We start from the raw sequence: 144,179 nt of genomic DNA on the forward strand, positions 1-144,179 counted from the left end.
ATCAGCAAGATTGTGAGAACAACTATAATTCCTATTAGGAGGATACTTGAAAAGGCTATAGGAGAAACAGTGCCTTTATTTTAAGGGGGAAAAAAAGAGAGCAACAAAATTATCCAAATCACTCTCTACAGACTATGTCATATGCATCAATGAGCCAGATAACTTCTTTGCCTCCCAGCACACTGGAGAAAGATCAGGATAGGTTTAAGGTTCAAGAATCTCATTTCCAATGAAGTTGCCCATTGGGCTTCTTCTATTCTTCATAAGGAATATCAAGAGACAAAGTTAATGAGGACAATTCCTCAATACCATAGTGGGATGAATTGTAATTATGCAACCAGATTGTGTACCAGACTCTCATGGATAGAAGAAAGGTTCAGAAATTTCCCATAAGAGACCAATGAGAATAACGTTTGCCATTCTTCCTAGCAATAGATGCCACTGCCCTACACCATATATACATAATCTTTAATGGAAGAAGGCATAGTAGTGATGTCTAGGTGAAGTTAGGGTTCTAGTGTCACTGATGACAAAGTTAGGTGTTATTTTATGACTTAATGTCTAGAAGAGAAATGTTGGCTTTTATTTTGAGAACCACCCACCAATGTCCCATGATACAAAGACAGATATTCTGAAGAAATTTACCTAATCCTATGAGTTCAACAATAGCAATTTAATTTCCTCATACACCCACGAGAGATGAGCTATTAGGACATAGGATGTCATATTACAAATATTAGAGACTATTTTCGAGGAAAAAGGTATTCCATAAGTGGGAAAGCTGTAAGCAGATTCTCCTCAGCAGTGGGAAAGTGAGCCAACTCTGGTCACATTTGGATTAAGATGCCTACCAGACCTTCTAGGGTCTCTTCCAAGTTGTAGTGGATTCATGTTTTTGAAAATGCATAACCAAGGTTGTTAATCATCCCTTTTGCAAAATAAATTAGTTGAAGGCTGTTATTATAATTGTGGATTCTCTACAATGACCGTTTTCACCATCTCTAAGAAGATACAGGAGCCAAGTTTTCCAGAATAAAACGACTCCTTTTTGTAAGGTGTTTGGGTCTAATTCTGTCCTGCATATTTGACTAAATATATTGAAGATATCCTGGAACCAGATCATCTCATCAGTAATGATTCAGATGAGGAAGGATAGAGAAGTCTAAGCTTTGTCTTCCTTACCAGAAGTATAAAGTCTGCATTCTAACATTATATACTTCACATAGAAATCTCTCCAGTCTGTCTATTGGACAAAAAACTAGTGTGGTTTAACATGTCCTATAGGGGTTCTGGGTTACTCTTGTCTCAGTGCCAGGTTCTCCTTTCCTCATTTTCTCTTGTTTCTGAACTAATTCAGAGGATCATATCTCATACTCGTTTCCCCACTTGCAGGAAAAAGAACCAGATTCCTTATGGCTTGTGTATTTATGAAATTGCCATTCTTCCAAGCAAGTCACTTACCATTTGATTTCCTGTAACCATAATTTGAAGAGAAAAGCAAATAAATGAGGGAAATAGATATATCTTGTGATAATGGATAAAAACCTAGCAGTTGGGTCATGTTCAAAAAAAAAATAAAAGAAAGAGCTGTTGTCTGAATGCCCACTGCTGAGGCAGACATGGCTCAGACAGACATTGTGGATGTCTGCCAGATGTGCATTAGCGACCATGATAGCCTTTGCTTGCATGGTCAGGCCTGCCAAATATGGGGCAATGGTTGAGGATGATGTCCAAAGAAGGAGTCATACACAGGGAAATTTTGCAATGGACAGATGGGGTACAAAGGGTACAAACAGATAGGCAAAGTTAGAAGATGAGATGTTTCAAAAGTGGGAGGATGGTTTCACTGCAAGCCAGCATAGCTGAAGAAATACCCCAGTCTCTTCAGAGAAGGGAGATTCCCAGACATGATGGATAAGGGAATTTACCCAGCTGTCCTGGGTGTGTGAGTTGTATGAGTCCTGAAGAGTTAGCTACCCCATCCCCCAAATCAATTAAACAAAGAAGAACCTCCCAGAATGAGAGAGGATCTTTGCTAAATGTATCACTGACAATGGATTCGTATCCAGAATATACACAGAACCCCCACACAAACACACACATAAAAGAGTCATGGAAACAGATGACTCAATTAAGAAATGGGCTAGGGACATAAACAGAAAATTCTCAACAAAAGAAACAAAAATGTCTGTCAAAAACTTCAAAAAAGTTCATCATTTTCAGCAATTAGGGAAATGCAAATTAATGCAACTCCTGAGATTTCCTCTCCTGTAGGTATGACTGAGATCAATAGCAACAATACCCTAACAGCAAATGTCAGAGAGGCATCTTCATTTGCTGCTGGTAAGATACAAATTGATACAGCCCCTTTGACACCAGTAAAAAGAATCTTCAAATAATAATAATAATCATCATCATAAAAATCTATCATGTGACCGATCTGTCCCAGTCCTTGGCATATGTTCAAAGGACTCAAAATCCTACAGCACAGATAACTTGCTCAGCAATTCTCATGTCCATCCAATTCACAATAGCCAGGAAATGGAAGCCTGAATGTCCTTCAACATATAAATAAATAATAAAAATGTGGTAATATTAACTAACAATTAACTAACAATACAGTAATATTCAGCCATAAAGAAAAAATGAAATTATGAGATTTTCCTGTAAATGAAAAGTCCTGAAAAATATTATATCATACTGAATGAGGTAACCCAGATGCAGAAGGACAAACACCAAATGTTCTTTATCATCTCTGGTTCCTAGGTCCAAATTCTGAGACATCCACAAAACCCAGGAAGCTATAAACGGATCATATATGAGGTTGTGAGGGTCTTAAGAGGGGTATAAAAGAATACATATTGTATGAAATGAGAAACAGAGTAACAGGGAAGGAGATCTAACTACAGAAAAGAGTGGGCAGTCAATACATAGAGAAGAAGAGAAGGAACAAATAATACCAGGGTTATTTGATAGTGTCTCAAAAAATTGTATGATTTCATATATACCAAAAAGTAGACACAATACATAAAGTATATGTGCACACACACATACAGAGAGAGAGAGAGAGAGAGAGAGAGAGAGAGAGAGAGAGAGAGAAGAAAGGTTAGAGAGTAAGAGGGAGAGAAAGGAAGAGAGTGAGAGGAAAGTAGAGTAAGGGCAGTAGGAGAGCTAGGTGGGGACAAGCAGCCCCTCTTAAAGCTGGCTGTTATCTTTACTGTTGCTAGGTAACTGGGGAGGAGTTTAGCCTAAATGTCAGAAGCTTGGGACATTGTCTTAGTGACTACTAGCCATGCTTCTCCTGTAGGGGGTGTGGGGGCAGTAATTTCGACAGGATCCAGAGTTCCAGAAGATATGAGGGAACTCCTTCCATCCCATGTAGGTGAATTATCACCACCAGGTCCTGGGGTTCAGCTCTCAACTCTACTGGAAACCAGACTGTCTGTGTATAGCCCAATGCCTCACAGCCATGTAGATGTCCTGAATCTGGACTGCCACCCAAGGCACTGTGCTGGCCTAGCCCTGTTCCTTCTCTAGGTGGCAGAGTAGAGATGACCCTGAAGGTAATGGAGCTAATGAGCCAGCCTTTGGGACTCTCCACTAGTCTGCAGAGGCGTGACATGGGCAAGAGAGAGATGTCCTTCCTACCCACTCTCTACACTGCCTGTGGCAAGCAGGTGTGCTGGCCCCAAAGCTGCAGGACCTCTATGACACAGAGCAACAGCAGGATATCTAAGAGTCCCATTGAGGATTCAGTATTGATAGTATAGCACAAGCCAGAGGCCTTGAAACAGACCATTTGCTAGTAAAGATGTGTAGACAAGGGTATACCATGTGACACAGTACAGCTTCCATGAAAAGATCTCTTTAATTCTATATTATTTTATTTGGGCAGGTTGCACGGGCAGAACTTGGATATGAAGGTACAGATGACTGATATTGGGGTGCGTGATGTGAAATTCACAAAGAATCAATGAAAAATTAAAACATAAAGATTTAAATAGGAGTTGTCAGAAGACCATCTCCTCTGTTACAATTAGATTTACGCAAAGACTCAAAGGATCAGTGGTTTGTTAAATATTGCTTAACTCTTTGTAAAATATTATATAATTGTGTTGACTCTTCTTGCAATAAAAACTGACCTCTCCTGTACAATAACATGGAAGTTAATCTCATCTAGTTTTACTCAACAATCTTGTAACATTAAGTTATGGCTCAGTGATATTTAGGCTTTGTTTTGGCAGTAAAATTAATGATTAATTTAGGGTACAGTATTAATTTACATTTAAGTAGCATTTTTGTATCCAGTGATTTTTCTCAGTACAGTATTGAATTAAACTTTGGTCTTTACCCTCATAGAAATGACTGTTTAAATTTACCTATGAGTAAAAACATGGTATGTCTGTTTTCTAGGCCCCCAACTATGAAGCAGCATGTAGAACTCAGCCTATAGCTCAGTAGTAGGGATGGATCAGTGTATTTATGAGCTTTTTAGTTCAGTCTCCAGAAAAGAAAGAGAGGGGAAGGGAGATGAATTAGAGAGGAAGAAGGGAAGAGAGAGAGGGATGGAGGGAGATAGCAAGAGAGGGAGGGAGACAGTGAGAAAAGGAAGGAGGAAGGGAGGAAAGGAAGGAAGAAGATAGGAAAGAGACAGCAGGGGGGAAGGGAAGGAGGGAGGGAGGGAAGAAAGAAAGGGAGAGGAGGAATGTCACTGCTCACCATAACTTTTGTAGTCTTATTTTTTTGTAACTGTAATTTTAAAATTCTGCAACTTTCACAGCTGTTCTGAAAATTACTGTCTGTTAAAAGCAGTGCATGGGAGGGAAACATATATGTGCACTTACATGTACATATCTGTGTAAGTGTCTCTGTGTGATGAACATGTGTTTTTATTGTTTTGATCAAATTTCATTTAAGTAAAATATTTTACGACTTTGGGATTTTCAATACACATTAGGTTTATATTTAAAAATGTGTAACGCTTGGGTATTTTATAACTTATTAAATACTACAATAGATCACAAAATGAAATCATACTATCAAAATAAAAAAGAGAAAATATTGTGGGGTGATGAGCCATGATAGGAAGCCTGGTAAGGTCAAGACAAGGCTTGAATCCCCAGAGACCCTGAAGAGACTATAGGAGTTTCACCTGCTCCTGGCATCAGGCCCCTGTCACATAGCCACAGCCCACCATAGAGATAATTATGGCCATCAGTCACATTGGGACAGTATCCCCAAGCCTCTCCTCATGTAGATGAGACATCTGAGCCCAAGCCAATAGGAAGCACCTGGTGTCAGACACAACCCACTACAAAACTGTAAATAAGATCTTATCCAGAAGAGAAATAAGGTTTATGAGAAATACTCCATTGTCTGAGAGCATCTGTCACAAGAGCTGTAACAGTGCTTGAGAAGAGAATGTGTTTGCCATCAGAAGCTCCCCTGCACTCTGCTCCTTAACCAGCCCCCCAGCAGAAGTGGTGGAGGCACTTCCCCTACCCTGCTCCTGCCTTTTCCCGCTTGCTTGAATCCTCTCATCAGCTGGACGAGGCCAGAGATCTCCAAGGATAGCCTCTGGTACACATGAATTATGAATTACAAAATGTAAAATTAGATAGATAGATAGATAGATAGATAGATAGATAGATAGATAGATAGATAGATAGATAGATATTCCTGCTGTTCTGTCCCTATCTGGCAATTTCCCTATTCCAGGTCTCTCTCTTCTCACACAGCATCCATACCCTGAGCCACCATCTATGTCTTTTATCTAGCTCTGTTTTATGATGCATCCATTTATCATAGCACAAATGATAGACTACATGCTCTTTCATTGCACTGAATGGAGAAATATATCTCATATGTGGTGACTAGTTTTATGTCAACATGGCAGAAACTGGAGTCATCTGAGGGGAGGAAACCTCAATTGAGAAAACCCTTCATAAGATGGTGTTGTAGGCAAGACTTTAGGCTTTTTCTTTAATTTGTGATTGATGAAGGCCCAGCCCATTGTGTGTGGTGCCATTCCTAGGCTGGTGATCCAGCAAACCAGGAGAAACAAGCCAAATACCAGCACCCATTTACAACCTCTGCATCACTCTTGTCTCCAGATTCTTGCCCTCTGTGAATTTTGCCATCACTGCCCTCTTTCATGAACTGTAATATGAAAGCATGAATTACAAATTACAAAATGCAAAAAAATGTAAAGGAAATAAACCCTTTCTTCTCCAAGTTTCTTTTGTTTATGGTATTTCATCACAACAATAGGAAACATCACTAAGAGGCTGTATGTTCTTCAGTTTTTCATGAGTATACACAAATGTTTGAGATTTAACATCATAGAGTTCCCTTCCATCTCAGAAAGCCAAGGAAAAGTTCACACTCCTTCATCCCAAAATGGAATTTAAGAAGCTCACCAGTTTAAGTCTTTGTCCAAGAACAATGGGGTTTAAGAGAAATATCAGTCCTTTCAATATTTGGAATCTGAAGAGTGTCCTCACAGGAAAAAAAAATAAAAATAAAAACTTTGATTTTGTTTTAACCTCTGGGAGCTAATAATTTTATTAAGCCTGTCCTGGAAAAGATCTTTCTTATATTATTGAGCTTGTTCTGAACTGACTTTATATTAGCATTCTGCATATTATTTATTTTCTAGTAAACACTGAAACACAGTACCACCCCTGCCAAATAGATTTTCTTTTCCCTTATTAGGAGCCTCCTGCTTATCAGTAGTCAAACAGTATAAAGCTAATAATGTACAACATAAAGTCAGTACATATTTGGATCTTCTCCCTTCACACACTCTCTGTGCTTCCCAACAGCACTAATATTAGGCATTTTGCAAACACCAAGACTTCTTTGTTATTCCTTATGATTCTCCATGTGCTGACTCTACAGTAAAATTCAGGAAATCATTTTATAAATAATTTCATATGGGGGCCAAGGAGCTAGCTCAGTGGATGAACAATGCCATCAAGCCTGCTGACCTGAGTTTAATCCTTGAAAGACAGATGATGGAAGTAAAGAACCAACTTCTGTATGTTGCCATATGACCTTCACATGTATGCTGTGAAATGTAGGCATGTGCCCTCACATGCATGCAAACACATGTGCATATAAGTAATTGTAAACAATATTTAAAAATTTTATACACTCTATAAACTATCTGCAAGAATGTCTAGAAATGACCACCGACAAGGATTGAACCATCCCAGTTCACATAAGAAATAGCTGTTGAGTACTTTTAAGAATGCAAGGTAATACTCCATTTTCTGTATCCATTCCTCTGTTGAGGGGCATCTGGGTTCTTTCTAGCTTCTGACTATTATAAATAAGGCTGAGATGAACATAGTGGAGCATGTGTCCTTCTTACCGGTTGGAACATCTTCTGGATATATGCCCAGGAGAGGTATTGCGGGATCCTCCGGTAGTACTATGTCCAATTTTCTGAGGAACCACCAAACTGATTTCCAGAGTGGTTGTACAAGCTTGCAATCCCACCAACAATGGAGAAGTGTTTACTACTCAACTATTAAAAAGAATGAATTTATGAAATTCCTAGGCAAATGGATGGACCTGGAAGGCATCATCCTGAGTGAGGTAACCCAATCACAAAAGAACTCACATGATATGTACTCACTGATAAGTGGATATTAGCCCAGAAACTTAGAATACCCAAGATATAAGATACAATTTGTAAAACACATGAAACTCAAGAAGAACGAAGACCAAAGTGTGGATACTTTGCCCCTTCTTAGAATTGGGAACAAAACACCCATGGAAGGAGTTACAGAGACAAAGTTTGGAGTTGAGAGGAAAGGATGGACCATCTAGAGACTGCCATATCCGGGGATCCATCCTGTAATCAGCCTCCAAATGCTGACACCATTGCATATGCCAGCAAGATTTTGCTGAAAGGAACCTTATATAGCTGTCTCTTGTAAGACTATGCCGGGTCCTAGCAAACACAGAAGTGGATGCTCACAGTCAGCTATTGGATGGATCACAGGGGCCCCAATGGAGGAGCTAGAGAAAGTACCCAAGGAGCTGAAGGGGTCTCCAACCCTATAGGTGGAACAACAATATGAACTAACCAGTACCCCCCAGAGCTCATGTTTCTAGCTGCATATGTATCAGAAGATGGCCTAGTCAGCCATCAGTGGAAAGAGAGGCCCATTGGTCGTGCAAACTTTATATACCTCAGTACAGGGGAACACCAGGGCCAAGAAGTGGGAGTGGGTGGGTAGGGGGGAGGGTATGGGCGACTTTTGGGATAGCACTTGAAATGTAAATGAAGAAATACCTAACAAAAAATTTGAAGGGGACTAATTTATAGTAGAGTAAGAATTTAATTATATATTTTGGTCAGATTGAGGAGGCTACAGCCTCTATATCAGGTATTTGTTTCTCTCTGACTGTCTTGTGCCTTTAGTAGATTGATCAAGGAGCTTGGACACAATTTTCCATAGCACAGTGGGATGGTCTTGGGTTGCAAAGCCCAATAAAATAACCAGAGTTTGAGGTTGAAAAAAAAAAAAAGAATGCAAAATAAATAAGACTCAGTTTGTTCCCTCTTGAACTCAGGTTTTGTTTATTATTATTATTATTATCATTATAACTATTATTATTATTATTAATGTGGAATTGAATAATAAGAAACCACTTGCTATAAGCAGAAAGTGGGGGTTAGTAGTGGCAAAAGTGGTAAACAGTCTATATTTGGTGAAGGAACACAAAGAGCTTTCTCTCCCAGACAGCACCTTTGCAGGGCTTTATGGCATTAGTGCAGTTAGCAAACATTTCTTACATGAGATGAGGCACTAAGGGTCAGACTGCCTTTGCAGTTTCAGTCAAAGCTGCCCATGTCTTAAAGCCTGTTATACCCTAACCATATACAAAAGAAGGAAGTTGGTCTGAGGAACATAAATTTGCTCACTATTGACACTAATTATCACTCTTTCAACATAAGTGTGTGTTAGCAGAGCTGTACAATTAATAGAGCAGAGAATTTAAAACATTTTATGAATTACAAGTAATAAATTTGGTATTAAATATTTGATTAAAAAAAATTAAAATGACTTTGAAGTGGGAATTTCTGGTTTCATTGGAGATTCAATTCTGTCATGTGATGTTTTCCTGGAAACTGTCATATGAGAGGATGTTTGGCTGAAGCAGAGATGTAAGAGGATGTTTTGCTGAGAACAAGCTGTCTGGTGAGAAAGCATATGAAGTTTTGCTGGTACATGCCCGAGAGGACATATGATATTTTGAAAGAATGTAAGTATAACCCAACAGTGGACCACACTCTGGCATAGATACACCTAGCTGGTCTCTGCTGACCTTTGCCTTGCTGAGCTTTGCTGACGATGATCTGTCATTGGTTTTCTGATAACTCTATTACATTGGTTTGCCTTGCTTTCTTTTCTGATTTTTGCTCATTTTGTCTTTATAAAGAGAAGCTCACCAAAGAACTTCTGGTTATGTTCCAGCTGCTCTTTGCAGTTTCAGTGGACTTGTGAAGATCAACAGAACCTTGAGGTTTCTTCTGGATCAAGCAGATTCTGCTGATTCAGGTTTGGTGTTTTTCTAGTGGACTGAATTACAGACCATGAGGATTGGAATTGCCCCCCAAGAAGCTACTAAACAGATTCACATCCCATTTGTCCTATTAGCCATTTTCATCCACTATCTTTGGTTCGTTGAAATGTTTAAGAACCATTATTAAAGTAGGTTTTGAAAAATATAAATCTGTATGACTTTAAGAATTTGACAAATGTATTGACCTTTACAAAATTTATGGGCAAATAGATCATATCCACCTCTGAAATACCCTCATATATACAAGAAAAAGTGCACATAAATCTAGACTACCTAAAGTCTGTTGAAGTCTACATCTCGATTCCCTGGAAGTCTGAGAATAAGAAGTTAGAAGAAATCTGCAAAAAGCAGAGTGAAGCATCAAACTTGGTTAACTAACAATAGTGTTATTTCAGATCTGACCCCAGAGAAGTAAAGGGAACACATTGTGTTGTTCCAAACCAATAATGTGTGGCAATTTCTTATGATGGCAACCAGAACCTCGCTTTAAAAAACACAACCAAGATAAATCACAGTAAAATCAAAGTTTATATTGCTAAGACTCATGAGAGCTGGAAGTTGTTAGTTCATAACACTTAAAACAATTCCAGAAAGATAGTATACACTCAACTGTAAAATTAAATAAATAGCTAGATTAAAAAATAGAGAAAAAGAAGAAGGCAGCAGTACTCATTGTAGTAAATTGACACCTCCAAAAGATAGAGCAGAAAAAATTCTGGAGGAACATTTCCATGTAGAAAATGTTTAAACTGTTACTGGTAGCTATAAAAGTAACTCTGCTAAATCACAATTTATATGCAAGGTGAGAATGAAGGAAAAGTATTACCCAAATTTGTGATGAAATTATGACACTTGAGCTTGCATACAGACCAATCTGATAGAAACATTTTCTGAATTAATGTCCCTATTCCAAGATAATCCTAGCTTCTGTCATATGAACACACACACAAACACACACACAAGAAAGAAGAAAAGAAAACCACACCAGGGTGATCATATTATTTATGAAGGAAGTGGTTCCATTATAAGTTTTTCTTATATGTAACGATATGTTTCTTCTTACACAGCTCTGTTCACTTCTGGAATAGGCAGGAAGAAGCTTTGGATGTCAGTTTAGAGTAGACGTTATCTACGATAACCTACAATTCTAGATAGCCTTCACATTAATGTCTACCATGGTCAGTATCATTAAGACAAAGTAGGTGACTATCTCTCGTCTACTTAAAACAAAAACTTAGTTTGACCTCCTAGGGTCATATTGCTTCTTCAAAGTTTACCAAGGGTTGAAGAAAAGAAAATAAATTAGCCCTACAGTGGGGAGAGGGAACTTGTACAGTCCACCCCAAGTAGAAAGATGGAGCATCAAGTGGAGGAATGGGGTTGCCATCCCACAGTCAAAAACTCTCACCCAGAATTGTTCCTGCCGAAAAGAACTTCAGGGATAAAAATAGAGAAGAGCCTGAGGGAAAGGAGGTCAAGTGACAGGCCCAAATTGAGATCCAGCTCAAGGAAGGGCTGCAAGGCCTACTTTGTCTTAATGATACTGACCATGGTAGACATTAATGTGAAGGCTATCTAGAATTGTAGGTTATTGTAGATAACCTATATTCTAAACTGACATCCAAAGCTTCTTCCTGCCTATTTCAGAAGCGAACAGAGCTGTGTAAGAAGAAACATATATATTAAAAAACTACTACTGATGCTATGGTGTGATTACAGACAGGAGCCTAGCATAGCTGCCCTCCAAGAGGCCCAACAAGGGGCTTGTCTTAGTCAGGGATTCTATTCCTGCACAAACCATGACCAAGAAGCAAGGGGAAGAAAAGGTTTATTCATCTTATACTTTCACATTGCTGTTCATTACCAAAGGAAGTCAGGACTGGAACTCAAGCAGACCAGGAAGTAGGAGCTGATGCAGTGGCCAAGGAGGAATGCCACTTGTTGGCTTGCTTCCCCTGGCTTGCTCAGCTTGCTTTCTTATAGAACCCAAGACTAGCAGGGTTGGCACCACCCACAATGGGCCCTCCCACCCTTGATCACTAATTGAGAAAATGCCTTACAGCTGGATCTCATGGAGGCATTTCCTCAAGGGAGGCTCCTTTCTCTGTGATAACTCCAGCTTGACAAATTGACACACAAAACCAGCCAGTACACAACTGAAAGAGTCAGAGGCAGATACATACATCCAACCAGTGGACAGAAACTGGGGATACCTCTGGTTGAATTAGGGAACAGCTAAAAGAAGCTGAGGAGAAGGGTGACCCCATAGAAAGACCAGCAGTCTCAATTAACCAGGACACCTGAGATCTCTCAAACACTGAGCCACCAACCAGGCAGCATACACCAGAGGATATGAAGCCCCCCAACACATAGACAGTAGAGGACTGGTCTGGTCCCAGTGATAGAAGGTGCACTTAACCCTTGAGAGACTTGAGGCCCCAGACAGTAGGGAGGTCGTTGGGGGTGGAGTGGGGAAGTCCTCTTTGAGAATGGGATGAGGAACTGTTGGAGAGCAGAATAGGAGAGGGATAACAACTGGACTGTAAAAAAGAAATAATAATATAATAATAATAATAATAATAATAATAATAATAATAAATAGTGGTAGTAGTAGTAGTAATAGAAAAGGAATTAAATTATCAAGTTTACTATATACCTCTTTCTAAACCTTAGCCACCACTAATGCTTATTGTTTGTGTCCTTGACTATCATAATAAATTCCAAAAGCTTGGTGGGTTGGCATAATTAATTCCTTTTATGCTTATAAAACATTTATTGTGAACAGTTCTACATAATAATCAGTCTTCCATATGGTCAGCAAGAGACCCATGATTTCCCCATGCCTTTAAATCTGATGAACACAGGGAAGAGATTGCAAGGCAGACAATCAACATAGGCTTGAGGAATCATACATAGCTTCACTTTAGGGCACTGTCCTGAACACATTTATATAACTATACACATTAGTGCTAAGAATGAGAGAAACACAGGGTAGAAATATATTGACATCTTATGTAACACTTTCTATTGCCTCTGCTATCATCATCTTCTACTGGTTCATTTCTTCTTATTCCTCCTCTTATTTATTTGAGTTTGACCATTTTTAGCTTCTTGCTGGGTTTGAAACATATGTAGGACTTTACCCTCAAATACTGATGTAGCAGCCAGTTGTCCCATCATTGGCAAAATATCTGACCTAATAAGGCAAGGAGGTATATTGTACTGAAGGACCCGGAAGACAGGGATTCTATGGGATGGTGGATGATTGAAGACCACAGCTGCTCACAACATAGTGTCTGGGAAACAAAGAGACCCCTATTCTCTGGCTTTTCCTTTCATCCTTTTTTTTTTTCCACCCATGTTCCAGCCTTTGCAATCATGCTATTACTATCCAAGGAGTCTTACCTTGGTTAATCCTTTTTGCAAATGGCCACACAGATAAAATCAAGGGTGTGTTTCACTAATCTCCTGAATATTCCTGACATCAGGAACAAGAATAGCCATTATAGTTTGTGAATCAGAGGTTTGATCTCAAATGTAATGGAATTGAGAGGTTTTAAATCTATCCAAGTTGGAGCCACATGGGAAGTGACTGCATCTCAGGGGTATCACCCGCAGAAGGGATTGATTGATGTAGCTCTCACAGGATCTGTTTAGTTGCAACAAATGTGGATTATTATGATACAGGCATTCAGTCCCCGTAGTTCTTTTTCTATCTTGATATGGGATGTGGACTTCTGTCATTTTTATAGTACTTCTGCCATTAGTGACACAGGGATATCAGTGGAGACATACTGGACACAGTCACTTGGTCTTGGACCCTTCCTCCAAAATTTTGTTATATCAAATAAAAATACCCATTCATGGTGTTTTGTTACAACAAAATACATATCATGACTCTTTAAGAGTCTCCAAAGGACTTTGCTGATACCTGCAATGCTGTTTTCCACTGAAAACCTCCATGACGTGACACTTTATTCAGAGACATTCAACTCCCACCCCATCTAAAGGAACACTCTGTCACTCTGCATCTTCTTGTCTGCCATTTTCCATCATTATATCCATCTCTAACATCAAAGCATATGGTTTGTGTGAATCTAATTTTTATGTTTGCTGCACTCAAATGTAATATCCTAAAGTTCCAGGCTTCTGCTATTTGTCAGTATGTAAACAGCATCTACAATGCTAACCAGGAAATAGTCTATCCAGTTGATGTTTTCTTAGTAATTAATTTCATTTCCTCCCTCCACTAACTCTTCTCACTGTAAATAGTCATTAGGAATACCCTCTCTCTCCCCCAAATTCCAGGTATTTATGCCCTGCTGATTCATAGCTGGTTTATGTGTCGTTGAAATCCAACTGTTCATGTGGCTAGTATTAAACCTGAGAATTTCAAGGAAAAAGACCAAGTCCATCACTATCCAATTAAAGCTAGCTTTTTAAAATTCTGGCCAGAAATATGGACACTAGCCAGGACCATATCCAGATAAAATGGCCATAAGCCACATTGCCCAGGCAGGTGATTAGAAAGGGAAACTCACAAGCTTACATATTTCCCACTTCCCATATTCATTCAAATAGATGCAAGCATATATCTTGATGTACTTCCCTCCTATGTATCTTCCACATAATTGCGATCAGGCACATCCTGTGCAGTTGGAACAACTTACTTTATTCACTGAAGTGAAAACAGATGACTTGTTATCTTACATGAACAACAGTCACCAGCATTCCAGGGCGAGTGCAGCTTACAGATTAACTTTGGCCCTTACAACTAGGTAACTTTTCATAGCAGGACAGGACTAGGTATCACAGCATTCCACTTAATGCCCAGTGCATTTGTGTTTTGTCACAAAATTGTAAGTAATGTCTTATCCAGTTAAACTTTCCTAGGCAGTTCTTGTAACAATTTGGTAAGACACAATTTCTCTTAAATTCTTTACAATCATAAGAAGGCAAACAAAGTTATTCATATTGTCATGTACAATTAATTCAATGGCCATTAAACTATAGGGTTCCATTTAAATAAGTTACATAATTCAGTACAGTTCAAATTCCTTAGTGTTACATAGTACACAGGGAATCCCTAAATAATTATGTATAGATTTTTTTTAAAGATTTATTTATTTTTATTATATATAAGTACACTGTAGCTGTCTTCAGACACTCCAGAAGAGGGCGCCAGATCTCGTTACGGATGGTTGTGAGCCACCATGTGGTTGCTGGGATTTGAACTTTGGACCTTCGGAAGAGCAGTCGGGTGCTCTTACCCACTGAGCCATCTCACCAGCCCCTGTATAGATCTTATTTACATCATTTTATAGAATTTTAAACATAATTCTATTTTAAGTGACTATAGATAGTTTGGCATTTTTTCTATGATATGTTATTAATGTTTAAACTGAAGCATTTTTTTCAGTTCTTAATATGTGAGTATAATTATAACATTATTTGTACAGGGAAAAATAATATGCTTTTTAACAAAAGGCCATATTGACTCTCCATGATAAATGAATGATTAGACAAGTTACTCCTGTAAATAACAATTTGAAATGATCATCTAAGAAGTGATTAGAAAAATGTTTTTGTTAAATGGACAAGACTTTTTTATATTTATTTTTGGTGTCTGTGTGTGTGTGTGTGCCATGTGTGTGTAATGTGTGTGTCATGTGTGTGTAATGTGTGTGTGTGTGTCATGTGTGTATGAATGTTTGTTTGTCCCATGTATGTCTGTGTGTGTATATGTGTTTGCAGGTGCACATATATGCCATGTGTGTGCTATGTGCATACACAAAGGCTACAGAAAGATTTTGGGTTCTCTACATGAGGAACTACAAATAAGTGTGAGTCATGTGGTGTGAGCAATGGGAGCCAAACTGAAGCCCTCTCGAAGAGTAGCAAGTATTCTTAACTGCCAAGCCTTCCAACCCAAGGACATACTTTTTTTTTTTTTACTTACTTTTCATATATGTAGAATTTTCATAAAATCTGGTGATATTTTTGACAAATTTAATTTTATCAGGGATAAATTCAATCTATAAAACAAAATGCTATTATTTATTTAGACATTACAGTTCCCTTTATGAATGCATATGTTCTGTGTAGTCAGCAATTTAAAGAACAGGATATAAAGAACCTTACCCTTGACACTCTAGAATTCCCTGCCATTTAAAAATAGCCACTGGATACAATGGATTCTCCATTTCCTACAACACAGAAGGCACCATCTCTCTACAGCACAGTTTAAGTTGTCCCATTAAGTTAGAATGTTTCATTAGAAACTAGCTGAATTTAACCAATCTGTGACAAAGAGCATTTCCATAAATCAACCAACCCTGCATTTGTGGAGCAAATCCATTCATAACTCAGTCTTTACTAACACTGAAACTGAATGTCTACATCATTTCTTTTGCAATATTTTCATATCTATTACTAAATCTAAAAGTATACTTTACACATAATTTGTTTCTGGTTAATTTTTATTTTGTAGTGTGACAACATACATTTCTGTTAGAAAATTTCATATTCTACATCAAAACAAGTTCTATCATGCATACTGTAATTTAGACCTGTCAAAAACAAAGAGCAAGGGGCCAGCTTCTTGACTGGCTGGCTATTTTAAGCAGGCCCCAAGGGATATAGTACTTGTGTAAGCTTACCATAGGTCTACATTTAGCTTTGTAGTTTGCTAAGTCAGATCTCTTGGTTCACTCCAACTGCAATCAAAGTATATAAAATTTATTTAGAACAGAAAAATACATAAGGCATTAGCATGAAAACCATAGTATCTCCAAAGACTGACATACTTGGTAGGATAAGGGTCATTGTCCAGATAATGCATCAAGTAAATAGAATTAGATATTAATTAAAAAAAAAAAACAGTCTGCAAACTCAACCTTATGACAACAGGAGTTAAGGGTTTATAGTATAACTCCATAAACCTGAACTAATTTGGCAAATAGTATAAGCAAAGAGATTTATTGAGATATCATTCATAAATCAGACAATTTACCCATTTGAAGAATATAGATCAAAAATTTTAATTCATATGCTGGGTTACCTAATCATCAATATTAAGTACTTTTAGAATATTTTCATTACTTCAAAGAGAGATCCCATGTACATTAGATGGCCTTTCCATTCCTGTGTCTCTCCCAAAACCCTATGCAATCATTCATTTACTTTCAGTCTGAATTATCCGCTTAACCTTGATTTTTTATATTGATAAAATTCTGTAATGTGATATCTTTCCATATTTCACTTTCTCCTTTTATCATATTAATTTCAAGAAGCACCTAGCCTATAGTACTTATTGATATTTTGTTCTTTTTAATTGACAGATATAATTTCACATTTTATTTATCTGTTCATTCAAATCTGGTAGATATTGCAGACATTTATACTATTTGGCTACTATGAATAATGCTGTTGTTAATATCCATTTTCTTATGTCTCGTGAGTCACTTGATAACTTAAGGTGCATCTTCATGGAACCCCACCTCTGTTTTCCATGTCCCTATTTCATCAGTATGGATGTTCTAATTTTCCACATCCAGACAAGCAATTGTTTCTTTTTTCTATCTTCTATAATTTTTTTTCTATTTTCTATCACAGGCTGTATTAGTCACTGTTCTATTGTTCTGAAGAGACTTCATAACCAAGGCAATTCTTATAAAAGAAATCATTTAATTAGGGAATGGTGTGGGAGAAGCAGTTGAGAGATACATCATGATTCTCAGGCTGGAGTGTGGGTATGGGGGTGGGACAGAAGCATGGGCTTTTGAAACTTCAAAGCCCACCCTCAGTGACACACCTCCTTGAACAAGGCCACACTTCCTAATCCTTCTACCCCAGTCAGAGTTCCACTTCCAATCCATGGTAACTAACACATTCCAAATATATGAGCCTATGTGGGGAGGGAGCATTCTTACTCAAACTAGCACACAGGCATTCTGGTGGATGGATAAAACGCTTCACTGTGGTTTGTAGTTACATTTCCCTGGTGGGTTATTGTGTTGAATGTCTTACTAGTAATTTACATACTTTCTATGGGGATAATTTTATGGTTTTGTCTAGTTTTCATTTAAAATAGGCATCAGCATTTCATTCTCTGTGTGAACAGTTTATATTACATAAATTGATATGCTATGCTAGAACACATTTCTGTATTCATTTTTCAGTTGTTGTCTCAAATAGAATAAGAAAATAGGAAAGGGAAGAGTTACTCTTCTCTTGATCCGGGACATCCACTCCCTAATACATTAGGACTCTGGTTCTCAGTCTTCTTCGGTTTGAATTGCAAATACACCAGTAGATTTACTGGGCCTCTTTATCTTGCAAATGACAGACTTCTTCATCTCTACAATCTCAAGACCTGTTCTTCATAGTACATCTCTTTCTCTATATCTCAATAATTTCTTCAGAAATTCTCACAAAATTCCTAACATGAATGACCACGACAAAAGGACATTTCTGTGAGGAGTAAGATTGGGCACAACTAAAAGTTAATGTGTGCTATCATAGAATGATAGAGTAATGTGCTATAGTAATAAATGTCATAAGAATAATAAATGTGAGTTAGGAACAGCAAGGTAAAGGGTAATAGAACAAGAAGTGATCTGAGGGTCAGTTATCCACTTAATTGTGGGAGACCACTTCAAGAGCATTACAATGGAAATAGGGTACTGAGAAAATAACAAAATGCTGAGCCCCTCAAAAAATTATTCTGGGAGAGGTTGTTTGGTATCAAAGAAAGTAGAGGATTGAGGCAGCTAAGAAATTGGACATGTCACCCAAAACTGTATGTATAAAAGCCATGCACTACAAGGTACAAGTTATAGATAATAACAGGATATTTGGGAGATAGGGCCATGTGAGAGAAAATATGGATTGCTTCAAGCATGCTGCACCCTCTCTTCTTTTGCTCCCTGGCTAGGGACATACTCCAGCATCTGTTCTGGCCATTAATACTTTCTGCCTCCATCAAATTAATTTGATCTGAGCCTTCAGTTGTTGACTGAATAAATGTCTTATCTTGATAAGCTGTTTCATGTATATCCTTGTGGTAGTATGAAGCTAATAAAGAGGAAAAGAGGAGAGAAAATTGAGGTAGGAAAGGTAAAGGGCAAAAGAGGGGCAGAAGAAATAAAAAATCAGAAAGCCTGATTTATATAATTGTCATGGACTTCTGGAAATTCAAAATGTACTTGTCTTTGTTTATTTTCTCTTGTTGGGACAAAACATTGAGGAAAAACAACTTTGAGAAGGATAGACTATTTGGCTTAAACTTCTATGTCACAGTTCATCACTGAGAAAAGCTAGGACAGATACTCAAAAAGAAACCCAGGAACAACTGCCAAGGAATGGCACCACTCACAGTAGGTTGGGTCATCCCACATCCATCATTAATCAAGAAAATGCCTCACAGACAAATTGGCCGTTTTTCAACTTGACTCAAAACTACATCACTATTAAACTATGATTTTTCCTTGTCCCCAGGAGCTCATGTTACTATCACAGTACAAAATACAATCCAACTTTTAAGAGTCTTTTATAAGTCCAACATTCTAAAAGTTTAAGATCTTTTTAAACATTATACTTCATAACATTTGACTTATATCAAAAACAAGTTTTTGATAACTCCCCCCTCTCCCTCTCCCTCGCCCTCTCCCCCCTCTCTCTCTTTCTCTCTCTCACTGTCTGTTTCTCTCTCTCTCTCTCTCTCTCTCTCTCTCTCTCTCTCTCTCTCTCTCTCTCTCTCTCTCTCACACACACACACACACACACACACACACACACACACACACACACACACAGCTTATCTGGTAAGCTCAGGCCACTTTACTCCAGACCTACTGTGTCCTTAGTGGTCACCCCATGGTCATGGTATCTCAAATATGCTGGAGCCTCTACTGCAACAAAGGCTGTACCTTTACAATACTCACCACCCAGGCATCTCTCACAGTGTCAAGCCTCGGCTACACTCCAAGAATCCTACATGCCTTCAAAAACAGTACCACACAGGAGACTTTTTTTTTTTTTTTTTTTTTTTTTTTTTGCCAAGATCTACTCTCAGCTTGAGGTGATCCTTAGCCCTTCACTAGACCATAGCTTCTGAATACTGACCCAAAGGAAATAGTTTTCAGAATATTATCCTCAATGACACTGGTCTCTGACTAATCATGAACATCCTTTATCTCAATGAAGCACAGGTTTCACTTTCAAAGATTATCAATTCAAACATACCATATCAATAGAGCAACACTGCTTTTGAGAGACTCTTCAAACTTCCCCCAAAACCTCATGACTCTGGACTCCATTGTCTAAACCTTTGTCAACATTCTTATCTTCCAAACTCTCATAATAACTCATGAAGCTCTGAACACTCAATGGACATTTCCTGTCAAAACCTCTTAAGTCTTTCACATGAATATATCCTTCAACTAAAACAAAAATTGTGGTCAGGTCATTACAATAACACCCTATTCTTGGTTACAATTTCTGTCTCAGTTTACTTTCTATTGCTATAACCAAACAGTAACCAAAATCAGTTCAGGGGAGGATAGGGTATTTGGCTTATTTTTCTATTTCGCTGTCCAACACTGGGGAAACCTAATACAGGAATTCAAAGAGAATGCTTAAAGCAAGTCCTGAAGCAGAAACCACAGAGAAACATGATGGCTGGTTTGCCTTTCATGGTTTCCTCAGCTTGCTTCCTTATACAACCCTAGATCACCTACTCAGGGGTATAACCTCCCAAAATAGGCTGATCTCACCCATATAAATGACTAATCAATGAAAGGCCACACAGCGTTGCACCCAGACCAGTTTCATGTAGACAGTCTCTCAATTAGGGGTAATTAGGGGTTCCTCTTCCCCGAATACCCATGTTTATGTCAATTGGAGAGAGGGGGGGAGGGAGAGGGAGAGGGAGAGAGGGAGAGAGAGAAGGGAAGGGAAGGGAAGGGAAGGGAAGGGAAGGGAAGGGAAGGGAAGGGAAGGGAAGGGAAGGGAAGGGAAGGGAAGGGAAGGGAAGGGAAGGGAAGGAGGAGGGGAGCAGAGGGAAAGGAAGGAAGGAAGGAAGGAAGGAAGGAAGGAAGGAAGGAAGGAAGGAAGGAAGGAAGGAAGGAAAGAAGGAAGGAAGGAAGAAAGGACCGAGCATGGTATTCAAGTAATATTAAGACTATCTTCAACACAAGCCTTCAGTGTACTAGCTGATTCCTGTGAGCACCTCGTCACTGTCCCTTTTTAATGGAAGATACATTCCTATTGAAGCAATATCAAGGCTCTCTTCAAAAGATTGAAGCAAGCCCATTCCTCAATTGACCTTCACAGACTTCATAAAAGATCAAAGGACTAAATTACAGAACATGACTTGGGCGTAGGACAGTTGGTTCTTGAAAAATAATGTTTTCTTGTGTGAATAAAAAGCAAGAGACCTCTTTTCCACCAAGCTGCTTGTCTTGAGTATGACTTGTAACATCTGATTTTGGAGAGATGCAGCCATTGTACTCATGTAACAGTTCTACCCAGAGTCCAGTACTAAGCAAAGAATAGGGATATAAAAGCTAGAGTATCCATGCCTTCAGAGTCAGAGATCTCAAGAGTACAAATACACCCATCAATCATCTGTAGACCACCAATTATCGCATTGCTCTGCGATGAATTGTTTGTACATTTGTGTAATTGCAGATGTGCATATTATATGTATGTGTATTTACTTAATGTATGTGTGTTTGTGTGTGCATTTACTTATGTGTAAGAGTATGGATTTTTCTGTACCTGCCCTTGCTCTGAATAATGACACAGAGACCATTATATTTACTAATAGTAAGCTATTGTGCCTCACTATTGTGTAAGGCACAATAGCTGGACAGATTCTAACCCAACAAGGCTGGCCTGGCCTACTTCTCACGTGTCCCACCAAGTTACCTGCCATCTTAGTCTAGCTTGGCACCTCCTTCTTCATTTCTCTCTCTCAGTCTCTCTCAGTCTCTCTCTCTCTCTCTCTCTCTCTCTCTCTCTCTCTCTCTCTCTCTCTCTCTCTCTCTCTCTCTCTCTCTCTCTTTCTCTCTCTTACTGGAAGTCCAGCCTCTTCCTCTCCTCTCTATCTATTGGCAGCTCTTTAATTGTCCAACCGGAAGATAAAGAATGATGTTTTACAAAATAGTGAGTTGGGAGTTGCTTCATAATAATGACAAAACCAAAATCCAGACTGCAACACTGGGTACAGAAATCAGCATTTGAATAACCCGTGCACAAAATTACCACCAACACTTAAGTGTGCAGCCAGTATGTGTTTACATAGTGTTTATGTTTGTCTGCACTGCCAGTACTTCCTGTCAGTGAGCTAAACTGAATACACCCAAGGAAAGACATGGTATTTAGAGAATAATCTAAAATTCTATAAATGTTAAAAAGAGTTGAGACCTCTGCACATCATTAATAGCTTTCACTTCAAAATAAAATATGGCATCAAAAAAGTTATTGGGCTGGACATTGAATTTTAGTCATGGTAGAACAAATAAATGGCTGTGGGCCATGGTACATTTTGGGGGTTCCATGAAAACAGTCTGGTTCCTGGTTGACCTAAGGTTAGAAACCCCAGTGACCCTAAAGGGATGGTTGGGTGTTTTTCTTGGTTCCTGGACACTAGGCTCCTGACAGGAGGCCATAGCCCTCCATAGATTTTTGGCCATCGGTCACTTAAGGGCAACACCCTAAGCCCCTCCACAGGTAGAGGATGTGACATGTGGTCACATAGGCTCAAGACTTTAGTGAGGTACCTAAAGGCCTGGAGGCTTAGCCAATAAACTTCCCTTCCCAGACACTCCTCCCTGCAAAAGGTATTTAACCTCAGGCCCACCCTGAGAAGTGGGGTACCGTTCTACTCATCCACTTTCGGCTATGACAGTAAAGGCCTTAATACCATGGACTGTCTCTTTTCACTGGTATCTGACATAGAGAGCACATAGGGAGCCATAAGAAGGCCTTTGCCTATAGAACATCCTCTAATCTCCCATACATGGCTGTGCTCCCAGTCCTGACCACCAAGTCAAGCCAGCTGCCCGCCAACAAGCCAAGGACTCTATTCCCACCGGAGCTCCCCTCTTTTCCCCCTCGGCCCAGAGCTGCAGCTCGCAGACCCCCACTCCATTCTCAGTTATTCTGCAACATCCAGGGACACCTGGGTGCCCAAGAGCCTGAGAAGCAGATGTCTGTCCCTGAGACCTCAGATTGTGCTTCCCCACCCCCCCAGAGCGGTATCCCGCAGCTTCCAGACAGCCTGACACCCACCCAGCGCTGGTATGGGGTGTGGTGTGGAGTAAGCCCACTCCCAAGTCCTGTCTCCCTGAGCAGCCGGAGACCGGTGGCAGAGCAAACTCCGGACACCATTTAACCCTACAGTCATTTGAATATTTCAGAATGGGGTTTTCAAATTAGTAAATTAAGGATAATGTTCATTTAACAAATAATTTCAGACCTTTTTAGTGTTGGATGGTATTTATGTGACGGAACCATAATTGTAAACACGCATACAAGCCACAATAATGTACAAGGCAGACAGGCAACAAACAGCTGCATAAAACCTGCTCTAGTGACTTTCCTTGTATATATGATCACAGCAGCTTAAGGGAGAAGAGGTTAATTTTGACTCACAGTTTAGACGGTGAAGCCTCCCAGGGATAGAAAGGCATGGCAGGAAGGACATTTCAGCCTTGGGTGACAGCAGCTTGGAGTACAGCTTGAGCAAAGCTCGTGAGTTAGAAAGTATAATGATCTGAATGAAAATGGCCTCCACAGACTCATAGGAGTGACCTTATTGGAGATGTGATCTTGTTGGAGTAGAAATGGCCTTGTTGGAGGAAGTGTATCACTGGAAGTGACCTTGGAGGTTTCAGAAGCTCACCACAAGACTAGTGGCTCACTTTTTTTTTTTTTCCTGCTGCTTCCCAATCTGGATATAGAAATCTCAGCTACCTCTCCAGTACATGTCTGCCTACGTGCTGCTATGTGTCCACCAGTACCCCCCCAGAGCTCTAGCTGCATATGTATCAGAAGATGGCATAGTCGGACATAAGTGGAGAGAGAGGCCCATCAGTTGTGCAAACTTTATCTGCCTCAGTACAGGGGAACACCAGGGCCAAGAAATGGGAGTTGGTGGGTGGGGGAGCAGGTGGGGGACTTTTGGGATAGCATTGGAAATGTAAATGAAATAAATACCTAATAAAAATAATAGAAAAAAAAAAGAAAAGATAGTGTGTAGAAGAACTGGACATAAAACCTATTTATCAATCAAATAGACACCCAAGTCCTGCCCCTTGTAACCAGATCTTTCTTCTATTGAGCCTACTATAGGGAGTCTCAAACACTAATTAGACTTAGGCACTCTCACTCATGTGGTCTGCTGGGCTATGGTCCCTAGGACTCCAAACTGCCACTTCCCTCCACACAAAGTCATCTTGTTCTGTTTACAAATCAGTATGAGCCCTTACTTTGAGTTCTTTGGTTAAGAGGCAAAGAACCTGGAAACAGCTCAGCTGCTCCTCTGAGAAAGCTATTTCAGGGGTGACCTAGGGCTACTGGCAACCTTTTCATTTCTGTCTTCCTTCAACCAAAGGGAACCTTGAGAACTGCTTCCCACTTCTTTGCTAAAGAGAGAATATATAACTTCTGAAAATCTGTCTTAATCCACCTTTAGGAAGTAGCTACAACCAACACCAAAGAAACATATTTAAACTCCCTGGCCTAAGGACTGAGACTGTTCAGCACGACCTGGGTGGGGATCTGTTAAAACAAACAAACAAATAACTCTGATCCTTGGGCTCTGATACAAACACCATCTCAACAGAATCCCTAGGTAAACCCTGAGTTGTAGCTGAAAGATGATATCTCTGAGAGGTTTGAATGCCAGCCAGGCTGCTTACTACCCCACTCTCAAGCAGTTTCTAAAAAAAGGAGTAACACCCCCTTAATAAGTAGTTGTGTGAATTATAACTGCAATTTTTGCAAACAAATACTCAGTTATAATAGCTCTTGTGGTGTTGTTTAGCACGATCTACAGCAGCTCAGAAGACTTCACAGTGTTGCAGCAGCAGCTCAAAGGGGCTGTGTCCAAAGCCATCTACACTCCTGGAGTTAGTAATGCAGGAGAGGGACCGGAACATTTTGCGGTGACAACTCTAAATACTTAATACATTGTCCATTTCACAACATAGTAAACGCCTGTTGTCTGCTTGCTTTCATATCATTGCACATGACTTTATGAGGAGCCACCTACTCTATACAGAGACAGAGGGAATAGTGAATTGCTAGAGGGAGTGAGGGCCAGACTTCCTGCTGAGTCGCTCTGGGTCCCCAGCCCTTTTCCCTAATCTCCATCTTAACTTTCCATCTGTCACTGGTTCCCTTGCACCAGAAGCACAGCCAGCCAGTCCTCTAAGCTCCCCCAGGGAGCTAGGCTCCCTGAGCAGGGGGTCTGGAGGGCTGGCTGTGGTGGAGCTCACAGGGAGGCTGCTGCCTGTCTATGTGCAGGCGGGACTCAGCCGCTGGGGCCTGGTCACCGCGGAGGGGCGCGCCTAGCTGGCGTGGATCTGCCCGCACGTGAACTCCACCTCCTTGCTGGCTCGCCGCCCAGCGTAGAAGCTGCTGGTCTCCGCCCCGCTGCAGCGCCGCCTCAGCTCTTGGCATAGTAATCTCAGTTCCTGATCGCGCAGAGCTGGCTCCTGGCTGCAGCGGACTGCTCAAGTCACCCAGCAGCAGTGTGGCAGAGCCAGGGCTGGGAATCGACTAGAAGCCCAGCACCGCGCAGACAGCGGCCCAGCGGGGGACACCCCGCCGGAGCAGGTAAGCCCAGAAAGAAGCCGCCCCCGCGGCCACCTGGCCCAGTGGCCAGCCTTGGAGACCGGAGCCTGGCAATGTCCCTGTGCTGGTGAAGGAGGAATTAGGTCCCACATTTTGTTCGTGGATCTTTTGCCTGTTGCTTATGGTCCCCAGCCCCTGCTGCCACCCTGCTCCTCGGGATGGGCTGTGCGCCCCGCAGGTGATGTATATCTCTGCAAGGTTATTACTCCCTTAAGCTCTGACCCAAAGGTAAAAAAAAAGAAAGAGAGAGAGAGAAGCTGCTTGCTGCTTCTGAGCTAGAAATCCTAATCATTAAGATGTGCACACATCGAATACTCGAAGAAGGGTGTGTGTGTGTGTGTGTGTGTGTGTGAGATTGCCTTTTTTATTATTTTCCTATTATTATTTCCTATGAGGTAAAAACTTAGTCGTATCCAATATGCTCGACTATATGTGTGTATGTGTGTGTATTTATTAATACATTTGCATATATATTTCTTCATGAGGTCGGAAGGAAGAGACGAGGAAGGTCGGACTGAGGATGATAAAGGGAAGTCGTTGTTGAGCATGTTCAGTGTCTAGAGGTGAACTTTGGAACCACATTAAATCAAGGTAGCAAGTAGAGGTGGTAAACCTTTCTCCGGGTATATTATAACAAAGGCCTGACATGTTCATCCAGTACACGGCAAAAGGGAAGTGGGAAGAGGAGACTTGGACACTGGAAAGTAGATTGAGGTGGAGGAAAGGCAGCCTAGGCACATCAGAGTTCAAGGGCTTTTGAAGGGGTGTTAAGCGAGGTCACTGGTTGCATGTAGGCAGTTCAAGGTTGGGATGATGTGAGAGCAGCTGAGTAGGTGGGGAAAGGCAAAAGCCTAGAGGGGGTGGGAAAGAAAGGAGCTTTAGCTAGCCATCCAGCTGGGAACTACCTTTCTGAAGGTGTTTGCTTCCTTCCTTCCGTTTTCACAACAGTTTTGTTAGAGATCCATAGGTCCATGTTTTCATTTTATTTATTTATTTATTTATTTATTTTCATGGAATCTGGGTCATGACAGGACTGGAAGAAACTGAAGTGTTTACACCACCGGAAAGATTTGGAGAGAGAGTGATTAAGGCTTAGCTTCATGAAATATTTACACAGCTCTTGCGTGGGCTTTTGTTTGCTCTTGTTGGCGCTTCTGCATATTTTACCTTGATAATGCTTTGAGCATACCTCTCCTGAATGAGCCTATTTTTTCAGTTATAAACTATTCTTTTCTTCCCATGGTGTTCACCATAGGCCTGCCCTGAGAAACAGTAGTGGGAATAAAGATACATGAGTCACAGGGCAAAGAAGTCTTCTCTATTGCTCTCCTCCAATGGACAGAGTATCCATAGATAATGTTCTCTGAGAAAGAGTCACAGAGAATGTGTTTGGTTTCGGTCGAGTCTGTGTGCCCCATGGGTGTGTGCATGTGTTTAGTGGAACAACTGTGTTGATTGTAAACAGGAAAACAGCGTAGCAATCACCACTGCTGTCAGCAGACAGGATGTTCAGTCATTAAAAGGAGTTCCAGAAACATCCCAGGGACTCAAGGAGACACAGCAGATGAGGAACTGCTGTGATATGCTAAGACCTAATCACCAAGTACTGTTGTGGACATGGCATGGCACAACATGGCACCCTCACAGGATAGAAGGCTGAGGTACTAACTGAATCAGGTCAACTGTGGTTGGAGAGGAAGTGAGCTTCCAACAGGATGAACTAAAATTTCAGTGATTGGTTGTCTCAAAAGACTTTCCCAGCATAATTATTGATTCCTCTAAAATTTTCTTGATTATGCCTGAAATATACCGGAAAAGATGTATTTAGACAGAGCTATCCTTCATTGTTAGAGTTTTGTCACAAATCTGCAACTTACAGGGAAGCCTATAACTACCAGGGATGAAATCACAGAATGACAAAATAATGGCTTCTGACACAGAGGGCACACTTTTCTCCACAGTTGCACTGGGGATCTCCAGGGCTGGTGCGCTCTCTCCTTTATGGGCTCCTTCATTCATCCAGTCAACATGTATCTCAATGAACAAGGCATGATGCTCAGATGTGAAATACAAGAATAAATAAGACACAGTCCAGGCTTACAACACGCAATTACATGACAGATGGTGACAGCCAAAGTCCTTTGGGTAGAAGCTTCAGAAGCCAGGCTGAGGAAAGCACAAGGCAAGTTGTGAGAGCTGCTGCCTTGGTTAAGAGGAGCTGAAAGGGCTTTAAGTAAGCAGGGGCTCAGGAAGGCAATCCTGTCAGTACATAAAGGTAAAAGATGGGGAGAGAGAAGGAAGCAGAGCCTATCCCCAAGCTCTGTCCAGAAGGGCTTCTACCTCAGCCTTCAGGAAGCCATTCTGTTTAGAGAAAATGAATCTATTCATATTGGGACTGTTCTAGATTGATTTGTCTTACCCACATTATATCCTCCAAAGATCTACAAATGATCGTTGGCTTAATTTGCAATTGTCTGCTCAGAGGAGAGAAAGGCCTTTGAGATAAGTCATGACTTCCTGTGCCTCAGCTGCTTCATCCCCAGTGTCCATGGCTGCTCTGCATTCTGTGAAGTAACTGAAGGAGGGAAGATTGAATTTATAGAAATGACTAAGAAATTCAGGAAACCTTTCCTGGTTTTATTTTTTTTTATTTCTTTTTTATTTTATTTTATTTTATTTTTTGGTTTTCTGAGACGGGGTTTCCCTGTGTAGCCCTGGCTGTCCTAGAACTCACTCTGTAGACCAGGCTGGCCTCGAACTCAGAAATCCGCCTGCCTATGCCTCCCAAGTGCTGGGATTAAAGGCGTGTGCCACCACTGCCTGGCCCTGGTTTTATTTTTAACCTGTATTTCTTAACTTTCTACTCATTTGCTTTGAGACAGGGTCTTGCTCTGTGGCACAGGCTTCCCTTAAACTTACAATCCCCCTGCCTCAGCCTCTCAAGTTCAGTGATTATATGGTATGTACTATCACACCCAGCTTGCCAATCTTATTTTTTATGATAACAGAACTTAGGGATAAAGTATGAATACTAGTGCCTACACAAAGTATTTAAATATCTCAAATGACTCTAAATCGCAAATGTCATTGACAAATAACAATTAACTCTAGGAAATGGGCTGAAGAGAACCCAAGGGACACATGAAAGTTTTCAATAATTTTTAACTGAAAGAAATAGTTGTTATCAACCCCATAGTCATCAGTAAGTGACCTTCCAGACTTATATATTTCAAATTTCAGATACCAAATGACTATGGAATCAGTTTAGTGAATGTGATCAGTGTTTTGATTGTTGAATATATGAGCGAGCAAAATAACATACAAGAATAGATGCTGTCCAGGAAAATTTTAAATGGTCTGTTTGCGTGTATGTACATAATGAACCATGGTGTGTAAGTGTGTACTTCCTGTTGCCCATGTCCTGAGTAGTCTGAGTGTTAGTGCTTTAGGTGATCGAGAGGCTTCTAGTTTGCAAGATACAGCAGTTGAAGTAAGAGATCCACACATAGGCTTTTACACCCTCTGCTGAGCAGCAAAGCTGTGTCACTGAAAAGGCCACCCCTAGAACTAACCAAATAAGTCAACAGAAATCCAGAGGGCACAGCGCTTGGTGTGGATTTCAAAAGAGTAGCAACAGCAAGGAAACGGAGCTTGAGTCAGTTCATGAGTGGTGGTTGGATTGAGTGGGCGGTGAGACAAGGGTGGTAAGTAAACATGTAGAAAATAGATATTTACTACAAAGAAACCATCCACTCATGAATCAAGCCCCAGCTGCCCACTTCTCACCCCCTACTCTCCATCCCCAAGCCACCCTGCCTAGCAACAGCAACACTCAGTAATGTAGTAAATCTCTGGAATACCGCATGTTGCTATTAACAGCAGCCTTCAAGCGGTACCCAAGATCTTTAAACTTGTTCTCCCTACAGGTCTTAGGTCTTCAAGTGTATATCATTTGCCCTACAGCTTGCCATTCCTCCTCTCCTCCCTATAACTGCTCTCTTATTTGCGAGTTCTATATAGACAGTATTTTATGTTGTTAATTATTTTATTTCTAAAATTTATTTTCTTAATACTTATACTTTAAGAAAATCTAGTGAGAATGGCCATGACCAGATGAACCTGTCCTTTTCTGACATTTTCTTCTTGTTGCCATCATTTTCTGGTTGGACCTGGACTCAGTTGAATATGATAACTGAACTACTGACTATTGACAAGATGTACCACAGTGTAGCATGACTCACTTCTCAGAACACAGCTCCAGTCATGAGAACAGAGGGGCAGAGTGTGATCAAGTGATTGTCACAAGTTCAAAAAGCAAGCACCCATCAGGAGCAGAATCCCAGGCCGGGCACCATCACTAAGCAGCCACAAGCACCAAATGGGAGCATAGCACAGGCCATATTTTCTTTCCTTTGGTTGTTTTGTGTTTTCACTGTCATCTTAGTGCAATGTTTAAATATGTTTGTGTGAACTTCTTGGTTTGGAAAAATGGCTCAATAGATAAAAGCCCTTGCTGCTGAGCCTAATGATCTGAGTTTTATTTCACAAGAATAGATGCTGCCCAGGGAACTTTTAAATGGCCTGTTTGCGTGTATGTACATAATGAACCATGGTGTGTAAGTGTGTACTTCCTGTTGCCCATGTCCTGAGTAGTCTGGGTGTTAGTGCTTTAGGTGATAGAGAGGCTTCTAGTTTGCAAGATACAGCAGTTGAAGTAAGAGATCCACACATATGCTTTTATACACTTTGAGGTGCAACAAAGTTGTATCACTGATAATGCCACCCCTAGGACTAAAAGGGAACCTCCAGGGAGTGCACCCTGCCTCTCCCACATACTCAACCGGTCAATCAATCAATTAGTCAATGTAGTGCAATAAAGACTAATAATTAAAAAGGCAATTAGCACCTGCATGTTCTGCTGTAGGTAGCCTACTGCTTATGTGGGTAGAAAAGTAGGAAGAGAAAGGTTTTGAGCCTCTGAAAACTCTTTGAATTTCTCCAAGCTCTTGCTGTCTCTGCTCTGGAATAAAACCATGCTGTGATATTGAGCCCTTCTGAATGAAGCTACGTATTTATTCAGAACAATAATGCCAGGACACAGACTCAGCAGCATGAATTCTTTGACTTGAAGTGAAATATAAGAACTTATGTGTTTTCCTATTCTGTCCTGGACAGCATAGCATGCTCATCCTTCTTTCCTACAATAGAGTGTTTAGATTAGTAGTAATCTGATGCTTTAGCATTCAAGTCAGGTTTAGGATGATAATATTGAAGGCTGCATTGGACTTGAAAAGGCATTCTTGAATTCCATGAGGAAACACATATATAATCTTACAGTTTAAATGACTTAGTGTCCTGAATCCCAGTGAGAAAACCACTCACAACTTTTTCATTGGGCATATGTTGGAGTTAGCAACACAGTGGTAGCACTCCAGTGTTCAAGCTTGTAATTATATTCCCTTATCTTGAAACTCATCAGAACTTAAGCTCAGACCTTTAATTATAGACAGTAATAACTGACCCATGGCAAGAGGACTAAGTGAAATGACCTCGTGGTTTCTAATACCAAATTCAGAGGTGGAGCTTAGAAATCTGCGTATAAGTATACCTGTATGTGTTTGTGTATGTGTATATTCCAAAAGATTTTGGAGAATTATAAAGTTTCAGAGGAGTCTCTGTGAAGTTAGAGCCCAGGCACAGGGTGAGGATGGCCTTTGGGGCGGGGGTGGGGGGGAGGGGATGAGTGTGGCTGCATGCTGTTAGAGTCCCCTCTTTGGATCCTTGGAGGCAGGAGAAAAGACTAATTATGTAGTTTTCCTTTAAAATTGAGGGGGAGATTAAGTACAACTTTCTTATCATAAAGTAAAATGGAAGATGAACAGTGAAAAATATCTCTGTGTTTTATTCAGTATCTGTCTCCTACTGAGCTACAATTCAGAATGAAAACTTGGAAGAAAATGCTGAATTTTGCAGTGGAGAGAATCTGTATACTATACTCACTAAGGCCAATGTGTGGAGTCAGCTGTGTGGATTTCAGACCATCTCGGCCATTATGATCTGAGATGTCAATAAAATTGTGGAGACCAGTTGGATAATTTTGAGCAGAACGGGTTTCATTTGAAATGCTTAATTCCTGGATCCTCAAGAGGATGCATTTCATGCTTGCTACTGCTAGGAAGTTTGCTGTAATCAGGATTCACAGGCATGACACTTTCAGAACCAAGAAAACCATTTCAAAGACAGAAGAAGAAGACTAAGCCACAGGCATCTCTTGGACCTGATGTTGTTGATTGAGTAGCAGCTATCAGAGCTCCAAGCCTCCTTCAAAATTCACACTTGCATTTAACAATTTTATGAAAGATTCAGAGAATATATTTTAAGCATAAATTGCAAACAAACCATCAAAGTGGGAAATCTAGTTTGTGATGCACAAGATATTGATAATTCTTTATTATTTTTCAAGGTTATTGATTATAAATAGCCTAAATGTTAAGAAGTCATATTGTGTCAATGGGAAGTATAGTGTATCCAACTTAGATTAAATGCAATCCTTAAGGGAGTAGAGTGCTTGTGTTAAGTCTATTTTCTACATAATCAGAACATGTTTGTTTCAGTACTTGTAGACCATTGATTTCTGAAGTGTAACCAGCTTTGCCCGTACCCTGCTCTTAGTGAGTGCACTCTGCAAATTCTCCATGCTGCAGAATTTGGCATTGATTCCAGATTTTCATTCTGAATTGTGGCCCTGTAGAAGAGAGATACTGAATAAAAAAAACATTTCTTGTTGTTCTCATTTTTTGTTACTCTGTGATAAGAATGTGCTTTCCCATGATAAGCTTTTATAAATTGTTCAAAAATGCTCGTGCTGTTTATTGTGAGATCTGCTTTGTTCAAATTTGGTTTTGTCTTTGAGGTGCGGCTTTTATATATAAATGCTCATTACCTCCCAGTCAGTTTCTCAGTGCATACAATCATAAGTTGATGCTCGGCTATTTCCACAAACCCTCCTTGATTCTTCAGCACTGGATATGACATATTTGAATCTATATCATGAATGCTTCAACATATGCTTAGTGTATCATTATTTGAGCTTGCCCTTCAGAAAACTCTTCTATAAATTATTTCTCCTTAAAAATGATAATCAAATTAAAGTAAATAGTTAGATGTTGGGGTATTTTTGTTTTTTGTTTGTTTGTTTTGTTTTGTTTTGTTTTTTCAAGACAGGGTTTCTCTGTGTAGCCCTGGCTGTCCTGGAACTCACTTTGTAGACCAGGCTGGCCTCAAACTCAGAAATCTGCCTGCCTCTGCCTCCCGAGTGCTGGGATTAAAGGCGTGCGCCACCCCACCCCACCCCACCCCACCACACCACACCCCCACCCCCCACCCCCCACCCCCAGCAAGATGTTGTTTTGTGTTCATGTTAAACATTGTCTGAAAGCAGTCAGAGAAGAGACATCTGACAGGTATGGGGATAGTTGCTGAGTTCTAAGCAGGAGTGTCAAAAGGCTTTGCAATCCCCACCACCTGCCCATGATTTCTAGTCAGATTCTCAGAACAGAAGAAAGCATCCCAGAGATCTTCACTGCATGGGTCTCAGGCTTGGGCACTTAGAAACTGAAAGCCACAAGTCTGCAACCCAGCAAAAGCATCATTGCCCACAGTCAAGATATTTGTGTTTCATCAAGGATGACATTTATTATAAAAACACAAAATACCGGCCCACAGTGTCTGGGCTGGCACAAAACAGTTGCATATGCTGTCGCTTTATTACAGTCTCCATTTCTGTCTGCTGTCCTTCTGACCTTGATGTTTCCTTGTATTTAACCCTTCTGCTTTATTCTGAAATTCACTCAGAACTCAGAGGTACAGGTCTTAGAACTGCACTGGATATTCCTAGGGTACCATAGGACTCTAAATTCCAGGTCTCAATAGAGCAGAAAGATAATTATCCCACATAGAGCTAACTCCCATGAATTGGTAAGCTTAAAAGTTTCCATCTTCAAAATATGTAGATTATATAAAAGCTTAATGAATGCAAATTGAGTTGACCTAGTCTATTAGTAACAGAGTTTTCTTTTTTCATGTGGTGGCTTGCTTGCTTTATTTTAACTGTCTTAAAATTGAAATCATTATCAGTTTTTACAGTAATTTCTCTTTTTTTCTTCCGAAAAGAGCCAAGGCTCGGATTTTATCTTGAATTGCTTTACATATTTTTAAATGCATCATATGTTTATATGGCATATTTGCATAGCCTTCTGAAAGCCCAGAGCAAGTCCTAGTCTTTTGAGTAGGGGTGTTTGAGTTAAATTCCCAAGAGTAGCATGGACACATATCCCAGTTCCTGTCTGGATCATGAAGACTGAAATATGCTCTCTAAGATGATATGTGGGTTGTGCATGCAACCCTTCTCCAAAGCTCATCACTAACACAGTTGACACTGGACAGCAGAATTGTGCTACTGATATGCCTAAAGATAAGGTGACTTTTGTCAAGAATGAGTTTGTGTTGCACAGAAAGACAAATGCCCCTCTGCTTATTCTGTTTGTTTGCTTTTAAGAATGGGTTTCCTGTATCTCAGGCTGCTCTCTAACTGGTTGTGTGGTTGGAGATGATCTTGAACTTCTGACCCTCCTGTCTCTACATGCAGAATGTTGGGGGAAATGTATACATTACCATAACTAGATGTTCTGTGGTGATGGCAATCAAACCCAGGGCTTTGTTCTCTTTAGGCACTCTCCTGACTAAAATGCACCTCTTTGAAACAACAGGATACTAATCTCAGGCCAATCTTTAAGTAGCAACAGCTGCCTCAATAGGTCTGACAGGCTCTAATCGTTTCTCAACTTTCCGTCCTCATGAACACTTTGCAAGCCTCCCCCACACCAGGCCTCCTACCTTACTTCTAAAAACATCTTCTCATCTAATTATTAATCCTAAAAGTGTTGGTGCATAGGCAAGTTCATGCCAAAAAGACAGTGTTGAGAATAGAATCATTTTAAGAGAATAGAGGACACAATACTATATCCGCTCTGCACTCTCTGGAGAAGTAGCATTTTCTTGTGTGATAAGAAGTGTGCAGATGAAGGTGCCATGCTCTCTGAGATGTAATGATAACAAGTAGGCAATAATGAATGACAAAATTCTTCAGAGATAGTTATATTTTTCTTAATAATAATTAATACAAAAAGTAATATTTTAGACTGCCAAGTGATTCTTTTAATATTTGAAACTGCAATGATGGCTGATTAAAAGACTGTCACTGTGGCTTTTGTAGTTTCTGAGTGGAGGACTTCTGGGGTTAAAATGTAAGAAGGAATAAAATAGGAATGTTTCATCTTCTTCTGCTTTATATATTAATGAAAAGCATTACTGGAATTCTAATTATAATGGGCCATTTTCCTGACCAAGAGCTTGGGAATTCCTCTTGTAGCCTGACAACAAGCATCCCTCCTCTGTCCCCCATATGTCTTCCTTCCTGCAGGCACCAGTAATTAAGGTTAGCTTCTGCGCATCTTCAGTTTGACTGCATGTTGACCTCATCCAGGTTCCTTTCTTCCCTGGTAGGTCAAACTAAAAAACTAGCCGTCAAGAAACACGGCCAAGTGAGAGCAATGAGGCAGATGCAAGAAAAACCTTGCGGTTTCTGCTGGTGGCTAGCCATTGCACAGGAAATCTTTCTGGTGTGAATTTGTCACAGCCTTGGTGAAACTTCAAGAAAATAATTACAAGTAAGAGAAGCAAGAGTACCATTATTACAGAATTCATTTCGTTATCAAGATGCTATAATAATATAACATAAATAATATAACAGAGAGAGAAGTCTCATGATTCTGACAAACCACTGCTAGAACAGCTGGTGATACTTAATTGTTAAACAGTGCTTAGAGACCATTGGTTTGGATAGTTGCTTAAGACTTGGGGATAATCTCTACCCTAGAACCCCAGTACTGGGGCTCCCCTGCCAGAATGCTGGAGATATCCAGTTTTCCACTGCTGCTCTTTAATGTCTCAGATCCTCTGGTATCCACTTCCACCCCCAACCCCCATCCCACCCCACTGGTGCTGCTCATCCTCCTCTGTGGGCCTCTTCTGCAAGGCCACAACGCAGGTAAATGAAGTAACAATACATGCCTCTGGCTTCTGGTACTTTCCCAGGGTGACTGTTTTGAACCGAAACTAGGAGGGAGGTGCCCTGGCCTTATCACCTATGTGGCAGGAGAGAAGGTTAAAGGGCAGGATGCCAGTCTGTAGTAAAAGAGCAACTAGTCCAGTGGGGCAGATGTGAGGGGGAGTGAAGAGGGAGCAGGAGGTGAAAAGAACCTTGCAGGCACTCTACAGTGTTGGCTACAGGCAGGAGGAGAACTCTGGTATATTCCTGTTTGTTTGTTTGTTTGTTTGTTTTAATTCATTACACCCCCTGTCAAGGCCCCCTTCCCTCCTCTCTTCTCAATCCCAGGCTAACAAACTCATCTCCCCATTGCTCCTCCCCTTCTTCTCAGAGAAGAGGGAGCACCCCCCCCCTCCTTGTGTACCACCCTACCCTGGGACATCTGGTCCCAGCAGGCCTAGGCATATCATTTCCCACTGATGCCCAACCATCTACTTATTAAAATATGAGTGAGATAACAGACTTCATCTCATACAACCCTCAATTCAGTGGTACTTACTCTGCTGGACCCATTTCTCAGGAAAGCTTGAATTTTAAAATGAGGAAAAAGGTTCCACAAACTATTAGAGAAAGCTCTATACATTCAGTACCACAGCCACCAAGCTATGTGCTTCCCAATGCCATTCCACACTGTCCCTCAGAAATTATCAATAAGAAGGACTAAGCAGATTTCATAAACAAATTCTTTCAAGTTGGGTTTCTTTTCATGTCACTTTAAAAATAAATAGAAGAACTTCTGAAATAGTCATAAGACATATCTTTGAGTGAGTGGGTAAGTTTAAGGAAGAGCCCTTTAAGTCCACAAATCATTGCATAGGCAATAAAACCTGCAAACATGACTTTATCAGAATATCCAGGTAACACATATGTTCGGCAAACAGCATTTCTTTGTTTCTCAAAAGCAAAACTAAGTGTATGCTCTCAAATCACGTGCACAGGCAGTGCACACATATGCGCAAGCACGTGAACAACCGCATGAACAGCAAGAAAAAGCCAGGCCTGTGTCACTGTTGAACTTGCTGTGGACTTTGGACTTAGGAACTATTTATAGAACTGGTGCTTCCAAGGTTGATGTTTGAATCTTAGACGATCATTACTCAGAAACATTAAGCAATCCCCTATGATAGCTTGTAGCCTAGTATTCTACATGAAACTGAAAACTGAATTTGTTTTTGCACAGGACACTGGAGACAGTCTTTAAACTCCAAGGCCAGGCAAACACTGAAGTATTCATTATCGTTCTTGGTGGCACTCATTATCAAACCCTGAATTATCAGGGCCTGACACATTCAGCGAGCTACTTCACTAAGTCCAAGCTGTTGTTCTGATGCAGTAGTAAGGTCAAAACAAGTTTTAAACGTCATTGATAGTTTCTCAGTAAATAAGAAATTGAAGGAATTCTCTTCCGGGGTGGTCTTGTCCTGCTCCTCACCCTCTGGTGGTCAGTCATCCACCACTGTCTTTCTAGGTCAAAACCGTGTCTGTTGGAAAAGTGGTGGCACGGGACTGTGTGCTGCTGTGTCTGGAGGCTTCCAGAGTGACCTATGACATAAACTTAGTTGGCATAAGTATACTTCTTAGTTTAACATTTATGAACGTATGAGTATCTCTTTTAAAAATATGTGGCTGGTAACCATTGGACTGAGCTTGGTGGTCCCTGTTGAAGGAGATGGAGAAGGGACTGATGGAGCTGAGGGGATTTGCAGCCCAATAGAGGGAGCAACAGTGTCAACAGGCCAGACTCCCCGGAGCTCCCGGGGCCGGGACCACCAACCAAAGAATACACATGGAGTGACCCATGGCACTGGCCACATATGTGGCAGAAGATGGCCTTGTTGGACATCAGTGGGAGGAGAGGCCCTCAGGCCTGAGGGTGTTCTATGCCCCAGTGTAGGGGAATGCCAGGGAGGGAGTATGGGAGTGAGTGAGTGGGGAGTAGGGGGAGGGGGAATGGGATAGAGGGTTTCTGAAGGAGAGACCTGGAAAGGGGAAAACATTTGAAATGTAAATAAAGAAAATATCCAGTAAAAAAAAATGTGGCTGGAAGGACAGAGCTGTGATTTCACAGGTAATACTCCTTATGTGGAGGCTGATCTATTTAAACAGGTGAGCACCTAATGCCTACTTAATAAAAATATCCGCAAAAATTGATTTAGATAAGAATCACATAAGAGAAGGTCAATGTAAATAGGACAGAAATATGGACATGGCCCAGGAAGCTGCACTGTGAGCCTCACAACCTGGTGTCCATTCAGTTCTTACAGGGGATCTTAGCTCCAATGCCTGTTTTCTTTTCCCAGGTTGTTCATGGTTTTTTCCTAAGTTACAGTGACCTTGACACTTTTTCCAATATAAACCCTTCTTACCTACACCCTTCTGCTCACCAGCAAGCTTGCTTTCATTCATTTATAGGTGGATTTGTAAGGAGATGCCTCTGGCACTTTCATGTCTAGGCAGCATTTTCCAACCTATGGAGGTTGAACAACCCTTTCACAGGGCTCACCTAAGACCATCAGAAAACACAAGTCCATGGCACTGGCCATGTTAACATTAGAATTCATAACAGTAGCACAATTATAGTTATTAAGTAGCAAAAATAATTTGTGGTGGGAGGGTCATCATAACACCAGGAACCATTTTAAAGGTTCACAGCACTGGGAAGGTTGAAACCAGTGCTCTAGTTAGTAGGGACACAGGAGAGCTGAAGAACTCCATGCTGCTGTCTGCAGTCTTCTGGGAGTGTGAACATCTGCCATTCATGCTGAATAAAAAGATCTTGAAAACTCTGGCCTTTTGCCATAATCCTTTCTTTGTCCTTCCTGGACGCTTAGAGATCTTAGGTAGGAAGTTCCTTCGTTGATAACATGCACTGCAGAGACTCATATCACAAACTTCAAGGTGTGTTCTGAAGGGCAGCATTGTGAGCTTAGACAAAGGGGCCCTATTTTCATAGCCAGACACAGAGTCTCTGAAGCTACTTTAGACACGAAGGCAGAAACTAGTACTGACTCAGGGGTAAAAGGAAACGTGTTTTTATTCACTTGGAGATTTTTATGAGGCTGAGTCAGATGTGGAAGTTTAGCATATTGGTTTCTTGGAATTTTAAAAAATCAGCTACCTAGAGATGGGAACAAGGTTTGAGTAGTATTTGAGTGCTTTTTTCAAGTAAATAAATGGTTAATAGTGTAACTATTATTAGGAACGTTTTTTTCCTTGGGAATTTGCCCTCAGAAAGCACTGCTGAATGTTTAAAGGCTCCTGAGCACCACCCTAGATTTTCACGAGCATCTGTGTTGTGTCACAGCTGCTTTAGGCAAGCTGGCAATTCCTGTGATTTGAATTGGTGAGGGGGAAATAGCTGTGGTTTCCTGCTGGAGTTTCTAAACTGTAGTAGTGAGAGGAGCAGGAGCAGACGCAGGTCTCTGTGGTTGACGGTGGCGTGCACGCTGCTGCTCTCCTCTGTAAACAACAGGAAGCCAAGTTTTGTACTTAACTGATTCAACTTATGTTCAGTAAGGACTAATTCGTGTGCCAGTGTGGAGAGTGTAAAATAAAAAGAAAATCCTGCCTCTCGGGAGGAAAATCCTAACGAAGAAAGGAAAGCGGTAAGCCTTTAGTCAAAGAAAATGAAGAAGACTCCGCAGAATTAATTTACTTTTACTGTACACACACTGGAATAAGCCCAACTAATTGAAGTTGTTTCAAAATTTTTTATTTGTTTGTTTTTCGAGACAGGGTTTCTCTGTATAGCCCTGGCTGTCCTGGAGCTCACTTTGTAGACCAGGCTGGCCTCGAACTCAGAGATCCGCCTGCCTCTGCCTCCCGAGTGCTGGGATTACAGTTACAGGCATGAGCCACCACGCCCGGCTTTTTTTTTTTTTTTTTTTTTTTTTTTTAGTTTTCCAAATTTTTAATGTTATATTTTATAGTTAATAAACATTACTGAAAGAAGCGTGAGGTTGGAAAATATTTTAAAGAAGGGACTAGTAAAGTCTGGTAGTTTGGGTGTGTTGATTGGTTGGTTGCTTGGTTGCTTGGTTGGTTGAATATTTTTGAGAAAATGTTTTACTCTGTAACCCAAACTGGTCTTAGACTTCCTTTGTAACCCAGACTGTATAGAACTTACTGCATTTCCCCTGCCTCAGCATACTGAGTGCTGTCATTATAAGTCTGTGCCACCATTCCCTGCTATGGAGAGGGTTTTTTTTAAGTACAAATTATTTTACCAATGAGCCAGGTTCCTGATTCCTCAGCTCATTTCTTGATGTGTGTGTGTGTGTGAGTTTATGTGTGTATATGTGTGAGTTTGTGTGTGTGTGTGTGTGTGTGTGTGTGAGTTTGTGTGTCCATGACTGTACAGGTATACGTGCATGCAAAGGCCAAAGCAGTGTATCCATTCCTTCCCTTGCTGGTAGTCACTGTATTCCCTCAGAAGAGTCTTTCCCTCAACTAGAAGTTCACAGTGTTGGCTGGACTGCTGTCCAGTGAGATCTCAGGATCCACCTGATTGCCCTTTAATTCTGGGATTACAGTATCTATCTTTGGCTTTTCACACTTAATCAAGTGCTAGGGGTTCAAACTCAGGTCCTTATGAAATTTTACCACTGAGACATCTGCTCTGCCTGAGTGTAATATTTTTTGATGTGACTAGTGGAAAAAGCATATTCTAAGCCCCCATCCCAAAAAAAGGTAAAAATGATATGACATGATATAACTTTATACTATCTCATTTTGTATTGCCATAATTTTTAGTGGTTTATTTTTATGTTATGAGTGTTTAGCCTGCACATACATATGTGCAGATCATGTATGCAGTGTGTGGGGTGGACAGAGTAAGTCATTGGATCCCCTGGAACTGTAGTTACAGACTTGTAAACTCATGTGGGTGCTGGGAACTAATCTGAGTCCTCTTCAAGAGCAGCAAGTGCTATTAATTGCTGAACCATCTCTCCTGGCACTATGATAATTTTTAATGGACATGCATAAAAATATTTTATAACTCATCACAACACGCTGAATAGGAAATATATAATGGAAATCATTATGGAAATTAAACAGCTATAATGAGATACTGTGGTAAATCCATTTCATCCAACACATCATGACAGCTTCAGGTTGCTTTTGTAATCACGTAGTATATCTTTTATCTTTTCTGTAGACTCAGGAAATCCATCAGTGAAATATTTCAACCTTTCCCTTATATCATCCTATTTTCTCCTTTCTAAAACAGGTAAATAAATTGTATTATTTAAACAAGAATCCGTGAAAACCATTAAAAATTTAGAAACCCGAGAAAAATGGAAGATAGTACATGATTCAATTGAACTCTGTTTGCCACACCAAAGAGGTAAAGTTTGGCAACAGTGTATGCCTCAGTTGTGTTGGTGAATGTGTTCATCTGCTCTGATCACATAGAAACACTCTTGTAATACCTATCACTTGCCAATTACAAACCTTGCACTTTGGCTAGAGAGGCAGATCATACTATGTGCAGGAAAACTAAAGCTTGCTTTTTACCCAAAAAAGACTAGAGAGACAGAAGTAACCAGGGAGAGAGGGTAGGGAGCACTGAGTGTGGCCTTAGTATGGAAGTAGAAATGTTATGGGTCTAAATTTTATGTTTTTGATGCCAAGGTTTTTTTTTAAAGCATCAAAAACAAACAAATAAACAAAACCTATTATCAAGGGCTCTCTTATGGTCTTAGTGGATACCTGAGGTCCTGAGACTGCAGCAAAGTCTAAACTTCCATGTAATTATAAAGTTCCATGTATACTAAATCAGCATTAGGGTGGCATGTTTAGCTCACTAACTGAGCAGCTACCACGGCTTAGCATCATAGAGTATGTACAGTACTGGCTGTTTCCTCCCCTGCTCATACAGCTGACTGACCTGTAGCCCCCTGCTGCTACTCAGAATCTTAGGACAGTTGACTATAACATGCCATTAGCCTGGACAAAGACCAGAACCCAAATTTGAAACATGGATTCTCTTTAATGTGTATTAACCACCAGCAAAGTTAAAAAAATAAAAAAAGGAGGCAGTCAATTAAGAACTATCTACTCTTTTGGTTATGGTGATAGTCATAATTAAGCAGTTGTCAGAATTCGTAGTCATGTACTTCTAAAAGGAGTGAATATAACTGTGTGTAAATTGTTTTCATTATTAAACACAATCAAACCCAGCTTAGAATTGTGGCCCAGAGTATGGCATCCTCCTAGTTCTGAGGCCAGAACTGTGAGTCATTGGGAGAAAATGCTTATCCTTACCATGTTAAAGTGGACTTACGGTTTGAGCTAACAGTTCCATTGACGGAGATGGCACCGTGCTCTGGTGAGCACATGTATGAGCATCATGATCAGTGTATCCCCTGGTGTCTATGATGTGGGCATGCCTGGTCTACAGGCAAACAAGAGCAGGATGCTCTCCCATTCCATAGACTCGTGAAAAAAATATGTGCTTTGTATCCTAAAGGCTAAATGTTGAGCTACTTAGAGTCCTGATAAGATGTGAGCCTTCTAACCCAGCAGGAGTGCAAGACATGGGCCTCAGTAACTAACATCCAATCAGATTAAGCAAATCCTGTAACAAGGTTGCCTTGCCTCATTGAGGTGATGGAGAGAGACAAGGGGAGGATTATTTCACACCCGCTGGCATTTTCCCAGAAACCTAAATTTCGTAATTCTAAGCTCTTTAAGAAATGATTTTTCCCGTGCCAGTCTCTTTCTTCCCACACATACCCAGTCTCTGTATGCAGTTGATATGTTAGTACTTGGGGATGGATAGGAGGGAAGAAGGCAGAGAGGACCAGCATGATCAAGGGAAGCAGCCCTGTGTCAGACCCTGAGCTAAGGAGTACAAGCCAGACCCCTGACACATTTGAATAGTGGAATGATTCTAGTTGGCTGCAGGCCAGGCAGATTACTGGAAGTGATGTATCAAAGCGGTGTTGGCAGCAACTTGAACAACTTCAGCTTTTTCACCATAAGCAGCCACTGAGTGATTTGGGGGGCTCAGACGATGGGATCAAAATGATTTCAACAGGGTCTCATTTGACACCGTGGTTATGAGGGTGTGAAGTAGCCGAACCTCTGGTCTGATTGGGAATCAGCAGTCATAGCACTATTCTACCTAGAGAGCAGAAGAGAAGACCTTGAGCAGTGCTCTACATTTAACTGTTGCACTGCAGTACTATATAGTATCTGAAGGCATGGGTATCTGTGAATTCAATATGGAAATCTAAGGACGACCCAAGAGGGCTATCGGGCTGAGAGCTGTGCCAAGATAGTTGAGTCTCCTCTGTTACTATAGAAAACAAAGTTAAAAGCACTCCTGGCAGAGATGAGACAGGAATTGGTGGCATCACGACTACAGACAGAAAGGGTACCAGGCCCACCAAACTGGCAGAGAAAACATTAATACCATCAACAGAACTAGAGATGCCAGGAGCATGAGTCTGGGTGAGTATAACAGCACTAGATTCAGTGGTGGATGCAGCTTGTGTTATATGGTACGTGGAGAGCTCAACAGGAGATCAAGAGAAAGGCCTCAAACTGCAGCATGACAGCCAGCATCATTAGATAGTCTGGATGCCAAAGGCAGGAAGCTGGAGTCTTCACAAAGGGAATTCAGAGTCAGAGGAGGAGAACTTGAGATGAAAGCCACAAAGAGGTCCTCTGCCAGTGAGAGGGAACATGAGGGAGAGGTCACCATGGCAAAATGATACCTGGACATAATCACAATTAGGAATATGGTTGGACTTGCTGTGGAAAGGAAGTAAGATACAGCACAGAGTGTAGCTCTACACACAGTAGGCCTAAAAGTAGGAGCAGTTACTAGGCTGTCATTGAAAGGGCACACTCATCTTCCCAGCCTTTAGAGACTTTAAAAACTACAACCCAGACCTTATGGGGGGTTCTGTGTGATGCTGCCTTTAAAAAATAAGTCACAGGTAAATTTATTGCATATTAACATCTCCTGACCTTTAAACGGGAAAATGATGTAGTTCATGGCAGTTTAAAAGAACTGTGTAGTTCTGACGGAGCATATTGTTTTTTTGGTAGCTCTCCTGAAAATGCCCGGTTTGCAAAAACAAATCTCTCTCAACCAGGCTGAAGCCGAATCCCATCAAGTTACAAGAAGTAAGAGCAACATGTATGACAGATTCCCTTCTCCCTGTGTAGTGTGAATTAAAGCTCAGTAGCAGTCCTGACAGTGGCAGGAGCATGTATTTATGAAAGTAAAACTGGCTCAAAATAATTAGCAAAGAGAAAAGTTAAACAGATTGTTGCATGGCATGAGCAAACACAGTTTCCTATGCATGAGTGACGCCCAGGAACGCCATCCAGTCTGCTTGCACTGTTTTCTCCCATGAGGCTGAGCATCTCTACTTTGATGTGAACAGAAGCTAGTTTGCTTTGCTAGGAAATGATTTGGAAAGCATCTCTCTTCCAGGATCATCATTTTTTCTCTCTCTTAAGTCAGTCATTTTAAAAAAATGTATGCAACTAAAACATCAGGATATAGCAAACATTCCAGACATCTGCAGTTCCTCAAGAGAAACCACTACAAGAAACAGGGTGGCATGCTCTCTACTGACTTTTCCCAGCATAGTATAGTATGATATGCATAAATGATTCATTAAGAAATATGGGCACTCCCCAGGACCAGGAAGATGGCTAGGTTGGAAAAGTACTTGCTATGCAAGCATGAAAACCTGAATTGATATATAAATGCTCTGGTCAAAGCCAGCATAAGAATTCACACTTAAAATTCCAGGACTGGCACATGGAAAGAAGAGCATCCCTAAGGCTTGCTGGCCAGCCAGCCTTACCAACCAGTAAACTCTAAATTTAGTGAAAGACCCTATCTGAAAAATAGTAAATTGGAGAGCAAAAGTAAGACACTGATGTCTGCCTACCTTTGTCCTTCACATGGACACACACACACACGTGTACACACACACAAACACACACAGTCGTACATACACATATACACACATACACAGACATATTCTTATCCATCTGCACATTTGCATACACACAAATGCACATGTATTAGTATGCATACCTATACACACATTCATACAGACTACCCACATATACATACATATGCACAAATGTGCATGCAGAAACACATATACTCACATATGCACACACAGTCACATGTATTATATACATACTTATGTATCCATAAACACAGACATGCAAATAGACACACATACATACACATTTATAAATGCACACAAATAAACATACATACACATATACATATGTATGCATATACACATACATGCAAACAGGCACACACATATACACATTTATATATGCACACACATATACATATATACACATATACTCATGAATGTATATACATGCAGACACATGTACACACATAGTTGAGTATGTCCACAAATACGTGTAAGCACATACACACACTTACCTATGCACACACATACACATTTTTACACATATATGTATATACATGCACACATACTTGTGTGCATACACATACAAACATGTACACACTTGTGTGCATAAATATGTATATGTATATATATGTATATGTATGTATGTATGTATATATATGTATACACACACATATATATACACATATATAAAACCACATGCATGTACACACATAAACACTCATGTGAAAACACTTGCACATACATATAGGCATACTCACATACATGTGTATAAGCATATACTCAAAAATGCATACATATACACATACACACAAACATGCATATACACATATATAATCATCCCATACATAATATATACATACATACATATATATACACATACACACACTCATGTATGCACATATACATGCATACATGTTCACACACAGGCAATATAATATTGTACAGTTTCCAATAAAATTTTCTCTAGAAAATGCATACTCTTAAGTAAATTGGCATAAACATCTTGACTGCCAAGCTGATGCACATTTATACCTACAGACGTCATTGGAATGCATGCTGAGGACATCAGCCTATTGGTGGTCTTCTTTATATTAGAATTTATTATGATTTTTGTTAAACTTCATTCTTTATTATTTTATTCTGCTTTTAAACAGTCTTTCATAATTTTTTGCTCACTTCAAGGTGTAATACAGTTTTGTAATAATTTCTGGAATTAAGTCCAGTCTTTTGCATAGCATTGATATCTCCCCTTAACAGATGTGGGCCTCCATCCTTAATTTCTAGTGATAGTTCTAGCCTCCACTCCACTTCCACCCACCTAGCTTTTCCTTTATAGGTCTTCAGTTCTGGGCAACAGGAGATCACAGTGAACCAATAACATTGTCTTTAATCTCAGCTGTCTGCCGTTCTGACCAGATCAGTATTTAAAACTCAGCATGGCCCAATTGATAAATCTAGGTGTGTTAACCAAAACGGATACACATCCATGGCTTTAGAAAGTAAAAGTAATATATGCATGAGTATATATAATCTACTCGCAATACTGCTGAGTTAACCCAGGTCCTCCTGCATGGTAGGCAACTGTTATAGCAGTGAGCTATATCTCTAGCCCATATCAGTATGCAAGTTTAAAAACTGGGATGAGTGCTTTTGCTCAACCTACAGGTGATTAGAACACTTGCTTCTGCATCTGCCTAGTACTATGTTTTATACATCTCATACAAGAGTTATCTTATAGGTATATCTTCCCTTCAACTTGGAGGAGAGCATCCAGTTTCTGTATGTCTTAATATATCTATGAAGTTCTTACAGAACTTAGCACAATATTCTGTACAAGAAGAAGCCTATATATATATATATATATATATATATATATATATATATATATATATTGGATTCATTTCCATTTTCTATTGAGTTTAGTATTGAATTCTTCAAGATTCTGAGACTGGATTAATATATTAAAGAAGTAGTTTCCTTTGACAATATGTTTTTAGTGGTTGTTTTTAAATATTTTAGTGTGATTATTGCAATAAGAAAACTGTACATTTCTTCATCAGTACCTGGTTGATTTTTGTTACTTTTGCTGGATTATTATTATTATTATAATTATTATTATTAGAGACAGACTGTCATGTTACTCAAGTAGGCCTCAAGCTCATCATGTAGCTGCTGAAAATGGCCATAATTGACTGCCATCTACACTTCCCACATGCTGGGATGACATGCATGTGCCAGCATACTCTTGAGTTACTTTTTTTTAAAACATTTTTTAAAATGTTTCATATAGGTATTGTATTTCTCCCTCTTTCTCCCCACTGAAATATATTCATTTTGGTTTGCTAATATGTATATGTGTTTAGTTCTGACAACTTAAACTAGATAACCTTTTAGGGGTCTTGTCCCTGGGCAAGACTTACTCTTCCTCTGTAGCAGTCCTTGCATACATCTAAGTGTAGGGCCTTGAGAAATTTTCCTCATCCACATTTGTATGTATTGTAAGTGTACAGGTATTGTTTAGGCAGTCATATTGCAGCTCACTGTCATAGATATACGACACAATCTCCCATCAGACATCCTAGTCCTCTGGCTCTTACAATCATTCTGCCCCCTCTTCCCCAATGTTCCATGAGCCTTAAGTGTAGGATTTGTATTGTATAAATTAATATTTAGCACCCCATGGCCATTTGTCTTCTGCACTTTGACTAATTATGCATTTCTGTAATAGTCTCATCTTCTACAAGAACCTTCTTTGATGACTAGTAAGAGCTTCATTTACTTATGGGTATCAGGGTAGGTATTCTGGATGCAGTTAGTAATTATAATGGTTAGGAAAGTGAGGATAGTAGGTTTTTTAGGGTCCATGATCTCATCAGTCAGTTTTGTGTAAAGTGTCAGGCATGAATTACCTCCTACCACATAAGTCTTAAGTGTAAGTAAATAACTGACACTTACTCCTATAATAGGCACTGTTGTCCCTGTGGTGTGATGATACCTTGCTGTGCTAGCCATTGTGGTTCCTAAGCCTTACAGATGGGTAGAAATGTTTATTGACTTTCTCTCCTGGCAACTTTCATTGACTTCAGGTATTCTGAGAGCTAACCATCAGAGATGAGGCTTTCAAGTCAGTTCCAGCTTGGTTGTTCCAAGTCCTGTGCCTGAAGCATGTAGTGTTTTCAACAGTAAAGTCATACCTTGAAGTGCAGAGAGAGAGCAACGGGCAATGACAACAACCCATATTGTTTTCATAGTCTCTTGAACTCAGACAACCAACAACTCAAAGGGAGGCTTCCCAGTCTTGGCCCTGAAGTTTTATTAGATAGTTTATGACTCTTGTAGGGAATAAGAGAACATCAAATGGTATCACTTCATTTAAACTGTGTATGAATACAGTTATATATTTCCAAGGAATTTTCAAACACCCTTCTCTCTCTGCCTTCTCTCTCCTCTGTGGTGCCTTCTGTCCCCATTCCTGTTCAAAGCCTTCCATTTTTCTCATTGCACCCTTCAGATCATTTGTGTCTCTGAATATCCTCTAAGGTTCCTTGTCCCCTCCTCCATGGTCCTTCTTTATTTTTATTATTATTATTATTATTATTTTTACTTTTCTGGCTTCTGCAGTTATTTCAAGTTATGCCTAAAGGTTTAGAGATGTAAGTCAAAAATAATAAAAATTGTCAGCATTTGTCTTTTCGGGTCCAAGTTACTTCACTCAATATAGTATTTTCTGACTTCATGCATTTTAATTGAAAATTTCATGGTTTCATTTGTTATTATAGCTGAAGTATAGCTCACATATATGTAACTCATTTTCATTCTCCATTCATCTGTTGAAGGACATATAGATGACTTTCACTTCTTAGCTATTATTTATACAGGAGCAATAAACACTGCAAGGAGAATATCTATGGTCTAGGATATCCAGTGTTTTGGTAGTTTTACTACCAAGTTAGCTTTTGCAACTTCTCCACACTGACGTCCACGGATGCACTAGTTTTACATTCCAGCAACAGTGAATGAAGGAGAGTTACCCTTCCCTCACATCACCACCAGCGGTTTGTTGTCAGTTGCTAATCTTATCCTTTCTGACTAGAGTATGATTAAATCTCAACATAATTTGTATTTTTCTTTCCCTACCTGCTTAGGGTATTGAACACTTTTTGAGATATTTCTTATCCACTTTTATTTCATCTTTTGAGAATTCTCTTTAGCACACTTTTCTGTTAAGCTAGGAAAACTGTATACAATATATTTGGTCATGTTTTCCTTTCCCTAAGCATCGGCCAGATTCTCTACTACCACAAATCATGTTCCTTATATCTCTCCTCTCCCTAAATCAAATCAAAACAAAACAAAACAACAAACAACCAAAAACAATAGGATAAAAAAAAAAAAACGCCAGATCAAAACAAATTGAAACAAAAATCCCACAAACAAAACAAAACATGGAGTCCATTTTGTAAGGCCTGGCCTAGAGTGTGGTTGATATACCTAGTCCATTGGAGAAAACTGAGTTTCCCTTTTCTAACAGACACTTACTACAAATTGCTTCTTGCATAGGGGTTGGACTTAGTGTCCCCTTCCCCTTGTCAGTGTTGGAAGTATTTCTGGTTTGAACCTGTATATGATTTAGCAGTATTGTGAGTTCATGTCTGTATCAACCTGTGTCTAAAAAATTCTGTTTTCCTTAGAGTCATTCACGACATTGCCTCTCACAGCCTTTCTGCCTCTTCTTCTGCATAGATACCTGATCTTTGAAGGGAGGGGTTTTATAAAGACATTACATTTAAGGCTGAGTGCAACTCAACTGCTTAAAGAAGAGGCTTCTATGATGAGAACTGAGTGATGCTAGCACTAAGAGTATATCAGTATGTCACTGAACCATTTTATTGCCACGTTGTTTTAGCATAGTAGCAGTAGTGGGTTTTTCCCCCAGGCCCATGATCAGGTTTGTCGTGACTTTAGCAGTGACAATTCTCAAGGAGTAAACCTTAAGTTAAATAAAATGTTGGTTGGTTACTTCTATAATATTTGTGTCACTTTGCAGTCAGACCACTGTTCTAGGTCACAGGGTTTACAATTAGTTGATATTTATAATAATAATAATAAATTGTAATTTATTATTATTATTTATAGAAGACTACAGAGTACCTTCCAACACTATTAATTAGTAGGAGTTAAGCTTCTTGGTGGGTACTAGCTTGATTTCTTTGTGTTTGATGACATAAGAAAACAGTGTCTTCATGAATATGGCTTTTATTATCAGGTTGTGGAGAGTAATCAAAAGGCTTGACAATAGTCTGTGATATTTGAGTTGGGGGATCTGTAGGACCCCTTTAGGCAACAAGATGTAGGCAATTCCTTTCATGGGAAGTTTTACTCAGTGGTATAAGATGTTTAGTGTGAGATCTTCTCCTGTTGTATGGTGAGTCCATTTAAATTTTTCATGCCTATATTATATATATATATATATATATATATATATATAGAAACTTCTACAAAAGTAGGACTCGTTATGGTTTTTCAAAAGGCCTTTAGTGTTAGTTGGCCCTCCCCACATTCTTCAGTTTACCCTACGATCCCATCCACCTTCCCATTTAATCCTATTCTATTTCACCATTTATCTGTTTATCATACTGTGTTCTGCTTTCCCCTCCTTGGAAAATCAATCCCCTCCTCCCACTTCTCCCTTAATGAGTACCTGAGTTTTGTGATTATTGAAATTGAAGCATAATCTCAATAGCTTAAAAGTTAAAAGTTCTATTTTAAGATCTGGATTCCCTTAGGATGACTTTTTTTTTCCAGCACAATCTGTAGATGACCAAATTTCATTAAATTTCATTCTTCTTTCAAGAGCTAACTAATATCCCACTAGGGAAATGTATCACATTATCATTATCCATTCATCAGTTTATGAGCATCTAGGATTTTTTCAGTTTCTGGTTATTATAAATAAAGCATCAGTAAAATGAATTGGCAAGTATCTGTATAGTATGATATAAAGCCTGTTGTTTCTATGTCTTAGAATGGTATAGCTGGATCTTTAGGTAGATTGATTTTCACCTTCTAGATGAATCTCCACACTGATTTCCATAATGGCTATACAAGTTTGTACTCTCACCAGCAAAGAATACATGTTCTCCATTCTCCCGCATCCTTACCAGCACAGGCTGTCAATTCTTTTATTGATCTTCAACATCCTATCAGGGATAAGATAAAATCTCAAAGTTATTTTAAGACTAAGGATATTGAACAGTTTTAAGTAGTTCACAAGCATTTTTGTTTCATCTTTTGAGAACTCTTTGTTTAGTTCTATACCCCAAATTTTAATCGGATTATTTCTTTCATTGATGTTCCATTCTTTGAGTTCTTTATATATTCTATATAGGAACCCTCTCTCAGAAGTATAATTGATAAAGATCTTATCCACTTGGTGACTGCCACTTTGACTGAATGCTATTATTTGTGATAAAGCTTTTCTGATTTGTGGAGTCGTATTTATTAACTGTTGGTTGTAGTATTTGTGCTATTGGTGTCCTGTTTAGAAAGTCATTTCCTGTGTCAATGAGTTTAAGACTATTCACTACCTTCTCTCCTATCATATTTTAGTGTATCTGGTCATGAATTCAGGTCCTTGGTCCATTTGGAGTTGAGTTTTGTGTAAAGTGATAGATGTGAATCTATTTGCATTCTTCTACATGCAGTAAAACATTTTGACTGACACCCCTTGTTGAAGATGCTGTTTTTTCTCCCGTGTGTATTTTTGGCATTTTTGTCAAAATTCAGATGTTTTTGTTGTACAGAATTATGTCTTGGTCTTCAATTTTATCTCATTGATTACTGTATCAGTTTTTATATCAGTGCCATGTGGTTTTATTCCTATAGCTGTTTAATACAACTTGAAATCTGGAATGGATATGCCTCTAGCAGTTCAGGGATGGTTTTGTAGCCTGATTGTGTGTGCACATGAGCATGTGAGTGTGCATGTGTGAGTGTGTGTTACCATATGAAGTTGAACACACATTTGTAATTTCTATGAAGAATTTTGTTAGAATTTTAGTAAGGGTTGCATTGAATCTGATTTCATTAAGATGTGCATTTTCACAATACTAATCCTTCAGAACCATCAGAATGGAAGATCTTTTCATTTTCTAGTGCCTTATTCAATTTCCTTCTCTAATGTTTTAAAGACTATTATACAAGTTTTTTCTTGATTAATTGGAGTTATCCAAAGGGTTTTTTTAAGCTATTGTAAGCAGTATCTCCTAATATCTACTAATTGGCAATTTTTCCTAATATCATTCTCAGTACATTTGTCATTTGTACGTAGGAAGGCTAGTGATTTTTGTGTGTTTATTTTGTATTCTCTATTTTGCTGAGAGTTTATCAGCTGTCTAAGTTTTCTTGAGCATGGGGGGTATTTTATGTATAAAAATCACATCAATTACAAAGAAAGAAACTTTGACTTCTTTTTTCCTATTTGTATCCTCTTGGTATCCTTTCTTTGACTGATTGTTCTAGTTAAGACTTCACGCATTATATTGAGTATATATGGAGAAAGTGGACATCCGTGTCTTGCTCCTGATTTTAATGTAAATGCTTTGAGATTCTTTGAACTTCAGATGATGTTCTCTGTGAGTTGGGTGTAAACTACTTTTATTATGCCAAGATATGTCCCTTATATACCTACTCTTCCCAGGACTTTTGTCATGAAGTGATGCCAGATTTTATCAAAGACTCCTTCTATATCTAATGAGATAGTTGGGTCAGGTTTTTTGTTTGTTTGTTTGTTTGTTTGTTCCTTTGATTTTTGCTTATTTGTTTAATTTTTCATTCTGTGTATATAGTCTATGTAAATCGATTTAGGTATATTGAATGATCCCTGCATTTTTGTGATAATAATGATGCATAACATTTTTTATGTGTTCATATGTTTAGTTTGCAAGTATTTTACTGAGGACATTTATGTCCTTGTTTATCAGAAATATTGGTCTAAAAACATTGGTGATTTTTTTTATTTGGTTGAATCTTTGTGTGGTTTGGTATCAGGATAAATAGTGACTTTGTAAAAGGAATCAGATGTTCCTTCAGTTTCTATTTTGTGGGATAATTCCAGGATAATTGATATAAGTTCTTCTTTGAATATCTGATAGAATTCTGTGCTGTGTCTATCTGGTTTTAGGCAGTTCTTCTTTGGGAGTCTTTTAATTAATGCTTCTATGTTCCTATGATTATGTGTCACTTTAAGTTATGTATTTCATCTTGGTTTAACTTTTTAGGTCATATATATCAAGAAATATATCTATTTCTTATAAGTTTTCCAGTTTGAAAAAAGTATAGACTTTTCATATATATTCTCATGATTCTCTGAGTCTCCTCAGTATCTGTTGCAGTGTCCCCCTTTTCATCTCTAACTTCCTTAACTTGGATGTCCTTTCCCTATATTTTGGCTTAAATTGCTAAGAGATTGACAATGTTGTTGATTTTTTCTGAGATCCATTTCTTTATTACATTGATTCCTTGTATTTTTCTTTTCGTTTATATTTTATTCATTTCAGCCCTAAGTTTGATTATTTCTTCCCATCTTTCTCATACATTAATTTCAGATATTATTTCTTCTTGCTTTTTTGTTGTTTTCAAGTTTGTCATTTAGTTACTAATATGAGCTCTTGCCACATTTTTTAAATTTTATTGGATATTTTCTTATTTTACATTTCAAATATTTTCCCCTTTCCAGGTCTCTCCTTCAGAAAACCCCTATCCCATCCCCTCTCCACCTGCCTCTATAAGGGTGCTCACCCACCCACCCACACAATCTCATCTTACTGCCCTGGCATTCCCCTATACTGGGGCATCAAACACCCTCAGGCCCAAGGGCCTTGCTTCCCACTGATGTCCAACAAGATCATCCTCTGCCATATATGCGGCCAGCCCCAGGGGTTCCTCCATGTGTACTCTTTGGCTGGTGGTCCAGTCCCCAGGAGCTCGAGGTCTGGCCTGTTGACACTGTTTGTTATTTTTTAATATAGGTGTTCAGTGATGTGTACTTGACTCTTAGAATCACCATCATTGTGTGATTCTTGGGTCCATATATTTTGGAATGCCTTTTTATTTATTTACTTACTTATTCGTGCATTTTATTACATCTCAAACTGGAAGCTGCCACCTTTCAGTCCCTCCCTCCCAGAATCCCTCCACGCAAATCCCATCCTCTTCTCCTCTGAGAGGATGGGACCCAGTGAGAATCCCTCCACCCTGACAAATCAAGTCTCTGCCAGATTAGTCTCATCCTCTCCCACTGAGGCTAGATATGGCAACACATGTTGCCATGGAGACAGCACATGTGTCAGGAGTCTCACTCCAGCCCCTGGATATTCTTTGATTGGTGGCTCAGCCTCTGAGAGATCTCCCAAGGGTCCAGGTTAGTTGACTGTTTGTCTTCCTGTGGGGTTCCCATCCCCTTCAGGTTCTTCCAATCCATCCCCCAACTCTTTCATAATTGTCCCTGACCTCTATCTAATGTTTGGCTCTGCTATTTGCATCTATTTCAGTCCACTGCTGGATAGAGTCTCTCAGGGGACAGTTATGCTAGGCTCCTGTCTGGAAACATAACAGAGTATCATTAATAATGTCAGAGACTGATGCTTACCCCTGGGATGGAGTTTGAGTTGAGCTGGCTATTGGTTGGCCTTTCCTTCAGTCTCTGCTCCATCCCTGTATTTATTTTAGACAGGCCAAATTTTGAGTCGAAATTTTTATAGATGTTTTATTATCTTTATCCCTTCACTGGGTACCTTGCCTGGCTATAGGAGATGGCCTCTTCAGGTTCCATGTCCCCACTGTTAGGCATCTCTGCTTAGGTCACCTACATTGACTCCTGGAAACCTCTCCTATCACAGGTCTCCAGGACTTCCAGAGATTGTCCCCACACTCCCCCCAACACACCTCCAGGACTCCAGATGTCCATTCATTCTCTGGCCCTCTGGTCCTCTTTCCTGTCTCTCCCCATACCTGATCTTGCTTCCCCATCCCTCTCTTCCTTCCCATCTCCAGCCCAAGTCCCTCTCTCATTATGCCTCCTATGACTATTTTGATTTCCCTTCTAGGTGTGATTCAAGCACCCTTGCTTGGGCCTTGTCTCTTGCTTAACTTTTCTTTGGGTCTATGGGATGTATCATGGGAATGCTCTACTTTATGGCTAATATCCATTTATCAGTGGGTACATACCATAAATGTCTTTTGGGGCCTAGGTTACCTCACTCAAGATGATATTTTCTAATTCCATCCTTTTGCCTGCAAAATTTATGATGTCCTTATTTTAAATAGCTGTAAATATACCACATTTTCTGTATCCATTCTTTGGTTGAGGAATATCTGTGTTGTTTCTGGTTATTTCAAATAAAACTGCTAGGAACATAGTGGAACTTGGGTCTTTATGATATGATAGAACATCTTTTGGGTATATACCCAGGAATGGTATAGCTGGGTCTTCAGGTAGAGGTATTTCAAATTTTCTGAGAAACCACCAGGTTGATTTCCAGAGTGCTGTACAAGTTTGCAATCCCACCAGCAATGGAGGAGTGTTCCCCTTTCTCCACATCCTTGCCAGCATGTGCTTTTCTTTGAGTTTTTTTATCATAGCCATTGTGATTGGTGTAAGGTGGAATCTCAGGGTCATCTTGATTTGAAATTTCTTGATGGCTAAGGATGTTCAAGTTTTTTTTAAGTGCTTCTTAGGCATACCTCTGCTGAGAATTTTCTGTTTTGCTCTGTGACCCATATTTTAATTGGGCTATTTGGTTTCTTGGAATCTACCTTCTTGAGTTCTTTATATATTTTCGGTAGTAGCTCTCTGTCAGATGTAGGGTTAGTGACATTTTCTATATTTTTACCATAAGGTGACTCCTGTCCTTGATGGTGAGATGTGTTTTGATGTAGCAAAAAGTGATAATTCTTTCTGTTTGTGTCTTTTTATTGGGAAATCAGGACCATTAATTTTGAAAGCTTTTAATGCATAATAGGTATTCATTTCCCTTATTTTGGTTTCTTGTGGGGTTCCCCCTTACCCCCTGCCTTTTGTTTTACTGTTCTGGGATTATTTATTCCTCATACCCTCTTGGGTGTAGTTAACACCCAATTAACACAATTCTTCTGACTGAAATTTTTCTTCTAGTGTCTTCTGAAGCTGAAATGCTAAACAAAATTGCTTATACTTTTAAAAATTTTATGTTTTAAATTTTATGGTCATTGATAGTTTTGTTGGCTATGGTAGCATAAGCTAGTATCTGTGATCTTACACAATTTGTATAATATCAGTACAGACCTTTCTGAACTTGTATAATATCAGTACAGGCCCCCTGGTTTTGACATTCCATTGAAAGACCAGGTGTCATTTTAATGGAATCACTTTATACTTAATTTGGTCTTCCTACCCTTGTAGCTTTGCAATCTTTGGTTTTTGTTCATTTTTTGTATGTATTGTGGTGAAATTCTTATCTACTCCTGTCTATTTATTGTTCTGAATGCTTCTTATATCTTTAAAGGCACCTCTTTCTTTAGATTGGGAACATTTTTCTTATATTATTTTTTGTCTAAAGACTTACTTATTTACAATGTGTAGTGTTCTGCCTAACTGTATGCTGGCACACATGAAGAGGGCACCAAATCACATTGTAGATGATTATGAGCCACCATGGTTGCTGAGAATTGAACTCCGGAACTCTGGAAGAGCACCCAGTGCTGTTTAACTCTGAACCATCGCTCCAGCCCCTGTCCATTATTTTTTAAAATTTATTTTCTGTGCTTCTACCCTGAGTTTCTTCTCCTTCCTCTATACCTTTTATGTGCAGGTTTAGTCTTTTCATAGTTGCCCAGATTTTCTGGATGTTTTGTGTGTAGAGTTTTTCAGATTTAATACTTTCTTTGACTGATCTACTTGTTTCTTCTACTTCATCTTCAAAACCTGAAATTCTCTCTTCCATGTCTTTTAATCTATTGGTGAGGCTTACCTCTGAAGTGCTTATTTAATTTCCTCAGTTTTTCATTTCCAGTTTTATTTTGGTTTAGGTGTTCTTCAGGTATTCTTCTGCTTCTTTGTTAAGCTGCACTTTCAAGTCTTAAATTATTTTCATTAACTCATTCAACTGCTTGCATTTACACAGTCTTCATTGAGGCATTTATTCAAATCCTCTCTAAGGTCCTTGAACACATTCATAATTGGTCTTCTAAAGTCCCTTTGCATGCTTCAGCTAAATTTTTCTTTTTCAGAACCTTATTCAGTGGGGTTTCTGGTTTCTGGAAAAGATATATTATCATGGTTGTTTATGTTTGTGGTTTTGTATTGGGAACTAGGTACCTAAAGTTATATCAAGTTTGGTGTTTCATGGTGTAGATATCTGGTCTTGACTTTGTCAGGTGACTATTCCCTTCTTTTACTGCTGTTGCCTACTATAGTTCAAAGCTAATTGTGGTGGCTGTGAGGTCCCTGAATTTCAGCCTACTATGACTGCTGATGGTCTGTGATAGAGAATGATCCTAAGGTTTGACAGGTCTAATAAAGGACTCCATAGCCCACTTTTAAATTGGGACATTTGTTTTCTTGATTCTTAGTCATTTGAGTTCCTTGGGTATTCTAAATATTTATACTCTACTAAAAGTTTATCTGCTAAAATTCACCTGCATACTCTGGAGTCTACCTTTTCACACTATTTACTGTTCCTTAGCTATTCAGAAGCCTTTTAATTTTATGAGGTTCCATGTGACAATTATTGAGATTAATTCTTGAGTAAATGGAATCCTATTCAGAAAGTCTTTTCTTATACCTACATCATGTAGGGTACTATCTATGTTTTCTTCTAGCAGTTTCAGAATTTCAAATTTCACATTGAAGTCTTTGGTACACTTAAAGAGTTCATGTTGTGTTTAGTAGTAGATATATGTATAATTTTATACATCTACATGTGAACATTCCGTTTTCTCAGCATCATTTTTCAAGATGCTGTTTTTTCCTCTACTATGTGTTTTTGGTATCATCACCAAAACTCAGATGGCTATAGTTACATGCACTCACGTGGAGTTCTTCGATGTACATGTCTATTTTTGTGCCATTACCAAAGTGTTTTTATTATTGTAACTCTATGTTTTGAAATCTGGTATAAGAAGCCCTCTCCGTGTTCCTGTTACTTGGCTGAAAGTTTTATCATTTATATGAGTTTTCTAGTTGAATTTTTGGGATCATTTATGTGCAAAACATACTATTGGCAAACAGGAAAAGTTTCCCTTTAATTTCATTGTTTTGTCTTATTGATCTAACTAGGGTTTCAAGCACTATATTGAAAAGGATTGGAGCTAATGGAGAGCCCTGTCCCCTATTATTGATTGTTTTAAGTTGTTCTTTGTTTAGAATGATGTTAACTATGTAGATCTTGTGCAGGGAGCTGCAGATGTAGAGTTTAGAGATACTGTTTGACTCCAGTCTTTCCTAATCTCTGGATATTTCTTTCTGACCCATTATCTTTCTGATGGTTCCTGAAACTTTTGGGGAAGTGGAGTAAGCACCACTTATGGCTGAACAATCATGACATCTATGGCAGACACTTATTCTTCTAATTTTGACAAGTTGTGGGTTCCTATATTAACTACCATACACTGCATGGAAGAGCTTTTCTGATAAGCTGAACTAATCAGTGCATAGAAAGAATGAATTTATAGAACAGTTTGATTCTGTGTCCAATTAGAAAAATAATAGTAGTTAGTTCACCCATGGGTGAACTGAGCTTCCTAACCATGGCTTCTTGACCAACTTTATAGTACCAGGTAGGTGTTTCCTTCTGTAGAACTAGCTTTAAATTCTACAAAGTGGTTAGTTATTCCTATAATATTCATGATACTATTGTACCCATGACCATATCTTGCCATGTGTGGTGGTGTGAATGAAAATACCCCACCCCCATAGGCTCATATATTTGCATATTTGGTTCTCAGTTGGTGGACTATTTCAGAAGGATTAGGAGGTGTGGCATTGTTAGAGAAGGTATGCAACTGGGGGTGGGTGTTGAGGTTTCTAAAGCCCATGCCATGTCCAGTCTCACTCTCTACCTTCATCATGTGAATCAGGATCTAAGCTGTTCCAGCACTGTACCTACCTGTCTGCCATGCTCCCCTTTATGGTGCAAATGAACTAATTCTTTGAAATTGTAAATAAATAGGCTTGGTCATGTGTCTCTTCCCAGCAATCAAACAGTAACTAAGACACCATGCCACTTATTATGGTGGTTCAGGCTCTTGCTGACTTTCTTTCTACCCACCAATCATATAATGCCTTCTAAGTGATATTGTGAGAGCTGGCAAGCACCCTGGTTAATACCAATACTGGTTTTTCCTTGTCATGTGACCAGTATCTGTGACATCACTACACTTAGGGTCTTATAAGTTCTGGTGAGCAACCGAAAGCAATGGCAATTGCTTGTATTTTTTCAGCAGTCTCTGGGACACCTCTGACCAACACCTTGAGTCATGGTATTTGAGACATGGCATTGACCTCCTAATTTGGTCTGTTATGGCTTCCAGGATAAACACAATACCCTGCATAGAATAATTCCAATTAAACATGTTATCTTATAAAATAGGTATGTCCTTTCTGATTGTCCTTTTATCTTCTGCTCTGCCCTCCATGAACAGTAAATCATTACCAAATGTACCAATATACTTGATTTCAAGTTATACTACAGAGTCATAGTAGTCAAAACAGAGTATGGTACTGACACAGTAAAAGACACAATAAATGGTGGAAGAGACCCATGGGCCCAAATATAATTCTATGAACCTGTGGCCACTTGATTTTTACAAAGATGCAAAAATTATACACTGAACAAAGACAGCATCTCTAACAAACTATGCTGGAAAAACTGGATAGCAAGATGTAGAACTTGATCCTTCTCTCTCTTACCCTGCACAACACTCAACTTCAAATGCATCTCACTGGTAGTACTGAAACTCTAAAACTTCTCAAAAAAAAAAAAAAAGACTAAAGAGTGCACTTCAGGAGATCAGCTCAGGTAAGGACTTTATGAATAGAACTCTGGTCACCTAGAAAACAAAACCAGCAATCAACAAGGGGGGACTTAATGGAATTCAGAAGCTTCTGTATTGCAACGAAAACTTAACTGACTCAAAGAGGCAGCCTACATAGTGCAGAAAAAAATCTTTGCCAGCTATATTTCTGACAGAGAATTATGTCTAAGATATACATGGAACCAAAAATAGTAAAGACTAAGAAAGAAAGAAAAGAAATAGTTAAACAGTGGGCTATGAAATTGAACACAGAATTCCCAGAAGAAACATAAATAACAAAGACATATTTTTTAAAGTGTTCATCAATCTTAGCCATCAGGAAAATGCAAGTTAAAACTACATTAAGATCTTATCATAGCCAGTAAGATGAAGATCAAGAAAAAAGAAATAAATGCTGGAGAGGATTTGGGTATGGGGAACCTTCATGCACTGCTGGTGGGATTGCATATTAGTGTAGTTACTACAAAACTTGCAGGAAAATTTGGGAAAACAGAAAACAATATACCAAGTAAGGTGATCCCAACTCAGAAACACAAACATTACATATTCTCATTCATACATAGATCTTAGTGTCAAATTTTCAGATTTATGGGCTTAATTTGGAATATCTGAAGAATCTGGAAACTAAAGTGGAACCATAGGGAGATAGAGGAAAGAAAAATCTTAATGGGGATAGTGGGAGATAGAAGAACCTAAGTACATATCCCATCCCCAACTAAACAGAAGGTACTAATGTAGGCAAATGAATGGATTGTGTCACAAGCCACTTGCCAATAACAATTCCTCCCAAGCATCACCCACCCAACCACACACCAGTCCTTTGGAATACATTGGTTTTCTTTATATTTCCTTTCCCCATCAGTGTCCATTTCTATAGAAATTATTATGCAGAAGGGAATATATGTCCTACTTTGGGAAAAGTAGGATGACAGAACAAAAAGCTGCAGTTTATGGAATATCACCTAAAATTCCCAATGAATTTTGTCTTAGTTAGGGTTTCTATTCCTGCACAAATATGACCAGGAAGCAAGTTGGGGAGGAAGGAGTTTATTAAGCTTACACATCCATGTTGCTGTTTATCACCAAAGGAAGTCGGAAGCAGGAGCTGATACAGAGACAATGGAGGGATGTGACTTACTTGCCTGATTCCCCTGGCTTGCTCAGCCTGCTTTCTTATAGAACCCAGGACTACCAGCCCAGGGATGGCACCACCCACAGTGGGCCCTCCCTGCTTGTTCACTAATTGAGGAAATGCCTTACAGCTGGATCTTTCCTCAACTGAAGCTCCTTTCTCTGTGATAACTCCAGCTTATGTCAAGTTGACACACAAAACCATCCAGTACACATTTTTAAAGTTAAAATGCCAATCATGACCCACTATCTACTTTGTGAGAATGCAGTGAATACAGTAGGGAAAGGGAGAGTGGTGATATGCTGTGGAATGAAGATGCTGGCCTAGTGAGTTCTATTAGTAAAAGAGTGCATGTAGTTATTCAACCTTTATCACCAATGATGAGACAGCCATATTGCTTTCATTGGTATGTGCCAACCCCCTCCTAAGAGCATACACTAGACCTATGATTTAGGTATGTTTATCCCTATTTAAAAAAAAAAAAAAAGCCTTAGGCACAAAGGCATTAATTCACCTCAGGCCATACAGCTAACTGGCAGGCTGAGTATGAACCCAAATGATCCTGCCTGGTGACATGCCTGTAACAGCTGCAGTCTCAAAGAAAGTATTTCCATCAGGCACACAGTCATTCTGAACTGTAAATAGTTCTTGGGTTTATTTACCTTGTGTCATTGCAACTCTCCTTAAGTCCATGTAGTTTCCTTGGCCTTAATGAACTTCATCCACACAGCTGTCCCTTCACTTGACTAACTCTTCACATTCAGGTCCAAGCTCAGATGTCAATAGGTAGGGATAACATCTGCCCAGGTCCCTCAGGTTGGGATGGATCCTGTGCCTCTCAGACTTATATTGACCACCCTATATGTGAGCAAACAGTATCGGCAACCTTATTAACTTTCATCTTGCCTTAGCAACCCTTGATTTGCATTCCTCCCTTCACACTCATACAGTAAAAATAACTGGACCTCATATATATAGTAAATACATTGCTTCTTCCAGATTCTGACACTAGAATCTTCCCCAGTCACCTTCTGCATGGGCCTCAGTCTCCTGTCTTCACATGCCTCCCTGCCTGCCACACCCAGGACTGCACATAACCCAAACCTATTACAGCCTGACTTTCCTGCTCCCTTTGACCTCCTCCCTTAACAGATGGCTGCCGTGCAGTGCATGTGAAGCTCCAGCAACAACTACTTTTTCCCCATCCCAACTGTACCCTCAACCTCCACCCAACTCCGCCAGCCAGCTGTCACTAAGTCTGGTCATGTGTTCATATGCACCTGAAATGACCTCTGCTCTCTCTGGAAAGCCCAAATTCAAGGTTGCCTGCATTCAGAGGCCCTGGCTGGTCCTTTTTCTAAACACAGTAACAGTGTGTGCTCCTGATGGTCTGTGTCTGACCCTATCCAAGAAATGGCTGCATTGCCTTCCAGTCTCCCTTACTTTAAGCCACAGGCACTACCTCTCAAGGGCCTTCATATGTATTATGACCAATTGGACCCTTCTGCTGCTCCTGATGGTTTTGCATCTGAAAATTTACAGTAGCTCTCCCATAAGTGGCTAGGAAGCTTTTTCTGAGTGGGAACATAGAAATGTTCTATTCTGCTCTTAGAAAATGTTAAAAATCTTGGCCACTGAGACTGCATTATGATAGTTATTAGCCTCTTAAGGTTGAGACTGAGCCCTGCCTGTCCCCCTGACAACTTATACCCTGCAACACAACACGAATCTGGCACAGGGTACCTGTTAAAGAATTTGGGATGGCTCAAAAAGTAATTCTCCATCCTTAGTGCATGGATTCTGCTTGCTAACAACAGTTTGTGTATTCTTTCACCTCGTGACCTTCAACTAAACAAGAGATGTTTCTAAGTGAAGGAGGAAAGCCCTTCTTTCCTGCCATAGAGCTCTGCTTATTTCAATAATGGGTAATATAGTGCCTGTTTAGGAAAAGACTTCATTACCACCTGAGGCAACATCATACATACACAAGAAATAAGAGAAGTGTTGAATTATAAAATGTAAACAGTATGTAATCAGTATGTCTTCATTAGGAGAACTTCCACAATTGGTGATATCTCTAATGTAAAGTCTGTGACTATGATTTTTTAAGTCCCATGACAACTCAGTGGAAATAGCTCATCTTTTTTTTTTTTTTTTTTTTTTTTTTTTGGTTTTTTCGAGACAGGGTTTCTCTGTGTAGCCCTGGCTGTCCTGGCACTCACTTTGTAGACCAGGCTGGCCTCGAACTCAGAAATCCGCCTGCCTCTGCCTCCCAAGTGCTGGGATTAAAGGCGTGCACCACCACGCCCGGCTCGAAATAGCTCATCTTGATCTAGGGAGAGTTGTCTTGCAGGGAGTACAGTATCTATACTTCTAACAAGCAATTCCTCGGGATACTTTTCTACATATTTGGATTGTTCATTTCCAAATAAGCTCTTAAAAACCCAAGTATTTTTCCTACAAAAGAGGCATGCCACTGGAGCAAATAAGAAGTCACAATTCTTCAATGGTGTAGCTAACAACGTCTGTTGTAAATATTTCTTATTTTCACTTAGCTTATTATTTACAAACATATGTCTATTGTAAAGACTCATTGTATGTATTTTGTTACAAATTACTACTCAAAGCAGAAAGATAAATTCAAAGGAAATACTTCTTTGAAATACACATCATTGCTAGTAAATAAAATTAACACAGTAATAAAAATGGGTATTTATTTTATATTAAAGTAATTTTGTTGCCAATGTATTCTATATAGCTAACCTTCTTTGATTGCTTACTTTTATCATTAATTTATATCCACTCTACTTAATGATTTGTAAGAGTCCATTTGAGGAAAGTACAATTACACTTCTTCTGAGACAAGTTGAACTCACAAAACTTTAATTGAACTCTTCTCTTTTTTTCTTGCCCATATTGTACAATATACTGAATATGCCAGGCAATTCACCTTCATTCCTTCCTTGGACTCCATCATTGAACTATAAAGACCAAAGGAAATAAGAAGGTAGCAGTACATCTTTATAGAGCATACACAAAGTCATTCAACAGATGAGGACAGCTAAGTTAGGGGTTGGGATAGGTCATGATGAAGGACTTTCCCAGAGTAGGCTATGCTGAATTGACTTGAGGTTAGGAATGAAAGAGAGCCAGTACAACCTGTTGGTTTTTTAGAGATAGAACACTGAAATCAGATAAAATACATTTATTCTGTCTTAATAATCTAAAGAGACTGTGCCACACTGTTTTGGCCTTGTTGGCTGGCAGTGATTTGTCAACACACTGCTCTAATGTCTATCTTAATCCTGTTAAGATTTTTCTCCCATGTGTCTATGTTTAAGAATATACCATTCATGCTGGATTGAAACCAATCCTAGCCCAGAATGATTTTATCTTAAATTGATTATATCTATAAAAAATTATATGTTCAAATAATATCACATTCACAAGTAGACCTAGAATCTAAAGGATACCATTTAACCCCACTCGGATAACATTTAAGAAACAGACAATAGCATGGATGAAAGCAGAAAAACCCTTGATATATTTGAGTAATCATAGACCCTTCTAACATAGGAAATCTTTGTGAACCCTAACAAGGAGAATGAGACGTAAGGAGTAACGAGAGCCTCCTTGCACAGACTTGTGTGCCATAATCAAGAGCATGAATTCCATCCTGAAAAAGATGTACCATTGATCAAATTTTCATTTTAGAAATGCTCTGTTATAGTAAAATAGAGAATGGTACAGATTGGAGGGGTTGAGTTTAACAAGTCACTGAAATAATTCTGGCAAGGAATAGTAAGAGTCTACACAAGACAAATGCCAGCCATATTACAAAGAAAGAGTGTAAGACTCAGTGGCTAGAAAGATAGAATAAGAACAGTGAGACATGAAAAGCTGTGACATTCCTGGCTTGAATAAGAAGATAAAATTTCATTAAAAAAAAAAATGAATGTGATCACAGTAAAAGTAGATGTGCTGTGGATATTTTAACAGAGTACCAATAAAACAACTAAATAATAATTGCCAGTTTGGGCGATTAGTGGAGGCTCTCCATGGCAACAGATTGGATGTTTGTGGCCAGGTAAATGGTCTGAATTCTAAGTGGAATGCATGGAATGAAAATAGTAGACTTCTAGGTGGTGGCAGCATTAAGGAAACCAACTGTCAAGGGAAAGGGGATCTAAAGAAAGAAATTAAAGAATCCTCCATAGAGAAGATAAGAAAACCAAGTAAGAACATACCACAGCTAAAGTACCTTCCAGAAGGATAGTGTCTTGGTATTCTGGTGCTGTGATAAATCATCATAACCATAACATCCTAGTCAAGAAAGGCTTTGTTTCACCTTACAGCTTGGAAGTGAAGTCAGGGCAGGAACTCAGGGCAGGAACATGGAAGCAGGAGCTGACACAGAAGCTATCCTTCCTGGCTTGCTTGTCATTGTTTGTTAGCTTATTTCCTTATATTACCCAGGACCACAAGCCCAGTGATTGTCCCTTCTTCCGGTGGATAGGAACACTCATTCAATCATCAGTAAAGAAAATACAGGGCAAGCTTTCCCACAAGCATTTTCCCAACTTTCCATTTTCTTAAATGACTCTAGGTTGTCTCAAATTGGCATAAAACTAGCCAGCACAGACACGTGGTCAAAATACCAAATGTTCAAGGGAAGTCTCACAAAATGAGGAGGAAAAAGAGTCCATCTGTTCTGACAAAAGCTAGCTAATCATTTATCAATGACCATTTTAGTGAACTGATGATTGGGCAAAGAAGAAACAAGATTTGGGAGTGATTTCAGGAGAGTGTTGTGAAGAGATTGTGGTCTCTTCAAGTATTTGGATCATATAGGAGTCAGAGATATTCAAAAATTAGTAGCCACATTGGTTAGGAAAGACTTCCCTTGTATTAGAAATTTGAGTGTGCTATCATCTCACCCAAGTGTGAGTGTGAAGTGTGATAGAATAGCCTCACAGTTGGCCAGGGCTTGGGAAGAGTAGGGAAATCTACAGTGGGGCCATGTGTTCAGACAACTCAGGGTTTCTCACACAATTGCCACTGTTATTATCAGGAATTAAAATTGTTTCTTTCTTTTTCCATATTATGGGCATTGTTCACAGCCCACCCTTTCCAAATATGTTTGTTGTTGTTGTTGTTGGTGGTGGTGGTGGTGGTGGTGGTGGTGGTGGTTTTGTTTTGTTTTGTTTTGTTTTGTTTTGTTTTGTTTTGTTTGTTGCAGCACTTCTCTGTCCTGGGAAGGAATCTCTTATTCCTGCTTGTGTTCTGCCTTCCCAGAGCTGTCAGTCAAGAGTGATACAACCTTTCCATTCAGAGCTAACTGGGTCACAGCTACAGAACTTTCAATCTGGAGACTTTACTTTGATGAAAGGACTTAGGTGATGGGGATGATGAGAATGATAGGCTCCACTCCATTCTCTGGCTGTGACCTTGTTATGAACTTGCTTCCCTGGCTTTCCTCTCTATTCTATTTACCCTGGGTCTATAGCCAGGATATTAGTTAAGAGAAACCATGAGAAAGATGACCTATATCTTCCATACAGGAACATAGGAGAGAGAACTAAATTTTAAAAAAGGAATTGTTCATCTTTTGCCTGTGTAAATAGTAAACAAAGGTAAATCAAATTTTGGTAATATAAATCCAGGGATCCATCCCATAATCAGCCTCCAAACGCTGACACCATTGCATACACTAGCAAGATTGTGCTGATAGGACTCTGATATAGCTGTCTCTAGTGAGACTACGCCGGGGCCTAGCAAATACATAAGTGGATGCTCACAGTCAGCTATTGGATGGATCACAGGGCCCCCAATGGAGGAGCTAGAGAAAATACCCAAGGAGCTAAAGGGATCTGCAACCCTATAGGTGAAACAACATTATGAACTAACCAGTAACCCGGAGTTCTTGACTCTAGCTGCATATGTATCAAAAGATGACCTAGTCGGCCATCACTGGAAAGAGAGGCCCATTGGACTTGCAAACCTTATATGCCCCAGTACAGGGGAACTCCAGGGCCAAAAAGTGGGAGTGGGTGGGTAGGGGGGTGGGGAGGAGGGTAGGGGGAACTTTTGGGATAGCATTGGAAATGTAAATGAGGAAAATACCTAATAAAAAAATTAAAAAATAAAAAAATACATGAAAATTAATTAGAATATCATCAGCCAAGGCCTTAATACTCATATCAAGATAGTCTAAGGGAGTTAAGTATCAACATAGTCTACAAAATAAGGAAAAACTAAATATTATATAAAATAAAAGTGTGCATGGTTATTCTGGTGCTGAGTATATAATTTCATCAATAATTTTAAAAGAATTATTGGTGTATTTCAATTCCTTGCTCAGATAAGGAAATGCCTATACAGTTTACTGCCTGGAAGAGGGACAAGATAGCTCTGAGAAAAGGTCTTATTGCCTTTTCCTATTGGACAAGTTCAGCCAAAATTTTTCTGGAATTCAATTCTCTTGAAGTGGTAGATAATGCTTACAGAACCATCCTTTGAAATTAAGTGTCTGTCTTAGTCAGGGTTTCTATTCCTGTACAAACATCATGACCAAGAAGCAAGTTGGGGAGGAAAGGGTTTATTCGACTTACACTTCCATACTGCTGTTCATCACCAAAGGAAGTTAGGACTGGAACTTAAGCAGGTCAGGAAGCAGGAACTGATGCAGAGGCCCTGGAGGGATGTTTCTTACTGGCTTGCTTCCCCTGGCTTTCTCAGCTTGCTTTTTTATAGAACCCAAGACTACCAGCCCAGAGATGGTACCACCCACAAAGCCCCCCCCCATCACTAATTAAGAAAATGCCCCACAGCTGGATCTCATGGAGGCATTCCCTAAACTGAAGCTCTTTTCTTTGTGATAACTCCAGCTGTGTCAAGTTGACACACAAAACCAGCCAGTACAATGTCCTTGATCTACATTTAAATTATAGGCATTATTATTATGGATTTGAGCATTATATATAAGGTCCCCAGCTGCTCCATTACTATTAGCAAGGTAGACAGGGCGTTATCATTCCCATTTCCTTATAAAATATGGGATCAAGTATTAATTCATCTCATCAGAAACCCAGATCATACTTTAGTGATGCCATTATGTTCTGCCATTGCTAGGGATGGGGACAAAGAGGCAAACAGAAGTCTGCTTCACTAAGGGAAGGAAAGGACTACAAAGAATGGAATACCCAAAGTTTCTTCTGCAGCACTGACCAGGGCTGTTTGGATAGAGAGTACTCTGAATCTCCCAGAGCCTATGTCATTAGTATTTTGTAAGCTAGAGCCCAGAACTACCAGAGCGAATCTTACCCAACTGTTCACTGTTCTCAAGGAAAAGAAAAGCTGGCCCTTTGCCCCATTCTCTGTTTTGGTTCTCTGTTATTTTTGCACCTCTCTCATTTTGCCTCTCTCTCAATATACTCCACACAGTTCAATGTCAAAGAATATATTAACTCCATCCAGCATTGAGTGCCCACTTGCTCTGTTCATGTCCAATTGTTTGAGTACTGGTTAGATTCTCTTGACTAGGAGAATGTAGATATCATCACTAGTTTACAATGTGTAGTAGATGTGCACACTTCATGCTGTTACTCAAATCAAGGGGCCTGAATTATCTTGGAATTGAACCATCTTCTCATGCAAAACTGTTACTTTATACCCAGGGTAGTGCATTCCCACCATGCCTTCTAATAAGTGCAAAAACACACACAAGAAGGCAAGAGGGGAAGAGAAAGAAAATAAAATGTGTATGTAAGAGAGAGAGAGAGAGAGAATGAGAGAGAACGAGATAGAAAGAGAGAGTCATATCAATAAGCCCTGTGCCCTTCCTGCCTTAATAGACATTGGGTATAAAACTCTGCCACCCACATATATGCATCTTTCAATACTTAACATTCTCAGGCTAGGATGACAGCCACCTGATCTTTACAAGCTGGTCTCCATACTGATCTAATTAACCAAGAAAGCTTATCTGAAAGATAGATTCTCTGGAAAGACTAAAATTTGGGAAAGCCATTGCTAACATTGAGATGCACTGATCTACCTTGCCCATGACTGCATTGACCCAGGAGGCCCCAGTGTCTAGAAGGTCCTGTGAGTTCTCCATCTAGAGTCTTCACAAGCTCCTCCTCATCAGCCCTTTAGGTGCCTGCTGTGTCTCACAGCCAAATCCCAGTTCCAATCTAGGCAGAAGGCACTGCTGGAGCGAGTAGTTAGGGCTTAAGAAAGCTTCAAGATGCAGCCTGGCAGGTAAGAGAAGCCAAGAAATGTGTTTCCAAGCTGATGCTGGCAAAGGAAGCCAGCTCACTAAGCTATCTGAACTGTTAGTTCACCAGATGGTCTTGGAGCTTCAACTTTGAGTCCATGTGTATTTATGGAGAGTGAATCTTCAGTGTTTGGAAATGCCTGCTTTTCGCCCTAAAATCAAATGGTTACTGCCCTAAATTGTAACCTAGAAGATGTAGAGTAGAGCTAGTTAGGCTTCAAAGAGAAATTTGTCTGTATACCTGAGAAGAATTTGGCAGAAAGAAGGGCCTACTAACTAGGCATGAGTCCTTCTGACCAAAGATATTCCACAGTACAGCTAAGTACTTTCATGTTGGCTTCTATATGAAGTAGTTACAAGTGTGTACAGAAGTTAACTCTTAAAAATTGGGAGAGCATACACTACAATTTTCATTATTCAAAGCTTTCCAGATCATTCTTATATTTGATCCAACTCATCCAAGTCTACCAAATTATTTCTCAGATGAAGACACTGCAGCCACCAAAGTTCAACTCTCAAGGCTTCCTACTTTCTAATCTTCCTATGGCACCTTGCTGATTTACAACTAGCACATTCGCTGGAAAAAGCATCCCTAGCACCATAAGAATTAATCCAATTACATGTCTGGGCCACTTTGCAATGGGGATTGCTATGAAAAGTATATCATTAGTTCATCTTCTCATTGTGCAGCATCATGGAAGGCTGATGGACCACAGCATGGCCTCTTGAGGCCATCAAATGTGTTATACCAGAATATTGAGCTGCTTTAGGAACATCACATGCTGTGAACATCAGATACTGTTCCACAGTAGACACATACACTCTAAAGTAATGACAAAATTCTGGTACAATAAGTAAGCAAACTAACCTAGTCATGTTATCAGTGTTTCTTGGCTAACCTTTTTCTCACCATGCTTTTAAGTGTTGTAGATTCTTTGGGCAGTATTATTTTCTCCATGCTCAACCTTATCCCGTAGTTTCAGGCTTCCTACCCTCTTAAACTCATCGACCCCTCCCTTGTGTGCCTTGGCTACTCTGTAATTAACTTTTTCTTAGACTCTTGTCTTGCTTATTTTATCCACTCTTCTTGAGATCAGAGATCATGTTTATTTTGTCTTCAGTGCCTACTTCAGGAGTTTGTAAACTCTGGGTGCTTAATTAGCTGAGCTGAACTAAACTGCAGTTGGAAATAGCAGGAAGGAAGATGTGATGTAAATGACACAGACCATCACATATAAGGCAGGAATGATGGACACAAGTCAGCTGTTTCCACATTCTTTGCTTCTCAGTCAATGACTTGAGATAAGTACACAAAGATCCCAAAGTAGCAAGGAAAACTATTCATGAGCAACCTGATAGTACATTCAAAATGTGTTGTTGGTGTCATTGCAAGTACAAGTTATCATCTATGCTTCTTTTATGAAGTCTAAAGGAAAAGCAGCTACTTGCTAAAAAGTATGTGATGGTTTGAATGAGAAATGTCTCCCAGAGGCTCATGACTTTGAACACTTGGTCCCTAGTTGGTCAAGCTGTTTTGGGGAGATTATAGACCCATTAGGAGGGGAAACCTTGTTGGAGGAAGTACATCACTGGAGGTAAGCTTTAAAGGCTTATATACTTGATGGTTTTCTGTTCCCTCTGCTGTTTCTTATGTACAGATAAAATGTAATCAGCCTGCTTCTTGTTTCTCCTGCCATGGCCAATACACTGTCCCTCTGAAACCACTAAGAAATTAACATCTTTCTTCTCTTGGTTACTTTTGATCGTGGTATTTTTTACAGCAAAAGGAAAATAATCAATATAGGGCATAATGTGCTTAGTTCTCTATTTTGATTGACAGATTTAAGTTAGGAAAGCTTTTGATCACACTGCACATCCCTTTCCATGATTCATTTGACTTTAGCAATATGCTCAACCAAGTATGCATAGGATAAAGGAATTCCTCTATAAGTTCCAAGTAGACTACATATTCTGCCTTATTGCCCACGCATCCAAAATTATTACAGGTCTGATTGTTTTTCCCTATTCCAAGCTAACTAGAATAACTGGAGTAATTTTAGTAGAAGCTGTCCATCACTGATTATCAGGAATTAGTAGAAGGAGACATTAGACTATTGTTTTGAGAAGGGTATGTATGCACCTCCACACAGGTCAAGGTCTTAGGCTCCTAACTAGTTGTTATGTGTTCTGTTTGAAGAAGAGTACCTATGCATAGAACTTTTAGCAGGGGTCTATGATGGCTTTACACTCTATCATTGAATCAATTCTGTTTTTAATTAATATAATGTAATTTAATCCAGTTAGTTTCACACAGGTATACAATACATTCTGGTCACAATTCATTCTTCCACTCTCTCTTATCCTCCTGATACACCCTCACTTATCATCAAGTCCCCAACCACTTATGTGTATTTTTGTTTTGTTTTATTTTTGCTTTGTAACTTATTGGGTTTAACAAAGTTTACCCAGGTAGGCATAAGTAAGAAACCATTTGCTGAAGGCTATGTAAACTCATCTGTGCTAGGGCAGTTTTTGACTAGGTTATTTGTTTTTTGGTATTTCTCTCTCTCTCTCTTTCTCTCTCTCTCTCTCTCTCTCTCTCTCTCTCTCTCTCTCTCTTCTGGTTTTGGGGTTCACTGTATAGTCTGCATATTAATCCTCTATCAGTTGTGTAGCTGACTCTTTGACTGTCTGGGATCTTTTGCACTTCCATATGAACTTTAACATTAAAAATTTTCTGAACAATGATATTGGAATTTTTATTGGGATCACATTGAACCTGTAGATTGCATTGTTGAGATGACCATAATCACAGTATGATTCTCCTTATCCATGAACATGGGAGAGGCCTTTTCATCGTCTAGTGTCGTCGTCAATTTCCTTCCTTTGTATTTTCATTATTGAGGTCTTTCACTTTTTTTTTGGTTTATTATTCCAAGATATTGTGGTTGGTTTATTTATTATTATTATTATTTTAAGGCTATTATAAATACGATCAATTCCCTATATCTTTTCCGGTATCTTTGTCATCAGCATATATAGGAACAAAACTGATAGCATGCTAATTATGTATACTGCTAATTTACTAAAACTACTTATCAGTTCCTAGAGTTTCTATTGGGAGTCTTTAGGGTCTTTTAAATAAAATTTAATAAAAACAAAAGAAGACAAATTTCTTAATTAGAGTTTCTATTGCTGTGATGAAAAACTATGATCGAAAAGCAAGCTGGGAAGGAAAGGAATTACCTTTGGCTTACACTTCCATATTGTTGTTCATCACTAAAGGAAATCAGGACAGAAACTCAAGCAAGGCAGAAACTTGGAGGTAGAATCTAATACAGAGGTCATGGAGGAGTGCTACTTATTGGTCTGTTCTTCATGGCTTGCACAGCCTGCTTTCTTTTTGTTGTTATTTGTTTGTTTTCATTATTATTTTATTTATTATTATCTACAATCCAGCCATTGTCACCCCAGTCCCACCAACCACAGTTCCTCATCCCATACCCCCTACCCCTTGTCACTGAGAGGATGTTCCACCCCACACCAGACACACACCCCCTCCCTGGGGCCTCAAGTCTCTAAAATTAGGTGCTACTTCTCTAACTGAGGCCATCTCAGGCAGTCCTCTGCTATAGATGTGCTATATATCAGTGTCTGGGAGCTCCTAGGGGTCCAGGTCAGTTGAGACTGCTGGTCTTCTTATGGGGTTCTCCTCCCCTTCAACTTCTTCAATCTTTCCCTTAATTGAACCACGGGAGTCCCTGACTTCATCCAATGGTTGGGTCAAAGTATCTGTGTCTGTCTCAGTAAGCTGCTGGTATGGCCTCTCAGAGGACAGTCAGCACATCATAGCATCAGTAATAGCATCAGGACTTGGTACCCCTCCATGACATGGATCCCAAGTTGGGCCGGTATTTGGTCAGTCTTTCCTTTAGTCTCTTCTCCATTTTTGTCCCTCGAGTTCTTTCAGGCAGGAACAATTTTGGGTCAGAAATTTTGACTATAGATTGGTAACCCTACCCCTTCCTCTTGAAGCCCTGTCTACCTACTGGAGGTGGACTCTTTGAGTTCCCTCTCTCTACTGTTGAACATTTCATCTAAGGTCACTCCCATTGAGTCCTGAGAGTCTGTCACCTCCCTGGTCACTAGTACTTTCTAGAGGGTCCTCCCACCTTCCACCTTCCACCTCCCACCTCCCAAGCTTGTTAGGTATTTACATTCATTCTGCTAGCCTTCTGAGCATCTCTCCTGCCCTCTCATTCCTGATCCTGTTCCCCTTTTGCCTGACCCTCCCCTCTCTCACCCAAGTCTCCTCCTCCCTCTGTTTCCTGTGGTGATTATTTTCTTATCCCTTCTAAGTCAGATTGAAGCATTCACAGTTGGGCCTTCCTGCTTGTTAAATTTCTCATGATCTGCAGGTTGGATCCTAGGTATTCTGTACTTTTTGGCTAATTTCCACTTATATTTTTATTAAATATTTTCTTCATTTACATTTCAAATACTGTCCCCAAAGTCCCCTATACCCTCCCCCCACCCTGCTCCCCAACCCACCCACTCCTGCTTCCTGGCCCTGACATTCCTCTGTACTGGGGCATTGATCTTCACAAGACCAAGGGCCTCTCCTCCCATTGATGGCCAACTAGGCCATTCTCTGCTACATATGCAACTAGAGAATAATGAGTGCATATCACTCATGTCCTTTTAGGCCGAGGTTACCTTACTTGGGATAATGTTTTCTAGTTCCATCCATTTGCCTGCAAAATTCATGGTTTCCTCATTCTTCATAACTAAATAGTATTCCACAGTGTAAATGAACATTTTCTGTATCCATTCTTTGTTTAAGGGACATTTTGTGTTGTTTCCAGCTTCTGGATAATACAAATAAAGCTGCCATGAATATAGTAGAACATATGCCTTGACAGTGGAGCATCTTTTGGGTATATGTCCAGGAGTGGTATAGCTGCATCTTCATGTAGAACTATTACCAGAGTAGTTGTACCAGTTTGTGATCCCACCAGCAATGGAGGAGTATGCTTCTTTCTCCAGGCCTGTCTGATTCAGTCATTTAACCTTTAGTCGACTCTTTAAAGTCTTTGTCTAAAAATGCAGTCACATTGCTTATGAAGGCCTCTATTCATAATTTCTGAGTGACAAAATTCCATCCTATAATACTGTAGTTTAGGATTTATCAAGTTGATAGATATGAATAAAGAATAAAGTAATAAAAAAACTCTACAGTGGAATAATAATTAAGTAGCCTCTAGGATGACAATAATTATTTAAAATAGCATATATTTCATTTGAACATTGATAATGACCAGCAAAAATACCAGTGAACAAGGGCTTAATAAGAAATTTGCTCCTATAGATGACTGTGAGCATCCACTTCTGTATTTGCCAGGCACTGGCATACGAGACAGCTATATCAGGGTCCCTTCAGCAAAATCTTGCTGGCATATGCAATAGTGTCTGGGTTTGGTGGCTAATCATGGGATGGATCCCCAGGTGGGGTAGTTTCTGGATAGTCCATCCTCCCTCTCGTCTTACCTCCAAACTTTGTCTCTGTAACTCCTTTCATGGGTATTCTATTCCCTATTCTAAGGAGGAATGAAGTATCCACACATTGGTCTTCCCTCTTCTTGATTTTCTTGTGTTTTGCAAATTGTATCTTGGGTATTCTAGGTTTCTAGGCTAATATCCACTTATCAGTAAGTGCATATCTAATGACTTCTTTTGTGATTGGGTTACCTCACTAAGTAACACAGGGCCCTCAATGTAGAAGCTAGAGAAACCACCCAAGGAGCTGAAGGGGTCTGCAGCCCTATGGGTGGAACAACAATATGACCTAACCAGTACCCCCCAGAGCTCATGTTTCTAGCTGCCTATGTAGCAGAAGATGGCTTAGTCAGCCATCATTGGGAAGAGAGGGCCCTTAGTATTGCAAACTTTATATGCCCCAGTACAGGGCCAAGAAGTAGGAGTGGGTGGATGGGGGAGCAGAACAGGGGGGAGGGTATAGGGAACTTTGTGGATAGCATTTGAAATGTAAATAGAGAAAATATCTAATAAAAAAAAAAGAATAAAAAAAAAGAAATAAAAGAAATTTACTCATCTCAGAACTGAAGGGAGCCTAGAAGATCTGCTTCTGTGAGGTCTACTCACAGAGCTGGGTATTCATTGCTTGGCCTTCCATTGGGCCCTCTCCGGGTAACTACCTGTGTTCTTATAACAGGGCACTGGATTCTCCAAGAATGAATGACTCAACAAAAGAGAATAGACACTCTTTTTTCACTCTAAATCTGCAAATCAAAGAGCACACATTCCATTGCTGTATCTTCAAGGAACAAATCATTCATCAGGTCTGCATGCATCCAGAGGGGAATTACAGTCCATCCTTCAAAACAAGATGTGTTGAGTTTTCTGGATGATTGTACACTGCCACCCTATACTTCCTGCTCAACAGAAATGATTGTGGATATAATAAGAGTTTATCCCTGCAAAGCACCTGAAATAATACAACAGATTTTTAACACATACTAAGACAAGAAATTGTAATCATGGCAGTCTGAGAGAATTACCCAGGTGTCACTGAGACATTTTGTTTATTCTTTGTGAATATTTCATCATTCATCCAAATCCCACCCATCATCTCATCCCTTCATATCTCCCCTCTGCTCTTACAACCTCCCCACAAAGAGAAAACAAACAAACACAAATCTCACTATGGAAGCTTCAGTGACTCATGGTATGTCATCCAGTAGACATGTTTGCCCAAACAGTTTTACTTGCAAATGTTCACTGCAATGAACCATTGGTCTGGTTCAGGGTCTCTGGCTTCTGCTATACTGTCAAAACTGGAAACTTCACCAGGACTCATCCTGTTGCTGCCCTGTGTCATGGAGATCCTGCAGCTTTGGTTCTGCAGGTCTGGCCCCTTCACATTCTCCAGCAGTTCACTGTTGGGGTAGAAGATGAGGCAAACCTAACTCAAAGCCTTGGATCTGGACCTGGGTGGCAGCTGAGTGGGTCAGACCACCAGCTCTCATGTGCTTGTGTCACCAGGGCCAGCTCTCCTGCTTTACCTGAGCAGCAAGGACACAGGGCCAGTTCTCCCACTCTAATGCCCTCAGGGCCAGTTCTCCTGCATTGCTCAGGTAAGGGGTTGGGCCAGCTCTCTGGAGTGCCACAGCTTATCAGGATTAGGGACAGCTCTCTGCAGTGCTCAGACATCAACATGGCCCCAAGTGACAGCCCAGACTAGGGAAGTTTTCATGGCTTTTGGTGATAACGTGGGGCAGGGACATGACACAGACCCCTGCTGCTTCAAGGCCATAGACTCAGACATGGCCCTTATTGGCACCACAGGTCAGGACATCAACATGGCCTCAGGTGACAGCACAGGTTCCTCAGATCGGGCTGATCCTCATGAATTTTGCATATCTCCAGCTCTGCCTCTCTTCATAGTGTATAAACCATTCTGCTTTGCTTTCTTTCCCATCTCTCTACCACACACTTGCTCATCCATCATAGTGACACCAGCCCACCTACACTACATGGCGGTAGGTGGGCCTCTCTCTTGCCCAAACATTTGTCTCATTTCATCTTCCACCTTCAGTCATCTACTCTGATTTTTTGGTTATAGGAAGACAGGCAATTCAGCATGAATCAATCCACATTTTCATTTTCAAGATTGAAAGTGATCTCTTTCCTCTATTCTAACTTCCTTATCTAAAAATTAAAGCAAAATATTTTACACTATGAAAGAGTTACAGAAAAATAAGTACTCACCTGATGTTGAAAAAGAGAAAGGAAAGGGAAAAATAATAGATTTCTATTGGCATTAAGATAAAGATTCTATGTGGTCCTTCAATTGTTGGTTGTGGTGGTAAATTATACAAGATGAAACAAGCTTTATCATAAACTTCTTGTGACCAATTTTGAATCAGACACTAATTATAAATAACCCAGAACTTGCTGTGGTGGGAGAACTGGGTTTTGATTGTGCCAAAATATATTGGCTTATGTTGTTTATGTTCTTGTGCTTGCCTCTTGTCATCTGGTTATTTCTGGTGTGAACTGGCCCTGGGTCTCTGTCTGGAGCCTGCCTTCTGTGACCCTGGTTACAGCAGATCTCTTGGGAGACTCATGTCCCTGGCTGCAGGAGATCTGGGAGATTTGCAGGCTGTGGGGTGGTACGAGGGGCAGGTATGACAATCTGCCCTGGTAGAGGTGCAGACTAAATAGAAAATAGATTTTTGTGAGGTGGAGGGATCCCATATCCACTGGGCTCTTTGGGGGTCCCAGATGGTGTGGTTATTTGGGCAGTGGTATCACCTGTTGCCCTGACTGTAGCAGATCCCCTTGAAGACCTGCATACTGTAGAGTGGTGAGAAGGGCAGACACACTAATGTGCCTCAGAGGAGGTGCAGACTGGAAGTGTCAGTCTGCTTTCTTATGAACGCAGGACCACCAGCCCAGAGATGGTACCACCCACAATGGGCTATGCCATGCTGCTCCAATCATTAATCAAGAGAATGCCATAAAGCTCAGTTTTATTGAGATGTTTCCCCAGTTGAGGCTCCTTGCTTTCTAATGGCTCTAGCTTGTGTCAAATTGACATAAAACCAGCCAATACAAGAAATACTGCATATATCAACATTGGTTTTGGGGCAAACAGAAAAAGTGGTTAGGTTATAAATATGAATATTTTATACAAATATATATAATTATTTATATTTGGATATATATGTATGTAAATTGCTTTCTGTCAAAGACAGTTCACTGATATAAGTAAATGATAGATGAAGTTTATAAAACCTTAATAGTTCGTTGAATTTGGAATTCTATTAAACCACTTAAAACCATTAGAAACATGTTGTCAAGAAAGTACAAAACATTCAGAGGAAATAGAGGTTTGAGTTGCACACTAAAGTAACTGAGGACATAAAGAGAAAATTTTTCCTTCTAACCTCAGATATGCTGAGGTAACCTTGGCTAACACATTGGTGTGACTGACTACGAGATTTCAGAAGAACTATTTTTATGGAACTATCAACGGCCTGTATAGAGGGGCTTCTTAAAGTGGATCACCATCCTTTATAGAACATATACTATGTTCTATAAACTTCAATGGAAATTAGGAAAAAAAATAGCCACAGAACAGTTAATTCAAAATACACCAAGGTGTTTCTAAAAGTATTCTCTAATATTGTAGCACAACTTCACTGTAGCCTTAGTTCTGAGCTCACAATATGTGTACTTTGCTGTCCCACCACACAATAGTAGTAATGCTGCCTGAAATACTGCAACCTCAATTCAAGACACTGTGTGTTATGAACTGAACTGGCATTACTCTACATAGGACATTTGGCCTATTACAGAAACATAATGCTTCAATTCCAGAACATAAAGTCTTATAACATATGTTTTTACTTTTATTACTTAGCTTGGATCAAAGTATATCTTTGAATCCTCTTGTGTTGGAATGTTTGATTCTTAAAGTTGCTGTTTAGTGGAGCTGCAGAAATGGACGGCTCAGAGTTTAAGGGCACTGTCTGCTCTTGCAGAGGACATGGGTTTGGTTCCCAGAACCCACATGGTGGCTCACAAACATATGTTACTCCAGTTCCAGGGGCTCTAATGCCTTCTTTTCACCTGTTTGGTCATGGATCACATATGGTACATAAGCATACATACATTCTGGAAAACACAAATATTCATAAAATAAAAAAAATAAATATTTTAAAAATATTTTAAGCTGCTATTTGAGTTGCTGAATTAAGTTTTATTTAAAAATTGTTTAATTAAGTTTGACTTGAGTTTAAAACAAAATTTATAACATTTTCTAAAATGGTTCCCAATATACTACTTCTGCCATTTTGTATCATGTATTTATATGAAGGAAGATTCTAGCATTGACAATTGTACAAAGTACAGATCATTCTGAAAATCAGTACTTAGTGTTCCAGAGTGATATTCAGCCAAGATTTAATTATTTATGTAAAAAAGGAAGGATTTGAATAATATCAGCATGCAAATTTACTTTAGTCTTTTATAAATGATATATTTATATGCATACCAAAGAATTGTTTTGAAATAAATTTCTTTAAAATCTGTCAGCAAATTTTAAGTTGTATGCTTCCTTTGTATACTATGGGATCAAGCAAAACATTCTTGGGACAAAAGCAGTCACAAATAGGAGAAGCTCAAGAATTACATGACAGTGTGACCCTGTCAGTAACAGCATTTGCAGTTGCCATGCATGAATGCCACTCCTGTCCAAGTTCTGATAATTCTTTTTATTATTTATTAGAATCCTTCATATTGCAAACTTTCATCAAGATATGGGGTTCAATCTTTTGATTGAACAAACAGTTTTTGATTTTGGTTTTCATGTTCCTTAACATGCGTCTATCTGAACACATTAGGGCTGGTGTGGTAAGAAATGTAATCCTGGAAAACTTAAAGAAAAGCGATTTGCTAAGGCACAGACAGACTGTATCTTAGACTGTCTTACTACTTTCAATGGACATCATGAGCAAGACAACTCATAAAGGACAATATTTCATTGGGGCTGGTGTACAGGTTCAGAGGTTTAGTCCACTACCATCCAGGCAGACCTGATACAGGAAAAGCTGAGAGTTCAATATCTTCATCCAAAGGAATCCAGTAGCAGACTGTTTTCAGGCATCTAGGAGGAGGGTCACAAAGCTTACCCCCACAGAGACACACTTCCTCCAACAAGGCCACGCCCACTCCAACAAGGCCACACCTCCTAATAGTGCTACTCCCTGAGCCAAGCATAGTCAATCCACTACAGACTGAGAGTGATGAAGAATCTTCTTGGATCTTAAGCACCTGTCCTATTGCTATATGCTAGCATGGCAGAAAAACTGTTGAGAAAATCAATTCTTTTTTCAGGATCAAGTATCCCATTCATAATGACTATGTCCTTAGGAGCTAATCGTCTATCCTTCATCCTAGGGTTCAGGTTTCAAAATCTGAGTTTTGAGAACACAATTATTAAGTCTGGAGTAGAAGACTGTCTTAGCTTTGGTTTTAGGTTAGTTTAGTTGGTTGGTTGGTTGGTTGGTTGGTTGGTTGGTTGGTTGGTTGTGGGTATTGTTAATACAACTATTGTGGTTTGATTTTCTGTTTTCCATTTGTTTGGCTTGGTTTGAGTTCAGGGGAGTTGTTTTTGTTTATTTGTTTTGTTTTCTTGGGTTATTGGTATTTTGGGGTTTTGGTTTTTGGTTTGGTTTTAGATTGGAATAGGGATTGGGGTTGGGTTTTTTTGGTTTTTGGTTTTTGGTTTTTTTTTTTTTTGTTTTTGTTTTTTTTTTTTTTTTTTTGGATAACATCACTCCATAGTCAAAGCTGGCCTCTAACTCCTAATCCCCCTACCAGTCTCCTGAGTTCTGGGATCACTGGCACATGCTACCATATTCAGGAAAAGTTCTCATAATTCTCTTCTGCAATGCATTGCTACAACTTAAATAAGAAATGTCTCTCCCCAAAGGCTCCTGTACTGAAAAGTTGATCCCCAGCTAGCGTTGCTATAAACTGATAACTAAATCATAAGGCTTGTAATTTCCTTGGTATACTAATCCATTGACAAGTTCATAGGTAAGGGAATTCTTAGGCTGGATGTGGGGCAGAGTTGGAGGACATAGATCACTGGGGGTGACCTATACCTTCAAAGGCTATCATTTGTCCCTGACCCTTCCTCTTCCTCTCTGTCCCTGTCTGTATCCTGTCTACCATGAGGTGAGAAGCTTCACTCACTACCTGTTCTCACCATGATGCTGTGTCTCCACATACACTATCCACCAGGTTTGAAGCATGGGAGCCAAGAAACATGGGCCTAAAGCCCATGAAGCCAAGACAAGCTTTTCTTCCTCCAAGTTGATTAGCTAAGGTATGCTCCCTCCATGACTTCTCTTTCCACCAATTGCCCACACTGTTGTTTTAGCCATAGGCCATGCCTCCTGCAGTGTTCTTTGATTCTGATATTCTTCTCCTGGGATGCTGTTAGTGAGGTGGTAAAGAACACAGGTGGAGGTCAACAATACTCTTCATTGGCTATCTGACTTTGGCAAAATTGATGAAATTGTTTGAACTTGTTTTGTCAACTATAAAGTATGAGTCAAATAGTATTACCTCTTAGGATTATTGTGGAGTTTAAATGAGATCAATGAACTCTTCAGAATATAAGGATACTTGTAGCATGGTATGTGCTCAATGTTACATCCCCATCTCTTAATTCATTGTCAACCTATAGGAGATGGAGAGTACTCACAAGCTTTCTGTAGATTGACACATTGCATCTACAGCATTGTTAAAGATTCCTACTTCACAGCCTGCCCCATCCCTGAGCAGTGAAGAGTTGACCTTTCCTCCAATGTTCCTTCTAACATGCATATGAATCCTTATAGGCTGAACCAAGTCCCAGCATTTGCATTTACAGATTATTACTTTTACTAGCATTATTCACTATCATTTTTAATGGAATTGTTTCAGAACATCTTCCATATATAAACTTACAAGAAACCCTTAACACTTTTCAACTTCAAATTTTGCTACAGTAAAGCAAACAATCATAACTAAGAATAAGAATGCTTAATGTTATGGCAGAGAGGTGCTCCAGCAGGTAAAAGCACTTCTGATGCCTTCCTTCAGGCCTGAAACCCAAGTAAAGATGCAAGAAGGGAACATCTTCATGGAAGTTCTGCCCTCTACACAAGTATAGCATGTTCATGCCTACTCGCGCACACACACACCATACCACACTTACACATGCTAATAATGATGATAATAATAATAACAAATTACATTTTTAAAATTGTTCAAGTGTTTACAGTTATTATCCTATATTCCTAGATGTCTCATTCACTGTTTACTCAGTAGCAAGATTTTTAGCAACCACCATTGCCAAGTTTTTCTAAAGATTTGATTAATTTAAAAAAAAAAAAAAAAACACCTTTTTCACCTTTTCTTGCAAAGTAATTAGAGCCAAATGATGTGGCAACAAGAACTGGCCAATAAGTTGAGAAAGGACTCCTGGCTCCTACTAAGCAGACACCCAAGTCTGCCAGTTGGTAGAATGCCATTTCATAGGCCAGTTCAGTAAGTGTGATGTTCTGAACAGTCCTCAGGATTTATTTAGAAAGCCTCCCCTATAAACCCCACAGTGAACTTCCTTTCTATGCTAATTATTTGATTTAGTTATGTTCAGGCTCAGTTCACTTGGGTAGAATTATTGGCTCTAAGTTTACTCAAATGATCTGCATACCTATAATGTCCTCCATAGGACAGTTCACGTTCCTATAAGCAGGACTAAAATGGCCAGTTTCACCCTGCCTGTGTAACCACTGTGGCTGTCCTGTTTTGTGCTGATTCACCTTGATGTGGTATTAGAGGTTGTGATTGTTTTTATGGGTGTGTTTGTTTGTTTGTTTGTTTGTTTTGGGGGGTGTTTTTTGGTGGTGTTTTTCCCCCCTGGGCATATCTAGGTTTATTATTAATGTAGCATCAAAAGACATAAAACCCAACAGCCTGCTGTCTCAACAGGGCGGTTGAAAAATAGCATACACTAGATATGTTAGGGAGTCAGGAATCCTGTGACATGCCATCTCTGCCTTGGTACCCAGAAGGGAGTATAAGACTCTTCAAGGCTTCCAAAGCTTAGGGGAGTCCAGCATCATTTTGGAAGGACTCCTCAGGGTTCTGCTTGGTAGAACCTATGGCTATGAAGTACCTTTCCCAATCCTTGTGCTGGAAGTACATTAAACTCATTCTTAGGCCAAAGTTTGACCCATAGCTTCTGACAATTTGAGACTAAAAGGCATGTTCCCTTGACTCCAGCTCAGATGTGTGGGCCTCAGACAACTGCTTGAGCTCCATCTCATGCCTTCAAAACGGGAACCATAACGCTGTGTGTTAGAGTTCACCAAGAAATTTTCTTAAGATTCTGGATTTTCTACAAAACCTTTTGTGGTGGTTTGACTGAGAATGACCCCCCTCTTGCACCCCCTCCCCAGGCTCATCAAGTTGGATGCTTAGTCACCAGGGAGTGGCACTAGTAGAGAAGGATTAGACTGGATGGTATCCTTGTCAGGCATGTGTCACTGGGGGTGGGGTTTAAGGTTTCAAAAGCCCAAGTAGCACCACCAAATCCCAGTCTGTCTCTCTTTCCATCCCTCTTTATGACTAAAGATCAGGGTGTAGCTCTTAACTACTTCTCCAGTTCCTGTCTGTAGATCGCCATGCTCCATAATGACAATGGAGTAACCATCTGAAACTGTAAGCAAGCACCAACTAAAGGCTTTATCTTATTCTAGTTGCCTTGGTGTCTTTTCACAATACTACAACAGTCACCAAGACCCTATGGCATCAATTTAGCTACAAAGCATACTGCATTGTTCCAAAAGAAATAATGAGAACAGCATCATGATTTATACTTATGCTTTACACTATTATAGCATATTTTAAATAAATTATATTGGACATATTAACAAAATGTAGATGTAAAAGGAAGAAATGAGGGGTTGGGAGGAGGAAAGAAACCAACCAATCATCTTATAACCCTAACTAATCATCAGCATTAGACAAACTGTAGCAAGCCACCATATCTGTGTATGTTCACAGGCACCTCATGAATTTACCACAAACATGTGAATGGGCAAATGCAGCTGCTCCCCAGGTTAGAACTGTAGATACTTAAAAGACTGCTTAATTTCTTAATAATTTTATGTAACTCAATCTACAAATTATATATTCTCCAAAGTATTTGAACAAACAAATGTATTGTGAGTACTTGTATGCCAGCACCCAATAAACTATAACCCTCTAGGCATGGAATTAGAAATTTCCCGTCTCCAGATAGATATGTTACAATCTAGATGATCCATACCTTTATATTAAAACCATGTGATCCTAAGTAAAAACTACTGCCAGAACAAGAACAGTTTGGCACAATTAACTCAAGAAAGAATTAATCTAGAAACCTCACACACATCACTGAAAACAGCATTGTTTTAGCTGTGGACTATGAAAACTGCTTACATTGCCTGGAGCATGTAGATATCCAAGAGAGATAAGGAAATTTTCTTTTACTACTTGGATGGTCAGATTGACCTCCTTACTCAGCAAAATGCAAGTAGAAAGAATGTTAAGTGTCAGGGCACTGCAAACTCTCTCCTCCACTATACATGTTACAGAATACAGACATGTTCAATTCGGGCTATGTGAACTCAACTTTGAAAATATTTTATTGGTTTTGAATGAGTTGTAATATACACATAATTTAAAATTCAAAATTTATGAAAGAGTTTAGGAAAAACATTTTCCTACCCTGACCGTTGGCATCCAGTCTACTGCTCTGATCAATTTTTTATTTATCCTTGCAGAAATATTTCCTGTATATGTAAACAAAGATGCTTAGCCCCACCCTTTAGTCCAAGTGATCACACTCTGAATACACAATTTATCTTGATATTTTTAAAAATTATCATTAGCTTTTTGTTTTGTTAGTTGTCATTTTACTTAAAAGAACTACAGAGATTACTCTTTACCAATACATAAAGCTGTCCTCATAAGATATGCAGCTCAGTATATCATACTCACTGTATGTAATATGGCTCTTTATGTAAAGAATACCCATGCTCATTTAGATTGCTTCCAATTTTATGTACTAAATAACCTGGTGCATATACACATTAGACAATTTCTAAAAGTGAATACCTAAAGTGGACTTGCTGAGCCATAGTTCACATGGCCTTGTATTTTTACAAAGATTTCCCTCCAGAAGTTGTCCTAACTTAAATTCTCAGAGGCAGAATATCAGCTATTTGAGTATTGTCTTTGTCCTGATCGATAACCCCAGTGTCAATTCATGACCAGCTGGAGTAAATTATTATATTTTTCAGAGATGTTTCTTGCCATTAAAGAGGACTGCATTCATCTTTGCTCCCCAAAGTTATTTGACAATTCCTGGAGACAACCTAGATAAGAGGTTCTCAGCCTGTGTGACCCCCTTGGGGTTGCATGATTTTTTCCACAGGGTTTGCTACATGTCAGATATTTACATTAGAATTCATAACATTAGCACAATTACAGTTATGAATTAGCAACATAATAATTCTATGGTAGGGGCTCACCACACCATAAGGAACTGCATTAAAGGGTCACAGCCTTATGAAGATTGGGACCACTGATCTAGATTGTCACAACGCAGAGGCTAGACTGATAATATAATAGAATCTAGTGAGGACAGTAAAGTGGACTTCTCACCTTTCCCCAAAAAGAAGTGCAGAATGTGCCTAGTGCTAGAGCATCTGCCTTCTCTTCATCATAGAAAATACATCTTGCAAAGATCTGCATTCTTCACGGTGAAGTATGTACCAAAATATGTACTAAACTCACTTCTGTGGTCCATTTGGGGTTTTTTGTTTCCGTTCTGTTTTGTTTTTCAATACTCCTACTTTTTCAATGATTTGTAAGAATTGAGCGTCCCTCACAAACATGAAAACCTTGTTTACGCTTTTGCCCTGAGTCTGTGACACAGCAAGTCCTTGGATTATTAAATGAACGCATAAATACTAGAAGTCTTATCTGGTTGCCTTTTCCTTAAAGATTATTTTCCTTTGAGTCAGATCCCATTCCGTTTTCCACTTACTCCTCTTTTCTCCTAAGTTGAAGTGTCCCTTTTTCTTTAGACTTGTTTTTCCTTAACTTTCAGAATGGTGGTGTCAGGAGTCATCAGTTGAATTAGAAATGATGTTCAGCTGACCTGAACATCTAAAAGCATGTTTTACTGCACAGCATTAAATCACTTAATCATGTACAGTTGTGCTCACTTATAGCCTGTGATTGAGGCTGTCTTGTCTCTCTAAATGGGTTAAATATCCTTAAAAGACAAAAGCAGGAAAGCAAGATTGCCTATGCTTGTGTACTGACTCCCTCCCTCTCCTCCCCTTCTCTCCTCCTCTCTCCCCCTTCCTCTCCTTCCTTCCCTCCCCCTCTCCTTTTTTTAACAAATCTATTTAACTCTCACCTCAACCCACAAGCCAAACCCCAAGGAATCTAACTATAGTAAAGAAACCTATCCATCTTAAAGAACAGAGCATCCTATAATTTTTTTAAAGATTTTTTCTTTTATTACTATTAATCGTTCCATTCATTTGTATCTCAAATGATATCCCACTTCCTGGTTTTTTGTGATTGGGTTACCTCACCCAGGATGATATTTTCTAGTTCCATCCATTTGCCTGAGAATTTCATGAACTAGTTGTTTTTAATGGCTGCATAGTACTCCACTGAGAATATGTACCACATTTTCAATCTCTATTTGTCTGTTGAGGCACATCTGGGTTATTTCTAGCTTCTGGCTATTATAATAAGGCTGCTATGAACATAGTGGAATATGTGTTCTTGTTATATGTTAATCTTTCTCAAGAACAGAACACCCCAGATTCTTCTTTCAGACATACAGACCAAAAAGGAGGCACAGCTAAAGAAGGAGCTGGAAGGCCAGGGCCATTTGTCAGTAATTTGTCTCTTCTGGAGCGTCTAGGACTCTGAGAGTCCTTGGACTCCCCAGCTGCACTGCTTCTTTGCACATCTCTTTCCATCACCACCAATGTCATCCTCAGACACATTTTTATTCATCCATGATCATGGGAACCAGAAGAAGTTGCTTAACCAGAGCTAAAGTCAGAAATCATTCCTAAGCTTCTGCCCATGGAGGTGTTCACCTCCACTCCTGGAAGATGACTTTGCCAAAAGGAAAACAGGCTGAGGTGAGGGCTTCATTTTAATAGAGACATAGAGAGTTGGGGATTGGTGATGGGGGTAACCAGGGGAAAAGGTAGGACCAGCAAGGTCAGGAAGGGAGAAGAAGCAAGGGCAAGAATGTTGTGCAGAAGGCTGAGCGGTGCTTCACTGTTGCTAAATATAACCTGAAGAAAATCGGGATGAGGAGCAGCTTTGATCACATCTAACTTGGAATTTTAAAATGTAAATGCAAAAATGCAAATACAGACTGCTGGATTGACTTCCATTAGCTTGTTATTTAACTACTGCTTAGCCCTGAGATTCCCCCATGCATGATCTTTGCAATTAAAATAAGCTTACAATTGAAGTACTTCAAAGCTGAGTTGCAAAAGGAGGAAAGAAAAACACCAACCTGTGAGTATCTGTCTGGCAAAGCAAGAAAATGCTAAGAGTCAGCTTGGTTACACAAGGTGAAAGCAGAAACCATAACTGTTTCAAATGCTTATTCTCAAGAGTTCAAATTAAAAACAAACATCCTCCTTTGGGAATTTTTAAATGCAGCTTTTATATTTAGCCACAAGGAATTCCACAAGTAGATATCTCAGGGTTACTAACATCAGTTTTTGATTTTGCGGGTAAAAAGGCTCAAACATCTCCATTTCATACTGAGCTAAAAAGAGAGGGCTTGCTGATATGCTGATTTCAAGTGAGCAGAACACTTCTTCCAAATGACCATCTTTAGATGAAAGCTTGCGAAAACATGTAGTAAACATATTTAAATGTTGAGCCATATAAAGTTCACAGCCTCCTTTCTTCATAGGCAAGTTTTGACCAGATGATTAAAAGACTTTAAAGTAATAATAATAACCTCTATTGCTCCTGTCACACTAAATTGTATTGGCTTTAATATTTTACGTAAGCTCTGCCATACTCTTTAAAGCAGGTAAATTCTGTTTATTGACATTTTCCTGATGCCTCTGAGAAGATTTATGTGCCACGATGGGAAGATTTTCAGTGGAGGTCAGAGACATTACAGTGCAGAATGGTACCCTGGCCATCTTTTCTAAGCTGAAGGATGTGGAAAGTGCTAGAAGCACTGTCTGCACCTTTTCCTGAAACGTGTTATGATATCTTCCATACAAAACACCCCCTTATTCTAGCGGGTTACAATCCTTGTCATAAGAGAGAGGGATTAGGCACAATCTCAGAAAGAGGCCCTGCCATGCCCCAATGTCCTGATGCTAACTGATCCTCTTTACCCTGGTATTTCTCATGACTTGCTAGCCTAGCTTTATAAAAGCACTCAGGCTTAGTCATGTCATCAGCTCTTCGTTTATTTGTCTTTTTAAATGTTTGTTTATTGTTGGGTATGGATGTATATGGTAGATACATGAATGTGTGTATGGATACCAGAGGACAACTTGATGGAGTCAGTTTTCTCCTTCCACTTTTGCATGGGTTCTATGGATTGAACTCAAGTCACCACAATGCTTTCATGGTACTTGCCTTTACCCACTGAGCCAGTTTACCAGCTCTTTTCATTTGTTTTGTTAGGCAACTCCCTCCTCCATCATATGAAGCATACATTAGATTCATGTGCACATGTACTCTGCCTTTTGTCCATCTGATTTATAGGTGGTATAAAAATATTAGTATAGTTTTTTCCTTTTCTATAATAGGGGTGAACCCCTAAAAATACCTGCAAGCAGGTGTGTACACAAGTTTGTGTTTCTCTATAGAAATAGGGTCCAGAAGTTTCATCTTCTCTGAAGAAATATGGCCTTCAGAATGTCCAGACAAGATTGAGGAGGACAGTAGTATCTGTACTCCTAACTTCAACTGCTTGCGTTGGTAATGTGATTTAAATATTGTGTTTCTCACAGCTCTCACACAAATTCACTGGCACTGCTCAGATAATGTTTCTTGCTTTGGTCACTAAACCACTTGCCCTGGTTTAGCTACACCATGAAAAAGTAGCAACAGTGTGAACTTGGGAGTCATGTGTGTGGTCTGAGTTTTAATCTGGTATAAATTATTTACTGTAAAATGCCATTGCCTCAGATCTCCATCTAGAAAAAAGGGACTTAGAGCAAGACAGCCATTTTCCAGGAGTTATTCTGAGGATTAAACATGTTTGACCCTCAAGTATCTATGTGGATACAAAGCACAGCTCTTTTCTCAGAATGAACAGAAGTTATTTTAAGCTGAGCTAAATGGGAGTGACTATGACCTGCGATATGAATTCACACTTTCCTGAATGATGGGTTTCAATGTAGAAGTAGTTGCATGAGCATTAGTCATAGACCAAAAGAACATCACAATTCAAGGCATTGGTGAGGGCAGGGGGGTATGTAAGTTACAGCAAAGTGAAGAAATCTCAGCTGTGGATTTGAGGTGTTGTACAATGATAATCTTAGCTTCTGGGTTGATGGAAGCTAGTCCAAGATAATTTTAGCTGTAGGCTCCTTGCAGTTGTGTATTGTAGTCACCTGTCTAGAACCTTTAACATGGATGTAGCCTTAATTATAAAACTTGTACCCATTTTCCCTGGTTGGCCACATAATATCACACTTGTGCATGTAAACACCTTGTGTTTAGAAAGGCCTGTTCTGAAGATCTGTAAAGATGAGGCTGCCTAGGCAGGATAACCTCAGGAGAAATAGTTGGTAAAGATCAATTTTCTTGGGCTTCTTTTTGAAACTGTTACACATATCCTGAAGAGCTACCTCTGACCTCTCCATTCTGTCCTGGAGTTAAGATGAGTCTTTTCTTTGGTATCTTTATGATTGTATGCTGAGGATATGCCTAAACTACAGAGCATGGTTGCCCTGTTCAGGACAGGAGAGATGGAACAAAGTTGGATATTGGAAGAACGGCAGGAGAGAAGGGTTAAATGTGAGGAAATGAGTCCTGACAAAAACTCTTAGGTGAAATCTTTGATAAGAATGGGCTAAAGTAAATCAGATGCCATCTAAGAACCAGCTCCCAACAAGCCAACATACCACTGACCAAACTGAAGGGGAAAGCTGTCCCCAGAAAGATCTCCCACAACCACCATTTGAGGAAACATCAAAGTTGTCTGGTCACAAAGGACTCGTGCCAGTACCAGGCACCAGTTGGGGGGAGTCATCCCTTGGAAGTCCATCACCTTTGTGGTCCAACATTGGACAGGGCACTGAAAGAAAACATAGTCCTCTCTTCAAGAAGAGTTAAGAGATGATATATTCTGAGTGAAATGAGTGACCATGGTCTGGGAACATGGGTTTTAGGTTGTCCCAATAATATGCTCCAACATAGAATGGCTTCTTGAACAACTAATAGAAAAATCAGAAAGCTATTTACAAGATACATTGGTGAGGACATTGGATAGGCCAGGTTACAGCAACATTGAAAAATGTCTTTACTATGCAGGGGCCTAGCAAACACAGGAGTGGATGCTCACAGTCAGCTATTGGATGGATCACAGGGCTCCCAATGGAGAAGCTAGAGAAAGTACCCAAGGAGCTAAAGGGATCTGCAACCCTATAGTTGGAACAACATGATGAACTAACCAGTACCCCGGAGCTCTTGTCTCTAGCTGCATATGTATCGAAAGATGGCCTAGTCGGCCATCACTGGAAAGAGAGGCCCATTGGACTTGCAAACTTTATATGCCCCAATATAGGGGAATGCCAGGGCCAAAAGAATGGGAATGGGAGGGTAGGGAAGTGGGGGGCGGTATGGGGGACTTTTGGGATAGCATTGGAAATGTAATTGAGGAAAATATGTAATAAAAAAAACAGTGAAAAAAAAAAAAGAAAAATGTCTTTATGAGTTTTATGGTATCTAATGATACACACAGAGATACAGAGAGAACAGAACAAAACAAAGAGAAAAAAACTCAAACAAATACACACAAGAGAGGTGCCCTTTCTTTTCCAAGTGGCTCCCAGCACTGGAAAATCTTCACTTTAAGGGACAGTGAAAGTTAAGGCTTTACCTGATAGTCATAAAGATGTTAGGTCAGTGTAAAGATGACAAGGAATGACAATGCAGGGGACTCCAAATAGCCCAAGATAAGTTAATTGTGGATTTGCAACATTCCAAGTCTCTAACAAGTTATAGTCAGCCTTGTAGACTCCTTAACACAGACATAGAGCGTTTTGCTGTTTTGTTTTTCTGGCAACTTCAGCTCATGTTTGGAATGTAGGAAGTAATAAATCTTTGCTGTACTTTTCAAAATGATTCTAACTTGTTAGGCATTTAGGATGCATGTTCAAATTGTGTTTGACAAAGGTGGAAATGAGGTTTTTATACTTTGTTGTCTCCTGTTTTATTGTCGGGACCCACTTTTTATGGACTTCATTGACACATAAGGCCATTGTCTCACTCTTCTAGAGAGTGAGGAACTAAGGTAACTAGGGGGAGAATGCACCTGGCTCCTCACCAGCCTCTTACTGAAGTAGGGCTTTACTGTAAAGTACACCCATGCTGGCCTTCTTCCTTTACTCTTCTGCTTCTGGATGCACGTTAGCCACCTGACAAAGGGAAGACCAGGTGTTCAGCTAAGGAGCTGTTAGTGCTGGGCTGTGGTCTTCATAAAGAAAGGATGTTCTACTCTTTGCAGACTGTGGGTGTTTTGTGGGTAGAATCACCTGTACACAGAGCCAAGCATAGCTGTATGAGCTCAGCTACAATTACGAAAACGCAGAGCCAGGCATGGCAGCTTGAGCTCAACTGGATGTGCTAATGACAGAGACAAAGGCCAACAAGGAAAGGGATGAAAAAACCTTACTAAGTGGGTGCCAGGAAACTACTACTCTCTCACCCCCTGTCTCAGTCATCTGAAGTCGAAAGTCAGTTGTCAGAGAACTGAAGGGTGAGGTACTTCCTTAGGTTCTTATACCACTGGGCTGTATCATTAAAGAGGCAGCATCATTAAGGAGGCTGAGTCTCATTCCAGAGACTCAGCCACTCTGCTGTTCTCAAATGTAATAGCTGCCTGAGGCATGCTGGCTTCATCTTAGCTAGCAGTATCGTCCTGTTGGTCTACCACCCAAACTTTCTATGCTCCTACTGCCTCATGATTTTCCCACCATTCAACACTTAACAAAGAGCTGAGGTACTTTGCTGCCTGCCTTATTAAGTGTGGGTGTCTATTAGAAAAAACAGGGGCATGGTGTATTCAGAGAATGCATTGTTTTCGGAATGAACACTGGAGGTGTAGGAAGAGAGTGAGCCTTGCTTGTTCTAAGGTCACCAATTAGTATGACACTATTGATAGTCAGTGTTATTTGCATCTCTGCTGTCCAGTGCTGGGAGCCACTTGGAAAAGAAAGGGCACCTCTCTTGTGTGTATTTGTTTGAGTTTTTTTCTTTGTTTTGTTCTGTTCTGTGTGTGTGTGTGTGTGTGTATGTATCTTTCTCTTTCTCTTTCTCTCTCTCTCTCTCTCTCTCTCTCTCTCTCTCTCTCTCTGTGTGTGTGTGTGTGTGTGTGTGTGTGTGTTTGCTTTCTAACTTCTTTATGTAGTTAGACAACAGAAAGTGACCTAATCATGAGCATTCATTAAAATTCAGTAAAACAAGAATTATAGATATGCAGCCTTGCAGTGGTTCATGAACCCTGAGCCTCAATCTCCTTCCTGTAAAGCAGCCATCCCCAATCTTCCTAATGCTGTGACCCTTTAATGCTGTTCCTCATGCTTTGATGACCCCTGACCATAAAATTATTTTGCTGCTTCTTCAGAACTGTAATTTTGCTAATGTCATGAATCATAATGTAAATATCTGATATTCAGGAGATCTGCTATGTGACCCCAAAGGGGTTATGACCAAGGTTGAGAACAAGGGTTTCACAGTATTGACCATGAAGACAATGGAAGAATAGGTGCTGTGGGTATAATTTCCATTATACTTGAAGACAGTGTAGTATTCAGAGACCTTGAGGTTCATGGTTGATGTCCAATTTAGAGAGAATTCCTCAAGCTACAGGATCTTGTATGGCATTCTGAATTTCCTGCTGTAATGACAAAGACTCTCATTCATGAAAATTTTGTCAGGAATCCCCAGACTCCTTTGAGCTTCCAGCTATACTGACAGAGTTAAAGTAGTTCAGATAAAGTTCCTGGCTCTTTCTATCTTATCAGCTGGACCTACCTTCAGCAACAGCCATAGGTAACTAAACAAATATCTTTCTAGTGTGTTGTCTCCTGGTACTAATTTTACATCTACATGCACTGACCTCCTTTCCTGTTTTGGCCTGCTCTCTGGCCAGATTAACAAATTGCTGCTACAGATTCTTGTGCTATTTTGATGTGAATCCACTCTTGCTTCCACAACATTCATCTTTCACATAGAAAATTCTCTTAGCATTTAGCATAATAATATCTTCACAAACACAGATTAAAACTCAATCGTTACAGCTTTTGAAAAATATCCATATTGTACTTATGATGTGTAAAGATAGTGTTTGTTATCAGTGCTGAAACTAAGGCCCTGAGAAGCTATTACTTACCTGAGTGCCCAAATTGAGCTGCATGTGAAACTGATTTCTGAATCAAGAGAGGCTGTCTCAAGTAAGTCCATCTTTTGGGGGGATCAAGGTCAGGACATCCTCAGAATGAAAACTAGTAATCAGTCAGGAATATCTATTCTGTCAGCACTTAGAATAAGACCCTCAGACTCAGCCAAATGGACTCCCCTAAACGTAAATCAAGGAGGCACCAAGGACCCGCCATTTGTAATGTCTGTGCCCATGGTGATGCCTTCTCCATGCCATATAGTCACTGTCATTTGGGAATACAAATGAAATAAAGGGGAAAATGGGCATAATGGAGAAGGGGGCTTTGATAAAAGAGGCTACATAGAACAAGGAGGAAAGAAAAATAACTGAGGATGCCTGTCAAAGCCTTGAGAAAAAAAACTTTTTATATTGCCAAAATTATATATAACTCTGTGTGTGTGTGTGTGTGTGTGTGTGTGTGTGTGTGTGTGTGTGTTTTACAATTGGATAGACAATGCTCCTCTCAATGAACAATAGATCATTTAACAAGAATACTTTAGGACCAAGCTTGAGAAACCTCTACTCAAGTTGTTGGTCAGGGTGAAGACCAGGAGAGTCTCAGAACATATAGGCTGTTCCTGTGCCCTTAACTTGTTGATTGTCTCTACTCCTGAAGACACCATGTGATTGGACACAGGACTTGGAAGATTTGAGCTGAATCTCACCTGAGGGAGTAAGAGGGAGTATGACATGGGAGGGAACAAAGAAGGAGTTACAGGAGGGGTATGACATGGGAGAACACAGGAAGGGTTAGAGGGAAGAAAGGGACTAGAGAAAATGGTGTACTCATATTTCAAGTAAGATAAAATATCCATCTTATAAAAGACAGAAGGGAGGTGGTAGGGGAGTGGGGGGGAGGGTTTGGGGGACTTTTGGGAAAGCATTTGAAATGTAAATGAAAATACCTAATTAAAAAAATAAATTAAAAAAAAAGCAAAAGGGAAATCTGGATTTTTATGAGTTGCCTTTTATGTGAATTTACCTGGAAACACAGGGACAAACATTTGTGAATAAAGCAAAGGCAACAGAGAAAAGAAAGGACTTCATCCATGTCCATGGCTTCTGGGATGACTTAGAGAAGCATGCATCACTAGAAACCCCAGGTGTGGTGATGACTCTGCATCCCTGCACTGCCCTGGTCAACCAATGTGTCAGCACATCCATTACACAGTCTCCTCTCCCTAGCAACTGCTTCTTTATCCTGAGGAAGAGCCCTATAGTTTTCTAGGCTTCCTGAATCTTGTAAGTCCTGAAACTTTTAAATTTCATTTGTTTTGGAAGTCTTAGAACTTTCCCTCCCCCACCCTCCTAAGGCAATGCTTCAATTAACTCTTAATTATTGGGAGGAGATAGCTACAGGGTAGATATTTTTAAGAAAGAATACAAAAGCCAGGGCAAAGATGAAAGTGAAGGAAGATTATGGGAAGGGAAGAGGGGGGCGGGGAGAAAGAGAGAAGGAGAGGAGGAAGAGGGGCCAGGAGGAGGAAGGAAGAGAGACAGAGGCACTATGGAAGGAATTAATTCTATCCAGGAGCTGTATTTTGTGGGGGCATTGATGTTGTCTGCTTGCCATTGTTGAGACTTTGTCCTGTATTCTAAGCTAACCTGGAGCTCAAAATCCTCTGCCTTGCTCTCCCAAGTATTCGGGGTGTACTTTAATGTCTGTTTGTCTGGTATAGTAGAGGCTGAAGATTCTACCATATGGTGGGAAAAAAGAAGGCAGTGAGCATTTCAGAGCTTGGATGCTATGATGGCCTCATTAGCAGTTCTATCTGAGACCAGAATTGTGTGCTTATCTACGAATAAGTGATTTTTATGATAGCACTTGTTAGCTGATAAATTCTGTCTTTTGCTCTTTAGTCTTAAATTGTTGGATAATTTGAACTCTATTAACAAAGGTGATGAAAGGAATCACATTTCATTACTAAACTGACACTGCAAGTGAGAAATGGAAATAACACAATGACCTCTGAAATGTTGTGAACTCTTTTTTACTGAAGTCTTTTAACTTTTAGATGATAAACTTCAAGCTATTCCTATTTTACAATTCTGCTTGGCACACTTATTTCTTGGAATCAGCCACACAACACAAAAGACAGACTGTTCTCTCAGCTTTATGAGACCTACCAGATTTTCATAGCAGGCATCCAAACTTTAATAGTCTAAATGTGGACTATAGACATACACAGTTTAATAACTAAGTCACCATCATTTTCTTACTTCCCCAAACAATATATTTTTATGTTTCCATTAATCAACTCGTGAATTAAAATATCCCATTACTATGGCATTGGGCAGATCTTTGATAATGTGCATTTTTACAGGGACACAGTATCAGCTGATTTTTTTTTTATGTACAAGACCACACCCTCTATCCTGTGGAGAGAAGATAAAATAATCCATCTTCTCCTTCCTGCTTCCTGGGGTTCAAAATATCTATAGAGAAATGAGACATTAATACAAGGAATGACTAACTGTATCAAGTGGAATGTGAAAATTACAATTCAAAGAACAAAGATGACCACCTTGAGAACAGTATTTAAAATAAAGGCCATAATTCAAAAACTTTACAGGTCTTCAGGGAAGAAATGCCATTCAATTGGGGGGTTGTAGGACATTTTTAAAGTGCTATGAGGTGAGGTAAAGAATTAGAGAAAAGGCACAGCAAACACAAATGCAGGAATGGGAAGCAAGAAGCAGCTGTGGTATTGCACATAGTGGCACTCCAGTGACAAACAGTAGAAGGGGATCCCAGAGAAATGGTATCAGTGAGCAGACTTGAGATGGGTAAGTATTCAACACATGCATATGAACAATCAGTTAGAAAAACAAGTTTGATTTATCCTTAGATTACCTATGATAGTGGACCAGGATAAACAACTAGAGGTAAAGTTCTCTGCAAATGGCATTTTGACTGACCATTTGATAGTGAGTCTTCCAATGTGAGCTTGACTTTGTCCACATAATGAAGCTCAACTTGACCCACCAAAACTTAGGGAAAAAACAAAAACCTAAAAATCCTCCTTTCACTGTTAAAAAATTGTAAAGATTCTCATGCAAAACTTTGTGGCCCAACTAGATTTGACTTTGTCTCCTCTCGGTAGTCTGCAGCCTCATTTAAGAGAGCATCTGTTGAGCCATCATAGGACCAAGGACCTCTCCTCCCACTGATGCATGGCAAGGCCATTCTCTGCAACATATTCAGCTGGAGCCATGTGCACTTCTTTGATGATGGCTAGGTCCCGAGGAGTTCTGGGGGATCTGGTTGATTGATACTGCTTTTCCTCCTATGGGGTTGCAAACTCTTTCAACTCCTTCAGTCCTTTCTCTAACTCCTCCAATGTGGATCCCCTGCAAAAACAATAGTAAAAGTGGCTATAACCAATTACTGGAGAGAATAGAGGTAGGCAAGGTTTTAGTTACTGGGCTGAGGGTTGCAGTTTGGGACCAGGAAGAGAGAAAGGAGGAAGAAGAAGGAGAGTGGAGAAGGAGGGAGGAAGAGAAAGAAGATGGAGGAATAGGAATTCGCCATTAGATGTTATGGACCAGGAGCATGTAGCCAAGTCAAAGGCCTCCTGAGGACAGACAGATGGAGGAAAAATAACCTGCGCGAGACTCAAACAGCAAGTACTATGGGAACGCAGCTAGGGAATTAACAGTCTGTCTTCGTATTATATAACCTATGCAAAGAAGCAGGGCTCTGAAATGGTACAGCTTGAGAGACCTGGAGACATCATATGGTCAGTTGTTCCAGTGAGTTAATTGGGAGTCCAGAAAAATTATGTGGTTAGCTTGTAGTAACCACCTGCTTCTGAGAAAGATAAATTTAAATATAGTCACCACTAACATAATTTATTGCCTTATCTACATACCTTGATGCCCAGTCATTCTTCCTAAATTTTACATAGTTATATATTCTAGGTCACATATGATATATTTTGATTTAAATTAGCATTTTTCCAACTAGTTCAGTCATTTCTCTCTCTTTCTCCAAGCCTGAAATGTCTTGTTATTTAACACTTCTATGTCCTCATATGCAAACATATGTATACATACCTATGAAGACTTTGGTTATCTTCTGCAAATGAATGAATATATATTCTCCTTCCTGTGCCTTAATTTACAAATTTAACCATATTTGAGAAAATTCTTGCCAAGGGAGAAGCTAACACCCTGTTATGCCTTTATTTTCATGGTTCGGTTATATATTCATTATGGGAGATGATGTCCCAATACTCCCTACTCCTTCTCTTAGCCTTTTTTTCCCCCCTGGGTTTAGCTCCCACAAATAACACTTGAATGAGCATGCCATTTATCCATTTACTGTTCTATTGATAGACCTTGCTTCATACACTCAGGGATGTGCTTTAACAACAAAATTATTTCCCTCGGAAAGCTATAGCCATGTGCCTTTAGGCCTGCAACCGTTCAGAGTCTTTCCTGTACAGCTTTCTTTGCAAATACAGTTTTATAGAGTTAAATCTCACTATGCATTTATTTGATGACAAATGAACTAGCCCTTTATATCTTGGGTTCTTTGGCTTCTTGTTAGCTTTGCTTTCTCATTCTTTTACCCACTTTCCCAACAGATGGGAAAGGAGTTTCTTTTAAATTTTTAAGGAATTTTGATATAATATAGATATTTTTCAAATGACTTCCAATTTTTGCAACCCTTTTTTCACAAATCTTTAATTCAAAATATATATTATGGAACTTTTTGTTATACAAAAATCTTAAATTTCATCTAGCTATCTATTGTTTTTTCTAAATTTGTGTTTTATCATAAACACATATTATTGCTTCCCCTATTTTACACTGATAATTATTAAGATTTTAATTCTTAAGTGACTTTTACTTCTGTCTTACACTTAAATTCTCTAGTTTATATAAATACATCTAGGATTTTTTATCTGAAATATGATTAAAAAGATATACCCTCCTTGTCTTTCCTTCTAGATAACTTGTTAGCTGTTTCTATTAGACTCTTTAGCAGACTTGAAATGACTCTTTTATCAAAGACTAAAATCCCATTTCAATCCAGACCCATCTCTGGATACTCTGTTGCTAAAATTCTAGATCACCTCGTGGCCTACTCAGTGTGTCACAGATTTAGTTCCAGTAGCACTGCAGGATTTTATGATTCTGACCAATCTGGTTACAATGATGACTTCTGAAATAGCTATGGAAGGTAGTCATATTAAAAACTCATTTAATAAATAGCACTAGAGTGTAAGCAGATATAAACCAGTCAAAATTATATTAGTACAGTTAGAATAAATTTTTGGAGTTTTTCTACCTCAAGTAGATTTTTATATCACCAGATTTGAGACTTTTGTTGGTGGTGTTTTATGTTTCTTGCGTGTGTCATTGTGTTACTATATGATTAACTGTTTTTCAGTCCTAGGGATTGAACCCATGTCATCTGAATATGCTAGAAGCTTCTATGCTACTGAGTTATATCCCAACCCTTTTCTTACGCTTTAAGATAGATAGTCTCACTGCCTTGTCCAGGCCAGCCTTCCACTTGTACTCTAGCCCAGGCAGGCCTCGAACTTGTGACTTTCCTGCCTTTGTCCTCTGAGGTCTGGGACGACCAGCCTGCACTATCAATCTAGTTTCAAGTAGAAAATGAGCTTGTGTGATCTTTTTTCCCCAAAAAGTAAGCATATTAATCGGACTGCTTTCTTTATTCCACAGGCCAGTTTAGCCGAGAACTCATCCCTATGGCTTCCCTCTGAGTTCCTACTACTTCCCAGTGGAAAGCATACTTGGAACAGACACTGGAGTGATCTTGGAGAGAGGTCCCATGGGGACTGTACCTGACCCTCTGAGGGTGACTAAAGCTTCGATAGTGGCAGCTTCTGGGAAGGAAGAGTCTCGAGGGGAGCCGCAGAGTGTCTCACCACAACCAGCTCAGCCAGATAAGAATGCTAGTGGCATTGCCAATGCTCCTGCAGAACTCAGCCTCCGGCTCAGTGCAGCTGCTCAAGCCCTGATGCAAGCTTGTGTGCCTGAGTCCAGCCAGCAAGACATGGCATCTCCTGGTGTCTTCAGTGAGGGAGAGCCAGTGTCTCCCAAACAGAAAACAACTGTTGACTTCCTGCTTCATGGAAGCAAGGAGTCCGCAGCACCAGGCCTGAACGCTACTGCACAAAAGGAACTTATATCTGCGCCATGTTCAATATCTGTAGTCCAGCACACTCACCATGCCATCCAAAGTGATGCACCAAAAACTAGCACCTGTGAAGTACCTGAAGGTTCCTTGGTGAAATCCGAGGCAAACTCAAACGGCAAGAACCCTGAAAAGCCAAGTTGTCCTGCCAGGGTCACCTGTTGCAGCAGCAAAAATCAAGAAGGGCTCTGTGATTTTCCTTCTCCAGAAAACAGCCAGGGAATTTTACAGACTCCAGATATAGCATCCCCTTCTGCAGACAGACCTGAGGGGGAAGGGCAGAAAGTCATCAATAACATCACAGCGCTGTCCAGTGAACCTCCAGTAAGAGGGGGATGCTCAGAGAACAAACAGCCCTCTGCCACTGCCTTGAACACCACAGCTGAAAGGTTGGAAAACCCTCCACCGTCCCCCCTCACCAGCAAAGGGGCCACATGTTCTTCCGAAGCAAGGCAGGCACTGCTACCAGCACAGTATCCTGTGTCAAGGTTTAAAGAAGCCAGTACAATGACCTGCCAAGCTGAAAGCGAGGCTAAGGAGGTCCCTGGCAGGGCTTGGCAAGATGCTGAGGTACAGGCAGTGGCAAGTGTGGAGAGCAGGTCTGTCTCTACCAGCCCCAGTATCCTCCCTGCATATTTAAAGGAAAATCCTGCTCCTGAGCTGGAGAATGGGCAGGAGCAACTGCGTGTCATTTGCCATGGCAAGGGCAGTGGGAACCACTTGTTGGAACTCTCTAACAGCATGGTAGACTCCCAGGAGTCAAGGCAGTGCCCCAGCATTGTACCACAGGTGCATATCCAAGCAGCCATTGCCACTCCTGCAGCTTTCAAAGAGGGATGCAAACCAGCGAGCCAACCAGCTGAAGGCCTTAAATCCCCACTGATCCATGTGACCTCCAGTCAAAACACGGAAACAGAGGAAGACCTGTGGTTATCAGCAAGCAAAGAGGCAACCTCCAGACAGCCTGAAGGTACTAATCCTGACTTCCAGAAAGCTAACCCCATTGGCCAGATTTCCCTCCGATCAGGGAGTCAAGCTGAGATAAATCAGGGGTTGCAGAACTCCGGACCCAGGGAACCTGAAATTGTAGTGAAAACTGCAAATGACCACAAAGCAGAGTCAGGCTGCAAACTGTCCAACTCCGGTGGAGGTGCAAACAAAGACCACCCCCCGGAGAGCTTGGACCCCACTGATAAAAAAGGTGCAACGGACAAGAAGCCTGCGTCTCCTCTTATTGTGAAAGACCATGCACCTGGAGCCACCAACACCCTAGATGCCAAAACCCTATTGCTAAATCCTAAATCTCAGGGAAATGAAGGTGAGGGACTAGAGGTCAATCCTGCACCCTCCCCAGGGAGAAAGAGCCAACAGAACACCTTGGAAGAACACAGGCAGCCCAAGACCGTCATGAGTCTGAGCCTGCCATCAGATGGCACAGGTGACTCGAGCCCAGGCTCAGGTAAGAGGACCCCTTCTCTCTCAGTCAAGGCCAGCCCGCGCAGGGGCAGCCGGGTCAGTGAGTTCCTGAAGGAGCTCAGTGTGACAGCAGCTGCTGCCCAGGTGGGCCTCACACCTGGAGAGAAGAAGAAACAGATGGGTGCAGACTCCAAGCTGCATCTGAAACAGTCCAAGCGAGTGAGGGATGTGGTGTGGGATGACCAGGGCATGACCTGGGAAGTGTATGGTGCTTCCTTGGACCCGGAGTCCCTGGGAGTTGCCATCCAGAACCATTTACAAAGACAAATTAAGGAACATGAGAAGATAGTTAAAACACAAAGTGGCCAAACTCGAAGGTCAATTTCCTCAGATTCTTCTTCAAGTAAGAAGCTTAAAGGGAGACAACATGGTGTTCTGCAGTCCATGCTGCAAAACTTCCGGCGCCCCAACTGCTGTGTCCGCCCTGCTCCATCCTCTGTGCTGGACTAAAAGGGAACTGCACTAGTGTACGAGCTGTGGTATTCCTTGTGTCTGTGTCAAAGCTTAGACGTTTGGATTTCTGTTTTGTTTTAGGTTTGTTGTTGTTTTCTGAGAGACCTAGGAGTAAAAGCAACTATTAGATTTAAAACTTAGCTATTAGGAATTGTTGGGTTCTCCACAAATAAAATGCTGTTTCCCACTGATAGAATACAATAGTGAAGCAAAGCTTACAGCTAGCACGAGTTCAGAAGAAATGATCGTCACTGTGGTTTTTAAAGACATTATTATTTATACACACAAGTCATTCGGTATTTTCACCTCAGTCTATCACAGGATGGTATTTCCACTAAAATGCCTGCTTTACGCTAAAACTAGCAAAAACAACTATTAGCAACACTGTGGTAATTTCTGGTATTACTGAAGTAAGAATGCTAGTACCACAAAACGTTGCTAGTACCACAAGAGGATGCTAGAACCGCAAATGTTTAAGTAGCTTTTAAGAACCTTCATGTGAAAACTTGAAAATCAAATGTATGTTATCCCAGGGACAAATAAGATAAAATGAAAATACTCAAAAACGTATTAAAAAAAACAAATATGAACTGGCTATAGACATCTAAAGCTAACCCTTTTTATGTGAACAAGTTCTTGTTAGAAAAGTTACCTATACCTCCAGATATGAATACTGCCTGTACTAAACATAAATTTATATATATACATTTTCCTGCAAAGCGCATCCCTGTGCTTTGGACCACATTAAAATGATATTTTCTTACACTAGAGGAAGTGTCTGTGACTGGAGTCTTGAGACTAAGGAGGATAGTTAAATTTTGTATTGTAAGTGTGTCCTCTGCTAACAGGTTCTGATTGCTCAAATGTACAACCTAGATTGCTTCAGAATCATCACTTTTAAGAGACATACTCTTACACTTCAGAGGTCTTCATGAAATCACAGTTTGAACTTTGGGTGGCCATCTTCCCTCACTGGTTTCTCCAGGAATGACATGCATGGGAACATCCTTGACTCACTGAGTTGGGGTGGCAGCAGCAGCTTGTGCATTGGGGTAGGATGAAGAAGGAGCATGGTGAAGGTTTAGGGCAGGGCTTCCTCCCAGCCTTCATCATCTACACAAAGCTAATCTGAAGGTTGCAGTTAACACTTCAGACTTAGATGTGGAAGGAAAAGCAACAACTTTTGCTAAAATCACTCCTGATGAGCTAGAAAACAGGACCTGCCGTGTATCTTATTTTTCCTTTAAAGACTCAAATATCAGTGGTACAGCCACATATCTGTTTTGTTTTTCTTTCAGTTTATTTCTATTTTTAGATTAAAAACATAAAAGTTATACCTGTGCTCTGAATCCTGAGCTATATTGCATTTGATTTCTACAAGAGCAATTTAACTGAGTATGTAACTGCATAAGTAGGCCATGGTGACAGCACCCTTCCAGTTGGAGAATGATAATTACAGTGTTATACTTGGAACTTATAATGAATTTCTTAATAAGGCACATTTTCAGCTTCTTACTAATTGGCTTCTATTAAGGATGCTTTATAAAGTAGGAATTACTGTCAAATTACCAATCAAATTCCTATATTAATGATTAGAGATTTAGAATAAAACTCTCCCTTTTACTGTAAGTAGTTATTTGCCTCGCACACCTTTGCCAGGATTTTTTCTGTTTCCTATCTTACACACACCCAGGCCTTCTGTCACATGTCAGCACTCATACGGTGTATACACAAGCACACAGGAGCAGCTGTCCACAGGGTCCACTCCAGATGGTGGCCCCTAGGAATCCTTAGCCGAAAAGTGCTACAACAGGCTGTTCCTACGGTCAAATAGGAGAGAAAAGATAATTCTAATCAGCAATAATATTTGCAGATTTAAAGTAAATATGCAATACTTAGATTGTTTAGCCTGAAAGACTTGTCGGCATCTTCCCCAAATTCAGTAAATCAAAACTGCTCATTTTGGTATGGTGCCTCTCAAAGCAAAACCTTAAGAAGAAATATTTGATTAGTAAATTTGGTTTTCTTTGATACGAGAACTACATTCTTCATTTGGACAAAGACTCTAGAAACATCACAAAATGGCACAAATAGATTTTCGCTTTTTCCTTTTGCATCCTACAAAATTGAGAGGTTTTAGAACAATCCGTGGAAATTGCCTCTCCAGATGGATACATTAAGCTGCAACTCTTCTCAGGTGTTCATATGGTACCTATCCATACATACTCACATAATAAAACCCTATTTAATTTTTTTCTTTTTCCATAAGTCCATGAAACATAGGACTTCTTCATCCAGGTAGGCACACAATGGCTTTCCTGAAAGACTCTATCTGCCAAGATAGATTGATATCACTCTATCACTGTTCTTGCTTTATCTGTGTGACATACACTGGTTTAAGAGTTATTTATGTCTATCATTAATTTTTTTCTTTCTTTTAAAACCTTTTTATGGATTCTTTGTGATTTTCACATCATGTACCCCAATTCCACTTATCTTCCTCTCCTCTCATAACTGCCATCTACCCTTGCCACCTCACCCGAAAACAAACAAACACACAAACAAACAAAAATAAAACAAAACATAAAAACCATTTCATCATGGAAGCTGTAGTATGTCACAATGTGTCCCACAGTATATCTCTCTGTACACACATCCTTGCTTGCAAATGTTTATTGCAATGTATCATTGGTCTGGTTCAAGTTCTCTGGCTTCTGTAATACCATCAATATTGGCTCTTTACTGGGATTCCTCCTGGTTATCCTATTGTTGCCCTGTGTCATGGAGATCATCCAGTTTGGATCAGCTTTTACACACCCCAAGAGTTCATAGATGATGTAGATCTCAGATATCACTGAGGCCCAGATCTGGGGCTTTGAGTTGACCTAGTCCAAATACTATAACATTAATTTCTTTCACATGTCATTTTTACCTTCCTAATACATCTTAGATCTTGAAATATAGGTAGTAAATTTTTTATTAAAGAAATAAGTAGATAATATTTCTGGCACCAGTAATAAAAGAAGTGGAACTCAGGGTCTAGTAGTTCATTCACCACTTACAATATAAAGATGTTATACCACCTACCAAGAAAATACTAGAGTTCTTATTTAAACTGTGATTGTTCTGTTTCTATGACCACAAGACAAACACTCCAGCTTCCATTGTAATTTGTTTATTGTGAATGATTTTATAATAACATCATTTTTAATTAGTTGGTTTTGATGTCATGGCCACCTGTGTAACATATAGTAAAATACTGATCAACTTGAGTTTTGAATCAATGGCATAAAATTTTGTGGCATCAAAGTTAATCAGAACCCATGTGTATGTATGTCAAAATGAAATAGTTGTAAACCAGATTCATATGTTTCCTTCATGCCAAGTTCAGCTATACTGAATGGAATTTTATCTTGGATACAATTTTTTTATTCTTCAAAATCATCCCATACACCTTACTTTAGATATCTATATTTCCTGTGTTATAGATTGAGTATAAAACTGAAGTTGGACTGAATGCACATGTAAAGCTTCTACTTAAAGTCTGAACTTTGAACTTGAATCCTAATGTGGAAAGATAAGGATAAGGAAGTTGTAGTTTATATGGATCCCAAAGTCTTGCAGTTTTGCTGTTCCCAGTTTGTACTGTTTTGCTTCATCATTCTGGCCATTGTGTATATACCATACCAAAAAACAGAACACAAGGGGATGTCTACTTTTATTAGAAAGGTGAAAGTGTGCTTTTAATCTCTCTTGTACAGGTTTCTTTGTATTTACTGTTACATTTACTGCAAATATGTGAGCAATGTGTTTCCTTTTACTTGTACAGTGAAAGTGTTTTTTTAAAGATCCCCTTCTAGTATGACATAATTCACCATATCTCCTGTCTACTTTTTCAGATCAGTATAAAGAAAACAGTATATTAGAAATAACATTTGTGTATAGGTTTATGTGCTTTTATTGAATACTGGCCAGTCATGGCCTTATGTAGACTAAGATTTACTAATTATCTACAAGGCTGCCATGGAGATGAGGCTGTCTCCTCTCTCCTGCTTTGCTCTTTGTGGTGTGTGAAAAATGAGCTTGTGAATTCCCCAGTGTGGTGACACTTAACTCTGAAGTATCTTAAAGTGAGCTAATGATATTATTGTCACTGCCACAGTTTTGTCTACATGGTGAATCAATGAATCCGAAACCTTGTTTCTGCTCATATCAGTATCTACTGTGTCACGATTATACCTGAAAATTTTGTTTTCTGTTAGCACTGTCCCTTGATGTGTGGGCAGCCTCTTTTGTTGGTTCTCTCCCAATGCAGGTCAGCTGCTGCTCCATGGTAAATAAAACCTGCAGTCTGGGAATCTCCTGCTATCCTTGGGACCATACCCTCCTCTAACAAATTTCTGCAACTGATGAGTGATTCCCAAAAGACATCCCTACAGACACACAGGCTTACAAAGAACCACAGAATGTTGAACATTTTTTGCAAAATAGCTTTGTAAATACTGAAACAGACTTCCATGAACACTATCTTACCTTTGAAACAGAAAGTATTCCTTGGCTATGGGAAATCAGATTTTTGATTTGCAATAACTAAGAACATAAAGAAAAAATTAGAGTGGGAATTTTCTGTCTCATAGTGACATATTGCTATGTTTAACAGTGAACACTCACCAGCTCAGCTCTCACTTGCCACAACCGAATAACCTCTCTTAAAGTAACTCCAGTCCATCTGTGTGCATATACAAACAAGAGGCAATCTGGAAAAGACTTAGTATTAAAAAAAAAAAAGCAAGGTGACAGCAATTATAAAGGACATACAAATAACTGAGGACTCAGAGAGATGATGGTGGGGACCAGAATGATACAACAAGATGTTATTTACACATTTTTTTTTCTAAGACTCAGATATCACGGAAACCAATTTAAGAATAAAGACTGTTGACTATGAAACTAAAGCCAAGCAATATCATGCCCAAAAGAAGCAGTTATACCAGCAAGTGGATCAGCTGTGATCACACATTATGTAATTATAGTTTGCTCTGTGAAGATTAGCGGTAACTCAAAGGGCACATGAAGGCACAGTTTCAGCTTTCTGTTGGAAAGCCTCATTAGATGCTTCACATGAAAAAGCAGCTCAATGACCATGAGCAAAGATTAGCCCATGTCTCATGGCAGCCATGGCAGAAGAGGAGCCATTGATTCAAACTCAAATCAGCTTCAACCAGGAACTTGGTCCGAAACAAACAAACAAACAAACAAAGAATTTATAGAAATTTCTCTTCCTGGACACTAGCATGCCAGATAAAATTCACTTAACTCAACTCAGCCTAGTTGATTGCAAGACTTATCAATGAGAAACAGGCTGCCAAATGAAAAAGTACTAAAACATGAGCCCTTTTTAGCAAAAGAACCTCAAATGATGCCTTACAGAGAATGTTCTAGATGATTTCTGAATACTAATTATTCATCAAGTGTCTTTCTGGGCTCAAGTTCAAAGTTGATTGGCTGCAAAGTATTGAGAATTAAGTCACATATTTTGCACCTCAGGAAAAGACACTGATGATCAACAAAACAGTAATTATGATAAGATTGTCTCATGATCTATGTGTATGAGAGAAAAATTAAATGGGAAAGAAGGTCTGATCTAGATCTCTTCAATGTTGAAATGTCATCAGTTTTTCCCCCAACTAGGGAGAAAATTATAATTTGGTTTGGGGTTGCTTTTGTTTTGTTTTGTTTACATTGCTGCTAGTATTAACTTTTGTTTTTGTTTTTCTTTTTGAAATAACCTGTCTCTTCTTTAGAAAAACTTGTAAGTAGTTCAGCAGTTTCTTCTGATTCACATGGCTTTTGAAGACACTTTGTGAAGGAGATGTGTGGATGGGCAGAAGGCACTGGTCTTTATCCAGAGGCAATCTTGATGACTTCAGTGTAGACTCACAAGTACTCATTTAGGCCACATCTTGGCATAAGTCACTTTCAATCATGTATTTAAGTGATATACATATGTTGGGAAATAGTAGTATTCTAGACCTGAACCTCTGTCCTTAAAAGAGAGGAAAGACTAATGTGGCTTGCTATAAGGGGGTCTACAGATACCTGCTATTAAATATAAGAAAAGTCAACCATGCCTGAAAACTCAAGGAAAACTCTCCAGTAGCAATTACTAAATCTCTATATTTATTTACCTCTGTTGTAGTAATATGTGATAATTCTGTAGGTGGTTGTGGAACATTCGTACATCCTATAAGTGTATACAGTCTGTGGGTAATTGCTTTGCCACTTTTATGTGTAGAAAAAAATAGCATGATATAGCTCATTTAAAGGCTGTTTCCTATCACCAACTACGTACATGCAGGAAAGTTAATAAAATCAACAAAAGTGTGTATGTGTGCATTCAGTGACAGAATTAATTCTTTCAGTACAAAGTCAGGAGGAACTGGGCATAATTTTGCTTTGTTTCTTTATCATCATAAGAGTTGCCTGCAGAATTACCACAAAGGCTGAATGGAGTGGTTGGTACATTGGCATATTACTAAACATGCCAGAGCTAATTTCATATGCCATTGGTCACAAGTAAGGTCAGTTCTTTGACCACTGGGTTGATTTAGATTCCTCACACATGCTCTGTGTTAATTGTGTGACAGTATGTGCATACCATGAGTGTGATTGTGTACATACCTTGTATGAATTATCAAAATTCTTTAAACAATTGCAGAAAAGCAGAACAAAGAAATAATAAATCAAAAGCCTCAAAATGGCTAATCAATATGTATTTTCATTTTCTACACATAAAATACACATATAACCAAATGTAAATGGCATATCCAAAGAGATGTGCACACAAAATGCATTTTATTTAAACTGCTACCTTTGAATAAATTATTAACAAAACAAGTAATAGTTACACCTTTCATGACTTTCCTATTTTGCACAAATCAATATTGAAAATGTGATGCTCTTCCTTAAATGATATACCCAAGTGGCAGATTTTACAAGTAATAAAAACAGAGCCTATTGAGCATCTCACTACGTCTGGTATCTGAACAGATTCAGAGTTATTAATGCTATTTGTTAAGTTCGGAACAATATCTGGAAATGACACACACTGAGGAAAACCACTTATATTTTGAAAGCTGAATTTGGGCCTTTACCAATATTTATTTGCATAGCCTGAGAGGAAGCTTACATCCTCGTTGAAGTATCTCCAGATTTCTCTAGTGTATACAATGACTCAACGAAGAGACAATCACAGGCCTTCTCTTGAAATTAGTAAAACAGTATGTGCCCAAACCAAAGAGAAATAAGAGATCAAAATGAAAACAAATTATAGTAAGATATCACAAGACAATTGGGAGTTCCTTAAGAAACACACTGATACTCTGTACAGAATAATACCAAGGCCAATACCATTATCCAATTAGTGGCAATTTGGAACAGAAATACCTAGTTTATCACAGTTTTTCTTAAGGAATTGATCAAATTTTACTAATTTCTTTCCATGGAAAATTTCATCTATTAAATAAAGATCAGGACTGACATGGTTAAAAGTTAGTTCAATTTGAGCCAGGTTCCATGACACTAAAAACTGTATTAACTAATTGCTGGGCTAACAATATAAATGGAAATACCAGAATTCCCCTTGATAGAGAATTCCATTCACAAACTACAAATACAACTTTTCATTAAAGATTCTGAATAACATTGGAATACACATATATTCCCTAACAGTTGGATATTCCTAGAATATTTTCCTGGGAAAAAGTGAACTAATGTTAGCATTTTCAAGTCTGTGTCTGCTGGTGCTGGAGAGATGGCTGTGTGGAGTCTGTGTCTGCTGGTGCTGGAGAGATGGCTGTGTGGAGTGTGTGTCTGCTGGTGCTGGAGAAATGGCTGTGTGGTTAAGAGCCCTTACTGTTTCTTCCAGAGAGTCTGTGTTTGATTTCTAGCAGGCACATGGCAGCTCACAATCATCTGTAATTCCTGTTCAGATTAGGAACTAAATCAGGTCTTCACACCTGAGAAATGGGAAAGGCTAGCCAACCATACAGACACTGCATGATGACTGTGAATGGCCAGTTTACCTGTGATGAGCTCCTGAAATCTTGATGTTCACCAATTTTTTTTTGCATAAGTGAAATCTGTGTTCCTTTGAAAAATGCATATAAATTTCAATATTACTAGAGAATTCTGTCAACATGGCAATCATTTGTGTACATCCTCTGAGAAAGATCAAAATGAACTACAATGTTTGATCAATGGAGAAACAGTAATATTCAAAATGCAAAGTATGAGTATTATGGCATCATGTCTGTCTACAAATATCACAAACTACCTTATTTAAGAGAGTTACCATATCTTGGACATTTTTCACAAATAAAAATGGAAGGTCATGTCGATAGAAAGATAATGATCTCACAAACAGACACCAACCCCCATTTGACAGTCGGTTTTCTAATGGATGTTTAAAATACTGAGATTCAACTGGTTAGCTACTTTTGTCCTTAAACTTTTTGAAATATTATTTTTTGGACCTCACTTCCCATAATAAATATAATATGAAATAAAATGACCTATGCTTCTATTATTGTTACTATTATCATCTCTGTTGTGCAGATGTTCTTTTAGTCCAGGATACATGGTGTCAGTTGATCTCCTGAATAACACTTTTCTACTAGAAATGTGCAATAAAGCCAAACAGTTGACCATGAAAAAAAAAGTGTTTTTCTTAGATAAGAATAGAATTCTCATTGGAACAACAATGGCTCCTGATTATAAGTACAGGTTCTCCTGCATTTGCTGGAGTGAAGTGGTGGGGAGAGAATATATCTGCGTGTTTATGATATTTTTCTTTGTGTGCCTGTGTGCACATGAGTGTGCACATGCACAATCACGTGTGGTGAAAGAGATAACAGCTTAGTACTGATAGAACTACAAGCAGAGTGGTGGAATTGTTGTGTATTTCTAACCTGTTTGCTCTTGATTAGTTATCGAATCCTTTCATCTGGATTCTCTGAAGACCAAAAGAAGCCCAACCTTGTCCTCAATTCTGGCTTGATGATTAATTAAATGAACACTATAGTTTCATCCCTTTTGCTTCCTTAAGTTTGTCTTCAGTTTATCAAAGAACTGTAAAAGAGAACTGTATAGGGTTTATAAATTAAAATTTTTCAAAATGGATTGAATCTATTTGCCATAAACTTTAAACAAATAATTGTTTAAAGAGTGACTGCTCCCAAACTTTGTGGAGCCATACAGTCTTCCCAACTAACATGCACATCTTAATACATGCTGTCTCAATGTCAAACAGTTCTTGGAACTGCTATTACCCAATTCTGTATACTAAGAGATTCTTTTTTTTGACACAGTTACGCTTCCAGCATCTCCATTCTATGAGACATGACTTAGTATGATCATAGGGTGGCTACACCAGATCATTGGTCACCTTACACAGCTCTTCTGCCAATCATCTTCACCATCCACAATTTTAGGTTTGAGATATGCACAGAGGAGGTCTTCTCAACATCATTTGATTCACCCGGACTAGCATTAATAAAACTACCTCTTGTTGATGAAGAAAGATCTCTTTAGACACCTTGCAGGATTGCCTTTTGTGTGAGGGAGTAGCACTATGAGAGGGTATGGCCCTGTTGAAGTAGGAGTAGCCTTGCTGGAGTAGGTATGTCACTGTGGGTGTGTGCTTTAAGACCCTCATCCTAGCTGCGTGGAAGTCAGTATTCTGCTACAGCTTTCAGACAAAGGTGTAGAACTCTCAACTCCTCTTGAACCATGCCTGCCTGGATGCTGCCATGTTCCTGCCTTGATGATAATGGACTAAGTCTCTGAACCTGTAAGCCAGCCCCAATTAAATGTTGTCATTATAAGAGTTGCCATGGCCATGGTGTCTGTTCACAGCAATAAAACCCTAAGACAGAAGTTGGTACTGGGAGTAGGGTATTGCTGTGATAAACCTGGTCATGAGGTTTTTTTGGAAGAATATGGATTTGGGGACTTTGGATTTGGCAAGTGGTGGGAGGCTTTAATTGGGGCTTAGTGGGATATTCTAGTAGGAATATGGAAGACTTTGTTACTGAGAATGATTTGAATTGTGCAAACCTGGCCCAAGAGGTTTCAGTCAAGTATTTCAATATGTGGACTAGAGACTGGTATGGTTATATTTTGGTGAAGAATGTGACTAATTTTTACCCTTGTATGAAGAGTTGCCTGAGTCTAAGATTCATTACAAAAGAAGTCTCAGAAATGCCCATCATAGACTTTGTTCTCTGGTTAAGTCTAACAAAGAACATATTTAAAAAGCATAGCAAGTTGAGAAAGGAAAAATATAAAATATATGGTTTGAATTTTAAAGGGACACCAGGAAGTGAAATGAAGCTGAATCCTATGTTCAATGATATTGAATTAAGGGAGTAGTGACTTTGGAGCAAGATCCCACCCAATAAATTTAGGTCCAGGCATAGTAGTACAAGCCTTTAATCACAGGGGGCAAAGACAAGCAGATCTCTGAAATCAAGGCCAGCCTAGAACAGAGTAAGTTCTAGGTGAATAAAACCTTAAATACAGCTTGGTGAACCACACCTTTAATCCCAGTGCTTAGGAGACAGGCATGTAGATCTCTGAGTTCAAAGGCAGTCTACAGAGCAAGTTCCAGGACAGTCAAGCTGAGGCAGTGAAGGAGTTGAAAAACAGAAAGCTGATAGTAATGTAATAGAACAAGGGGCCATGTTGCAGTTCCTTCAAGCAGCAGAACTCGGCAGCGTCAGCCATGTGACTCTGGCTTTAGAGTGAAATATAGAAAGGACTACTGGGACAATTTATGCTGGATAACTTGACCTAAGAAATTAGCAGTGATTTAGAAGAGAATAGCATTACTGAGGTGAAATCTTCTGGGAAGTGGTTTCTAAGAGCACAAAGAAGCTCTGTTCCAGAGATAGCCAAGGTTGTAACTCGTGCTGCAGCAGGACTTGGTAATGTGTAAGAGTCACCTAAGTGGTATTGGTTTTGAAGGCATGAAGGAGTTATAAGGGGCAGCTGGGTCTTGGCACTGTGAGAGGCCATGGAAGGTCATTGGTGAAGGTGCAGCCTCGGTTACAGTTGATGGCCCAAGACTGAAGGAGTCATGCAATGGAGTTGAGGTTTGGCACAATAAAGAGAGCCTATGAGAGGATATTGGTGAAGCCTAGTTATAGCAGAAGACCCTAGCATACTGGAGATGCCAGTACCATGGGATGATCACCAAGAACAGCAGCAGCAGTGGAGTAGATCAACCTGTGCTTACAGTGCTACAGAGAGCAGAGTTTGAGAAATTATGCCAGCCCTTTGGAGTAGCTCAAATCATGTGTGGATCCCAAACATTGTAACAAAAAGCTGGAGCATTAAAATTGCCTTGGAGACACCAAGGTATTCAAAATGCCAGAGCCCTGGGCCATCTACTGAGGAGAACTGCTAAAAAGAAATGGAACCAGCCCAGGATAAAGAAGTTCTTGCAGTTAACAAAGATGGAAAAGGAGTTGGAGATCTGAAGACCACTTGGACATCAGACATGGAGATGCAGAGTTTGGAGTTTGCCCAGTTGGTTTCCTGTCTTGCTTTGAGGGGTAGGGGTTAATAGCTAAGTGATTGGATGAATATCAAAAGAGACTTTGAACTTTGGACTTTTAACATTGCTGAGACTGCTATAGAGTATGGGAGCTTTGAAAGTTGGACTAAATGTATTTTTTAATTATCTAGGGGTAGATATGGGCCCTATAGACTCATATATTTGAACAAGCCTATGGCAGACAGAGAGTGGAATGTGATGGTTTGTATGGGCTTGGCTCTGGGAGTCGCACTATTAGGAGGTGTAACTTTGTTGGAGTAGGTGTGTCACTGTGGGTGCAGCTTTAATACCTTCATCCTAGCTGCCTAGAAGATAAATGTGCTTAAAGAACTGTAAGAAGGATTGTTATCTCCAAAATAGTATTTCCCTAAAGTTTTCTTTTTTTTTAATTTTTAATATTTTTTATTACATATTTTCCTCAATTACATTTCCAATGCTATCCCAAAAGTCCCCCATACCACCCCCCACTTCCCTACACACCCATTCCCATTCTTTTGGCCCTGGCATTCCCCTATCTTGGGGCATATAAAGTTTGCAAGTCCAATGGGCCTCTCTTTCCAGTGATGGCCAACTAGGCCATCTTTCGATACATATGCAGCTAGAGACAAGAGCTCCGGGGTACTGGTTAGTTCATCATGTTGTTCCAACTATAGGGTTGCAGATCCCTTTAGCTCCTTGGGTACTTTCTCTAGGTTCTCCATTGGGAGCCCTGTGATACATCCAATAGCTGACTGTGAGCATCCACTCCTGTGTTTGCTAGGCCCCGGCATAGTCTCACAAGAGACAGCTATATTTGGGTTCTTTCAGCAAAATCTTGCTAGTGTATGCAATGGTGTCAGCGTTTGGAAGCTGATTATGGGGTGGATCCCTGGATACGGCAGTCTCTAGATGGTCCATCCTTTCATCACAGCTCCAAACTTTGTCTCTGTAACTCCTTCCATGGGTGTTTTGTTCCCAATTCTAAGAAGGGGCATATTGTCCACATTTTGGTCTTCATTCTTCTTGAGTTTCATGCGTTTAGCAAATTGTATCTTATATCTTGGGTATCCTAAGTTTTGGGCTAATATCCACTTATCAGTGAATACATATTGTCTGAGTTCCTTTGTGATTGTGTTACCTCACTCAAGATGATGCCCTCCAGGTCCATCCATTTGGCTAGGAATTTCATAAATTCATTCTTTTTAATAGCTGAGTAGTACTCCATTGTGTAAATGTACCATAATTTCTGTATCCATTCCTCTGTTGAGGGACATCTGCGTTCTTTCCAGCTTCTGGCTATTATAAATAGGGCTGCTATGAACATAGTGGAGCATGTGTCCTTCTTACCGGTTGGGACATCTTCTGGATATATGCCCAGGAGAGGTATTGCTGGATCCTCCGGTAGTACTATGTCCAATTTTCTGAGGAACCTCCAGACTGATTTCCAGAGTGGTTGTAAAAGCTTGCAATCCCACCAACAATGGAGGAGTGTTCCTCTTTCTCTACATCCTCACCAGCATCTGCTGTCACCTGAATTTTTGATCTTAGCCATTCTGACTGGTGTGAGGTGGAATCTCAGGGTTGTTTTGAGTTGCATTTCCCTGATGATTAAGGATGTTGAACATTTTTTCAGGTGCTTCTCTCCCATTCGGTATTCCTCAAGTGAGAATTCTTTGTTCAGTTCTGAGCCCCATTTTTTAATGGGGTTATTTGACTTTCTGGAGTCCACCTACTTGAGTTCTTTATATATATTGGATATTAGTCCCTTATCTGATTTAGGATAGGTAAAGATCCTTTCCCAATCTGTTGGTGGTTTTTTTGTCTTATTGATGGTGTCTTTTGCCTTGCAGAAGCTTTGCACTTTCATGAGGTCCCACTTGTCAATTCTCAATCTTACAGCACATGCCATTGCTGTTCTATTCAAGAATTTTTCCCCTGTGCCCATACCTTCGAGGCTTTTCCCCACTTTCTCCTCTATAAGTTTCAGGGTCTCTGGTTTTATGTGAAGTTCCTTGTTCCACTTAGACTTGACCTTAGTACAAGGAGATAGGAATGGATCGATTCCCATTCTTCTACATGATAACAACCAGTTGTGCCAGCACCATTTGTTGAAAATGCTGTCTTTCTTCCACTGGATGGTTTTAGCTCCCTTGTCGAAGATCAAGTGACCGTAGGTGTGTGGGTTCATATCTGGGTCTTCAATTCTATTCCATTGGTCTATTTGTCTGTCACTATACCAGTACCACGCCGTTTTTATCACAATTGCTCTGTAGTAAAGCTTTAGGTTTGGCATGGTGATTCCACCAGAGGTTCTTTTACCCTTGAGAAGAGTTTTTGCTATCCTAGGTTTTTTGTTATTCCAGATGAATTTGCAGATTGCACTTTCTAATTCGTTGAAGAATTGAGTTGGAATTTTGATGGGGATTGCATTGAATCTGTAGATTGCTTTTGGCAAGATAGCCATTTTTACAATGTTGATCCTGCCAATCCATGAGCATGGGAGATCTTTCCATCTTCTGAGATCTTCTATAATTTCTTTCTTCAGAGACTTGAAGTTTTTATTATACAGATCTTTCACTTCCTTAGTTAGAGTCACGCCAAGATATTTTATATTATTTGTGACTATTGAGAAGGGTGTTGTTTCCCTAATTTCTTTCTCAGCCTGTTTATTCTTTGTGTAGAGAAAGGCCATTGATTTGTTTGAGTTAATTTTATATCCAGCTACTTCACCGAAGCTTTTTATCAGGTTTAGGAGTTCTCTGGTGGAATTTTTAGGGTCACTTATATATACTATCATATCATCTGCAAAAAGTGATATTTTGACTTCATCTTTTCCAATTTGTATCTCTTTGATCTCCTTATGTTGTCAAATTGCTCTGGCTAGGACTTCAAGTACAATGTTGAATAGGTATGGAGAAAGTGGACAGCCTTGTCTAGTCACTGATTTTAGAGGGATTGCTTCAAGCTTCTCACCATTTACTTTGATGTTGGCTACTGGTTTGCTGTAGATTGCTTTTATCATGTTTAGGTATGGGCCTTGACTTCCTGATCTTTCCAAGACTTTTATCATGAATGGATGTTGGATCTTGTCAAATGCTTTTTCAGCATCTAACGAGATGACCATGTGGTTTTTGTCTTTGAGTTTGTTTATATACTGGATTACGTTGATGGATTTCCGTATATTGAACCATCCCTGCATCCCTGGGATGAAACCTACTTGGTCAGGATGGATGATTGTTTTGATGTGTTCTTGGATTCGGTTAGCAAGAACTTTATTGAGGATTTTTGCATCAATATTCATAAGGGATATTGGTCTGAAGTTTTCTATTTTTGTTGGGTCTTTTTGTGGTTTAGGTATCAGAATAATTGTGGCTTCATAGAATGAGTTGGGTAGAGTACCTTCTGTTTCTATTTTGTGGAATAGTTTGTGAAGAACTGGGATTAGATCTTCTTTGAAGGTCTGATAGAACTCTGCACTAAACCCATCTGGTCCTGGGCTTTTTTTGGTTGGGAGACTATTAATGACTGCTTCTATTTCTTTGGGGGATATAGGGCTGTTTAGATCATTAACCTGATATTGGTTCAACTTTGGTACCTGGTATCTGTCTAGGAACTTCTCCATTTCATCCAGGTTCTCCAGTTTTGTTGAGTATAGCCTTTGGTAGAAGGATCTGATGGTGTTTTGGATGTCTTCAGGATCGGTTGTTATGTCTCCTTTTTCATTTCTGATTTTGTATATTAGAATGCTTTCCCTGTGCCCTCTAGTGAGTCTGGCTAAGGGTTTATCTCCCTAAAGTTTTCTTGTTCCTTCTTTACAAACCTCAATTAAATTGTGTTTACAAGAAAGATAGATTTCATGAAAGTCTGGAAACTATTTTATTGCTGTCTATATTATTTTAATATATCATTAGAATAGAATCATGGTATACATACCAAGCAATTATATGAGCACTTTCATATATACCTGAACTTCAGACAATGATATGTACAATTGGACACTATCTCTCAGTAAAATGTCCTTTTCCTTTTCCTATTGGCAGATTATTCAAACATATACATTAGATTATCAAAAGGATACAGAGTTACTACTCAGGTTTGTTACCAACAGTCCCTTAGTTCAGATCTCAGTTTCAAATTTGTAAGCTGGATTCCTTGGCTAAGTAATTTACTTTTCTGAATCATGGAATATTCATTTACAAACTGAGGATAACAATAATTCTCAAAACTGTAGACATTAAATTGAATAGTCAAAACAATTTCACCCCCAACTCCTCTGAGCTTTGTTTCCTCTTCAGGTGGAACTTTATCACTCTATTGCTAAGAGTCTGGAGTTTTCCCATTTTTTACTCACTATACTTTTTGTAATCTAGACAACTCCTAAGAATAGTTTGAAACATGACTATGAGACATCAAATTTGACTTTTAAATTATTTCCTTTTATTGTTTGAAGCATGAGGACAGGCACTACTTCAACCATTTACAGTTGTCAGATTGTTGAAAAGTAGGAGAAGATTGTGATTAATTTTGTCACATCAAGTCTGATTTATAAGATGAAGTTAAATACTCATATAAAATGTTACCAGTTCAATAAAAGAGAAAGTGGGAAACAACCTTAGAAACTGTAACTACATCAGATTTCAAGCCTTAGATATGATTTTTAGAATGATTCTACACACAAATTGCTAGCAAAGTTACATGATTGACATTATTATCTAAAACATAAGAAGAACACCTACAAATTACTTTGAAAGATGATCAGAAGAGAGAAATCCTGAGTCAGTTTAATGCTGACAGATGAGAACTTCCATGTTGCTAGAGGCTGACCTAGGTGTCTACATCAAAGGGTCAAGAGAAAATATTTCACCTTATTAATATATCTACAAATTAGAGCTGCCTGGTGGTGTGTGAGTCTGCGTGAGGCTGCAGATAAAACCTTTTCCAGAATATCTATCCAGAAGCCAATGGTAATCAGTTAGAGGGGAACCTGACACTTCTGAGACTATAGCCCAACCCAGCAAAACATGAATGTTTCAGATCCTCTGTTCTCCTTACTTCCATACAGTCCCTCAGACTGTCACGAATACAACCTGGGAAAGTAGGAGAAGAGAGTCAAAAATCAGGTGACCTACACAGGACTATACATTCATCAACTTTGTGTTGCTCTATTGAAATACCTGATCCTGGCTACTTATAAACAGGTTTATCTAACCCATTTGGAGATTCAAGGGCATAGCACTGGTTTGAGCTCCATTCTCAGCTATACTGCAACATGATAATAGCATGATAAATACATGTGTAAAATCAAGCATGTGATTATGTGTTGAAATAGGAAGAGAGAGACAGAATGGATGAGTGCAGCTTTGATCCTTTATAACAACTCTGTCATGAAAACAACCAAAGAAATAACATAACTTCTCCATCACCCTTATTGACATCAAGGCCTGAAAAAAGATTCTATTTCCCAAAGATCCCAACCTGGACACAAAGTTTTCAGTCACTGTTTGGGTATACAAATTATATTAAGACTGCAGTATCAGATAAGAGGAGAGCCCTCAAATCATAAAAAAAGCATTGCATGTTTGTTCACATGACAAATGAGGTTGGACAGTTTGTCTTAGAATTGAGGTTACATTTGCAATGTTAACTATATTTGGTTGAATCAACTGGAGGACACCCAAACCTTATGTAGATACCATCACTAAGAATGTACTTGTATTTGAGCCATAAGAACTGTGTAACCCCAAAGGCACTTGTACCTAATGATGCTCTAGAGGCCCCTAAATTACCATGTATTTTACAGGTAAATGACATTAGACTCTGTACAGGGAATGCTAGCAAAGTCAACTCTGCTTCATTCCTGATGATTGTATTAGGCTAAAATCTCAAGGTACTCCTAAGATTTCTTTTTCCCACTCTGCATGCCTTCATCTAGTTATTCAATAACTATTCCAAGTAATTTGACCCCAAAGTCAGATAGCCTTAAAATGCAATTATCTGTGTCTGACACGATCATTATAAGCTATTAAAAATAGCTTTCTCCAATTAAGCCTATAATGAAAGGTCAGAGAGACAATTTCCAGTTAACTGACCTGTAAGAAAGACATGTGCCCCAAAACCCACCTACAGAACACACATCTGCAGAAGTGCCACCCAACTCTAGTTCCTAAAAGAAGACTCTTGCTGATAGGAAGGTAAAGGAACCCAGTCCTACATATGGTTATATATAATCAATTCTGCCAACAATCAGTAAGCTTAACTGAGAATCCATGTGTTCAGGGAAGAGATGCTTCCTTTATCATTATCACCCTGGATATTTGCCAAACCAAATCTGAGCAAAGAAGTAAGCCACATCATATCCTACAGAAAATTTGAGATAGTAAGTGTGATGGGCAGCTTTAACTGTCAACTTGACACAATGTCAAGTCATCTGGGAAGAGAGTCTCAATATATGATTGTCTACATTGAGTTGGACAGTGGGTATGTCTCAAGGAAGGATTGTCTTAAGCTAAGTGATACAGGATGACTCAGAACAATACAGGTAGCACCATTCCCTAGGAAAGAGTATTGAACTGTGTAGTAGTGAAAAAATCAAGGTGAGCACTAGCAAAAAGGTGAGTGTATGCGATTGTGGATGTAATATGACTAGCTATTGAAGTCACTGCCTTGACTTCCTTACAATGACAGGACATGAACTGAAATCATAAGCTGAAATCAACTCCTTGCTTGTCTAAGTTACTTTTTTAAATCAGGATTTATGTTATATATCACAGAAACAGAAATGAAATTAAAACAATTATCCTGAGTTGGATTAAAGTATTCAATTTGTTCAGATCATTCATTATGATTAAAAGCTGATATAGTACCATTTCATTCAAGTGGAGATTCAAAAACTCAAAATTGCCAAAACTCAGGTTTGTATTTAAGGATCTTTTTATCTCAATGGTGCTTACATCAAGAAGCACAAACCCTCCCATTCTGAAGAATCACCTTTACTGAAATATTTAGTGGTATGTTTTCTTTATTGTATAATAGTGATTTTTAATAAAGGAGAAGAACATTGGTGCAAAATGAACACTAAGTTTTCATAATGTATAGACAGTTCATGAAAATATATGCCTTGTACTCCTCATTCACAAAATTTTTGTATTTATCTTTTGCTTACAAGAAGCTTATTCATAAATGGATATATTTTGCCCCACCCAGCAAATAAACTAAATTAGTAATAACATGATACTGCTGACTCCTGAATATGCACTGCAGAAGGGACAGCATGACAGAGTTTCCCACTCCTAAAGCAGAACCAGCAGGATATAGGCTTACATGAGTATTGAAGGATGCTGTGTGTGTAGGGCTTGTTTGTATAATAATGCACATAATTTACTTTATATTACTCCTTTGGGAGATATTCTTCCTGCCAAATATATTTTTGGAGTTCTGGAATTAATTGCTGTCAATATGTATTTAAGAGTTATTTGTGTGACAGTTAAAGTACAACAACTGCACAAATTAAGTTATTTTTTGTTCTTTTTAGCAAATGATATTATACAGATGAGATTTCTTTCTCCCCTTACTTGCATTTTAATAATTAACTATTAAGTTAAATTTTTATGAACTGTTACAAATACAACTAATAAAATATATGAATAAACTTTGAAGCTTTGAGGATATTACTTCAAATAATTCATGAGATTATTAGAAGCTATACATTTTTAATTCTATTACAAGCTTTTTTAATAGAAGAGAAACCTGACCCAACTTTATTTTCACTTTAAGGCAGTGGTTCTCAACCTGTGTTTTGTGACCCCTTTAGGTTTTATATCAGATGTTTAAACTACAGTTCATTACAATTATGAAGTAGCCATTAAGTAATTTTATGGTTGGGAGTCACAACAACATGAGGAACTGTATTAAAGACTGGCAGCAATTTGAAGGTTGAAAACCACTACTGTAAGGTAAAATTCTTGTCTGCAGATACTGACCCTAATAATACTGGACAAATGTATGGTCTGGATACTAGATCAATTAGGAATTTATGAATGATAAAATCATTCCTTTTCTTGAATGGTTTCACTTGTCTACAAAGGAGATATATTTTGACCAAGTAGAAACCATCATATCTAAGTAGACGAAGGTTTAACTGAGATAAATTACTCCATAGTGCATGCAATCTGTATAAAAATATCTCAGCATGGAACTTAAATATATACATAGTTTTTTTTTCTTTGTAGGTTTTACTTTAATAAAAAATGGAAGGAATCAAGGAGAATAGTCCATACAGAGTTACTTTCCAGTGTAACAATAAGCCTGCTTAGCTTAGGGTAAGGCGTAGCAGAAAATGGTGCTTCAATGAAACTCTTTCAGTCACGATCACCATGCTGTTGTGGGACACAGACCCATGTTTGAGCCAGCTGCCCTCATTCCCTCTTAACTCAAAGCAGCTGGCACATCTCTCTTATTCTCTTCCCAAATCCGGTTTTCATGTAAAAGACAAAAATAAAGGACTCAGTTCTCAAAAAAAAAAAGTGGAAGGGAAATTTTAACCATTTTTTAATTATTAAATCATATATGATCTTTCTGTGCCACAATGTTAGAAGTTCTTAGGTAGTGTTACATGAGTTGGCTGATGAATTCAGTTTTTTTGTTTGTTTGTTTGTTTTTGTTTATTTGGTTTTTCGAGACAGGGTGTCTCTGTATAGCTCTCGCTGTCCTGGAACTCACTTTGTAGACAGAGTTGGCCTCAAACTCAGAAATCTGCCTGCCTCTGCCTCCTTAGTGCTGGGATCAAAGGCGTGCTCCACCACGCCTGGCAAGGCTGATGAATTCTAAACCTGAAAAATGTAAGGATAAACCATAGCTAATAAGGACAGTCTAAGCCATTATTACCATTTCTGCCTGTAATTCGTAGAATTTTTCCACACTAAGTTAAATACAAAAGAATTTCAATCCTAGAATCTGGAACAGGTTAAACAAAATGCCATTCTTACTACAAGCCAAACACTTGTAGCAGATGTAAGTGTGATGGCCCACAGTTCTTACTCTGCAAAGGTCCAGGGTATGTCAATCACACAATGAAGCAATGTAAGACAGACTACACAGACATGCTTGCCTTTCACTGTAGCCTCCCTCAGCCTTGAAGCAGGCTGATCCAGATTTTGACCTTGCTGCCACGAAGAAGATTACCTAGGGTAGAGCCTTCTGACCTTCATGGCTCTATTTGCTCTTCTCTAAGACTCTGCTTCCTGCTGAAAGGTCCTTGAGACATTCCGGAGACACACCCTGTAGATCACCTATGGGCTGGCTCCAGGCACCAATAATGGGCTGGCTGGGGATGGGCCTACCCTCTTTATATGCATGGACTCTCAGTAAACTTCAGAGGCTTTGAACTGAAAGGTTTGTCTTGGCCTGTTCTTTTCTCGCTGTCTGATCTCTTTCAAACCCAGCCTGCTTTTCAGGAGAACCCAGTTCACGTGGCCGCAGGCAGCTACATTTCACTGGCAGAGGTAGAGAATGACACCTTGACCCTGACTATTCAGTTCACCTTTTAAGACAGGTATCCAGAATGCTTATAAGTATTCTATGTATCAAGGTATCACAAATTGCCACTACACATTGGTCACATAACAGTGGTGATTATAAATAATGTACTTTATAAGTTGCAAATCATCATGAGATGTCACAGTTTTAAATATATAATATCATTCTTAAAAGGCATTGTATGAATAAGAATTGAAAGAAAGAAACACATTTTATAAATGAATATAAATAGTATATGAGGAAATAGCAAAAGATGCAATGATGATACAAATATAACACAATATGTGAAGGAATGAGCCTCTAAGATGCTGGATTATCAAAATCGTGATAGGAACCAGCCACTAACATTGTCTCTGACTCAAACTGTGTTTTGTTAAGATTTATTTTATGTTCAATTGTGTGCGTGTGTGTGCGTGTGTGTGTGTGTGTGTGTGTGTGTAAATGCGTTCAGGTGTCTTCAGAGACTAAAAGAGGGCATATAATCCCTTGAATCTGGTACTATAGGTTGTGTGAATCACCTAGTGTGGATGCTGAGATCGTAACTTCGGTCCTCTGCAAAAGCAATACTTGCTCTTAGTAAACTGAGCCACATCACCAGCCCTCAAATAATTTTAATCTTCTTTCACTGTTTCCTCTCAGATGTCAGTGCAGAAAAAAAAATGACCTTGTAACATTTATCGATATAAAGCCAATTCATTCAAAAATTTTGAGTAGAAATGCCATTTGAATCTATAAAGGCCTGAGGTAAACTGGATTGTCTCTCCATGGTGCTCAGTGTAGGGATTAATTCTGTTTCATTCTGAGGTACTCAGTATCTCCCATCTCCACCAGGCATTCAGTTGCAGGTAGGGAAGAAAGACAGACATCAGGAAAGAAACCATTTAAAGACTGTACATCTGCACTTGGAAGTTTCTTTTCCATTACAGAGAGGGAAAGACTAATAAGACCATAGAGCTAAAACACAATCCCAAATGTGCTACAGGAAATCTCAGTCCTTGGAAAAGTCCCTTGATCCCTACTTCCAGGATAGCACCCAGAGACTGAGTTAATGACCAGGCTACTGACCACCATCACCCTTGCTCCAACATGAGGAGTCAAAATGAAGAGGCAATATATATATATATATATATATATATATATATATATATATATATATGGCTAGCTAGCATTGGATTTAGTCTTGAAGCCCAGAGCAAGGTCTCACATGGTAAGATCTTTTACTCTGACACCTGGTAGAAGCTACAGACCTATAGGCCAGTGAGCTAGACTCAAGTTTCAGACACAAATTCCAGCCTTTGGACTGAGAAGCATGCCTACCCTCTTCATCATCAGGAGTGACACACACACACACACACACACACACACACACACACCCCTGATATTTTTATTACTCAGATTCAGTTCACTGTTACCATCATCCCCCGACTTCAACATCTAGCAATATTGACATGGTCATACCTGTGCTTACAAATGAGGCTCTAGAAGTTTTCTGGCATGTGGCAAACACCTGAACCCAACTAGGGTAAACTTGTGTTTCACTCTACATTACTGCCAGCTACACTGTGAGCCCAAACATACCCTAAAATATTGGTCAGGTCTTGTAGGTTACAGAGGTCCCTTAGAAATTGCTTACAGAAATTGCTTAAAATTTGCTAATAAGCACTGATTCATCACTTGAGCTAATGGAAAAGTAAATGCAACATAAAGTTTGGCATCAGTGCCTTAATTTTGTGTAGTTTTCTTATTTGGAGTCAGATTCCTATTCAATTGTACACATATATTAATCATTCAAGAAGTGCTGCACTACATCACTAAAATTGTAGTCTGTCAGTGTTTGGAGAGCTTTCCTGTGCTCAATGGAAAACGGAGGACTCCCTTTTCTTATCTTGGCTTCTTCTTCACTGCCTTATCTGGGGAGCCTGACCTCCAATCTTCTTCTACCTGTGGCCTGATACATAGTCCTTGTCACAAATTACAGGTTCGACTTCCTGGAATGACTCTCTGTACAAATGGGGTATCTGCCAGAACCTTAAGCCTTAGCCCATGAAACTTAACCCTAAAAAGAACCCCTTCCCATGCTAAAAGGTTCATATATGTGCTGTTTCTTTGTTGTTTTTTTTTATTGGATTTAAGACATGCTATATGGGATGGAACCCATACTTACAACCATTAATACAGCAAAGAACCTGAGACTAGACTGATCATAGGCCCAGAGGAAAACCTACTACTACTATTCTATTAAGTGACCACAGCAATAGAAGGATTCTTAATGACATACTGTGATGCCCACAGACTCAGCAGAGAAGCTTCTGATAGCAATAGATAGTTATTAAAAGAGGTTCACATCTGGACAGTGTGCTGAGGGCAGGAGAGTTTGGAGCACTTAGCCCCAAATAGGATTTCTTTATCACATCTCCCCCTCAAGATTCAGAGTTCTATATGGAAGAAGGGAAAAAAATATGGTATGAGACAGATGTGATAGCCAATTCCAAGGAAACAGAATTTTCCAGAAACAACAGAACTGATACACACATGAACTCAGAGACTATAATGGCACAAAAATAACATGCATACATTCAAACAAGACAAAATCCCAGCTTGGAAGAGGGAAAGAGTGGCAAAGGCTGCCACCCCTAACCAAGAAGCTTTTTTAAATTAATAGTTGATAACAAAAGGAAAATATGCCTTCTTACATAGAGTGACACTGAGTCTATATGGGTATAAGCACCATGTTTCAGGGCAGGCCTAATGCTCAGAAGTAATTGACTAACACAAGACAGATTCCATGTTTTTGTTTTTGTTTTATTTTGTGTGTTAGTGTTTTTTGATTGTTTGCTTGCTTGATTTTTAATAAAGAGAAAGGACATGAATTTGGGTGGGGAATTCTAGGAGTGGAAGGATCCATTGGTTGCCAAAAAAAATAAAACAAAACAAAACAAAACAAAACAAAACAAAAAGATACCCTAGACTCAAATAGTATGCAAAACAAAGTGCATTTTATTCTGCAGAAGTCCAGCATGCTGGGGTCTACCATCTACCAAGATAGAAGCACCCCAATGAGCTTAAAGGCCCGATTTAAAGCACAATAGGGGAATTCCCAGTAGGACTAGGTGACCTCTCTCTTAATTTGTTGGCTCTATTTCTAGGGACATTCCAGGACCATTAACTGGGTGTGGGGGGCTGGAAACTATTGCTGAGGAAGTCTGGAAACCATTGCTGACCCATCACCCTTGCCCCAAGCCAGGTGGTGGGACAGCTTTTGATTGCAGGGCAGTTTCTGACTGGCAGCATGATGCCTGGTTGTTTGTTTGTTTGTTTGTTTGTTTGTTTGTTTGTTTGTTTTTCAGAAACTGACTTGTCTGGGCTTGCTCTGTTCTTGGAAACAGAGATTTAGACCTAGTCTCCTGAACTTCCAATTTGAAGCCTGTCATGGAGTCAGCCTAGCCTATCTCAGGAGGAGTGGAAAAAGAGAAAGAATTGAATCAACATACACCACATGAAAAATATTTAAGTTTTTAAAAAGATAAATATAGTTGTTTTGGGGGAAACAATAAATTTGAAAAAAAACACAAGAAAGTATCCATTTCTCTATGAGTGAAACCTACTACTGATGCAAGCAATTTAAAGCTGGAACAGAAATTCTTGGATTAAATTAAATTAAAATATACTCAGAGAAATTAGAAGTATCTTAGAAAGTACACATCATGGAATAGATATAAAAAACAGTAGTAAGTAAACAGAAATGCAACTCATATAACAACATATATTTGGAGAAGAAGCGAAATAAAGCAAACTGACAGTAACTTTAGTGCAAAGTAGTTAAACCAATTTAAACTTATCCCTGTCTAGTTTAGGAATGAATGAGACTCAGACTGTGTTTATTTTATTTGGTTTTGGCAATTACCCCTAATCCACTTTTCTAACTGCTGGCCCGGCTACTTCACCAGTGGTGTATACCAAATACTTGCTGTTTTTCCTGTCCATGAGCTCATGGTCCATCTCCTCTCATGGCATCCTCCTTCCTCATCTCCCCTGTCCTCAAACCCCAAACTGTATCACTCAAAACCAGCCTAACTCTATTCCTCCAGTAATTGGCTACATTGACTGTACCATTTTTATTTAACTAATAGTTTTAAACTAAGGAAAAAGGTCTGTACAACAAAAGCTGGTAAATGAGAGAGAATTCATACATAGGAAACTAGACCTTAGGGTACAGGATTTAGCATTACAATACATAGCAAGAGACAAAACCTCAACTGTACAAGGTTAAAATAGCAAATATTTGGGATACAGTGTTCTCATAAAAAGGTTATTCAACAAAAAGGCAGCTCTTATCCTTGCCCATCTTAGGTAGTTATGCTGTATGGTTTTTATTGATATACCATGATTAATATGCTTCTGGTACTCCACATTTGAAATTTTACTGAGAAATGGAGCAGTGGGGCAGCATTTGCTTATTACAATACATTTAAGTTTTAAAAAATAAAAGTTAAGTTAATAGAAGTCAGGAGGACAACTGTGGTTTCCAGAGGCTGAGTAGAGTGACAGGACCAAGGGTAGGGAATATGGGGAATTACTGATTTTTTCAAAAAACTTTAAAACATATGTATATGGGTATTTTGCCTGCATGTATGTCTGTGGTCCACATGCATGCAATGCTGAAGGAGGCTAAAAGATTGTATCAGATCCCCTCAACCTGGAGTTATAGTTGGTTACTATATAAATTGACACAACCATGGTACAGTTAAAGGGAAAGTTTTTTTTTTTGTTTTTTTGTTTTTTTATTGAGAGAGAAAGAGAGAGATAGAGAGAGAGCAGCCAAGGCATCTGGAAGAGTCCAGAACACAGAGAGAAAGTTGACTGAACAGGGCCAAGACTATCTACAAGAAAAGGGAGGATACCAAGGACAGAGAATAGAGAAAGCATAGTGAAAGAGGCAGGAGCAGATCAGAGAGAGAGATGGGAACCACAGGAAGAATGACCGAGTTATAAGGAAAATGAGCATTTAGAGGGAAGAAGCCTGTGAGCTGGGTTAAGTTTAGGGCAGGGGAAGATGTGAGAAGGGTTAAAATGGACTTTCAAGTATGTGTCAGGTGCTTATGATATGGAGGGAGCCTGGAGACCAGCCTGTGCTCTGATATGCTGATGGGCACTATGGGTAGCCACATCTCCCTTCTACCAGAAGGGAAATAACCCCTTTGGTAGAGAGGACCCAGTTTCACTATGCTGGCTCTTATATAGTAATCAGAAACCCTATAGTCCAAGTGGAACTCAATGGGTGCCTTGTAGAGTTTGGGGAATTGGAGTTTTCAAACAATTGTGAGCCACCAGGTGGATACTGGCATTTAAACCTAGGTCCTCTGAAAGAGCAGTCAGTGCTCTCAACAGCTGAGCCACCTCTCCCACCTCAAAGTGTTGATTATTGGTGAACAGATAATATGTTGTCACTAAATAGGAACAGACGTTCTGATTCAGCATTGCTCTTACATTGTACGTAGAAAATAGTACTGTGCTGTACATTTCAAATGGCCAGAAGAAAGGAATTTGAAGACTCTCAGTATATAGACATGACTAATGTATATAGAGATGACAGGTATGCTTTACTTAACTCAAATAATGTGCACCATGCTTATATCAAAACAATTACCACATTAATACACACAAGCTTCTGCTTTATGTACCAGTTTAAAAACTGTTTTTAGTTTTCTCTCTTCAGACATCTTTTTTTCTCTTGCCAGATACTTAGATGACCAAATCATCCCTTAAATACTCATGTGACTCATATTGAATTCCAACAGATATTCTAAAGAGATAGATACTCACACAACAAGGAAAAGAAAATAGCCTACATACATAGACCCTTGTTTCTATGCTCTGAGTGAAGGAAAATCTCACTATGTTTCTTCAGAGGTAATCTCTTAAATTTGAGGCCTCACTAAACATTTTCCAATTCTCCATAGTTTAGGAAAGATCCTCTTTGCACAAAAGGGAGAACTGCCTTACCATGAACCCTAGAACAGAATCAGCCTGAACTGGCTGGACACACAGATTAACTGGCAGTTGCCTTCTGCTACACAGCTCCAGGTGTCCTTGCCCCCAAGCCAGCTCCCATCTGCTCTCCAGTCTGCTGGCTAGCCTATGACACTCACTAGGTCATTGCTGTAGCTCCTATCAGCTCAGGCTGCACCTGTCTGCAGTCTGTACTGTGACTCCTTAGACAGGACATAAGCCTTGGATCTTTGTCTTTCCACAGAGATATCCTGACAAAAGACATCTGAGATTCTCTCATCCCCAGTGTCCCCCACCTCCAGAAACATACCACAATATGTTCATCAGATGAATACATGTGCGGCCAGCTCAGCAAACTGCTGAAGTCTACCCATTGCCACATGTATATTAGTAATGGCAGCTATAAGATACTAGTAGGTAAAATGTTTAGAAGGAATGAAGATTAATAGAAAAGCAATCACATAAACAGACCTGAGCGTCTGGAGAGGTAGTTGAAGAGTAAAGAGAGTGTGCACTGCTCTTGTTGAGGACCTCAGTTCCAGGTCAGAAACATCAACATGCCTCTTACCCTAGCTACACGGATCTGACATCTATGACTTCTATAGGCATCTGTACTCACATGCAGCCCCTACACACACATAATATACACCATACACATTTAAAAGGAAAAGGCAATCATAAATAAAGAATTACAAATTCAAATGTTAGTTTTATCATGTTGCGTCCTTTATCTACATCTGAATAAAAGAAATGAACTGACCCTTAGAGATGGTAAAACGTTTTGAGCTATGACCCACAGGGGTCGTACACGTAAATGATAATGCAAATATAACTAAAGTAGCATGTTCCTAGTAAATGTAATTATAGTAATTTAATTATTATCAATATATAACTATTAACTTTATCCTAAAATAATATACATGGGAAAATTAGTTATATAATCCAAAAATCTTACATTCTTTCTCCTTTGTGAATATGAATTACTATACATCTTCACTACAACCAAAGTATGCTTGATTGGTCACCTGTTTTTTCTTAATCCTTATTAGCATGTAGTAATTTTTTGTGCTGAGGATGATTTGAACTGTGGAAGCTTGGCTCAAGAGATTTCAGAGGAGAATTCAGTTGTCCCGTCCAGCAGGACTTAGTTATTCCATGGGTCGAGGAGGACCGAAGCCTGCAAGAAAAACGGGCAGAGAAAGGGGAGCGAGACCAAGCAAAGAGTTGTCAAGGTCTGTTTAATGAAGGCTAGGAGCCTGATTATAAGCACACAGTGAGAGAAAATAGTGAGGGGTCAAGGAGGCATAATAAAATACAGAGAAAGGGATGGACATCTGGGACGAATGCTGATTACAGGCTTCTTGTAGCTTACCTTGGAATGTCGGCCCCCTAACAGTCCCAGGCGGCCTTCAAACATTCTGCAGTTTATCTTGGAGTGCCTGTCCTGACTAAACAGTCCCGGGCACCAAACGGAGACATGGAGGAAGAGGTGAAGCTGCCTTAATCTAAGCAGTTCTAGGCGCCAAGTGAAGGAGGGAGTGAAGCTGGCAGTCTCAGGCCAGGTGGAGACAATGAAGGAGTGGGTGACATAATTCCCTTCAAAGGGTCAGCGGGATCTTTACTGTGAGTGTTACTGGCGGGACCTAGTTTCCCACAGTCTGGTCTCTCACATTCAGTAATATTGAATTGTGATATTTTGGTCAAGAATGTGACTGCCTTTAGCTCTTTCTACCTGGGACCAAGGTGAAATAATTTCAATTAACTGCATTAACAAAGGAAGTCTCAGAAAAGCCTAGTGTAGACTCTGTCCTCTGGTATAGTCTCATGAAGAACATTTTGATCATGCTTAACAAGCTTCAAAAGGAAAAGTACAAAATATATAGTTCAAAGAATAAAGGGGCACCAGGAAATAGAATAGAGATGAATCCTATGTTTAAGTAGATAAACAGGTTAAGGGGGTGGTGACTTCAGGGCAAGATCCCTCCCAGATAAGTTTATTGTTTTTGTGTTTTCAATTGGACAAGTCGCTTCCCCTCTTCCACTGTGGTGGTTGGCTCCACCTCCATCTCTGCCATGCCTTCCAGGATACTCAGTAACTTCATGCAGCCCTGCACTGAGTCCAGTAAGGCTGGGCTGACAAGAGGCTGACTAGCCAGTGAGGAGTGCTGAGGAGCCTCGGGAGAGCAGATCTCTTCCCAAGCGTTACAGCTCTTAGGACAAAAGGTTCGGATGATGGAGTAGTTCTTGCACCCCTAATCCGTCTGGACAGGATTCTTTTTTTTTTTTTCTTTATATACATTTCAAATGCTATCCCAAAAGTTCCCTATACCCTCCCCCTGCCCTGTTCCCCTACCCACCCACTCCCACTTCATGGCCCTGGTGTTCCCCTGTACTGAGGCATATAGAGTTTGCAAGCCAAGGGGCCTTTTTTACATATAGTTTTGGGATATGTAAGGGTCTGACAACAGGTACTTCTCATTGGTTTGGTCCTAGAGCTTTGGGGAAACCTTATTTGCATGTGGTAGGGATTGATGCTGCTCCTACATGGCTGATGGCCACATATATACCTCTGGGGTTGGGGGTGGGGATGCTGTGGAAGGCTGAAGTTACATGACAGGAGCCAGGGACCCAGGAGGTGTGGCCAAACTCCTGCTGTCCCATGCAGGTGGAAGTCACCACCCATTGGGTCACCAGGGTTCCAAACCTTTGCTCAACCAGGGACCAGGCTGTTTGTGCACAGCCCACTGTGCCACAGTTTTGAAGGCATGAAGGGGTCATAGAAAACAGCTGAAAGGCTTGGTACTATGAAGGCCAGGAAAGGACACTGGTGAAGGTATAGCCTCAGTTGCAGTTGGCAGCCCAGAACTGAAGGGGTCCTGCAAAGAAGTTGAGGCTTGGCATAATGAAAAGTGTCTATAAGAGGCTTTTGGTGAAGCCTTGTAGCATCAGAAGACCTCAATCTAGTGGAGATTCCAGTACCATAGGATGACCCATCAAAACCAGCAGCAACAGTTCAGTGGAGTAAATCAGGGTGCTACCGATGGCAGAGCTAGAGAAGTGACCCAAGCCCTTTAGAGGAGTTCATAAGATCATGTGTGGATCCTAGACACTGGAACAAGAAGCTGTGAATCTGAAGTCCCCAAGATGTTAGAAATGTCAGAGCTGTGGAATACCTCCCAGGGAAAGCTGCTAACAGGGAGTAGAAACAGCCCAAGAGAACAAAGTTTGTTGCTGCTGAATTCCAGATCTGCCAACAGCAGTCAACAGGGATAAAAAGGAGTTGAAGATCTGAAGAGCACTTTGACATCAGACAAGGAGACGAAGAGTTTGGAGTTTAACCAGCTGGTTTTCCTTCTTTCCTTCTTTGGTCCAGTATTTCCTTATCATGATGGTTTAGAATGGTAATGTATATCCTGTGATGTGGGAGGCATGTGGTCTGCTTTTTGATTTTGATTTTATAGGGATTTTAGTTAAGTGATTAGATGAACCTAGAAGAGACTTTGAACTTTGGACTTTTAACATTGTTGAGACTGCTGTAAACTATTGGGACTTCTTGAAGTTGGATTAAATGTATTTCTAATTATGCTATGGCAAGGTAAGGCCCCCATAGACTAATGTTTGAACAAGCCTATAGGGACCAGGGAGTGGTTTGAATATGCTTGACCCAGAAAGTGGCACTATTAGGAGGGATGGCCTTGGAGGAAGTATGTCACTTGGGGTTAGAAAAAGAGAGCTTCGTTATAGCTGCCTGAGGATCCCAGTCTTCTACTGTTAGCCTTCAGAACAAGATATAAAATTCTCAGCATTTCCAGAACCATGCCTGCCTGAATGCTACCATGCTCCTTGCCTTGATAATAATGGACTGAACCTCTGAACCTATAAGCTAGACCCAATTAAATGTCCTTTATAAGACATTGGTCACAGTGTCTCTTCACAGCATTGGAAACCCTAACTAAGACAGATCCTTATGCAAGATCCAGGAACAGCTAAGCCTATAGGTATGTTCTAGATGAGCTAAACTGTGTTAAGCAGGGAAGATGAAAAACCTGTCTATGTTAGCTCAAACAAACCCATGGGACCTGGCCAAGCAAGCAGATGACTAGTCCGTGGGCTCTCAACCCTTACTTGATATGCTCCTCCAGCACCAATCTATCCCTCTTCATTCTCTAGAAAGAGAATGAAGGCAATTATTTTTTTCCAGGTTGCCTTCTACATACATTAATTCAGGATGTATCTCATCTCCTGGCAAATGATTGTTCTCAACGGTATCCACAGAGATACAAATGGTAAAATAAAGCCATAGTAGTGATCAAGTCTGAACACTGAGATCGGCTATTTTCCAATCTCCTTCCTAGACTTGCTTTTTTTTTTCAAAATTAAATATAATTACACTATCTGCCCCTGACTACCCTTTCCTTCCTTCAAGCCGTCCCAAGTACATTACCAAGTTTCCTATTTTTTCTTTATTATGATTACCTATTTGTCAGGTTTCCTCTAGGCTCACATATAGGAAAGCTCTCTCCTTTTTCTCTCTCCATCCTCTCCCTATATCTCCTCCCTCTCTTCCTCACCCCCTCCGCAACATGTCCCTGACCAGCCTCTTCCCCTCTTTCTCTCTCACTCTCTTTCTGTCCTCTGTTCCTCTTTTTCTGCTTCTTCCCCTTTCTCCAGGTCCCAACAAAGTCTCTTTTATACTAAGCCAGTCCTTCAGCTGATTTCTTTGAGGGAACGCTTTGGCCTGGGCCCACCCAGGCACTCCCTTCCACCACATCACACAGCAATGATGCCTAAAGACTCAGATGTTTACAACTATGCTTTTGTGCTCACCATTCTCCTACCACTCCACCCACCGACAAATAGGTAATTTTTTTGGACTTTGTAGAATCTCCCAGAGTCCAAGAAATTGACCTTTCAATGTCCAGTGCACCTCTGTTGCTTTCCAGTCGCAGCCCTTAAGGCTTATGTGAATCCCACCCACTCCACCCATTCCTATAGGCCCTCCTGGGCCATGGTGAGCCTTCCTGTCCTACTCTTCACTTGACCTTATCACACCAGTCTCAGAGCAGCAACTTTCCTTAGTCCCTCCTGAGCCGTTGCCCCTTTTCCTGCTGTCCTCCTCCTCAAATCTTCCCCATGGATGGATCCCCTCTCTGGAATTCAGCTCTCCACCTCTGCCTTTCTGAAAGCCCTGGTACCAGGCACAGGGATCTGGGCTTAGCCAGGCTAAGCGCTGACTCCCGCTGGGTTGTGGTGTTGACCCACTGAACGGCTTGTATCCATATTTTTGTACTTTCTGGGTCTGGGGATACCCACAATTCAGCTGCAATGACTATCCATGTCTCCTTTCTCATCCACAGGGATGACCCTTTCATGAGATGCCTCTTTAAAAAAACCTTCAGTCCATTCATCTTTCCAATCAGATTTCTACAAATAATACTAGTGATCAGAAAATGGAAAGCAAGTCTCTCTTTCCTCTAAGCCCTTTTCTTCCTGCTTGGTCTCAATCAAACTAACCCTGATATGTACATATATTTCTTTGTGCTTTAATTCTATATTCTACTGAGGTCCATTCCCTCTACATGATACTGGCTGTTGGCCTGCCCATGTGGACCTGCTAACCCCAGCTCCTATGCCTCACTGCAGCTTGGCTGTGCCTCTGCTCTCATCCTCTAGCTGGCTGGCTGCATGGCTGCAGGCATTGGAGCTCTCCACTAATTTTCTTCAGATTCTATTTCTGATTTCTAAATTCTCATTGACATAGACAAATGATCCAAATAACTGTTATACTAAACTCACTCTGCTTACTCTTAAACTTCTATGTTTATTATTAAAATCTCCTTTCATACTAAGAAAGTAGCACAGCTCCTATTTTAAATTAATATAGATTTTCATATGATGATAAAGATTTAAAGTTATATTTCTATAACACTCTATGAGTACAATTCAATACTGATTTAAAATGTTTCTTATATGATGATAAAATTTAAAAATCATAGAGATCCATTCAGATTAACAAAAGCTAATTTAAAATGTATGTCTAGTCATCTGTCTCTTTGTTAGCACATAGCCAATGAACGCTTGTATAAATTAATGCTATTCCTTTTAGATGTTATTTAAGCATGTAAACTTAAAATTATTTCACACTGATCTGTTGCTTTTTCATGTTGTTTTTAAATATTGCTCACCCTTTTCAAAGTCAGACATATTTTTAAAGCCCAGGACGAAAATAGTAATTAAAAATCTATGCTCAAGTAATCTTAAATCACTTGACATTCTATCCTGGGATGTAACCAACACATGGCTGGTTGATTTCTTTCTAAAAGGTGGAGATATAACCCCACTGCCATCTTCTTAGAGAGCAGTCACATGACTGCCAGCCATCTCTGTTGTGAGAAGTCCTTCCTTCACTGCCATCTTGTTTATGGGCAATAACAGGTGGTGACCTGAACAGACCAAAGCAGGTTGCCAAAGATACTTTTAAATTTAAATAGATTCTTAACAAATTTATCTCTTTCATAAACTTAAAAACAAAAATTGTAAGCTCTAGGAAAACCACTCAAATCTATTGTTCATGGATCAAATGGACTCCATCTGGATAAGTACCCCTGTCAATCAATAGCACAAGTTCCCTTTCTGTTGCCTATTCCACAGGGTGGTATTCCTGCCCTGTTCCCTAGTTTGGGAAATCACCTCCCCTAACCACCAATATCATGGGCTTAAGAGCTACAAATTTCTGAACCTACTTAACTTTATTTTCTGCCTCTAATATGTATATGTGTTCCAGCATCTTGCCAAGTTCAGGTCTTTAGTCAAAATATGCATCCAGAACAGCTCCAGAGAAATGTTCTGGTCTACTCTCACAAACCCTTCTACTGGGCTTGCACCTTCCTACCAGCTGATGGTTCCACAGAGCCAAGACAGCAATGAAACAGCCAGCTCTCCCAGGATGTGACCAGCATCCCCATCCCAATTTTCTTAGGTTCCCAGAAGACACAACAGTTGCCCCAAAGTCAGCAGAAAATACTTAAAGAACATGAAGACTACATTTCTGCCTTATCATCACCTCTTTCTAATTCCTCATTTTTTCCAGCTCCTCATTTTCAATTAAACTAAAACAGAGGAATGTGAGCATTTCCTCTAGGGTCTGCTCATCAGTTACCTAGCAACAGTCAGGTATGAGCTTGATTGGCATATAAGAAAGTTCTCTCTCTCTCTCTCTCTCTCTCTCTCTCTCTCTCTCTCTCTCTCTCTCTCTCCTCTATACATCTCTCTCTATCCTATTTGTCCCTGGCCAGCCTCTTTTCTTCTTTCTCTCTTCCTTTCTCCTCTCTTTTTCTACCTTCTCTGTTCCCTTTTCTCTGCCCCTACCCTCCTCTCCAGATTCCAATAAACTTTCTTTTATACTAATTCTTTTCCTCTCATCAGTCATTTACTACCCATTGTTTTCTGTTTAGAAGAAGGTCCCTGTGACATTTCTCTCTTCCATGTTAGCATGCCTTTAAGCAGTCATATTTTTAAAGTCCTGAATGAAGTTTCCCTCTCATTTCCAGAAAACAAACCTCACAGCAGATCTCCTAGTCTTCAGACTCTGTTAATCATCTGTCCCCCCTTCTATTATGTTCCTAGAGCCTTAGCTGCAGAAATTTTATTGTAGGTTTACCCCCTGGGGATAGGCACCCCATAATCAGTTGTTCTCTATATTTTGATCAGTTGGGTTTTCTGCAATACTCTATTAATTACAAAGAGTTTTTTTATTGCTATGCTTATCTGTGGATATGAGGAGAGATATTTAGAATTATGGTTGTTTGACAGGAATTATATTTGTTTTAAAAAGTGGTGAAATGGGGGCTGGAGAGATGGCTCAGTGGTTAAGAGCACCGACGGTTCTTCCAAAAGTCCTGAGTTCAAATCCCAACAACCACATGGTGATTCACAAGCATCTGTAATGAGATCTGATGCCCTCTTCTGGTGTGTCTGAAGACAGCTACAGTGTATTTACACAAAATAATAAATAAATCTTTAAAAAAAAAGTGGTGAAATGTTCTCTTCTGAAACCCATTCCCCCAACATCTCCAAGAACTTGAGTAAGTTTCTAGCACCAGCCATAATTTCTTTTCTTTTGAGGGAAAATTTCCTCAAGTACAACTTGTGACATCAAGTCTGAGGATATGTAAATTTTTATTCTCTGGTCTCTTGGAAGGCCTTTCCCATTCCCACTCCTACCAGGGTCACCTCCTACCAATCAAACACCAATTCCCTGCCTGTGCCACCTAGTAAGCCTCATATCTCATCGGTGAATGACAATCTTCATTGCCTAAACAGTTTCTGCTTTTCATACACTCAAATTTCATCAAAGAGTCACTTGATAGTTTAATATTGATAAACTTTATATAATAGTTTTAATTTATTGTGTGATTTAGAGATATTTTGTGTTATTCTGTGATAAATGAATTGCTAACCTCATTGAGAGAATTTTAAATTGGGGTGATTTTTTTTTTAGTCCATCAAAAAGGCAGAGTAAGGGTTCAAAGAATATATTTCCAAGTCCAATTCCCATCTCTACACATAAAAATTAAGAACCAAAATAAATGTCACCAGTTCCCTTTGCTCAATCTCATTAACACATCCTCAAGAGAGTCCTCAGGCCCTTAATCAGATGCTATTCAGTCTAATCATGATCACAATTCCAGATCACCAGTTTTCAAAATTTTGTTGGATAGGAAACAGCATTTTAAAATCGCTGAGACAAATCAGGGATGTAATTAACAAATTTAAAGTAAAATACATCAAAGTCACAGAAATTAGTCTAACAAAGTGGAAAAAAAAAAAACCTAGCCAAATAGGACTGCATATATGCACATGACTCTATATTCTAATGTCAAATTAAGTCAATGGTTGATGTTCACGAATACCAGAGACATTTTTCTGTTAATCTTATGGGTTCTAAAGAAGAAGAATTAGCAGCTATGTGTCTCATCTGTATTCTTTTTATTTCTTGAATATAACTTTCATCTTGAAGAAATTAATTGTTTCTTGTTTAGAAAACAATTGACTATAGTCTGGATTCTAATGTGGAAGAGTTCTACAGCATGAACTCATTTTTTTCTGAATCTTAAAAGAGATAAACAATGAAAATATTTTACTTTGAAAAGTATCTTAAGGCAAAATTTTAAATGCAAGGGAATAATGGCTCTAAAATTTAATACTGGGTTTTCCTCCAGGAGATGAAAGGCAGGGAATAAGCAAATAACCAATCTAAGATGGGTCCAGGATCTGAATAGTATATTCAGTCAAGAAACATATGCCAATAGAGTGTTAGCATGTTTAATATAAAGTAGCAAAGTCTAGATCAAAGCCACATGGAGGTACTATCACTATACAAGAACATGGCTGTAAACCCAAAAATTAAAAGACGTTTTACTCAAGATGTTGATAAAACTAAAGCATATACATTGCTAGTGAGACTTATTATGCCCAGGTTCTTTATGGACAGACTTGCTCTATAAATTATCATGTCTGCTGTCTTAGTCAATTTTCTGTTGTTGTGAAGAACCACTATGATGACAGAAACTCTTATAAAGAAAAGCATTTAATTAGGGGTAGCTTACAGTTTCAGAGGTTTAGTCCATTATTAGCATGGCAGGAAGCATGGCACATGCAGGCAGACATGGTGCTGGAGGAGCTGAGAGTTCTACCTCTAGATTCATAGAAGGCAGGGAGGAGAAACTTGTCTTGGCTTGAGCATTAAAAGGCACAAAACTTACCCCAGGGACTCACTTCTTCCAACAAGGCCACAGGTACTCCCACAAAGCCACAACTCCTAGTCCCTATCAAGTAGTGTTCCTAATGAGCAAGCATCCAAATATATGAGTTTATAAGGGGACATTCTTATTTAAACCACTATATTCCACTTCCTGGCCCTTAAAGGCTTGTATTCATATCCTAATGCTAAAATATACTTAGTCTAACTTCAAAAGTCCCCATAGTCTATCACAGTCCCAACACTGTTTAAAAGTCTGAAGTTCAATATTCCTTCTGAAACACATGGTAATCTCGTAACTGTAATTCTCTGTAAAATAAAAATTAAAAAAAAAACAGATCACATACTTCTATCATACAGTGGCACAGAATATACAGTACTCTTCCAAAGGGAATGAAAAGGAACATAGTGAGGAAATACTGGGCCAAAGCAAAAACCAAAATCAGAAGAGCAAACTCTTATCTCTGCCTCTCTATATTTGAAGACAAAGTGCTCTACAGATTTCCAATTCCTCTAAGCTTCATTGACTGCAAAACAATTTTCTCTAGGGGTCTGATTTCCCTCACAGTTAGCAGCTCTCCATGGCAGGTATTTCATAACTCTGGCATCTCCAACATCTTGGGTTATCCAAGGCAATCAAGGCTTCACCTTCACAGTGTCACATTGGCCTTTCTGGGCCTCCATGCAAGGACATCTCCAAAAGCAGCCTGAACAGCTTTTCTTAGCAGCACAGGAAATTCCATAGTACCTTCCTTCAATCCTTAATTCTAAAGCCCAAATCACCAACATGGCTGAAGTTGCCACATATATCTGGGACTGGAACATAACCACATCATTGCTCGTTTTGATGGTTTCTTTCACTACCTAAACTTAGCTGTCCTTAACTTGCTCTGTAGAACAGGCTGGCTTCAAATTCAGAAATCAACTTGTCTCTGCCTCCTCAGTGCTGGAATTAAAGATGGGCACCACCATGCCAAGGCCTAGTCTTTTCAATTCCCTTTCAAAAGTTGGAAGCTTAGCTGGAGTCTTGCCCTGAGGTCATCACTCCTGCTATTCCAATTAGTATCAGGCTTTTCTCTAAATTTTTTATCTCCTTGAGCACTGGGCTTCATTTTCTTATACTTCTTGGCATTCCTTTTCTCTTCAAACCGTTCATGTTAGACTTTTCCTTGATCAGCTTGTTCCTTTTCATTATAGATCTTAATAAAAGTCACCACTAATATCACATGATAAAATGAGTACTAGGCTGCCCTGAAATCTTCTTTGCCAATGTCATTGATTCCCAAACTCTTTAATTTAGCCTCAGGCAGAATTTTCAGGCAAGGGCAAAATGCAGCCACATTTTTTTTTTCAAAATTGTCTCTAGGCCACACACTAATATTTTTCCTGTCTGAAATTTTGAGTTTGCTCCCACAGTTCAAATCATACTCACCATCACTGTCTACCATGCTCCTACTAGTATGCTCTATTAATCCTCATTAAATTGTCCAATTGTTTATCTAATCCAAAGTCCCAAAGTGTTCCATATTTCTCCAAACAAAAGCATGGTTAGGCCCATCACAGCAATATGCCACTCCTGATATCAACTTCTGTCTTCGGTTTCTTTTTCTGTGAAGTGACACTATGACCACAGAAACTCTTACAAACAAGAGCATTTAATTGGGGATAACTTATAGTTTCAGACATTTAACCAGTTATAAACATCATGCAAAGCATAGCAGGAATCTTGATGGCACACAGGCAGACATGGTGCTGAAGGAGCTGAAAGCTATAAATCTGCATTCGCAAGCAGCAGGAATAAAGAGAAAAATGGGTTGTAACTTGAGCATCTGAAATCCCAAAGCCCACCCCAAGTGACACACTTCCTCCTGCAAATGATATTTTCAAATGTTATTTAATAAGTTATTGATATGACCCAACTAGCTCCCCAATAATTGAAAGAGAGTTCTTTGGATTTTTAAATCAGCTTTTGCATGATTACTAGATGACTTACCTCTAATCGACCTTTCTATATGCTAGACTGTTAATTCCCTAGCTGCATTCCCCCAAGTACTTGCTGTTTGAGTCTCACCCAGGTTATTTTTACTCCATCTGTCTGTCCTCAGGAGGCATTTGACTTGGCTACATGCTCCCGGTCCATCACATCTAATGGAGAATTCCTATTCCTCCATTGTGGGATGCCTGACTCGCCAGCAAGAAAGACACCACAATAGGATCCTTCTGCACATGTTTATTGGGCTGCGCATTGACTGTGTAGGCGAAAGACCCCGAGCCCTGGGCCTCTCACTCTTATATACTATCAGTTCTCATCCACGCACAGCAGGCCACGTCACCTCACCAGGTACGCAGCTTCAGCTAATCAGGGCAGCAGGGGCATATCTCCACCAAAATGGCTTCACCAGTAACCTGGTACACCTGCACAGCTCTCACGATGTTTGTGGCTTATATGAGGAAGTCAGGTGCAAGTCATACGACTTAGCTGCAGTCCCTGGCGCCTTTGGGACTGCCACCACACCCGCTCCCCACACTCCATCTTCTTTCTCTTCCTCCCTCCTTCTCCTCTCTCCTTCTTCTTCCTCCTTTCTCTCTTCCTGGTCCCAACCTGCAACCCTTAGCCCAGTAACTAAAACCCTGCCTACCTCTATTCTCCCCAGCAATTGGCTATAGCCACTTTTATTTAACCAATAGTTTTAAATTGGGGGGCAAGACTTACACAAGAAAAGCTGGTGTACATGAGTATCTACTTGTTGAAGGCAACCAGATCTTGGGGTTTAGAATTTAGTATTTCTATACACAGCATCAGACCAACTGCCATCATCCTCCAACAAGGCCTCACCTACTCCAACAAAGACACAGCTCCTAATTACTATCGAGTAGTTATTCCCTAATGACGAGGCATCCAAATATATAAGCCTATAAAGGTCATTCTTATTCAAACAGGTACATCTGCTCTTCAGGGTCTGCCCAAGGAAAGTAAAATATATACATAAATTACATAAATGTATACACATATAAATATTTATGGGAACATGACTCACTGTTTTTAAAAAAACTGAAATTGGCATTCATCAACTAGTGAAGACATTTTAAAAGTGTAATATAACTATAAAATGGATATCTTCAGTAAGCACAAAGACTAGCATGATGATTGGTACTCCCATAAGTGAACTTCCTAACAGCAGTCAGAAGTACTTACAGAGTAACCTAGTTCTACCACAATTTCAACATTGTAGAATGTTCACATATATCAGAACATCAAACATTCCCATAAATGTGTAGTTGTATCTGACAATTTAAAAATTAAAATATTGTGCCCCATGTAGATAGATACACACGAGTACCTACTATATGATGCAGTTACTTTAAATGTCCTAGAAAGACAAGACAAGAGAAGTTGAGTGCCTATTGCTGGAAGCAGGGAGATGGACTGGGGACAGGCACAAAGTTCTTCTAAAGTGATGAAAATACTCTACAATTAAATAATAGGCCATGACTATGCAACTATGTAGGTATGATATGTTGAATTTTCAGAATGTACCCCTTAAACAGTGAATGGAAAATCTATCTCAATAAAGTTGTTTTTAAGCAGAGTGTCATGGTTGGAATAAGAATGACTCATACATTTAGATACAGGGTCCTCAGTTGATAGAACTGTCTCTGAAGGATTAGGAAGTGTGGTCTTGTTGGAGAAAGTGGGACACTAAGGTCTGGCTTTCAAAAGCTCACACCATTCCCAGACACTCATCTATCTATCTATCTATCTATCTATCTATCTATCTATCTATCTATCTCTGCCTCTTATAGATAAGAATGTAAGTTCTCAGCCACTTCTTCAGAGCCATGAATGCCTACCTGCTGCCATGCTTCCCACCATGATCATCATAGACTGAAATCTTCTGGAACTATAAGCCCCCAATAAACCCTTCTGTAAGTTTTCTTGGTTGTAATGTCTTTTCAGAGCATTAGAAATGTAACTGAGATAGCGCCTATTTAATTTAGCACTTTTATCGCCTACCCACACTATTCAAAGTCCTCTCTGAAATTGTTTCTTAATTGAAGTATCACATGACCATGCAGCTCATCTACTTCTTATTTACATAACTGTCAGGTGGAAAACAGAAACTTAATTGCCCCCAAATCACTCTTATTATCATCTCTACTGATTTTAAACAACCACAGTGCTTTTATGAGTAATGTCAGTAAAAATGTGTAACTTAAAAATCCCATCAGCAGTAGGAAACAGTGACTCTGAACTTTGCCTTGCTCTCTGTCTGTGATACATGGTGCATCTTGCCCTAACTGTGCCTCTTCATCAAGTTATAACAGAATGTTCTCACCTTTTATTTTAAAGCAAGCTGATAGTAGCTCTTTATAGATCAAAAATATCAACCATCTGTGTACTGTATAATCTACCTTATATATGGATACTTAAAAGGCCAACCTCATAGGTGTTGAGAGTAGAATGGTAACTGCCAATGGTGAGAGATAAAGTACATGAGGAGATGTAAGTCAAAAGATGAATAACTTCTGAGGGTCTAGATCAGGAATTATGTTAAACAAGTAATGAACTTTATAATTGAAATTCATTAAGAGTAGATTTTAGCATACACAAAGAAGAAAAATTATTTTTTAAAAGAATCTGTTACTCAGAGGATTTTTCCTGTTTCACTTTTTAAAATATAGAGATGAACCATCTTCAGGATACGATAGAGAGCAAAAGTGAGTAGCATGATGTCCCATACAGATAACTATCAGTTTAGAGATGTAATTTACATTGCATCAACATGTTCATTTGATTCTTAACATACAGATAACCATGTTGAACTTTTTTTTATCATTGACATTTCTCCCAGGGACTCAGAATCACATTACCGCTATAAATGTTTTCAGGGGAAACCTTTGTCTTATGTTTATGACAGTTCTATGCTGAGCATGTGGATTTGGTATTTTTAGTAGGCTGCTTTGAATACATTGCAGCCAGAGGGTAAAGTGAACACTACACTCACATAGACAAGCAAGGTTTTTTTCCTCTGACTAGTAGAGTGTTACATCAAAGCCAAAACTGTCAAAAATATTATATATAAAAAAAAGGCCATGGAGCTCACAGTTAAACAGTCTGCTACTTATAGTGTAGCAGGGAAATACAGCAGAGCAGCAAGGTGCTGGACCGGGTATTTCCATCTCAATTTATCAGTGGTTAGTTATTCAACATAACAGCCGACTGTGTGAACAAGTAAGACTCTAGAGAATTTTCCACTTTCTAATATAGTATTCTTGACAGAATCTAGACCATATATATATTGTCATGACTCAGAGGCCCCCTTCCTGGAATATCTTCTGCTTGCATCTACATCTGGTAAAATTCACATTATTCAATACTGAAACAAAGAGATAAAGGAGAAATTTGAGCAAAATCTGTAGGTTAGTGCATAATTAGTTATCAGTGTTAATGTCTGAGCTTTGGTGAATGTGCCAAGCATAATATAATGGAAGGGCAATTGTTAATGGGAAGGAGATCTGGGTGAGGGTTATAAAGAAATTACCTTTGCAAATTCGGGAGAAAATAACAACCTCTGTTGGCTTGTAATTGATAAAATACAAAGTAATTATAAAAATCAGGTATAGCTTTGCTAATATTGTTATACATATATGATATAAGCAAAGGCTGAATAATCCTCAAAGAAATGACTCTGGAGTCTGTCTTCTAGAGCTTCCTCAAAAAAAGCACAGTAGATATTCAGAAAAGTGATCAGACAAAGAGAAAACATTTGACAATTTGGGGAAAGGAAAATAAATGACAGGGAAAGAACAATTAGTAAGGCTTG

At 39.5% G+C, this 144,179-nt stretch overlaps 1 protein-coding gene across 1 annotated transcript; it reads left to right on the forward strand.

The window, feature by feature from the left end:
- Window positions 1-25,057: 25,057 nt before the first annotated feature.
- Gprin3 (GPRIN family member 3) lies at window positions 25,058-109,468 on the forward strand. Its single transcript, XM_029478310.2, has 2 exons — window positions 25,058-25,446; window positions 99,052-109,468. The coding sequence occupies exon 2, from the start codon at window positions 99,161-99,163 to the stop codon at window positions 101,450-101,452; it is 2,292 nt and encodes a 763-aa protein (XP_029334170.1). The 5' UTR covers window positions 25,058-25,446; window positions 99,052-99,160; the 3' UTR covers window positions 101,453-109,468.
- Window positions 109,469-144,179: the final 34,711 nt, after the last annotated feature.

The sequence above is a fragment of the Mus caroli genome, unplaced genomic scaffold (genome assembly GCF_978045245.1).
Source record: "Mus caroli unplaced genomic scaffold, Mus_caroli_1 scaffold_7, whole genome shotgun sequence".
Lineage (NCBI taxonomy): Eukaryota > Metazoa > Chordata > Mammalia > Rodentia > Muridae > Mus > Mus caroli.

Excerpts from the sequence above, each read along its gene's own strand:
- Gprin3 (XM_029478310.2), top strand. The coding sequence starts at position 99,161 with ATGGGGACTGTACCTGACCCTCTGAGGGTGACTAAAGCTTCGATAGTG.